Raw genomic sequence first — 144,179 nt, 5'->3', positions numbered from 1 at the left:
TAATAAGCTTCAATAAAGAAGGCCAGTCTACGTATATTGTCACTAGCCTGTTTATTGGGTATGAAGCCAACTTGGTCTCTTTGAATAAGTCCCCTATGCCCTGATTCAAGAAGCCATAAGGTCCTGGACGTTTATGCAGTTTTGGAGCTCTAATTGCCACAAGAACTTCAGCATTCGAAATGGGAGAATCTAATGCTACACATAACTCTTCAGGTACTTGTGGCAAGGTTATTTGGGAGAAGAGGGCATCGGCTTCCTCAATAAAGACAGTGTCTGTGGAAGTATAGATTTAAGAGGTGCTGTCTGAATATTTAAACAATTTTAGACTAATTTCTAGTGTATGAGTTTTACTCGAATCCCAACACAAAGACGATAAGGCTTTAATGCCGGGTCAGATTTTCTGAACTTAGCTGCTAGCATAGAGTACTGTTTATTTGATTAAGGTAAAAACATTGCATTTCATAATCCTGATGGATTTTTTGGCCCGATCTAACAAAAGTAGACTTAGATTTTGCTAAGCTTTGTCAAAGGCCAATTTTAGAGATCTAGAGGGGTTGTTTAGAAACAAGCTTTGTCGTGAAAACCACGCTTGAGAAGGAGGATTCCTGCTGTGCGCTCTTTTTTAAGAAGAGGCTAATTGGATGTAATTTCATTGTATCACAGCTTTGTGTGCTTCCAACAAAAGGGTAGAGTCATCAGGAGACTTATTTAAAGATACATAATCCCAGATCCGTCAGATGCCTCAAAGGAGGCCTGGTTAGCGGCCCAGGAAGCGGTGGATAGAATTACCGGTTCTGTCGCAGATAAGAAAAGATTTTTTAACAGGCTGGCTTTTTATGAGGAGGGGTAACAGATGGGTAGATTACTGGCAAAGATCTTAACGGCCTCCCAGACTTCTCCGTCTATAGGGGCCTTGCTCTTGGAGGGAGGGAGACTGGTGAACACCCCTGACCTTATCATGCAGGCGTTGGTGGACTTCTACTCAGACCTATATAGGTCTCGGGTGGAATACACACCCGCCGAACTGCAGGAATATTTACGGGATATTGAATTGCCTAGTTTGATGGACACGCAAAGATCATTGTTAGATGCCCCTATCACGATAGAGGAGCTGCAAGAAGCACTTAGCCTTTTCCCTAATTTTAAGGCCCCGAGGGATGATGGTCTCCCTATAGAACTTTTTAAGCAGTACGGGAGTAGCCTTTTGCCACACTTACTTAGGGTACTGAATGCGGCCAGAGAGAACCAACACCTACCTGAATCCATGACTACGGCCAACATAGTCCTAATATTAAAACCAGGTAAAGATCCCCTAGACCCCGGGTCTTATAGACCAATATCCCTACTACAAAGTGATATTAAAATCCTGGCCAAAGTCCTGGCATTATGGCTTAATGGAGTCATATCTAGCATTATTCACTCAGATCAATCGGGTTTTATGCCCCATAAGTCCACGGCAATTAATCTCCGGAGACTTTTCCTGAATTTGCAGACTAAGGCAGACAAGGATGATGGCAGAGCATTGCTGTCATTGGACACACATAAAGCGTTTGACAGCATAGAATGGCGGTACCTTTGGGCAGTCATGGGCAAGTTTGGCTTTTTTTTTTTTCCACTCCTGGGTGCAACTGCTTTACTGCTCCCCAAGAGCGACGATCCGGGAGGTGGGCCATATATCCTTACCGTTTCATCTACATAGAGGTACCCGGCAGGGGTGTCCACTATCCCCCCGCCTTTTTGCCATTGCCATCGAGCCCATGGTGGCCCAGATCAGGGCCAACCAGCGTATTAGGGGCTCCCAATACCAAAAAATCCATGAAAAACTTATGTTATACGCAGACGACACTATGCTGTTTATGGAGGATACTGAGGAATCCCTTGGGGAGGCTATGACCCTGATCAGGAATTACTCGGGGCTTGTGATTAACTGGTCCTCTCTCATGCTGCTGGACACAAATCCGGACAGTGACATGCAAGTGATTCACGGGGTACCAGTTACATACAGCTTTAAATATCTGGGTGTACAGTTTACTCCAGAGCCCAGAGATTTTGTCACGCTTAACTTGTCCCCTCTTATTAACAGGATTAGAGATAGAACAAAAATCTGGTCACGCCTTAAAATGTCCCTGCTAGGGCGGGTAAATCTTATTAAGATGGTATTCATGCCCCAGCTCCTGTACATGCTCCACAACACCCCTATGGTGATACCTCTTAAGGTGTTCCGCATATTTAACACTATCTTTAGAGCCTTTATTTAGCTTAACAAGCCCCCACGGATCAAACTCGAACAACTACAGAAGTCCAAGGAGAGGGGAGGTCTTGCACTCCCTAATCCCTGGATTTATTATCTGGCTGCACAACTGCAACATATTGCCCGCACTATGGTGAACGGACAGGAGCCGGAGGGGGAGGGTACAGAGTTTGACCCCATTAGGGCCCTGATGTGTTATGCCACGGGAACAACAGATGTAGCTGCGGGGCTAGAAGCTCTGGCATATGCAAAATCTAATGAGAGATACATATATACTTACGAAGAAAGTATGGAATAAGCTCAGGCAGATACAGGGTGTAGAGGGGTTTACCAGTTATAGCCTGATATGGTCCAACAGACACTATGAGGAACTGCAGATGTTGGGTGATGGGGGTCAGTGGAGGAGACACGGAGTCACGCTCCTGAAGCATATTTTTGCCGATGGGAAACTGCATCCATTCTCGGTGCTGAGGAAGCAATTTAGCCTCCCCCACTCTATGCTTTTTTATTACATGCAGTTGAGACATGCGGTAGTGGCGCAGTCTGGTGGGGCTCTGTGGAATCTCTCGCCGACACCTGTATTCCACTATATGGAGGAGGTGTCTTTGTTTAGGGGCTTCATATCCAGCTGTTATTATATGATCTTCCATACCCATCTGGAAAGCTTCCCTCAGGGGGCGGCGAGTAAGTGGGAAAAGGATGTGGGCACCTTCGAGACGGAGCAGTGGGAGGAGGCGCTGCAGGCGGTACAGGCATGTTCCCTTAATGTAGCCCAAAGGCTATCCCAGCTGTACATTGTCCTTAGAGTGCACTATACACCAGCCAGGCTATTCAAAATGGGGATGAGACCTGACTCGCACTGCCCTAGATGTGTGAGAGACCATGGTGATCTCATACATTTGCTATGGCGCTGCCCCAAACTACACCGGTTCTGGTCGGGAGTTGTGTCTACAATAAATAATGCCTTTCAGGTCACGGTACCATTGGACCCAAAGTCCTGCATACTTGGGATTGTGGATGACATCTCCACCGGAGAAGACCAAAGGCAGGCCATTGCTAGAGCCTTGTTTCAGGCCCGCAAATTAATCCTTAGGCATTGCAAGGCTGCTGATCCTCAGGTGCTGAAGGAGTGGCTGGCACAGATGGGGGACACACTCCAGCTGGAGAAATACATTTATCAGCATAGAGGGCGCCCACACAAATTTGACAAACTATGGTCACCCTGGCTAGATACCCCTGGCATCTCACCCATAGACCTTGTGATGGATAGGTTATTGCTTTAACGAGCCTGGGAGTCATTGAAACAAATAGGGGAGTTGGAGTGTTTGATGTGTTCCTTCGGGGGAAAGAGGCAGACCTCATGAGTGTTGGTATGTGTAGAAGAAGCCTGGGGCAGACGGTGGCACGTATCCTAATCCTACTGTACATTATGAGTTGTGGGCACAGTTGGTTATACTGAAATATATGTGCATAGACTCTATGTCAGTTTCTGTTTTATTCATACAATTCATGTAATGGTTGCAAAAATGGTATTTTTGTATTCTATGTTTTTCTTTGCTTATGACATAATAAAAACTTTTTCTGAGAAAAAAAAAAGATATATAATCCAAAATATTGTTGGAGGACATCAGAGAGAACAGATTAATTTAGTGACCACGTTGGGTGTGCCCCTGTGGCCAGTAGAGAGGAAAATGTGAAAACTATACTTTTTTTTTTAAAGCAAAACTGTAACATCATTTTCAAAATTCAGCATTGAATTAGGCATCTTCAGGTTATTAAACATCTTTGAGCATGGTATTGAAACCATGGCTCTATGAGGTAAAGCTTGGGGGATTTTAGTCTAGGATTTTAAGCTTACGATGAGGAACTTATGAATTGCTTATTATTATCCTCTTGAAACACACTGGTGCACCATACTAGAAGGTCCTCTGAGTTGGCAAGATACCTTGGGTAAGGCCTGGTGGTGCAGCAATCTAGATAAACACAGGTAGAGCTTTCACCACTTTTCACCACTTTCACCTCCTTGTACATGTACAGACCTCTTCTGCTTTCTGGCCACTCATTATTCATTTATCTTAGATTTCTAAACATTCAGTGACGAAAATAAGTACTTATTGTGTGTGTGTGTGAGCCCTAAGGGTATACAATTTAGTAGAGGCTCTTAGAATTTACAGTTCTTACAGAAGTAAAAGTGCTGTTGTAATACTAACAGCTTAAGACACAAGTACTGGAAGTACACAAGATGAGCAGTGTAATTGAAACAGAGGCTAACAAGACTATTCAAATAATCTTCATCAAGTGGCCTCCTTGCTTTGCGTTAATTATTTCAGAGGAATTGTATTTACCAGTACTGAATTTATGAGCTCAATAAAGCTGCAGGTTTTTTTCTTTAATCCATAAACATATACTTTCATGTCTACTGCAACAAGTCAACTGTTTTCTTTTGAGTTCAGGCAAAGACTAAGCCCTGGGCATGATGGCTAGACACTGGTCATTTAACTCAGCAGTGTGTTCTTTACACACAGAAATGCAGCATTATTTTATTGCTATGTTTAATCAGTAGCGGAATGCTATAATTTATACATATGATGGTTTAAATGGATAAAGTATGTAAATGTGATTTAGAGCGAGTGAGAGTTCTAAATTATTTTCTTTTATTCCAGATTCACATGTGGGCTTGCTAAACAATGTAGTAGATTGTCAATTGATATGCACTAACCTTTGGAAAGCAATCAGTGATGAGGTTTCAGCAGCCTAAAGCTGGTCGTACATGGATTGAAACTTGCTTGGCTTAGCAGGGACCGGATGAAATTCGATCCATGTATGGGTATCCTGATGGAACAGAAGTTGATCTCTTAATCAACTTCTGTACAACCACTCTGTTGTTTTTTTTTTTTTGTTTGTTTTTTAATGATCAGTATGGCCAGCTATAGCAAGCAACATTGATCATTGCATTCTGCCAGCAGGAAAGGCTCCCTGCCATGAGAACACAATATTGCAGCTGGAGTGATTCCCCCATCCACCTCGAATGTGTGAATGGGGGAATCATATCATTATTTTATTTTTTTGTTCAACCAGCTGGTTGAATGAAACAAATGTGCTTAAAGGGGTTGTAAACCCTTGTGTTTTTTCACCTTAATGCATCCTATGCAATAAGGTAAAAAAACTTCTGACAGTGACCGGCCTCCAAGCCCCCCCCCCGTTTTTACTCACCTAAGCCCGTTCGCTTCCTCGGCAGAGATGCGCTCACCTTCTCTGCCCGGGGTTCTCGGCTCTATATTTGATAGATTGATAGCAGCGCAGCCATTGGCTCCCCCTGCTGTCAATCAAATCCAATGACGCGGGCGATGGGGGCGGGGACGAGTCCGGCATTCTGTGTCTATGCACACAAATGCTAGACTCGGGAGCGCGCCCGCAAAGTAAGCCCCAGGGAGAGCGCTTCTCCCAGGGGGTTTACCGATGAGAGATGGAGCCGTGAGCGTCTCTGGGGGACCCCAGAAGACAAGGTTCGGGGCCACACTGTGCAAAACGAACTGCACAATGGAGGTATTTGTTATTTAAAAAAAAAAAAAAAAAGGAAGGTTTATAATATCACTTTAAGGAGGCTATATATAGGTAAATATTATTGAATTCTGAGGAGTTTATTTATCAAAGACTGTTTACTTGGCAAAGTGCACTAAGTAAGTAAAGTGAACCTTTATAAATACCCAATCATGTTCACAAGAAATACAAAGAAATTGCACATTTTGGGTGATTAGTATTGATTGAACATGGGTAAATGAGTGAGCACAGCTTCACCTTATTTAAAACTGAACTTTAGGATAAGCAAACATTGTCTAAGAGGCACATGTATTCCTACTGGAATCTTGGAGTTCTTCGTGTATTTCTTTCAGATCTGTGCAGCAATCAAGTGTGAAGCTTTGGCTCTGTACAGGACCTTCCTATGATTAAGACTGCCCACTGCTGAGTGGTCTTGCATCCGCCCCTGTAGTTTTCTGTAGTCAGCCTGTAGTGGGTGGAGCCTGTTAGGCCCCTCCTATAGTTCTGCTCTCTGTACAGCACAGTACAGAGAGCAGAACTTTGGCTCTGTACAGGACCTTCCTGTGATTAAGACTGCCCACTGCTGAGTGGTCTTGCATCCGCCCCTGTAGTTTTCTGTAGGCAGCCTGTAGTGGGTGGAGCCTGCTAGGCCCCTCCCATAGTTCTGCTTTCTGTACAGCACAGTGGTGTTGTCACTGCTAAATATTACAAGGTAATAACTGGCTGGCAAAGGCATGCTGTGCACACAAACTGAATTTATATACCTTGTGGCTATTGAGGAACATTTTAAATGATGGTGTTTGTTTCTGGAGGCAAGCTTTAAAGAGTAAACAGTCTTTAATTCTTTAATAAATCAATCTTTATGAGGGTTTTCTGGATTAATAAGCTATATTCTCCTGTGTATGTGGCAAAAAAAACTATAATAACAGAAAACTATATGAGACGGCAGTTAGTGCCCTTGAAGATCAGATGATTTAGAATTTTTTTGTTTTGTTTTAAGTGAATCTAATGTTCCTACCTACTGCCTCATAGATAGTAATAGAAAAAGTCACATGACATACACCCAACATGTGTATCATGGCAAGTGGAATAGTTCTTGTGCATCCCTGTTCTTACATATACATATATCATCTAGAATTGTGGTTTTTGGAAATAGAGTATGTACAAATTGTGGGTTTGTAGAACAAATGTACAGTTGGATTTTCTTGATGCATATCATTTTTTTTTTTGTTTTTTTATTAATTCCTTTAGTTATCAAAAGGATCACAGTACAAAAAAGATATGAAACACATTTGAAACTTTTAGTGCAATCACATCAGAGAAAGAGAGAGTTACATATGTAGGATCCAAGGTATTTTTACATTGTCAACATTTGAATGACATATTATGGTTATAACAAACAGTAGCATAACCGAATATGGTTGAGACTATAAATGTGAAGACAGAGAATTATCAGTGGATCAAGAAGAATGCCAGAGTACACTTGATTGCCAATTAGCATGAAATAACACTTGAAGTAGAGTAAGGTATTTTGGTTTGGGTTTGGGGCTACTCGTGGCCTACATTACCATATTATCAGCACATGGATGCCCTGTGAGTATCATATGGGGTACTATACCCTCTTTGGCACCGCCAACATTTATGACTACATTAGTCTAATCAGTCATTTTTAACATGTCATTGCAGTGATAGACTGACGCGCTTGCTCCCGATGAGTGACACGAAACGCGTTGAGCCAGCAGATGTCGTGTTTTCATATCCATACCTCATCTATCCACTGTGGATTTCCTATGTATTCTGAATACATTATTTTTCAACATGGGTTTATATATTTTGGGTCGCAATATTTATCATGTGTTATCTTTGTTAACAGAACTATTATGAATTGTGTATTTTATGGCCAATTAAAGTTTTTTATCTAGTCTTAAAAGTATCAAATTATATGTATACAGTATATATATGAAATTGATTGAACATGAAATATTTATATGTGATAGTGTATTATGAATTACCAGTATATGTTTCAGATATAATTATATTTACCAAACATTTTTTGACCCATCGTGTACTTCATTTAAAGTCCCGCCCCCTTGTTTTTATATATATATGATCATATGAATTGCTTTAATTGCTTAGAAGGCATTTTTGACAAAGTATGATTGATTTTGTAAATACATGGGAAACGCAAGTCTTCAACTGCCAAAGAATTACTATAATGACCAGAAAGAGCAAAACAAATTATAAAGATCCAGTCTGCCAAAAACATATACAGTATTTCAGTTTTGTGTACCTACTGTATCAAGGGTTTTATCCATCCAGAATTTCTTACACTTCTTAGCTACTTTTTGGCTAATGTTTCTGAGCCTAAAATTCACAAGTCAACTCATCCTGCTATTATTGGGCCCTTACCCTTCCTGCTGAAACTTTATTTTATGTTGTGAATACAAAAGGGAGAGAAAAGCCTGGCATCAGTCTTGCTGCTGGAGCTCCTAAGATACATAAGTGGCTCATTCGAACCACTGGTGGCCATCCCCAGTCGAGATAATAGCTTTAGTAGACTGTGCCAAACATATGCCTTCTTCTTCTTAGAATTAACATGCTTCCCAAATGTTAAATTTGTTATTTTTTTAATATTACAAGGAAATAAAAAGCACAATAAAACAGCCTGTATTTAAACACACTGAGCAACCATGATGCTCAAAAAAGGAGATAGCATTTGGTTGATCAGTAGGTTTACTTCAGGAATCACTAGGATCTAATACTGGGATCTGAGATAACTGCAAATAGAAAATATTCTGCTTACTGACTCTCTTTGTTCTGAAGAAATCTATGTCATCCTGTAGGGGTACTCACTGTATGTATGAAGAATGACAATGCTGTTTTTTATTTCAACAAAGATCTGAAGAATTTTGGTGTAAACGGGATTTGATCATTTAGAGACAGCAAAATAATAAGGACATAATAACTACTAGGCTGTCATTTTCTCCTGTAAATGCCATCAACCTAAATTAATTAGGCTGACTGGGCAAACTTCATAACTATGTGTCACTGGTCCAGAAAATATGGTATCCTCTGCAAAATGCTAATGGATTGAAATTATGAAAAAACTGACCTATGATGTCACACATTGGCTGCAAAATGTATAAAATTGTTGGCTGGAAAAAATTAATGAATAAAGTTTAGACATTTATTAAGGGAGAAACCTAACAGTCAGTCGCAATAATTTGAGTGCAACGTAATCCATGAAGGCCATTTGCCTTAAAATGGGTTTCAGAGGCCATGCTGCATTGGGCCAAAGAAAGCCACACATTAATCAAACTGATGACTGGCTTGCAGCTGTATTGATTAGTACCTATAGCTTTTCTTTCATCAAAAAGTGAAAAAGCTTTTAATCACTTGACCTTTGGAAGATAACTAGGCCATTTTTTGCGAGACGGTACTGCCTTACTGACAATTGAGCGGTCGTGCAACCCGGTACCCAAATAAAATTGATGTCCTTTTTTCCCACAAATTGAGCTTTCTTTTGGTGGTATTTGATCACCTCTGCCTTCTTTATTTTTTGCACTATATATAAAAAAAGACTGACAATTTTGAAAAAAATAAATACATAAATGTTTTCTTTCTGCTATAAAACACATCCAATACATTTTTTTTTTTTAAATCTAATTTCTGTTACATATTTGTGGTTAAAAAAATCCCAATAAGCGTATGTTGATTGGTTTGTGCAAAAGTTATATCGTTTACAAACTATGGTTTATTCTGATGGAATTTTGTAATTTTTAAAATTTTTTTACTAGTAATGGGGGCAATCAGCGACTTATAGCAGGACTGCGATATTGCGGCGGACAAATCAGACACTGACACTTTTTGGAGACCAGTGACACTAATATAGTGATCAGTTCTAAAAAATATGCACTATCACTGTACTAATGACACTGGCTGGGAAGGGGTTAACATCAGGGGCGATCAAAGGGTTAACTGTGTGCCTTGCCAGTGCTTGTGTACTGTGTACTTGTGTACTGTGTGGGAGGTGCAAGGGGAAGGCACTGATCCATGTTCCTGCTTTGCAGGAACACAGGATTAATGCCTTCCCTACTGACAGAACGGCGATCTGCCTTGTTTACATTGGCAGATCGCCGTTCTGGCTCTCTGCGGGTTCTGGCGGACATCGAGTTTGCGGTACCCGCAGATTAGCTCCCACTGTGAATAATCACAGCGGGTCGTCCGTGGCACGCATTCGCACCCCAGACCCGGAAGTTCAGGATCACGTACTAGGTGTACTAGACGTACTTGCCGTCGTATAAGTAAGTTATATGGTCGGGCAAGCGGTTAAAGTACAGTACTATGCAAAACTTTTAGACAGGTGTAAAGATATGCTGTAAAGTAAGAATGTTTTCAGAAATATACTGTAGATTTTAATTGTTTATTTTTATAAAAAAATTGTTTTTTTTTGCTTTCAATTTACAAAATGCAAAGTGAGTGAACAGAAAAAATATCTCAATCAAATTGATATTTGGTGTGACTACCCCTTTGGCTTCAAACCAACATCAATTCATCTAAGTTCACTTGCATGCAGTTTTTGAAGGAACTCGGCAGGTAGGTTGTTCCAAACATCTTGAAGAGCTAACCACAGATCTTCTGTGGATGTAGGCTGCCTCAAATCCTTCTTTCTCTTCATAAGAATAAATTTAGGGCCAATCAAACGCCTCCTTGATGGTATGGCATGATGGATAATTATCTGCCTGTATTTCTCAGCATTGTTTATTCTGGGTAACAGGCCTCTAGAATATGGAGTAGGTGGGTAGGTGGGCCTCAGGCCAGAAGGAGAAGTAATACACAATATGGCAGCATATTTCTTAAAACAACAGTTAGGTGACCTTCCAATTGCCACCCTATGGGGAACCCTTACAAATGTATTCAGTGATGTTTTTAATACATACACATTGAAGGGGTATGTTTTCTGTTCTAAATGCATACCTGTGGATGGATGAGATGCAACAACTAGCTTTACTATGGTAGTACTGAGGCATGGTTAAGATGCATGAAGAATATAATGCCAGCTTTGGAATATTTTGGTGTTGGAATTGCAGTCATTGTTTTATCGATTGCCTCCTCTTAGAAAGCCATAAGAATTCCTTGTGTGTGCTAGTAATGAATAGGCTGGTGAGAACATTTCAAACATTACCGCCATCTGTGCTGTTAATTGTGTGCACCTCTATGATAAAGGTGGTCTTTACCAGGACCATGGCTAGAACTGGGCACAAACTATCATGTTAGTACAGGGCTGTCTAAATATATTTCTACCCTGCACACCTTAATAAAGCTTTCTTTTGTGAAGTCTAGACACAAGTGCAGAAGGTACTGCCAACTCAACTACATCCAGCCTCAATGGCATAGAAGCTGCTGCTCGCCTTTGGGATAAAAGTTATATGTGAAGGCCTTGCTTGAAATTCCAAGACTGGCAATCCCTTTATTACTGTGTATACAGGATATGTTACAACTTCTAGTCTATCCATCACTGTGGCTATATACTTAATATTATTATAAAGCAATTAGTAGCAGGGCGCATTACACACTACACAATCTGCCTATCTTGGACCAAATGGTTGGCTTCTGCATGAAGCAGCAAGGGCAGTTTCTGCTCCTCAGCCGATTCATGGCTGCTATCACATTTAGTCTATCACTGGTTGCATTTGTTCTAACTGCTGTAAACGGTGGCAAATATGAAAATATTTTACATTAGATTAGCACTTGCTATAGTCAGAGAGCTCTATCAGGAATGCACCAGTAGATATTTGACTGGGGGTAGACATGAAGCATGGTTTTCTGCAAAAGATATCAGTGGAGGAAAATCCAATGATTAATAGGCAGAGAAAGAACAATTAGGTTTTATTACCTCTAAATAATGTATCATTTCTCATGAAAGCACCTCTTTTATGAGCTTAAGCAAACTTGTGACATTTCAGAGCAAAGTTACCATTAATAAGGTAGTATCTATTATATTTGTCAGGTATTTAATTGAATTGGTAGTGAAGCCATTGGAATAAATTCTACAGTTTGTGACATCACTGCTTGTAGTGTGTGTGCATTTTTATCACATGGTGATCAACTTGAGAAATGATTTCTCTGTGTAAATATCTGTGCACAAGGAGAGGGTGACAGCAAAGGCTAGGCATGTTTACTAAGCCTTTTTGATTTAGTGTTCCTTTAATTTATTGCTAGCCAGGCTCCAATCCTTGAGCACAGAAAGATACATTTATTGCTAGCTGGGCATCAATATATGTAAGCAAAAATTATGGATTTAATGCTAGTTAGGCATTAATAGATGAGTGCAGAATGATTGATTTATCGATGGTCATGTATCACTCTACAAGGAAAGATTAATGGATTTTCTGAAAGTCAACCATCAGTACAAGAAGGCAGATATATGAATATTTGCTTATTCAACATTAATTCATAAAATCAGAATGGTTGTTTTAGTGTTGGGAATTTATCATTCACAAAAAAAAGACCTGTGCATTTCCTCTAAGCCAGGCATCAATCCTGGAGTTATTTGCTTTAAAGCCTTTTTATGTCGAGTGTTCTTTTATAGCAGCAGATTATTATCCAATTCAACATTTTTTTAGATATTCTAAGCAGCTCCTTGTTTAGTTGTGGCCATTAATGTTTGTATTTTGTATAGATAATTATACTCAATTGCCACCATTATGGTCATTTAGAAAACTACCTTTCCTCTCGGTTTTGTGTATTTAGCACTACCAATGCACATTTTTCAGTTGGGACTACTAGCTGGGATTGTCTATGGCTCCACAGACAAGGAGGGAGGTATGTTCTTAAATATGGGGAGGGGATGGACACTTTTTACTTGAGGTTAGAATTGGGCTTAAAGTTGAATTGTACTACAAATACAAACAATAAAAGGTTTATACTCATTAAAAAATCCAAATCATTAAATATATTTTAAATGCATCTAGTGTTTTCACCCAAACATGACCAGAGTTGTGTTAATCTTAGGACTGAGTAGACAAATCTTAGACAGAACTAAAAACCTTTTGGCAGGTAAAACTGCAGCTCCCTTATTTGTATCTCATTGCTTTATTTAGTTGTTTGTTTTGAGTTCAGATTTACCAAGTTTTGTATGTTCTTGGCTCAGTATCAAGCATAACCCCACACCTTACATAACAATAGCAAGGAATGGTTATAAGATTTTTACTTGTGTAACATAGGTCAGAAATATTAGTAGTTTTTTGTGAAATCAACAATATTTTCTATTGGTTGAACTGGATGGACTTGTGTCTTTTTTCATTCAGACTTATACCGCGTACACACGATCGGATTTGCTGACAACAAATGTTCGATGGGAGCTTGTTGTCGAAAATTCCGACCGTGTGTAGGCTCCATCGAACATTTTTTGTCGGAATTTCCAACAACAAAAATTTGAGTGCTGGAACGAACTTCAGTTTGTTTCTGAACGGCCGTTCGTCAACCAGACATGTTGCAGAATCGGAGGAGATAACGTATTATTGATTACTGGCCTTGGAGTTATTGCTTTGACATTATTTTTTTTAGCATAATAGAGGGAGAGAAAGGGGGATTATAGCGGTGCCAAAAGAAATTGTAGAGGTAGGATAATAGAGGTAAAATTACAAAAATACTTTATTTAACAAATTTCAGCACATACAGAGAAAATGTAGGTAGATAAAATCTTGGGTGCAGTTAACATATAAATTATACAAAAACAAATGCAGTAGAGTAGGCCAGGTGGAGACGGCCTTCAAAGCAAGAGCTCAGTTCCAACATGTTTCGCCAAGACATTGGCTTCTTCAGGGAATGGTATGAGCTTGTTGCAATAATAAGAATCTATGCACAGAAATACAAAAAATCAAGTAAAAAAACAAGTAAAATAAAGCAGTAAGAGAAAAGCAGTTGTGGGAAAACATATAATAGACATTGGAATACGTGGCTGGACTATATCCAACGGGGGGGTGACCGTACAATAACCCCAGGACCCCGAAACGTACCTGAAAACCAGGTCTTCAGATTAGCCTGCATACAAATGGTCTGATCCAAACTGCCCCATACCGAAAACCCTCTTCGGGCAACACCATTTTGCATGCCAGCAGTGCCCATCAAAAGTCCCTTCTTAAGAGCATTCCCTTCAGCCAGTATCTTAGACTTAAAAGAAACTGCACTCTTGAAGCAGATTTCTTTCAAGCATCACAGGAACTGTATAGTAGACTTAGAGACAGAGGATACAGTCATTCTCTTTTGAAGAAAGCCTTTAACAAGGCCAAGAAGCTTGACAGGAAGGATTTAGTCTTCTCTGACAAACCTCCAGACACTCTGCAGCCGGTACGATTAATTACCCAATACTTCAAACAACATACCCAAATTAGGTATATTCTAAACCAATTTTGGCCCCTATTAACTGCGGATTCCATATTCTCCAAATATGTAAAATCCCATCCTGACATTACTTACCATAGATCCCCCTCACTTAGAGATCGACTAATCAAAAGCCACCACTCGGCTGATACTCAATTTGTCTCCAATATTACCGGAACCTACCAGTGTGGAAAATGTGATGTTTGTGCTTTTGTCACAAATTCCAGGGAACTTGTCCTTCCCAATGGACGGACTCATATTATCAGACATCGAGTCACCTGTGCCAGCGTGGGAGTGGTATACTTGGCTCAATGCCGATGTGGTTCGTACTACATCGGGAAAACCAAGCGACCCTTCCAGGTCCGCATTAGGGACCATATCAAACCTTTACTTAAAAACACCACTACCACAGCTATTAACCGGCACATTGCTACCCAACATAACTTTGACCATCATGTTATCCAATTCTCCGCACTCGAGCATGTTCCGCTACATGCCAGAGGTGGGAGCATTGATAATAGACTACTACAGTTGGAGACCAAATGGATCCATACTTTACAGGCCACAAAATTTCCTGGGCTTAATGAACACATCAGTTTTAAACCCTTTCTATAAGCCGTGATATCTTCGAATGTATTACTTTCTGTTTCTAAATTTGTATGTTACTTAAGTGTAATAGTTGAGCCGTCAATTGTTTTTGTCCCTATCTTTCTCAATTTACGTCAACTGTAGTGCTTTCCTATCTCCCCCATTTTCCTTCTTTTCCTCTCCCCTCTCTCCTATCCCACCTTTTCCCTTCCTCCCCATTGCCTATTTTTTTCTCTCCCTTTCCTTTCCTCTCTTCTCTTCTGCTTTCCCAGCCATGGTTTGTTATTATGATCTTCCTATACAGTCTAAGCAAATATACCATTGAAAAAACAAAAAAATTTTGGTATCAATCTATGTCTGTGTTTATTATTGACGTTGTACAACGCATTAATTATATGACGCTACATAATTGACATTCACATGTTTTCTTTTTTTCCTGGTTTACATTAGTCAATTTTTTTGGTTTTAGCTTTATTTGTCCATTTATGTCTTTACTAGGACCACATTATTCTCTATGCATCCGGTGGTCTACGTGGCTGGACCACATGGGTTGGTGTGCTAGGACATCCCCTCCACCCCCACGAACCTGTGGGGTTAGTGGTTCTTTTGGGGAGAATTCCTTTTGGTCCTGGCACCCCTCCCCACATCATTCTCTACATGTTGTCTGTATGGACGCCCAGGGCAGTACACTTCTCTGTCTGCCCTTGGCGTCCGCACACCGCTCGCGCCACCCAGCCCCTTACACTCCATCAGCACCCGGGCGTGTGGCTCTGCTGTCAGATTTCTCACTGACAGTAACTTCCACTTCCCCATTGGTTGCATTCCGGGGGTCAGGTGATCCGAGCGCACGCCCACGGTGCATCTCGGACCTTGTAGGCTCCGGTGATGCTGCCGCGTGCGCATGCGCGGATGTCTCTCTTTAGCGTCCGCACACTTGATCGGTTATTCCGATCAGGTGTGGGGGGCATACTTAAGCCGGCCCGTCCTTCTAGCCAGCTGGACAAAAGGACTGCCTGCAGCAGCTCTGAGTACACATGTAAGGTATGTTTAAGCTGTTTTCCACCCCCTGGCATATCCAAGTCACTCTCCCCTTCTCCCCTAACTCAGTCTCCATTCATCCCTTTTCAGGATACATCAACCTGTTGCTACTGACTAACCCCAATCTATATTCCTTATATGTATGAAGAGCATCGGTCTCTGACAATTACATCCCTTTCCCTAGGAACTGAGCTCTTGCTTTGAAGGCTGTCTCCACCTGGCCTACTCTACTGCATTTGTTTTTGTATAATTTATATGTTAACTGCACCCAAGATTTTATCTACCTACATTTTCTCTGTATGTGCTGAAATTTGTTAAATAAAGTATTTTTGTAATTTTACCTCTATTATCCTACCTCTACAATTTCTTTTGGCACCGCTATAATCCCCCTTTCTCTCCCTCTATTATGCATTAAGTTTTTTGGGATGAGGTGCTGTATCTGATGCAACCTAATCTAGCCATACCTCCATTATTTTTTTTGGTTAAGTTCTATTGGCAGATAGTGTGTCTAACTGTATTTGTTTTCTTTTTTTAATGCACAATAAAAAAAATTGTGGAGAATAATACTTGGCTATGTGTTTTATTTCAAAAGACAGTTTGGGAGTAGGCAGTTACATTTTAAAAAATACAATGTAAAATTAACAAGGGACACCAACATAGTTGTATCTTGGATCTTAAAAACTATGGGATAATGGTGTTGTGCTAACTTGCCCAAATTAAAAAAAAGGCATAATAATATTATTCTTGATATCACTTGAAAAAAAAAGCCTTTGAAAATTTGTTTGCAATAACTCCATCAGTATTACCAGCAAAGCAGCTTCATTATTATCCCATTAAAGAAGAAGAGAATGTGCGCTGCATTTTGAGATTTCATAATTTGCCACGTCACAAATGTTAATTCTCTATTACGAACGCTAGTTTACAAGACCAACCACTTCTGGCTCTTCCTTGCTTCTGAGCATGCGTGTTTGTACTTTGGACTTTTGTCCGACGGACTTGTGTACACACGATCGGAAAATCAACCATACACATTTGTTGGCGGAAAATCCAACAAAACAATTGTCCAATGGAGCATACAGACATTTTCCGTCTGAATGTCCGATCATGTGTACGAGGCATCAGACTATTCTGAGCTTACTTCCGTGATGGACACAGTGGAATTTATGGCTACAGTTCTCATTGGAGGAAGACTAGAAGGTGCTTAGAACTGCTGAGACTGTTCAATATGGATTGTGTGCTGTTTTCTGGATACAGAGACTGCTGGGACTTGTAGTTACATACTGTCTGTGCTGCTTTCTGGACACTGGATCTCCCCTTTTCCCCCACTTTGTAGACCATTTTTTGTGGGAGCCACTTGCTGCCACAACCTCCGGGGGGCCCAAGAGTGCTGGGCACAGAGAGTTCTCCACATATTGCCCTGCCTGCCCTCTCTGCTGTGTGCCCAGTGTCCTCCATGTATTCACCTGCTTTCCCTCTATTTGCTGTATGCACAGAGCCCTTTGCAGATTACCCTGCCTGCCCTCTCTGCTGTGTGCCCAGAGTCCTCCACGGATTGCCCTGCCTGCCCTCTCTGCTGTGTGCCCAGAGTCCTCCACGGATTGCCCTGCCTGCCCTCTCTGCTGTGTGCCCAGAGTCCTCAATGGGTTGCCTTGCCTGTCCTCTCTCTACTGTGTGCCCAGAATCCTCCATGAATTGTCCTGCTTTCCCTCTCTTCTGTGTGCCCACAATCTTTCCCGGATTGCCCTGCCTGCCCTCTCTGCTGTGCAGTGTTAATTTTGGCAGCAAATTTAGTTTTAGTCTTTTGACTAAAATGCCATTTTAGTTTTAGTCCCATTTTAGTTAACAACAATTGTTTTAGTTTTATTTGTATTTAGTCGACTAAAATCTCCAGTACATTTTACATTTTTCCAGTCCTACATTTTAGTCGACTAAAACTAATTTTAAAACTCAAGGTAGTCTGAGGAGTCCTGTAAAATTACACAGTGCTCTGGATGGTGGTCTGAGAGGCCTGTAATGCTACACAGTCCTCTGGACGGTGGCTGTAATGCTACACAGTGCTTTAGACGGTGGTCTGAGGGGGCCTGTAATGTTGCACAGTACTCTGTGGATGGTGGTATGAGAGGCCTGTAATGCTGCAGTGCTCTGGACAGTGGCTGTAATGCTACACACAGTGCTCTGGAGGGTGGTCTGAGGAGACCTGTAATGCTGCAAAGTGCTATGGTTGGTGGTATGAGAGGCCTGTAATGCTGCACAGTGCTGTGGATGGTGGTCTGAGGGGAGGCCTGTAATGCACAGTGCTCTGAGATGGTGGTCTGACTCTGATAGGCCTGTAATGCTGCACAGTGCTGGATCTGGATGGTGGTCTCAGGTCTGAGGGATGACCTGTAATGCACAGTGCTTTGGATGCCAGTGGTCAAAGGAGGCCTGTAATGCACACAGTGCTCTGGAAGGACAATGGTCTGAGAGGAGGCCTGTAATTGTAATGTATACACTCACAGTGCTCTATGTTATGCACGATCGTTGTCGTGAGTCAGGAGGGCGACTCTTGTCGGTAGCCCTGTATTGCACAGTGCTGCTCTGGACAGTCGTCTGAGGACTCGGAGGCCTGTAATGCTGGCTACACAGTAATTTGCTTGCTGGGAGCGGAAGCAAGCGGAGCTCTGTGGAAACCAGAAGTTCACAAGGGTAAATATCCCTGCCTCACATTTTCATTTCGTTGTCGTTCGTTAATGAAAACGGACTTGATTTTCATCATAGTTTTCGTCAGTGGACAAAAATGTGGTAAACTTTTTGTTTCATTTTCCTCACCGTAAAAAGGCTGCTGATGAAAATTTTGACGAAAATGTTTTTGTTGACGAAATTAACACTGTTGCTGTGTGCCCAGAGTCCTCCACAGACTGCCATACCTGGACCCCCTCGATGCCAAGACCAATACCCAGTACAGTCTGATATCCACAGCGTGAGTCTTTGAAGCCTTATACACCTTACCTCTCCCCGCTGTGCCATATTACTACCCTGTAGACTAGTTATGCTTGCTATTGTGCCTTATTGCTGCCCCATGGACTGTTTTCCTGTGCTGTGCCATATTTCCACTCCATGGACTGCTAACACTTGCTGTGCCTTATTGCTGCCCCATGGCTGTTTCCTTTTTTGCTGTGTCATATTTCCACGTCATCTATTGAGTCATACACCTGGTTGTATGGGTGGATACCTTTACACAGCTCCTTATACACAGGGTCAGTCCAAACACTCCTTAGCTGCACAGTCAGGCTCACAGTAAGCGCTGCACCAGCTACTCTTTAATACTATAGAAAGAGGTGAGTGCTTTTGGGTTCATTTGCAGATGATTAATTTTCAGCTTAGCAGCGATTATATACATACTTACCCATTACTCGTTATTTCTAGGTAGTTGTGCATTTTTCACCCGTGATCTGATACTATGATCATATATTTATATCTTTTTGTTAGATTGGTTTCCCTTCCTATGGCGATCTTTGTGATTTTTGGTGCGTTTTCCGACCAGGGTGAAGCTGCAAGGCTACTCAGCATGCACCTTTTTACACACAAAGGCCTTTTAGGAATTCCATCACCCTTGGTGAATGTGAGATGCATTATTGCAGACTCACTCTTGGTTTCCAGAGTCCCTCATGCAACTGAGCGAATGCAGAGATGCAAGCCCCTCCCTTTGTGAACCTCTGATGTGTATTATATTTCTAAGGACATTATCCTCTGTGAGTATGATGTATTCCCATGAATAGATATCTTGCTGTTTACCTGCTCTATCCATATACATTTATATTTTCTCTAGCACTTATGTGTATTTATGTGTTTCTCTTTATGTACACTTTTTGAATAGAACAAACAGCCTGTAAAAAAACCCTGAAGAAGGAATTGACTACTTACGAAACATGTTGGGATTATCTGTGACCACACATTCAATGTAACCTCCACTTTTGAGGCTAGTATGTTCCAGTATTCAGTTGCTGTTCTTTTCGACCATGTTTAAATGCATTGTTTTTAGGTATACCTACTTGTGCATTTTTAATATATATGTATATTCAATAAATGTATACTTTTTTACGATATTACTCCTTGTCATTCTGGCTTACCTTCCTTGCCCATAAAATCCCTGGGGCACCTCATTTTTTAAGTTTCTCTTTATGTGGGATGTGGCAAGGATTGCCAGCTATATACTCCTGATTGGTTTCTCTTCGTAGTATATTTCCACTTCAAGGTCTGTTAACCTACACTGTGCCTATAACTGCCCTTAAACATTTTTTAACAAAAAAAAAACACAGATTCTGTTCCTTTAAAGCATATTACACAGCACAGTGTTTGTGCTGTGTAAATTGGCACCCTGTAACATCTGTAATACCTGGCTGATCCTGCCTGGCTATACCCTCCTCTCTGCAAACAGACTACGATAATCATGGCTGCTGAGCCCCTGACATTGTGGTCTGTTTGCGTGCCTCCGTCATCCGCAGTCTGCTATCCTGTGTCTGTCACCTCTGTCCTCCCCCGCTCTGCGTGTCACCTAGTCACAGTGCTGCCCTATCCCCCTCCTGCTGCAGGAATAACCAATATTACATGAGCGCCAGGAGCTGCTTTGAAATACGGTGAAGGAGGTATTTTTTTAATGAAACTCCGAGACAGGGGGGCACTGTAATAGGAGACAGAACGCATAGTGTATATTACTGAAAGTGGGTTAACAACCACTTTAAGATCATCTCCTTTTACTGTGCCATATAACTATATGTGGACTGCTTCTACACGCTGTGCCATATTGCTACTTTGTGAACTTTTATTTGTACAGTCACCCGTGCTACTCTGTGAACTTTTTGTACATACTGTACCCCATTGCTACTCTATGAACTGTGATGTGTTCTATTGCAGCCCCTCTCTTACACCGAAATTCCTCAATAAATGCCTGCACATCGGGTTCCACATGATTTGCCTCGGTTTGCTCTCTTCCTGCGCTCCTAGTTCATTACATTGTGAAACGTAGACTATTAAAAATGTCCAAGACAGTCAATTTCAGCAGTAATGTGTGTACATAATGCATTACCTGCCACTGATGTATCCATCAGGGAAGCTTGATCGTATATAATCAGATTATGAAGATGTTGATATCAGATACCAGTACACATTACAGGAGCTGCTGATCTTAGATCAAATGCTAAATGCTTATGCAGGAAAGGCATTGTGCCCTATAGCAGATGCATGGGCTGCCGTCACATTAGCTCTATAACTGGTAAGAGAGCATTTTGAGTTTAGGCAGAAATTTACCAAAAAATAACTAGCATAAGCTTGGTGGATAGTGGCTAAAAGGGGCTCGCCAAATAACCAGCAATATATATATAGATAGTAAATGCAAAAATAAATTCTTAAGGACAATACATTTATTCAAAAATTAGTGTACAGAATGTCAGGGTTGGGACCTGATATGTGTCTTCATTGTTTGGGTTGTGATCCCTTTAAAGCGGTGTTCCGCCCAAAAAAAAAAAAATAAATAAATAAAGCCAGCAGCTACACATACTGCAGCTGCTGGCTTTTAACAATAGGACACTTACCTGTCCTGGAGTCCAGCTATGTCGGCACCTCAGCTGATGTTTCCATCAGCTGTTGGGTGCTGCCGCTGCCATTGCTGATAAGGGTCAAAGACAGGTATCCTGTCCCCCCTCCCTCCCAAAAGGTGCCAATTGTGGCACCAGAGGGGAAGAGGAGACAAATGAGCGGAAGTTCCACTTTTGGGTGGAACGTTGCTTTAAGGAGGACAACAAAAGAGACAGTGTGGATTACTCAGAGATTCTCAGCTGTGCAGGATGAGGGATTCCAGGGTGATCCATTGAGAAAGGGGAAGACTGATTCACAGTCTTCCCAGGATTGTTAAAGTGGTTGTAAAGGATGAAGGCTTTTAGACTGCATGAAGGTTAAAAAACCTTCAGTGTGCAGCTCCATCCACATCCCTCCCTATTACTTACCCGATTTCTATCCAGTGCTGTGCATGAGAGCCGAGGCTCTCCCGGGTCTCTCTCTCCTCAATGGCTGAGACACAGCAGCGGGAGCCGTTGGCTCCCACTGCTGTCAATCACAGCCAGTGAGGAGGGTGTGGTGGGACGGGACTGTGTGTCCATAGAGCAAGCATGCACGAGTGCCCCCAGAGCAAGCAGTCTGCAATGGGGGCACTCAGCAAGGGGAAGGGGCCAGAAGTACTAGCAAGGGACCTGAGAAAAGGAGAATCGGGACTTCTCTGTGCAAAACCATTGAAAGAGAGAGCTGAAAAGGGCAGGAAGTATCCAGTAGGCAGGAGGTCTTGAGTGGAACAGGACACAGTTGTGGTAGGGCTGTGGGCTGTCTGGCTACTAAGACTCTGCTGGGCTTTTGTGACTTTTCTGGACCCTTGGAGCAGGCATGGACTTTAAACGCTATTGAGGACATGTCTATGCTGGCTGGGAGCCACAGTTTTGGTTTTGTGTACCAAATTTATGGATTGTGTTGTTTAATTCATGCTGAAGATGCGCTACTTTGTTGAAGAAATAAAAAACTGAATTGAAAGTGTAGATAGCCCTATTAAAATATATCTGTATGGTCTTTAACCCCACAAAGGTTTCTACTGAAAAGTGTACAGAATACTGAAACAGATGAGCATAATGAAATAGAAATAAATAAAATCAAGTTGGATAACCAAACTGGGTAACCTGGTGATGTGAAATTACCTAACAAATAACAGTTTCATTACAATCCTTTATCTTTTGTTATCGTACAAGTTGGATCAAGACATCCAATGTATTTCAGCCATCGTCTTGCACCAATATACAAACACTACACAATGTTCCAATCTAGCCTGGGGCTGGTCCTTTCTCTGTAAACATTCGTTTCTCTGCTGATACCACTGTCATACACACATAAAATCATTCAAATGTAACACATGAAATAAAGGCCACTTCAATATCACAGTGGTCATGTGACAGCTATAGAGGCAAAAAGCAGTAACATTTATTAGAAATGTGCCCACTTCTGCTTTTCTCATCCATTCCTCAGGCATTAATATGTTTCTTTTAGCTTAGCAGAGCAGAACATTTGATAGTCGACGGTAGAGCTTTTCTAAACGCGCTAGTTTACAAACACATTGATTGGTAGAAATACAACTTTCACTCAAATACCTTAGAACCCTTTGCAAGAGGGAACCTTGGATTAGCTGTATTTGTTGTGTTATGTATGCGTGTAGTGTTTTCTTCCAGCTTGGCATTAATCATTCCATGGGGAATGATAGATTTGGTGATGTGTAAATAACCATGTATCCAAAAAGGTCAATAAACTGCATTCATTAGCGATCTCATTCGTTGGACACCAAGCAGATGCATCTGCAATCCCACCAAGCAACACTGCAAGAAAGCAATGATATGGATTTAACCCGAAACAAAATCTGCAGACAAAGTTCTCACTTCATGCCAGGCAGCAATGTAAGAAGGTAGAATTGGAGATTTATTGTATGGCAGGCATCAGGTCATGAGAACAGAATGATGGATTTTCTGCTAGAATTGCATTTATCTATTAGAGTACTGTAGAGTGACGGATTTAGTGTTACACATCAATTCATGGGTACGAGATTTGATTTCTAAACAGGAATCATCCAGCAAGATCAGTATAATGAAATTACTGTGTTTCCAGTATTCTAGAAAAAAGGAATTTAAAATAAAGGCTCAGCTAATTTTATCATTTTGTAGACAACTTCCAGGAAATGTTGGGTGAATGATAACTCATCAGCTCCACCTTATCAAAAAGGCTATTTTTTGCTGGGACAGCAGTTAAAGGGTGTGTAAAGCCTAAATTGAACTTATCTTATTTGCTTCCATTTAGTCTGTTAACCACTTGAGCCCCGGACCATTATGCTGCCTAAGGACCAGAGGTCTTTTTCCAATTTGGCACTGCGTCGCTTTAACTGCTAATTGCGCGGTCATGCAATGCTGTACCCAAACGAAATTTGCGTCCTTTTCTTCCCACAAATAGAGCTTTCTTTTGATGGTATTTGATCACCTCTGCGGTTTTTATTTTTTGCGCTATAAACGGAAAAAGACCGAAAAATTTTGAAAAAAAATGATATTTTCTACTTTTTGTTATAAAAAAAATCCAATAAACTAAATTTTAGTCATACATTTAGGCCAAAATGTATTCGGCCACATGTCTTTGGTAAAAAAAATGTCAATAAGCGTATATTTATTGGTTTGCGCAAAAGTTATAGCGTCTACAAACTAGGGTACATTTTCTGGAATTTACACAGCTTTTAGTTTATGACTGCCTATGTCATTTCTTGAGGTGCTAAAATGGCAGGGCAGTACAAAACCCCCACAAATGACCCCATTTTGGAAAGTAGACACCCCAAGGAAATTGCTGAGAGGCATGTTGAACCCATTGAATATTAATTTTTTTTGTCCCAAGTGATTGAAAAATGACAAAAAAAAAAAAAAAAAAAAATATTTACAAAAAGTTGTCACTAAATGATATATTGCTCACACAGGCCATGGGCCTATGTGGAATTGCACCCCAAAATACATTCAGCTGCTTCTCCTGAGTATGGGGATACCACATGTGTGGGACTTTTTGGGAGCCTAGCCGCGTACGGGGCCCCGAAAACCAATCACCGCCTTCAGGATTTCTAAGGGTGTAAATTTTTGCTTTCACTCTTCACTGCCTATCACAGTTTCGGAGGCCATGGAATGCCCAGGTGGCACAAAACCCCCCAAAATGACCCCATTTTGGAAAGTAGACACCCCAAGCTATTTGCTGAGAGGCATATTGAGTCCATGGAATATTTTATATTTTGACACAAGTTGCGGGAAAGTGACACTTTTTTTTTTTTTTCATAAAGTTGTCACTAAATGATATATTGCTCACACAGGCCATGGGCATATGTGGAATTGCACCCCAAAATACATTTAGCTGCTTCTCCTGAGTATGGGGATACCACATGTGTGGGACTTTTTGGGAGCCTAGCCGCGTACGGGACCCCGAAAACCAATCACTGCCTTCAGGATTTCTAAGGGTGAAAATTTTTGATTTCACTCTTTACTGCCTATCACAGTTTCGGAGGCCATGGAATGCCCAGGTGGCATAAAACCCCCCCAAATGACCCCATTTTGGAAAGTAGACACCCCAAGCTATTTGCTGAGAGGCATGGTGAGTATTTTGCAGCTCTCATTTGTTTTTGAAAATGAAGAAAGACAAGAAAAAACATTTTTTTTTTTCTTTTTTCAATTTTCAAAACTTTGTGACAAAAAGTGAGGTCTGCAAAATACTCACTATACCTCTCAGCAAATAGCTTGGGGTGTCTACTTTCCAAAATGGGGTCATTTGGGGGGGTTTTGTGCCACCTGGGCATTCCATGGCCTCCGAAACTGTGATAGGCAGTGAAGAGTGAAATCAAAAATTCACGCCCTTAGAAAGCCTGAAGGCGGTGCTTGGTTTTCGGGGTCCCGTACGCGGCTAGGCTCCCAAAAAGTCTCACACATGTGGTATCCCCGTACTCAGATGAAGCAGCAGAATGTATTTTGGGGTGTAATTTCACATATTCCCATGGCATGTTTGAGCAATATATCATTTAGTGACAACTTTGTGCAAAAAAAAAAAAAAAAAAAAAAAAATTTGTCTCTTTCCCGCAACTTGTGTCGCAATATAAAATATTCCATGGACTCGACATGCCTCTCAGCAAATAGCTTGGGGTGTCTACTTTCCAAAATGGGGTCATTTGGGGGGGTTTTGAACTGTCCTGGCATTTTATGCACAACATTTAGAAGCTTATGTCACACATCACCCACTCTTCTAACCACTTGAAGACAAAGCCCTTTCTGACACTTATTGTTTACATGAAAAAGTTTTTTTTTTTTGCAAAAAAATTACTTTGAACCCCCAAACATTATATATTTTTTTAAAGCAAATGCCCTACAGATTAAAATGGTGGGTGTTTCATTTTTTTTTTTCACACAGTAATTGCGCAGCGATTTTTCAAACGCATTTTTTGGGGAAAAAACACACTTTTTTAAATTTTAATGCACTAAAACACACTATATTGCCCAAATGTTTGATGAAATAAAAAAGATGATCTTAGGCCGAGTACATGGATACCAAACATGACATGCTTTAAAATTGCGCACAAACGTGCAGTGGCAACAAAATAAATACATGTTTAAAAGCCTTCAAAAGCCTTTACAGGTTACCACTTTAGATTTACAGAGGAGGTCTACTGGAAAAATTACTGCACTCGATCTGGCCTTCGCGGTGATACCTCACATGCATGGTGCAATTGCTGTTTACATATGACGCCAGACCGCCGCTTGCGTTCGCCTTAGCGCGAGAGCAGGGGGCGACAGGGGTGCTTTTTTTTTTTTTTTTTTTTTCTTTATTATTTTTTTGCTTTTTTAATCTTACTTTTAAACTGTTCCTTTCATATTTTTTTTTTTAATCATTTTTATTGTTATCTCGGGGAATGTAAATATCCCCTATGATAGCAATAGGTAGTGACAGGTACTCTTTTTTGAAAAAATTGTGGTCTATTAGACCCTAGATCTCTCCTCTGCCCTCAAAGCATCTGACCACACCAAGATCGGTGTGATAAAATGCTTCCCCAATTTCCCAATGGCGCTATTTACATCCGGCAAAATCTAAGTCATGAAATACTCGTAGCTTCCGGTTTCTTAGGCCATAGAGATGTTTGGAGCCACTCTGGTCTCTGATCAGCTCTATGGTCAGCTGGCTGAATCACCGGCTGCATTCTCAGGTTCCCTGTTGAGACAGGAGAGCCAGAGAAAAACACGGAAGACGGTGGGGGTGGGGGGGGCATTCCCTCCCACGGCTTGTAAAGGCAGTCTAGAGGCTAATTAGCCGCTAGGATTGCTTTTACATGAAAGCCGACCGCTGGCTGAAAAGAATGATACCAAGATGATACCTAAACCTGCAAGCATCATTCTGGTATAACCACTCAAAGTCGTGAATGGCGTACCTGAAGACAAAAAAATGGTTAACAATGGTTAACAATAAAGCACAGTAAACAGTAAAGTATAAATAATTACACACCTGAAAAACAAACATGATAAAACATAATAACAATAACAATAACAATAACAATAAAACATTGCAGAATAGAATACAGTAAAAAAGAGCAGAACAATAGAGAGAGAGAATAGAGAGAGAGAGAACAATAAAACGACAACTATTTTTTTTTTATTTCATATTTTTTTTTTTTTTTACACTTTTTTTGTAACTAACTTTTATAACGGTAACCGGTTCCAGGTTCGGGTCTCTCAAAATGCGATGGCATCTTGGGAGACCCTGTGAAAGTGTGCCTAGTCTGTGCAATGCTGTACTCTACGCTAATACTCAACTAGTGAATGGTAGCGTTCAAAACATTCACCAATGCAAAGACCAGGATTGTCAGGACAGGAGGGACAATAATAGCGGGTGTCACGCCTATATCCGCGCTTGCTGCAGACACAACATCTTTTTTGGGAGGTTCGCTGGGTAGGGGTACTCGGGAGGACATAAAGAAAATGCCTCTCATGCAGCCGACTGCATTTGGTTGGGGATGTGAATGGGGGAAGTATGGGCGCTGCAGAAGCGGTGGGTTCCCAATTAGGATTGGCGAATGCAGCAGGAAGGGCATTATGGGCACGACGGGCCTGTGTTTGTCTTTTTGGTGGCAGCGGGACACTACTTGTGCTTGCCACCTCACCAGCTTGAACTGCACTTATGGGACTCGCCACGTCACCACGTGTTACTGCAGTGCTGGTTTGACTACGACCGGGGTGTACTAGGCCGCTGGCGCTTGCCAGTTCCCCAAAACGCTACCAAAAAACTGTTAGCGATCGCAGGGATCAGGCCTGACTCTGCGAACGCTGCAGTTATGCGTTTAGTGTTTTGTAAGTGACAGTGATCAATCGATACTGCACTTGGGTGGGCTGGGCTGGGCTGGGCCGGGCGGAGGGGCAAAACGCAGGTGCTAGCAGGTATCTGGGCTGATCCCGCTAACACTGCGTTTTTGGGAACCCTAAACTGCTGGTGACGCTAGTATAGATCTGATCGGATCAGATATTGATGCGATCAGATACTATACCACTAAGGGAGGTGTACGGTGCGTGCGTGGGTGTTAGCGGTACTGGCGCTAACCTGACGCTGCCTGGGGCTGGTGCTTGCCAGTTCACCAAAACGCTACAAAAAAAACTGTTAGCGATCGCAGGGATCAGGCCTGACTCTGCGAACGCTGCAGTTATGCGTTTAGTGTTCTGTAAGTGACAGTGATCGATCGATACTGCACTTGGGTGCGCTGGGCTGGGCCGGGCGGAGGGGCAAAACGCAGGTGCTAGCAGGTATCTGGGCTGATCCCGCTAACACTGCGTTTTAGGGGAACCCTAAACTGCTGGTGACGCTAGTATAGATCTGATCGGATCAGATATTGATCCGTTCAGATACTATACCACTAAGGGAGGTGTACGGTGCGTGCGTGGGTGTTAGCGGTACTGGCGCTAACCTGACGCTGCCTGGGGCTGGTGCTTGCCAGTTCACCAAAATGCTACCAAAAAAACTGTTAGCAATCGCAGGGATCAGGCCTGACTCTGCGAACGCTGCAGTTATGCGTTTAGTGCCTTGTAAGTGACAGTGATCGATCGATACTGCACTTGGGTGGGCTGGGCGGAGGGGCAAAATGCAGGTGCTAGCAGGTATCTGGGCTGATCCCGCTAACACTGCGTTTTTGGGAACCCTAAACTGCTGGGGACGCTAGTATAGATCTGATCGGATCAGATATTGATGCGATCAGATACTATACCACTAAGGGAGGCGTATGCTGCGTGCGTGGGTGTTAGCGGTACTGGCGCTAATCTGACGCTGCCTGGGGCGACGCATATCACCGCCGGGCGATCGGGGGGCTAAACCTTTATTCGGTAATAAACGGCGGGTGCCCTGACACTATAAAAAATAAACAAACTAACCAGCGTCACCCGTAACGGTTATACAGTGATCAGTGGTGAAAGGGTTAACTAGGGGGCAATCAAGGGGTTAAAACATTTATTAGATAGTATATGGGGGTCCCTGACGCTATAAAACGCTGATGGCGAACCTAAATATTTACCTCCCTAACTAGCGTCACCAGTGACACTAATACAGCGATCACAAAAATGATCGCTTAGCGACACTGGTGACAGGGGGTGATCAAGGGGTTAAAACTTTATTAGGGGGGGTTAGGGGGGTACCCTAGACCTACAGGGGGGTAACAGTAACTGTGCTAACACAGTAACTGTCACAAACTGACACAGCAGTAATCAGAAAAAAAAAAAAAAACTGCTGGTGTCAGTTTGTGACAGGGGGGGGTGATTGGGGGGGGATCGGGGGGCGATCGGGGGGGGATCGGGGTGTAATGTGTGCCTGGCATGTTCTACTGTGTGTGTGTGTGTTGGTGCACTCACTCACATGTCGTCTCTCCTCGGGCCGGAACGGAAACTACCGACCCGAGGGGAGATTACATCACTTCCTTTGCTGCTGTTTAGCATACAGCAGCAAAGGAGTGTTCCCATTGGCCGGCGGCGATCGCGAGGGGGGGGCCACGAACGGATGGCCTCCCCCTCGTCTCTGATCGCTGGGGGACAGAACGGGACCGCCTCTGGCGGCGGTCCGATTGGACCCCCCACGCGCGGAAGGCAAATCACGTACCCTGTACGTGATTTTGCCTGTCCGTGCCGCCTTGCCGACGTACATCGGCGTGAGGCGGTCGTCAAGTGGTTAAATATGCCATTGAATCTGTTTTATTGTATCTGTTCAGGATGGTCAAAAAATACCAAATGATCCCGTGCTGCAGTCTTATCAGTTACTTTGATCCTAGCTATCTACGTAGACTACAGAACACATCCTCCCTATGTTATGGAGATAAGAGAGGGGGAGGCGTTTTGTTGCTCTAACACACTTCCTATCTTAGGATGTCAATGCTGCGCCTCCATAGATGCAGTACAGGGAGTAAGCATTGTCATCCTAGGACAGGAAGTGTGTTACTGGGTGGGATAACCAGGTAAAAAATAAAGGAAAAAAAGCCTAAGAAAAGAAAATGAATGCAGTCACCATATCTAATGACTGGTAAACTGCAATGCATTACATTTTTGTTCTTTGGTTTGGATAAACTGAGACAAGTAATAACTGTACATGGGGGCCCCTCCTAGAGGAAACCCCTACAGGACTCCATTGGTGCCAGCAGCACAGGGAGAACACATAGGGGGCTATTTACAAATCCAGACAAAGATAAAGACAAATCCATTTTGCACTACAAGTGCGAACTACAAGTGCAAAGTGCACTTAAAATTGCACTGAAAGTGCACTTGGAAGTGCAGTCGCTGTAGATCCGAGGGGGACATGCAGGGAGAATAAAAAGCAGCATTTTAGCTTGCACATGATTGGATGATAAAATCAGCAGAGCTTCCCCTCATTTCAGATCTACCCCTCAGATTTATAGCGACTGCACTTCCAAGTGCACTTTAAGTGCAATGACAAGTGCACTTTGCACTTGTAGTTTGCACTTGTAGTGCAAAGTGGATTTGCCTTTTCGTAAATAACCCCCATAGAATGGCGATGCAGCAGCACAGCTGGCAAAAAGGTTAAAAAGGTAGCCTCAAGTAGGAAATTTATTTTAAAAATCATCAAATACATCTAATTTATATTATTAGTATCTGATTTAGGAAATAATACATTTAATTTTAATACCACTTTAAGCCCGTTGTAACCAAGAACCAAAATAAAAGACCCCTAAACAACCTTTAATGAAAATGTTTCTAAAACCTGATTTTCTATGAAATTTCAGGGGAATTAAAACTATCAGTGTTGCTCATCCTTAGTAGCTATCTTATAAGTAATAAAAGGGAGGCTACAGATACTAGAGAAACAATACTCTGAATAGATCCTTCTCCCTTTTTCCTGTTGGCTGAAAATATGAAAAAAAGCAAAAAAAAAAAAAAACGTATTTCCAAATAATATTATATTTTAAGTGTTATCAAAATATCAGAACCTGTTCTATAATGAATGTTTATTTATGGCCTGGTACATCCCATCCATGAGTTGTGATTGTCCATTGTGATATACCCAAAGTACATTTGTATTCTGTTCACTTACTAAACTGGACACAGCTCTGTGTAGCAACATTTGGAGGTAGCATGCTTTGTACAACATGATGGCTGGATCTAGGCAGTGAATCATACATTCTGCAAAATCAGAAAATCATTTTGCTAGGATATTGAAATGATCGGTGAATCAACAAGACTGCACATATAAGCAGATGTTTGGGCAGGGAAATGATTTTTAAATCATTCAAAAGCTATAATGTTATATCAGTTTGCAAGCAAGCCCCCAGGGTCACTGAAAATAAATAAAAATATAGGTGTATATATACAGTATCTCTCAAAAGTGAGTACATCCCTCACATTTTTGTAAATATTTTATTATATCTTTTCATGTGACAACACTGAAGAAATGACACTTTGCTACAATGTAAAGTAGTGAGTAGGAATGAGCTTTATGTTCGACTCGAACATTGGCTGTTCGGCCGTTCGCTGTACAGCGAACAATTTGGGGTGTTCGTGGCAAATTCGAAAGCCGCAGAACACCCTTTAAAAGTCTATGGGAGAAATCAAAAGTGCTAATTTTAAAGGCTAATATACATGTTATTGTCATAAAAAGTGTTTGGGGACCTGGGTCCTGCCCTAGGGGATATGTATCAATGCAAAAAAAAGTTTTAAAAACAGACGGTTTTTCGGGAGCAGTGATTTTAATAATGCTTAAAGTGAAACAATAAAAGAGAAATATTGCTTTAAATTTCGTACCTGGGGGGTGTCTATATTACGCCTGTAAAGCGGTGCATGTTTCCCATGTTTAGAACAGTCCGAGAGCAATATGACATTTCTAAAGGAAAAAAAGTCATTTAAAAGTACTTGGGGACAGAAAATCTACACTGTTATACAAGCTGTACACTCACTACTTTACATTGTAGCAAAGTGTCATTTCTTCAGTGTTGTCACATGAAAAGATATAATAAAATATTTACAAAAATGTGAGGGGTGTACTCACTTTTTTGAGATACACAAGCACCATATCTAAAAACTGATAAGCTGCAATATATTCAATTTTGCTCTTAGGTTTACCTATGCTTTAACTTCCTATTCCCAGCACTAGATGCTGTGTGTGTGTGTATATATATATATATATATATATATATATATATATATATATATAATTTCATATAGAACCCTGCAGCTCCCTTTTTGCTGGTATGTCAACATTCTCAATATTATTATTAATGCATGTATTTATTTATTGAGCACCAACATGCTCCCCAGTGATTTACCATAGAGAACATAGAGATGTAAAGTTTTTAACATTACAGAACTTTACCAGAAACAAGAAAGATAAGGGTCCTATTGTTGGATTATACAATCTGCTACTGTAGAGACCTATTTAATCAAATGTATAATATACAAACTCTTGAAAAAAGGACTAGTTCCTTATAAACCCAACATTAAAGAAACTGGCAGGTACTCAATAGCTGACAATAGTCTTGCCATTCAGCTGATATTTATCTAAGCTCAGTGTTGAAGCAGTTACAAAAAAGATAGCAGGTGATCTCTCCTATTGCTGAAGGAGATAAGTAGTGTCAAGATAAAGTATAGAACAGTTACCCTTCTAAATGCAAAAAAAACTGCCCAGGTGGTCTAAACCACCTAGATATTTAGTAGAGAATTCATACAAATGAATTTTGGTAATACCATTTCAAAGTCTTGCAACCCAAATTCAGGAGAGCTTTCAAATTTTATAGCCTGTAAATAACCTACTTGAAATACTAATTTTCCTTCAAAAATCTATAAACTGCAAAATATTCAATATAACACGTTTTCTCAGCAAGGTATTTATATCTACATATCTGTAAGGTCCACAGTATATATTTTACAAATAATCAATGTCTGGAAAAATCAGTTTTAATAAATAAATGGAAATAATTTGCTAATAAACTTGACCCAGTCCCAGTCAAGGTCCACTCTTACATCAGAATCCCCATCCGAGTCCCATTTACATTAGGTTCCCCATCAAAGTCTACCCTTACATCAGGGTCTCTAGCAGAGTCCTCCTTGCATCAAGGTCCCCATAGTAATCTCAGTTACACCAGAGCCCCTTATATATCTGATTCCTAATCAAAGTCCGCCTTTACATCAGTGTACGCCCATACATCAGGGGTCCCATCAGAGTCCCTCCTTACATCAGAGTCCCTATCAGAGGTCCCCTTGCATCAGGAACCCCATCAGTGTCCCCAAAAGGTCTGAATGGAGGAAGTGCCATACTCCTGTGAACGGTTCTAACTACCAACAGGAGAGGGGCGTTTGTAGATATTGGGGAGAACCAGAGACTGTAGGCTGACCTGAACAGCTGTTGAGACCTGTGTGAGAGGCCACTGACCCTAGCTGGGGGATAATCTTGCAGTGGGCAGGATTTTGCCTGTGGACTGTAGTTTTGAGACCCCTGCCCTACAAGACCCCTGCCCTACATAATAGTGATTGGCCGTGGCAGTTCGGGCTTCAAAACCTGCACTACGGGATGAGGGAGAAGCTTTCTTGAAGCTCTAAAAGCTTCTCACAGCTTCATAGTAAAAGTGTTGCATGGATAGATTAAAGTATGTTACAGTTTTTATTGGTTTCCCTCTAAAATATAGCAGAAAAGAGGAGTTGGATTCTGATCTTATATCCATCAATAAAAATCTAGTAGTGAGATTTGATAGAACAACCTTGGCAGCTCTAAAACAAGGCCCAAGAATTAGGGGACACCTAAATTAAGGAATCCACATGAAAAATGGGAGCAGAGAACCAAACATTTGTCTTATAAGTCCAGAATAACACTTTATTGCTGATAAAAATATGAAGACAGGAAGACAAGTGATGACCAACGGGTTTTGGGGGTAAAAAAACATGACCAGGCGGAGCCTAACGGAGCAGACATGCATTGTTAGAGCTCCACACCGCTGAGGAGAGAAGAGAAGGACAAAGCGGAGCCTGCAGGCTCAAAAGGTATCCATTTGAACCTTTTTGCCCCAGGGAACAAACTGTGAAAGTTTGGGCAGGAAATATGGTACTGGGAGGAAACCGTGGCAGAAATAAAAATCACCTCACAAAGAGCTCACAGGCTCTCACTGCAGCTGAAGCAGCTCCAGTCACCTCACAAGATACTGCATCAGGGCGCTCTCACAGACAGAAAATGTCACAGCAAGACTCTCCATTTGAGTCAGATACAGAACAAATCCTCTCACAAACTTCTCCACATGTCTCCTCAGCATCCCCAGTAATATTATTACAATTTGAAAAGATGCTTCATAAGGCTTTAAAACAAACCTCAGACCAAATAACAAACAGCCTAACCAAAGAAATAAGAGAGCTGGGAAACCGCACCGCAGCCTTAGAAATAAAAATGGATGAAATTGAAATTACAACCCAAGAAAATATAACAGATTTGGAACAATTAAAAAAAGAGAATTTAATACTTCAAACTAAGCTCGAAGATTACGAAAACAGAGCCAGACGTTCAAACTTGCGCATAAGGGGAATACCTGAAACTGTGACAGACCTGCAATCTACTATTACTGCTCTATTACAAGAACTAAAGCCAGATATCCCTATTGAACGTTTAGAACTGGACAGAGTACACAGAGCCCTCACAGCCAAAAAGAAAGATGGACCCCCACGTGATATAATCACAAAATTTCATTATTACAGAACGAAAGAACAAATACTAATTGCTGCAAGAGAAAAAAAGGAACTTAATTTTCAAGGACACAATTATCAAATTTTTGCTGACCTATCCCAACTTACTATTACTAAAAGACGATCCATGAAACCCCAACTAATGGAACTGCAACGCCACAACATTATGTATCAATGGGGCTTCCCCTTTTCAGTCAGATTTAACTACCAAGGTACAATTTACAGAAGCAGATCAGCAGATGAACTACAACAAACCCTTTTAAAATTAAATCTGACAGAACCCACAAGCAGCAACACTCCCAACGCAGAAGAATAGCATCATCTTCACCTTCAGGCAGCACCCAGAAAATTCCAGAACAAAATGGGAATCATCATTCTCACAAAAGAGGCCGTTATGCCACATCATCCATGGACCAAGAAGATTCAATGGACTGACATCCTAATTCCTGATATCTCTTCATTTATAATACTAAGAGATGGTTCTCTATAAAAAACCTATATTTATAACTGAATGTAACTGCATTCTGATAGTCACACACTGTGTGGGATCATGTTACATTCCAGTTATATTTCTTATTACTTCTGATTCATATAGCCTTAGAATATATAAGTGAAATAAGGAAATTCTTGTTCAGTTATATGTTATCAGGTAATAACAATAGATTTATTACTTTTTAGGACAAATATGTTCAATAATCCAGAAGTAATGGAAGCTTTTTTTTTTTTTTTTTCTTTCTTTTCTTAAAACAAATATATTATTACCTAACTAGTTCCTAGAATTATGTTTTTGTTTATTCTAATCTGAAGCAATACAACCTCAATTTTATGAATTAACATATCTAAACAGTTACATATGAATAAAATATGTAATTGTTTACTCTAAAAGGGTTAAAATCCCAAAATAATTCAAACTATCTTCATCAATACCAAAGTTATTAACAGTACCTTTCTAACTAAATTATTTAGCCTAGGGCAAGACTAACCATATACAACCACCCTGGAATAAATAATTTCAACAAAAACTATATTCTGCACTCCAACTAATGAAACATCATTTTGATGTCTTTTGACATAGCACTTCTCTCCTGTAAGCGGAAGATCCGTGTACCCCCATTAGCCCTCCTCATTCTCCCAACCATATTATGTGGGAGTGTGACGAAGGCACTTATTCCCCTGAGAGAGATATTTATTCTCTTTCACAGGTAAATTGTGATTACTTGCAAAAAATAATTTATACAATGTATCATCTAATCTCATATGTTTTTTGTTTACTCTTTACTCCAGAATTCACTGGTTTCTTTTCTATCTATTCATCTCTTCAGTCCACACAGGTTGATCTGCGCAGTCAGCTCTGCATAACAAAAAGTAAGTCAAAACTATTTGATCTATTGCCATGGCACCACTGAATATACTTTCCCTGAATGTTCAGGGAATAAATGTCCCTCAAAAAAGGACCAAAGCCTTCCGTACTTTCCATAACAAGAAGGCTCACATAGTATGCCTCCAAGAAACACACTTCACCAAAGATTCTACTCCAAAATATATTTCTCCTTTTTATCAACAAATTTACACGGCTTCTGCCTGTACCAAGCAAAGGGGAACTCTAATTGCATTTCACCGATCCACACCATTCACCTTATCATCAGAAATTAAAGACCCAGAAGGTAGATACCTGATACTCATGGGTTATATAATGGATACAGCAATCACGGTGATTTCCTACTACGCTCCTAACAAACAACCTACACCATTCCTCTCACATATATTACAAGTGATTAATACACACAAATAGGAACAGTGATAATGTGTGGGGATTCGAACCAGGTCCTCCTCCCATTTCTAGATAAATCACCTTTTACACCATCCAAAATAACCGCTAGATTACCTTTTTCTCAACTTCTTTCCAAATACAATCTGGTAGATTCATGGAGAGAAAGTAACCCAATGAAAAAGAAATTCACTTATTTCTCGCACCCTCATCAAACCTTCACCAGAATAGATCATATTTTTCTAACAATAGGAATGATACCAGAAATTATTGCATCAGATATGATTCCGATTCCGTGGTCTGATCATAATGCAGTATACACTACAATAGCCTCAGCCATACCAAAAGCGCATGACCCAACGTGGTACTTACCGGACATAATGCTCAAACACCCACTACATCAGATGGCCATTGAACAAGCTTTAAAGGAATACATATCAATTAATAATACAACAGACATCTCCCCAATAACACTGTGGGAAGCTCATAAGCCTGTCTTGCGTGGTACAATACAAAGACAAATGGCACTATTTAAACGGGAACGCAAAAATCTAGCAAAAAAACTAGAACTCAATTTTAATGCAGCCTACATATCATTTCAAGATAATCCATCTCAGAGTACAAAATCTCATCTGGAAAAATCTAGATTGGAATACGATCTATTTCTCACTGAGTCAGTTGATAAATTCCTCAAACGCTCCAAACACAATTTCTACATGAATACAAACAAACCAGGTACATATTTGGCTCGGGCATTAAATTCAACTAACAAATCTTTCAAACCAATACGTTTGAAATTATCAAAAAATGTTTACACTTGTAATCCAGTTAAAATCGTCCATAAATTTCACTCACATCTCGCAACTTTATACAAGACAAACAATGAATTTAATCCTACAGAGGCTGAATCCTTCTTCTCAAAAATAACCTTACCTGAGTTATCTCAGAATCAAAAAAGCAGTTTGGATGAGCCTATAACTATAGATGAAGTTGCTAACGCCATAAAAGACCTAAAACTTAACAAAAGACCAGGCCCAGACGGGTACTCGGCTTTATACTATAAAACATTCTCAGAAATAATCTCTCCCATTCTCACTGAAACTTTTAACAAACTTCTAGATGGACATTCTTTTCGGCAAGAAACACTAATGGCAATTGTTTGTATGATCCCAAAACCCCTTTCTGATGATACTTCCTGTGTGAATTATCGGCCTATCTCTCTGTTAAACCTCGATATTAAATTATTAGCAAAAATAATAGCAAAACGCCTCAATAGCATTATAGGAAAATTAATACATGGAGATCAAGTAGGCTTCATGCCAAATAGACAGGCAGGCGATAATATACGCAGGGCAGTGTTATTGGCACATATTGCTAAAAAACGGAAAATCCCTTTATGTTTTCTATCTCTCGATATTAAGAGGGCATTTGACACAGTATCCTGGCAATATATGCAATATTCATTACAAAAATGGGGTTTTGGACCCCACTTTTTAACATGGATCAAAGCATTATATAATAAACCCAAAGCCTATATAAAATATGCTGGATACAAATCTGAAGCCTTTAATATCGAAAGAGGTACCCGACAGGGTTGCCCATTATCTCCCTTATTATTTGCCCTTATACTCGAACCCATGGCCCAATATATCAGAACAAACCAAACTATAACTGGCATTGAAGTAGGAGGTATTACACACAAATTATGTATATTTGCAGACGATATATTACTTTTTCTATCATCACCACAGGTCTCTGGTCCTAACTTATTACCAGCTCTTGATGGATTTGCAGCCCTATCCGGCCTTATGATTAATCCTAAGAAATGCCTAGTGCTTAATATTTCACTCACAAACATGGAATTGATCCCGGCTAGGGCTGCACTCCCATTCACATGGGCAGAAAAATCAATCCCATATCTTGGAATTCATTTAACAGCCTCTCATTCTGACTTATTCTCAACCAATTATCCTCCTGTATTAAGACAGATCACAAATCTAATAAAACAATGGTGGCAACTTCCTTTATCCTGGATGGGGAAGATTAATGCAATCAAAATGACTATTCTACCCAAATTGCTTTATCTATTCAGAGTCCTCCCTATTCCAATTCCTTCCTATTTTTTGAGAATAGTACAAAAAAGAGCAACTTTGTTTATATGGGGCTCTTCTAAACCACGTATACCTATACACACACTACATCTTCCCAAAAATAAAGGAGGCCTGGGATACCCTAATTTTACTAACTACTACAGAGCGGCACATTTGGCCAGTCTGTCCAAATACCATGCAAAACAGGAAATCCCATTATGGGTATTTATAGAGGCTTCAGAAAATGACCCTCTATTAATATCAAATTTGCTAAAGGTACAATTTCATCACTTTATAATCAATTATATGGAGTACCAAATCTTAATAGACCCTCTTACGTTCAGAGGTGGGAGGAGGACCTGGGACGAACTTTAGAAGACACGGACTGGTCTAACATATGGCTCACATCTAAGTCATCTTCACCCAACATCTTAGCACTGGAGACAAATTATAAAGTCCTAACTCGCTGGTACCTTGTACCCGCTAGAGTGGCAAAATATTCACCTAATACCTCAGCTCTTTGTTTTCGAGGATGCCCAGAAATAGGCACATATTTACACATATGGTGGACGTGCCCAGTAATCCAAACCTTCTGGAAGGAAGTCTTCGTGATTGCATCTAAAATATTTAAAAAAATAATACAACCAGATCCATATTTAACTTTACTTAATCTAAAACCGGAATGGTTAACACTCTCTCAATTCAAACTTATGATCCAACTAATAACGGCTGCAAAACAAACAGTGGCCAAGGCATGGAAATCTCCTACATTGGTACTAGCAGAAACAATTCACAGAATGAATAATACAATGTCCCATGCTAAGATGGTAGCCATCGATTAAAATCAAATTCCAAAATTTGAAAAACTTTGGCATCCTTGGATAAAACAACAGTTCCTGTCAAACTTCAATGACTCTGTCCTGTTGCCATGGTAACAGATTAAATGACTTACAGAGACACCCATTCTAAGGCTTCAAAGAGAACTAAAAAGAATAATAAACTGACAAGCGGGACAACCTTGTGGACCATACCTCTACCTTTCAACCCTTTTTCTTCTTTCTCTTTCCTTTTCTCCACCTTACGATTAAAGCTCATTATCAGAATTTATTTGACCTATATACACTCTACTTGTAAACAATATGTATAGTAGGTATAAATCATTTAAATACCTACAAAAGTAACTAAGGAAATGATATATATCTTTAATTTAGGTTTACGTGAACCCAATGTTTAATATTTGAAATTTCATGATATTTACCTATATAAACCCTACTGTAAAACAATGAGCTTACTTTATAGATCCTTGTAAACTTACTTTATGTATCTTTATAACATTGTATACTCAATAAACTTCTTTTGACAAGGAAAAAAACATGACCAGCACATTTATTTGCACACCCATTGAGACAGTTCTTTTTCAACCACTTGCAGGGATTATCCTTCAGGAGTTTTTTTTTTTTTTTTTTTATTAGATTCTGATAAAGACTTCTGCTACATTATTTAACCACTTCAGCGCTGGAAGGATTTACCCCCTTCCTAACCAGAGCATTTTTTGCGATTCGGCACGGTTTCACTTTAGCTGACAATTGTGCAGTCGTGCGACGTTGTACCCAAACAAAATTGACGTCCTTTTTTCCCACAAATAGAGCTTTCTTTTGGTGGTATTTGATCATCTCTGTGGTTTTTATTTTTTGCGATATAAACAAAAAAAGACCAACAATTTTGAGAAAAAAAAGCAATATTTTTTACTTTTTGCTATAATAAATATCCCCAAAAATATATATAAAAAAACACATTTTTTCCACAGTTTAGACCGATATGTATTCTTCTACATATTTTTGGTAAAAAAAAAATCGCAATAAGTATATATTGATTGGTTTGCACAAAAGTTATAACGTTTACAAAATAGGGGATAGATTTAGCATTTTTATTATTATTATTTTTTTACTATTTTTTTAGTAATGGCGGCGGTCTGCGATTTTTATTGTGACTGCGACATTGCGGGGGGACAGATCGGACATTTTTGACACTATTTTGGGACCACTGACATCTATACAGCGATGAATGCGATTAAAAATGCAGTGATTACTTTATAAATGTCACTGGCAGGGAAGGGGTTAAACACTAGGGGGCGATCAAGGGGTTAAGTGTTTTCCCCCAGTGTGTTCTAACTGTGGGGGGGGGGGGGAGTGGGCTCACTACAACATGACAGCGATCACTGCTCCCAATGACAGGGAGCAGTAGATCCCTGTCATGTTGCTAGGCAGCACAAGGAAATACATTCATTGCCTCTCCTCACCGCAATCGTGGTCTGCCGGCGAACATCAAGTTTGCGGGACCCGCGGGCACATTCCCGCGGCAGGCGGGCGTGCACGCTCACTAGGCGGGGATTTGAAAGAGACTTACGGGTACGCCATTTTGCGTGCCCGTGCCATTCTGCTGATGTAAATCACTGTGTGGTTGGCGGCATGTGGTTAAAGTGATTGTAAACCCCGTTCATAAAATTTGACATAGGCACATATATCTGTAGTGTTTACTTATCGCTCCTCAAAGCTCTACGTGCCGTGTTATTCTGCTGCTCTGTTCCTCTGTTATCAGCAGAGTCACTTCTGACAAGTTCTCCGATACATAAGATAACAACAGCTGAAAATTTGTGTCAGGGAGGGAGCTCAGAGGTAGATAAGCAGAGAGCTTGTCTATTCATAATGCAGCTTTGCATGTTCCTTCGTTCCTCTGCCTACGTGGAGGGGGGGGGGGGTTCCTTTTCTCCAATCAGCTCTCACACAGTGTAAGCCCAGACTCCACACCCACTGCTGAATTTCCAAAGAGTGTAGAAAGGGAAAGACTGCAAATATACATGTAAAACTTATGTAGGGAGATTTGTTTCATCTCTGTGTATCATTTGAGGCTATTCATTTCACTGAGTATAGGAAAGGGTTTACGACCGCTTTAAGCCTTGCTGATGGGGGAGTTTTAGGCCTCCCGAAACACATTGGCTGCCTTTGTGTTCCTGGCATTGTATTATGATTGGAAATATAGTGTTTTTAGACTAATATACAAAAGTTTGGTGCTCTGTTCTCATTTTTCACCTGGATTATTACTTTTTTGTCCAGGATGGGGAAATGTTGGGGACACGGACAGCAATAAAATGTATTTTTAGAAAATTACAAAGGGGTTAGAATCTCTGTCAGGTTTTTCTTTCTGGCTGCATCCTCACACAAGGGTTAGAATCTCTGTCAGGTTTTTATTGCTGTCTTTTTCTTGTCCCTTGATGTGAAAAATCTTTCCAAAGATCATAAACATCAGTAAAAACCTGATAGAGGTCCTAGATATTTCTCACTTTATACAAGTTTAAAAAGAAGTTTAAAGTCGTATTAAACGTAAAAACAAAAAAAATGTATATATTGCAGTTTACCAATCCATACATATGGTGGGCTGCATTAGTTTTATTTTCCAGACTTTTTTTCACTTGGTAATTCAGCCAGTAACACATTTCCTGATGGAGAAGCAACGGAGACACCTTTGCACAACAGCATTGTCGGTCTGAGGATAGTGTAGTTTTAGATACACTAGCAGATTTAGATGGACTTGACTAACAAATTAGAGCTGAACTCCAGCTAACACATTTTAAGCACTTACATCAGGCATGTCCAAAGTCCGGCCCGCGTTACGGTTTCGCACGGCCCGCCTGGTAATTTGTATATATATATATATCTTTTGTGGCCCCCAATGAATCTCCGAGCGCCGGGGCCACAAAAGATATATATGCTGGCTGCCTTGGAGGGGACAGGGAGGGGGCAGGATGAGTGCCGTATACACATGAATATTTCCTGTTTACTTGGCGGCCTCTGTAATAGGAAGTCCCGTCTCCTGCGCTGCCATTGGACGACTGTTCTGTCCATCAAAGGAGGCGGGACTTTCTATTAAAGAGGCCGCCAAGAAAACAGGAGTTTCTCCTGTATGTAATCTGTTGGTGCTCATCCCGCCCCCCTCCTGTCCCCTCTGAGGCTGCACTGATGGCAATGGTGAGTCTGCATTCATGGCAATGGTGGGTCTGCTGCATTCATGGCAATGGTGGGGCTGCTGCATTCATGGCAATGGGGGTGCTGCTGCATTCATGGCAATGGTGGGTCTGCTGCATTCATGGCAATGGTGGGTCTGCTGCATTTGTGGCAATGGTGGGTCTGCTGCATTCATGGCAATCAGGGGGGTTGCTGCACTCATGGCATTGGTGGGTCTGCTGCATTCATGGCAATGGTGGTTCTGCTGCATTTATGGCAATGGGGATGCTGCTGCATTCATGGCAATGGGGGGTCTTCTGCATTCATGGCAATGGTGGGTCTGCTACATTCATGGCAATGGTGGGGCTACATTCATGGCACTTGTGAGGCTGCCGATGGGCACTGATCCTTATTTTGCTTCACAGGTCTTTATTTAAAATTCAAGTTTTTTTCCTGAAACTTCCTTCTTAAAGTGAAGTTGCGTGTTATACGCCAATAAATACAGTAAATCCAAATAACACGCCCAAGCTCATCTCTTCACCACACACAGCCACAAAGGCAGGAGAATTCTTGTGGGGCAGTGTATTAGTGCTCGGACGAACACACTTAGACCGAATTTTAATGGTTCAAAGAATGTCAGGCAAAATGGTCGGCCCTCACGCATGTTCACTTCATTAAATCTGGCCCTCTTTGAAAAAAGTTTGGACACCCCTGACTTACATAAATAGTTGTTTTTCACTTTTGGGATTGCCAAAGTGCCACTTTTTTCATTTCAATACATTTTTATTGTAGTTTTAAGTAAGTTTTAAGGAAGGAACATGTATCATTAACAGCATGACATAACACAAACAGAGCAATCAAGGCATGGTATCGCTAAGATCCAAAAATAACATAAGAGAATGGCAATAGCCTATAACAAAATATACGAGCATACTAAGGAGATAAACCTCAGGAATTGCCCTGGACAGTAATAGAATAACAGGTTACAGAAGAAGGAAAAGGGAAGTGAGGGAAACATGGTCATACAAGGAGGATACGGTCTGCACCGGTTGGGTTCAAGTAGAATTATTTTTAGGATGGGGGTGGCAGTTCACCCATGGGGCCCATACATTAATGGATTGGATATATGCGTTCCTCGATGGGGACAGCATAGTCTCTTATGCATAATGGGTGTGGATTAACTGAATTGTACTAGCTATGGAGGGGAGAGTGGTAGATTCCCAAAGTCTGGCAATCCATAATCTTGCAGCTACTAGAATATGTGTTACTACTGTGCGTAGTTGTGTAGGGGGACAGGATCAATAGTGAGGTTGAGCAGGGGCTAGACTTGGTGTTGAGGGAACTGTGGCTTGAGCGATATTTGAGATAATACTAAAGATTTCCATCCAATAGCTACTTATTTGAGGGCAACTCCATAAGATGTGAAATAGATACCCTACTTCTCCACAACCCCTTCAACACATCTGGGAAATATGAGGGCTAAATGAGGAGATCTGCAATGGGGGTTCTAACTGCCACTTTTGCTGTACAGCTTGGTCTGGAAAAGGAAGTTGAAAAATAACAGACCTACTGGCTGGATCATCAGGTGAAAATAAAGGAAGGGAAGCTTAAAAAAGAAAACAAATGCAAATACCACATCTAAGAATTGGTAAACTGAAATACTGTATATTTTGTTATATTATATTCTGTTTTTGAGTTTAATACTGTCGTAAACTGAAGTTCTGCTTTAAATGTTATAAGATAGCAGCTAGAAGCTTGTTAAATGCTTTATTAATGCTTGCTGAAACTGATGCACTTACAGGCTAGGGTATACAAGCTAAGAATGGACAGCGCTTGTGTGTGATCATCATTAAGCTGATATCTATACTGAGAGTGTACTATGTTTGTAATAAAAGGTTACATAAAAAGCGTCTGCTATTAAATAAAGTTAATGGTATTGACTGGCTGCAATTTTTTTCCTATGAAGGATGGCACAGTTTATTCAGCGCATCATTAATTAGTTTTATCTTTCTGTTCACTATATTGAGGGGTTTGTCCTGCATCCCAAGTCACTGACTTTGACTGAATTTGCTGCCTGGAGCAATCACTTAGTTGTGGCTCATTATAGGACAGTTGCGACAGTTGCTGTAGACAATGTCTTTTCAATACAGATGACTTGCCTATCTGATGATATAAGCCAGAGGACATGGAAATCCACAGTTGAATAAAGACAGTACTCTACATCCCTGCTGAAGTCTGGTCCCAACCATTGATGGAAATCTTAGCTGAAAACGCCAATGTCTTGATAAATGAATGTGCCCAAAACCCTGCCTCTCGATAAATTTACTACACCAATTCATAAAGTTATATTCATAAAAAATAAATTATTTAATGTATTTTAACCGCTTCAGCCCCGGAAGATTTTACCCCCTTCCTGACCAGAGTATTTTTTGTGATTCGGCACTGTGTCGCTTTAACTGACAATTGTGCGGTCATGCGGTGTTCACCCAAACAAAACAAACGTCCTTTTTTTCCCACAAATAGAGCTTTCTTTTGGTGGTATTTGATCACCTCTGCGGTTTTTATTTTTTGCGCTATAAACAAAAAAAGAGCGTCATTTTTATTATCAATTTTTTTTTACTAGCAATGGCGGCGATCTGTGAATCTTATCGGAACTGCGACACGTCGGACAATTTTGACACATTTTTGGGACCATTGGCATTTATACAGCGATCAGTGCTATAAAAATGCAGTGATTACTGTAAAAATGTCACTGGTAGGGAAGGTGTTAACACTAGGGGGCGATCAAGGGGTTAATTGTGTCCCCTGGTGTGTGTTCTAACTGAAGGGGGAGGGAACTGTGTAGGGGAGATGAGATTGCTGTTCACACTCTGTATGAACAGACGATCTGAGTCTTTTCCCCTCAGAGAACCGGAAACTGTGTGTTTACACACACAGATCCCGGTTCTCTGTGTGCCCCGAGTGATCGAGGGAGCACGGCGGTGATCGTGACCGCTGGGCACTCGCATTGGCTCCGTGGGCGAGCAGGGGGGCGCGCGTGCCTCCCCCAAGTGGCCAAAATTGGAAGCAACGTAACATGACAGCGATTTGCGCAGCCGAGCCATGTTGCCGCAGTACAACTGTGGCGGCTGGTCGGCAAGTGGTTAAAATGCAAATAGTGTAAGTGCCTGAATTTTATTTGGTACCAGCCCCCTATTATCCCCTGTACGGAAGGAGAAGTCACAATAGGGCCAATCAAGTGTGCTGCATGAATATTTGATGAGAGAGAAAGAACTGAGAGGAGGAGAGAGCAGAGTGAGCAGAGGGATAAAGTCAAGTGCAATTCTGCTCCTTCACTGTCCAGTCTGGGCATATGACCTAGCTCTGTTACTTAACTGCAGTGGATAAAAGTCAGGTCACCATGCTGGCTGTAGTGTCTAAAGCTGGCTAGTAGACCGTTTGTCCAAATATTTTCATTTTAAGAATGTCGTTTGATTTTCTAAACACTGGCGGGGTAAAATCGACATTCCTTTTTGACTACAGTGATGAGAAACTTCAAAAGAGCAGGACGAAAAATGTTTCTTGAACAAATTTATTTCTAACAGTGTATCTACCCTGTTTCGCCGAAAATAAGACCTAGCGTGATTGTCAGTGATGGCTGCAATATAAGTCCTACCCCCCAAATAAGCCCTACCCTGTTTCCCCGAAAATAAGCCCTACCCTGAAAATAAGACCTACAAGGACTTTAACTAGGGCTTATTTGGGGGGTAGGGCTTATATTGCAGCCCTCACCGACAATCACGCTAGGTCTTATTTTTGGGGGAAACAGGGTAGTTTTAATTTGGTAAAGTTTATTCTTTCCAAAAGTAAATGTTAAAAGCAAATTATTGAAAAATTAAAAAGTAACAAATTTGTACTTTTGATCAACATTCGTCAAGTCGTTAATTGTACTATGAATTTTTTAGTACTAATTTTAGTACTAATGTTCATACAAAGGTTCCAAAATCTACTAGCATATAGCCAGCCTAAATCTGCACTGAAAATTGAACCACAATACCCACGCTAATGCACAAACCGGAAATCCTTAAAATGTATACATATAATTAAAAAAAAAAACAAAATGTAAAATCAGCTGCTGACGCAAGACAATTATAAAAAGTCTCTATGATATTATCCACTATATTTTCAAAAGTATGGGGATGCCTGCCTTTACAAACACATGCAATGAAAACAGGTGTATAGGCGCTGCAACCTTCCCACATTAAAGCTCTGCCCGGTGCTCAGACCTTGCTGACACCTCCAACGTACCAAAGTAGGGAAAGGGATGGTGGACATTCAGGATGACATCCAAAGTAATATTTCTTTATATTCTTCAGCCCCGGAAGATTTTACCCCCTTCCTGACCAGAGCACCTTTTGCGATACGGCACTGCGGTGCTTTAACTGACAATTGCGTGGTCGTGCTACATTGCACCCAAACAAAATTGATGTCCTTTTTTTCCCACAAATAGAGCTTTCTTTTGTTGGTATTTGATCACCTCTGCGTTTTTTATTTTTTGCACTATAAACAACAAGGAGCGACAATTTTGAAAAAAAAACAGGATATTTTTTACTTAAAAAAGTCGCAATAAGCGCATATTGATTGTTTTGCACAAAAGTTATAGCGTCTACAAAATAGGGGATAGTTTTATGGCATTTTTATTATTAATTTTTTTTTATTAGTAATGGCGGCAATCTGCGATTCTTATCGGGACTGTGACATTATGGCGGACACATCGGACACTTTTGACACTATTTTGGGACCATTGTCATTTATACAGCGATCAGTGTTAAAAAATGCACCGATTACTGTGTAAATGACACTAGCAGGGAAGGGGTTAAACACTAGGGGGCAATGAAGGGGTTAAGTGTGTCCTAGGGAGTAATTCTAAATGTGGGGGGATGGGCTTCAACTCACATGACAGCGATCACCGCTCCCGATGACAGAGAACAGTGATCTCTGTCATGACACAAGGCAGAACGGGAAATGCCTTGTTTACATAGGCACTTCCCCATTCTGCGGCTCCGTGACACGTTGAGTCCGCCGGTCCTGCGGGCACGGTCATGCTGTGCGCGGCGCCAATTAAAGGGGACATACAGGTACTCCCATTTGCCCACCGCTGCCATTGTGCCAACGTATATCGGCATGCAGCAGTCGGTGAGTGCTTAAAGTGGTGTTCCAGCCAAAATGATGTTTTTTAAATAAAAACACCCCTATAATACACAAGCTTAATGTATTCTAGTAAAGTTAGTCTGTAAACTAAGGTCTGTTTTGTTAGTTTATAGCAGTAGTTTGTTATTTTATAAACTTACAGCAGGCCGTGGCCATCTTAAATCTGGGCATCTGAAGCCAGACTGTATTTCTTCCTGGATCTCATCCTTGCAGATCTTGCAAATGCTCAGTGCAGCACAAGCAGTGTAATAGGTTTCAGGTCAGGTTTCCATAGCAATGGCAGTGTCAGAGGAAGTTGCCGCCCCTTCCCAGAAGGCATTGCAAACAGGAAATGATGCGATGGGCCGCGGCCAGGGAGGAGGAAGTGAAAAATGAATACAAAAGATATACAGTAAGTACTGAGAAAAAAAAAATAAAAAATATCCAATTCGTTTACAGTGCACAGTTTAGTGAGGGATGCTGAAGAGTTGTAAAAGTGGGTGAAACTCCACTTTAAGTAAACATGTACAAAGCTGTAACACAGCCTATGCGTTTTGGACGTTAGTCCTTTATCATAGCTGGATCAGCCGCCAATCAGCTCCTGCTGTGTATAATCACTGAGTGCACCCCTCAGACCCGTAACTGCAGGATTTCGTACTAGGTACGTGATCGTGCGCAGCACAGCCTCCTTGGCACCATGTATGTAAGTTATATAGTCGGCAAGCAGTTTAATATGTGCCTAAAGACGTGTTTTGCAAATGCGTTTAGGTGCATCAAGCATTTGGGCTTTCATTCATTCCATTGACCAGAAAAATTATTTATTCTGGCTATTGAAATGAATGATCTCTCAACTCCAGCGTTTAGGTGCATTTAGGTGAGTTTACACGCATTTACCCTCGTTGGGCATTTTTTCTGTATAGACGCTCCTCTCCTGAACACCTAAATGTTTTTTTTTTCTTTCTTTGATCTTTCCTTTTCAAATATGTCTGTAAATGCCTATGTGTGCATGTGTGGAGGAGTGTTTAGAGGCAGAAAAAAGCCAAATGCCTCTAAAAAGCATTTTTATGCCCAGCGTGGGTGAGGCTCATTTGTAAAATCTCAGGACTGTATGGACAAAAATACTAATCCTTTGGCAGGTTAAACAGATGCCTCACATAGTTTATAGAGTATATTTAGCTCTTGTCATGAGTTCAGATTTAAAAAATGCTCGCATTATTGAACACGTTTATTTCTTTATTTACAGTCTGAGATAAAAAGAAATAATAAAACAATACAGTAAAAAAAAAAAAAAAAAAACATGCACAAGTACTTCTGTAATTCTTATAGTCATAGACACATGTGACACAGTGAAACACATCTATAGACAAGAAGAGTGGTCTTCAAACTGTGGCCCGCGGGACAGATGCAAACATTTGCTTGCCTTTATCTGGCCCTTGGGACACTATTCCTTCTACTAATACGAGCCACTATTCCACCCTCTGACACCAACCATGGGGAATTATTCCTCCCATGGACACCAATAACAGAGCATAAATTCTTCCTCTGACACCATTGATGAGCCACTATTCCTTCCACACTAACACCAAAGATGGGGCACTATTTCTCCCACTGACACCAACTGACACCAACTGGACGCAATTCCTTCCACAGAAACCAATGGGGTGCTGTGTAAATGATTTACTCCCATTTACCACCAAGCTTGAGGCATTATCTACTTCTACTGGTCACAATTCAGCCCCACCAAAGTCTGAGGGGCGGTTAGCTGGCCCCTTGTGTGGAAAGCTTGGGAACCCTTGCATAAGAAGATACCTGACAAAGTAACATATTTGAAAATACTAGGAATATTCAGATATAAAAGGGCCTTTTCACACAGGTTTTCAAATCAGATCTATCTGTACATTTTTCAGGCAGACCTGATTGGAAGTTCCATGTGTGTTATTGGCTGGCTGATGTAAAAGGACTTGTGTCTCTGTTCATGCCCTACCCTAAGTCCATCCAGGTCTGAGAAAATAAAAACGGAAAAGGACTACATCTTTTTCTGTTTTTCTGGACCAAAACGCGATGGATTTGAAGTTGCCTGATGTAAACACATACAAGTCGTTTACATCTGGCATCCCATAGAGCCATCATAGGTCAGCCCCTGGCTGCTGTGCAAATGCAAACACACACTGAACAGGCACAGATGTAAAAAAAAACAACTCATATCCTTCCTGTTCAATTCAACGGGGAATCTGCTCATGGATCCTCTGCTTAATGGAGTGGAGCGGCACCGTGTGAAAAGGCGCTAAAAATGTAAGGCTTAGTTTGCATTGCAGTTGAGTAGTAAAAATAGGCATTTGAGCTACCCCAACCACCACCCCCTAAGCTGCAAAGGCAGCTGGACAGGAGTGTACACATGGCACAGCCACAATGCTATGCTTCCTGTGTAGGGTGATCAGTCATCCCTGGTTTCAAGGGACAGGCCCCGATTTTTTCATTGCTTAACCCCTTGGCACCGGTTACTGCAGGGCCTTTAAGGGGTTTGCTGTGCCGGGAGGCGGTGCTCATGGTCACTTTCTGTGAGTCGCAAGGTGCGCGCTCTTGGCACAGCATTGTCGGCGCTATTGTACGCAAATATGCGGCCGCTCGGTGCCAAGGCCCACCCACCAAGAGGCCACATATTTGCGTGCGCTCTGCACCAAGTGTTTAAGGAATGTGCCCCTGATTTCTTTGTAGCTTCAATAATTGTTGTGGGAGGTAAGAATATGGATTATTTGTCACTTAGTCCTTGCTTGCAAGGTAGGTTCAGGTGTTATTAAACCATATCCCTTTAAGCCTCTCCTACTGTTAGAACAATTTGGCAACAACCAACATTTGGTGTGGCGCCTTTCATTTGTTGCTATTATCTCTGTCACATGCTCCGCCCCTGCCCCAACACAGTTTAGATATAGCAGGACCTTTGTAAGTTATGTTGTATTTGTGTGCGCTAATAATGACTTTAGTGTATTTTGAGCAAAAATATAATTTTGATATTGGGGGGGGCGGGGGGGGGGGGGGGGGCTGTCGGGTAAGCCGTACAGGGCCCTGTGGTTTCTAATAGCAGCCCTGGTTAGGTTATTCCACAGTCCCATACTAGGGTTACAATCTGGGGTAATTCTGATTTATTACATGATTACATCTCAACTTTCCATCTCTAGAAGAGACCACAAAAGGCCTGACCTCCTCCTGCATATACAGTATCACCTCTAAACAGGAAGTGACAAATACAGGGGGATGTTACACCACAGCAACACTTTAATGCTCTTATGCCAATATAGCAATAACAATAATGCACCTGCCCACATGCTTATCTCTATGTTCTTATTGTACAAATCAACTTGGTAAAATAACCATACAAGAATATAAAGATTTTTTTTGTTCATGCCTTTATGAGGTCCCCCTGGTACCTGTTGGGCCCTAAACGGCTGCTTAGTTGCTGCTTTATGAGGCACTAGCTACCTGAATACCTCTAACAGGGGATTCATATCCTGTCAGCTAAAACACATTATGTGCAGTGGCGGCCCGTCCATTAGGGGCGCTGCCCACCTAATCCATGCGCTCAGCTCCTAATCTAAATGCAGGGTGCCAGACACATAGATTTCAATGCTTTTTTTTGTTTGTTTGTTTTTTAAGCACGTGATTTGAACCTGAGGATCTAATTGGCTTCAAAAAAGGGTGGGTTCGGGGCGCAGAGCACTGCGCCCTGAGCCCACCCAGTTGTGCGACAATAGGGAATTAATATTCGCTATTGTCTTCCTGCTTCTCCTTCTGGCAAATCAGGAAGTGGGTTAAGACCCGTTTGGTCGAGAGGAGAAGCGACCGTATTGGCCCGGAAGCAGGAGGGAGGCGCCAAGGAGGAGACGCAGGGGAAGACTCCAAAGCTGCCCGCTGGCTGCATGGGGTAAATGCGGGGCTGATGGACAGACGGACGATCGACTGGGCGATGGGGGGTGGAGGGTTTGACAGACTGACTGATCGACTGACCAAATGACAGGGGGGGAGGGGGGTGGCAGGTCGGGTTGTTTGTTTGTATCACCCCCCAAAAAATAAAGCACCAGCCGCCACTGATTAGGAGTTTGAATTCATCATATCAAATTTTCTCTTTTTAAAGTTTTTATTTCGTTTGCCAATAAAAGAAATAGAGCATGACATAAGGAAAGTTGCTCTCAGTTACACATGTGCGACAAACAACAATACTGGGTTGAAACTAGGGTGAAAAAACTGTGGTGACAATAAGCAAAGAAACATATGTGCAGTGAACAGTAAAACAATAGAATGATTATCTGGGTTTATAACACATTTTCTACAAAGTAAACCTAATTATTGACCTACCAGGATACCCAGCAAACACAGCAGCTGTGCTAAAGTCAGAAAGTTCACTCAATTAACCTTACTCTTAGCTCTGTGAAAACTGGCGGCAAAGATCCAGAGAATGCCTAACAGGGTTTGCAGAAGTGTATTATCTGAAGGCAATGCTGTGCAATGTCTCTCTCATTCTGCTTCTTAGACCAATCACATAAAAGCCTGCAAGGCAGTATTGAATCTAATCGGTAGCTGTGAAATATTTCTTTATATCAGAATATGAAAAGGAGCACACATTGCACAATTTTGGGAACTTGTCTCCTAATGGGCTCTCAGATCACCAAATTATTGATAACAAGGACTACAATGGATTGATGTGCTACAGGAATGTCGGGATAAAAAAACAGAATTACTCATGGACTCCCTGCAAGCGTTTTTAGTTTTAGTTCTGGCTTTAGGAGATGCAGATTACAGAATATCTAAAACAGGGATGCACAAATGGACAAAGGCCTCTTTCACACCTGATGGCTAAACAGCAGCTGACGGAAGCTGTTCACATGCTGCAGCTGTGGCAAACTTAATGCGACACGCCATGTTGACAGGTAGCCCTGCTTGTCAAACTCAGCCATTAAAGTCAATTGGGGCACTGCAACTGCAAGCCAAAGACTTGGCCCGCAGATGTGGTGCATCACCCCATTATAATCCATAAAAAAGGTATTTAGAAGGTGGCAGGCTTGCCTCCTAAACACCTGGCAAGGACTGCTTAGTCATGCTGTGAAAAGGAGATTCATCTGTCCAGCGTATAACCCACTAGGCCTAGGTATAAAAAAAATGAAAACAGGAAAACGTTTTATTTTTTAGGCATAAATCTCAGATTTGAGGTAGTCAGATGCACTAATAATGCACGTCTGTTTACATCCACCTGCCCATAAACCTAACATGGGTTCTTTATGCTCCAGGAGGGCAATCTTCAATGGACATGGATGTCATAGAAATTCACACAAAAAAAGCCCTTTGTATTTATGTTCCTTTTATTCTGCTAAATGTCTTTTATCAAGCAGAAATACACAATTGTATGCCTCCCTTTACAAAGCACAGTTAAAGAATATACTAAATAGTATAGTACATAGTCATTTCTTTGAATAGTGAGGGATTTTGTATAAAACGAGTCAATTTCCAGCACCACACAATGGATGGAATTGTGTTTTTAACTCTCCCGCCTGTAGAGTACACAACTTAAACCAGAAACCCTGTTAAAGAATGAACGCCAAACATTCTACTTTGGGAATTAATTGCTGCCTGCATTTCTGAAGAATAATATTTCAAATTGCAAGCTTTATTTTTTGAAGGTCTCTCTCAGAAGAGCATCTTCTCGGTGCTTCTATAATAGCATATTAAGCTCTCGCTATCTGTGTTGACACGAGTTGGGATAAGCAGTAATTTGATTTCCCCCGAGGGCTCCTGCCCCCATCCTGCTGATTATAGACGCTGGTCTAACACCCCCTCCGTATTAATGCCATCCCGTTGCTCCCGGCTACTAATCTCATTAGCCCAATTTTGTCCAAGCCCCTCATATCACACGCTTTGAGGAGCCACAGGACCTGGAGGAAGAATCCTGTCAGATTGTGTCTGTAAATGCTCGCTTTAACTCCTCCTATTGCTCTGCATTGCTCAGTCCCTCCTCTTGTTCCATATAACCATATATATTAATCTGCCGAGCTGCACTTTCTAACCTCTCAGTGACAGTAGCCTAGCTGAGCTCTCTGTAGTATTTATGACAATTTATTATTCTCTATACCAAGCTTATCTGCATTCTGTCTGTGTCTTTAAATAAGTATGATAACTCAGTGCGTTCCAGTGGTGGAGCAAATGCAGCTACAGATTACCATTTCAGAATATATCATTGATTGCATTATTACACTGTAATGTTTATGTTCTCTTTGACTTAGATTAAAGTGGTCACTCAGCAACACATGTTAACCTTACAACCGTTTCTATTCCTCTGTACTTTAAAGTGATATTAAAGCAGCTGATAGGGCTCGTTCACACATGACTGACGTTTTTTCATAGTGGAAAACTGCCAGTCATAGATAGGGTGCATAGAAAACAATTGTCTTATATGTACTCGATTTGCATGCACCAAAACTGGTGAGCTGCAGTAAGATGCAGACATGTAGCACCACATGCATGTCACCTGCAGAGACATAAATGAAGATATATACATTAAGTCGCCCCGGGACTTTAGATGAGGTGAGCACAGTTTAGCCACTAAGTAACAAGAAGTAGTATACATACATGGGTGATGTAAACAATTGCTGAGCCAACAAGATTGCACCTAATAAAATTAACATTAATGCATGAATGTCATACAGTATGCACAGGCATCAAAAGATCTGACGCGTTTCTGCGAGACTGTAATTCGCTTCCTCCAGGGTAGATGCATGTTTGATGTATCTAAAAAAGCAGAAAAATATATTGCATGTAAAATCCGGCAGACCGGTTGTACCCACGTTGATCAATAGATCAAATTAGGTACATTCAGCCTGCCCATACATGGTTCGAATCCTGCCTGCTGATCCCTGCTGAACTGGCCGAGATTCGAACTGTCTATGGCTGGCTTAAATTTGTTTAAAAAAAACTTGCAGTCAGCTATGATACCTCCTCCTGAGAGACATCTAAAGGGTAAAAAATATATAAAAAAAAAAATGAGGAAACCTCTAAATGGGATCACATAACAAACATATAATGGGGTTTTCTCAAATTTGATTGCAAAAGTAGAATTACACTTTAAAGTGTATTACCACTTTCCTGACGACTCCATGTCAGAACAGCTGGGTATAGGCTCCACCCCCCCCATGCCTCCAGGACTTAACGCGTATAAATTTGAGCCCACCTACAACCTTCTTCTTTTTTCCTCCTATGCACGGGACCTAGGTGTGTTCCTCTACCTGGCTGGTCTAAAGGGCTGGCCGTCCATCCGTCCATGTGTGTGGATTAGGCTGGACACATTCCCCTGGTGTCTTAGCTAAATGACCCATAATCCAGGGAGCCCTGCTGCTGGTCCTTGGGGTGGATTTTATCATGGCTAACGGCCTTGTCTGGGGTCCATGTAAAGTGGGTAGAGTGTTGGTAGAGTCTCCCCTATGCACACGCACCAACGCTGTGCCGGGGTTTACAATCAGATGACGGAGGTTGGGTGAACTAAATTTAAAAATGCTTTGTATCCAAATGAATGCTGCATTTCTGGGTATTGTTGTGCCTTGCTCCCTCCCACCACTATACATAGCCTGAGCTCCTCCACAGGGATTACTCTGCATAACAGGTGCACAAAGTAATACTTTGTCTGTTTACACATGGCAATAACCTATTGGTGGCTTCTCATGTTTGCTTTACTATTGTGCCATTGTGCCAACCCCCTCAAAAGACCAGCATTTCCAGAGAAGGTCACCTGTGGATGACTAATGGAACCAGCTATGGCCTGTTGAGATATGGGATATCCTTTTATATGCTCTCCAGTTTTTCACCAAAAAAAGCATGTTTATGATGTATACAATTCCCTTGGTTTGTGTACATAGCAGACTAGTATTGAAATTCTGTTGCAAATTCCTACCTTTTTGTTGCTGTTATGAACAAAACTTTTTCATTATGTCCTGATTCAAAGTTTAGACAAATTTTAGCTCTTTAACCACCTGGTGAATCAGGGCTGTAGATGGAGGCTTTGGTCTCTAGCAGTGGTTAACCCTTTAGGGTTTGTTACTAAGCAAACTATTTTACTGCATTTAATTATTTTTTTGGGCTGGTTTGTTAAATGGCACCCTGTGGAAAGGTTATCTATTGGTAATGACCAGTCTCAGAGCAAAACAGCCCTCTACAGGCGCTTCAATAAAAAAGACGTGGATGAACACGGCTGTATAAGTCTTGCTTTTATATGGTTATATGTTCTGGCAATGACCAGTCTAATAGCTTTCCCATGCAAATCAGTTTCTTCAGACTCTCCAAAGGGGAAGATGTGGAGGAACATGACTGTGTGAATCTTGCTTTGATTAAACAACCAGAGATGAGGATGATGATACCTAACAGGTTGTCTTATTTATTAAACAAGATGGGCAATACACTCAAAGGAGTATTTCCACTTACCCTGTGAAGGGGTTAAATTCTCTGGCAATGAGCAGTCTCATAGTTTTCCCAAGCAAATTATCCCTCTTCAGACTCTAAGAGGAATACACAGATGGGCATGACAGTATGTATCCCACTGGCTCAAGCAGCCAGGGATAAAGATGAAACCTAATAGGATTTCACATTCATAAACACATTGTCAATACACTCTAAAGGAGCGGTTTCTGCTCACTCTTTGAAAGGGTTATCTGCTCTGGCAATGAGAAGCTGCCTATCCATACCTGGTGAAACAGGCCATTTTTCAAATTTTCGGATGGACATGGCTGCATAAATTCTGCTTTGTTCAAGCAACCAAGGATGAAGATGACAACACCTAACTGGTTGTCACATTCATGTGAAAGGGTTACCGAGCAGTCTCCAAGTCTTCCCAGGCAAGCAATCTGCTTCAGATTCTTCCAAATGGAAGACAGACAAACATGACTGCAAGAATGTTGCCTTGTTCAAGCAACCAAGGATAATTATGATGATGACACCGAACTGGTTGTCACATTCATAATGTGGACAATACACTCTAAAAGAGTTGTTTCCACTCACTCTGTGAAGGGGTCATATATGGTGCCAATGAGTAGTCTCAGAACCTCTTCAGGCAAATTAACCCTTGTCAGCTTCTTCCCAAGTAGAGGTGAATGAACATGTGATTCCTACTTTGTTCAGGCAGGCTGTGATTAAGATGATGGTGACCAAGTTGTCACAATTAGGCATATGGTCAAGACACTCTAAAGGAATTGCTGAATTCATCTTCTGCAAGGGCCATCTATTCTGGCAATGTCCAGTCTTCTATTCAGGGCCTTCTCAAGCCAATCAATCCTCTTCAGTCTCTTCTGAACAGGAAGATGAGGAGGACCTTTGTCCATATTGGTAAGGTTGGTGAAATTCCTTTAAATAGAAGTGAAGCTTTGGAAGTATTTTAAGTACCTCCAGAGGACAGCTTGACAATTCCCTTATGTTGGATGGATCAAGTGCTTGTTCTACAAGATTGGAGTATGTTGTCACAGCAGGATGTCAAAGTTATGCCCTTTTGAACTGAAAGATGTCCAGGGGTTGGGATCACCCCTCTGGTCAGTGTTTGTCCGATGTGTCCGTCATAATGTCGCAGTTCTGATAAAAATTGCAGATCGCCACCATTACTAGTAAAAAAAAATTAAATAAATAAAAATGCTATAAATCTATCCCTTATTTTGTAGACGCTATAACTTTTGCGCAAACCAATCAATATGCGCTTATTGCGATTTTTTTTACCAAATATATGTAGAAGAATATATATCAGCCCAAACTGAGAAAAAAATGGGGATATTTATTATAGCAAAAGGTACAAAATATTGTGGTTTTTTTTTTTTTAAATTGTCGCTCTCTTTTTGTTGATAGCGCAAAAAATAAAAACCGCAGAGATGATCAAATACCACCAAAAGAAAGCTCTTTGTTGTTTGGGTGCAGCACCGCGTAATTGTCAGTTAAAGCAACGCAGTGCCGAATCACAAAAAATGGCCTGGTCATTCAGCAAATCTTCAATTCGGGTTTCTGGACCAGTGACCTAAGCTTGTGGTTAAAGAAACAAAATCATCTGCAATGTCATTCCCTTCTGATGACCTAGTGGCTGGTGATGCAGTCAGACACCAGCAAACTAGTAGGGGAGCCCTACTTCAAGAGCAATGGGCTCAGGGCCAATGGTCTTTTTCAAGAGTCTAAGATGGTGTCCAACATCCTGGAGTTAAGAGCAGCATTTCAGGCTCTTAGCTTTCAGTTAGCTCATCCGGGGTAAGTCTGTCCTGGTAAAGTTGGACAGCGTAACAACTGTGGCCTACATCTGGAACAATGTCTCAGTCTCTCCCTTCTGAAGGAGGTTTCTCTAATTCCAAAATCTGCCTAAGTCAATCTTCTGCAGCTATCTGCGGCCTATGTGTCTGGTCAGAAGAATCTTCAGGCAAACTATTTGTCAAGGACAAGTCTGGACGACAATGAATGGTCTAGACTACTGGGAGTCTTTAGAGAACTAACATAGCTTGGTATTTTTCTTCCAGAGGTAGACCGCTCACATCCCTAGTCAACACCAAGTTGCTGAAGTTCCATTCCAGGGCCCAGAATCTGCTGACTGCAGAGTTGATCTTCAAGGCAGCTTATGCCTTTCTTCTGCTCACTTTGATTCTCAGCTTCCAGCTGAGGCTGTGGCAGGGGAAGGTGACAGTTCTGGTGATCCCAAATTGGCCGAAGGGGCCTTGGTACCCTTTGCTCATCCTTATGAGTGTCAAGGATTGACTCCCTCTGGATGTAAGATCAAATCTTCTACAAAGTCCCATTCATCCAGCATGTGACAGGCTCAGGCTGATGGCCTGGGCCTAGAGAGACAGAAGCTAGTGGATTTTGAATGCTCTGTGATTGTAAATACTCTTACAAAAACAAGAAAGGACAGCGCTAACCGTGCCTATAGTAGAATATGGCATAAATTCCCAGTATTATTGCTGATCAAGATTTTACGCTGGACTCTTCAGAAGTCTGTTCTGAAATGCCTGCAGGCGTGGCTTGATTTAGGTATATGCGTATGTATGCTATAGGCACATATTTCGGCTATCTCTGACTTCACTGGCATACAGTGGGTATCCAACACTTAATTATACTGTTTTTCAAGATGCATTTGGTTGAAACCTTGAATTGTTTCCTAAATGAGATCTCCCATTGCTGTTGGATGTTATTGCATCAAATGCCTTTATTCACCCTGTGGTACCTCTCACTGAAAACTGCTTTACTTTTGGCAATTACATCAGCCAGAAGAGCCAGCATTGGTGGCCTTGAGGTTTAAAGAACCCATACTCCCGTACTTCCCAAACAAGATGGTACTCATATCGATGCTCGCATTTTGTGCCTGAACTGACCTTCAGAGTCCATATCACACAAGAGGTTGTCCACCTGTGTTCCTTTTGGGGAGTACTCAAGAAATTAGCCCATCAGATGTGGGCCAAGCTTTAAAATGTTTAATCAAGGCAACTTCTGCCATCAGAAAGTCGGAGCATCTGTTTGTCATTCCAGGAGGAACACATAATGATTATACGGCTTCCAGCAAGATTATTGCCTCTTGGTTGGGAAAGCTCGTCTCCTTGACCTACAAGTTGAAAGGGTTGGCTGTGCCAGGAGAATCACGGCACTCTTTACTAGAAGGGTCTCAACCTTGAGTGTGGCAGTAGGCCGAGTGTCTGAAACTATCTGCAAGGCAGCTACGTGGGCACCAAAATGTTCATATTCATGGCTTAATGACAGCTGAGATTGGCAGAGGTATCCTAGCTTCTGTTTTTTTAGTCAGAATGGAGGAGTGTGTAGCATTATCCCTCCCCTGTTTTGGCTAGTTAGTTCCCAGCTGTGCTGACATGGAGCCGTCAGGAAAAAAGGAAAATTGAATTCAAGTACTTACCGTAATTTTCATTTCCTGACGAGCTCCATGGCAGCACAGATCCCACCAAGCTTGGTAGGACTAGTTACAGAACGCCGAGGCTGTAGGTGGGCTCAAATTTATAAGAGTTAAATCAGTATAGGCATGTGCGGGGGCAGAGCCTATACCCAGCTGTGCTGCCATGGAGCTCATCAGGAAAGCAAAATTGTATTTTAAGAATTTGAATTCAATATTTCGTTTTTGCAGCCAAATTGGCATAGCAGAACTTAAAAAAAAAATGTTGCCTACATTTTAGATGTTCTTTGATAACTCCAGTATTTAAATAAAAATCTACTTAGCTCACTTTAGCCAGTCCTGTGTAAAAAAAAAAAAATCTTTTACCATCTCCCAACCACTACTCCCTTTAGCTGTAGAGGCAGCATCCAGGGGTGTACACATGTCCCAGCTGTTATGCTTTGCTTTTGAGCCACAGGAGGAATGATACCCCATTGCTTTCAATAAATGGGGCCACCCTGCAAGAGCACTGCAATCCTGTGCAATGTACACAGTTGCAGCACATTAGTGTGGGGATCAAGGGGTTGAAGCAACCTGTCAAATATCCTCTGAAAAGCAATCCAAATGAGGATTGCTCTTTAGAGACCAAAGCTAGTATAAAGCCTATGTTTCCCTGACAGCTGCAGACGGAAACCATGTATCAGAGGTTATCCAATGTCAAGCATTTCACATGCCACTGCACGCAAGATCAGGCTCCACACTCCACAATCACATCTCAGGTGCTGGTTTATCTTGCCTCCACCAAAGTAATCACTTGTATCAGTAACAGGAATGCCGCAAACTGAGATGCAAAATACTCTTCCTTTATTAAAACAGTCAGAAGTAAAAAATTCTAATTTGACCCATAGCTCCATAGAGAGCCGGTCAAAATCTCCTGCTATTGCAAGTTGGATGCGAGGAACCTGCATCCAATTCGCAATGGTTTGGACCCAGCCTCAAGGGCTACTAGTCATTCCTTGAGGTTCCATCATCAACCTCTGGTTTAGAAATGCTCAACTAGGTGCATTCAGGGCTGTGCACCCTCATCGATGTCAGATTGAGTGCAGCATCTGTGTCTGTGCAGCTGCATCACAATTGACAGCTATGAGACTTCCTGCACGGGGTGTATAGAACACCTGTACATCCCCCCATCCTGCTAAACATGAGCCATGGACCACAGTGCCCTGGGTGAATAAGGCCTAATGGGATAGGCACCATGACATAGATATAATATCTTCAGCTTTACCTACCAAATGTAGACAAAAAAACCTTGAAGATTGGAAACGTGTTGGATGGAGCTTGTAGCGTGATGTCACGTCACCACCCAGACCTCCACTGTTAGATTTGAATGTTGGTGGTTTTATCTTATCTGCAACATTTTTATCTGTATACTTTTGCTTCTTTACAATAATTACTACACTATAATGTGCTCTTTTATTTATCTCCTACGGAGTCCAGGCTATCCCAAATTGATATCTACAATTTCCATCCACATAAGCTTTATTGCTGCACAGTCACCTGGCAGCATCTACATCAGTGAGTGTGCTTTGCATGGGTGGAGGCTGGTGATCGGTGGACACTTTTTCTCATAGAGTGGCACTAGATGCGCAGGTGTTAATCCTTTACAGTTAATTTGCAACAGTATTACACTATATGGTTCTTTTGCTTTTTGGGTGAATCCTGAGTTCCAGTTTAAAGTTCCTTAGGGTTTGGCACTTACCATGAGGGGATTTAGGATGTTTCCTGGATTTGTGATTCCCATGCGTTGTTGCTGCACTTAATTAAGCAACCTGGAATTCCGGTGAGTTGGAACTTTAGCTGATTGAAAACATGAAGATCACTCCCGGCTGTTCTTCAGGATGGGAACTTTATGAAATGTTATTTTTTTCACATTCACACTTTTTGTTACTTTTTATAGCGCTGCAATTTTATATGTTTTTTATAACAGCCACTCTGGAAGATTTTACCCCCTTCATGACCAGGCCAATTTTTGCTATTTATAGCAGCACTGTGCTACTTTAACTGGCAATTGCGTGCTCATGCAGCGCTGTACCCAAATGAAATACATATATATAATTTCTTTCACACAAATAGAGCTTTCTTTTGTTGGTATTTGATCACCACTGGGTTTTTAAAAAATTATATACATGAAAAAAGACCGAAAATTAAAAAGAAAAATTCTACTTTCTGCTATAAAACATATCCAATAAAAAAAAAAAATTAAATCAAATTTCTTAAATTTGGGCCAAAATGTATTCTCCTACATGTCTTTAGTAAAAAAAAGAAAAAAAATCCCAATAAGTGTATATTAATTGGTTTGCGTGAAAGTTATAGCATCTACAAACTTTCAGTGGTGGCCCGCCCATAGGGGGCGCAGAGGCGCCACCCCTCAAGTTACTCTTCATGAAAAAAAAAAAGATACTGGACCTTTAAGTGTGTGTGGGATGCCGGACACACAGCTGCTATGGGAAGCATGGTGTATTTGCAATCGAGTGATTGCAAAAAAAAGCTCTATTGGCTTCCTTTATAAAGTCCTCGGAGCGCTGAGCTCTGCGCCCTGAACATTCTCTTTATAGCATTTTTCCCTGCTGTGGTGTGTGATTGGTGGGTCCTGTGCCTGTACTATGACTCATCCCTGCTGATCCGAAGGTGGATGACAGTCAACTTGCTGTGAAGGCTGTGAGTACGAGGGGGGGAGAGGGGGGACATCTAATGTAAAGGGGGACTCTGATGTGACATCTAATGTAATAGAGGACTCTGACGGGGACATCTAATGTAAAGGGGGGCTCTAATGGTGAAATCTAATGTAAAGGGGGGACCCTGATGGGAACATCTAATGTAAAGGAGAACTCTGATGGTGACATCTGATGTAAAGAGGGACTCTGAGGACACCTGATTTATAGGGGGATGCTGATGGGTACACCTGTTGTAAAGGGGGACTCTGGGTCACCTGATATAAAGGGGGGGCACCTGCTGTAAAGGGGGACTCTGATTGGGACATCCGATGTATAGGGGGATGCTGATGAGGACATCTGTTGTAAAGGGGGCTGGGCCGATCCTGGATGTGTGAGTGGGGTGCAGCGCACCCAGGCACCACAGAGGTGGGGGTGCTGAAGTGCCAGAGTGCCCCCCTCCCTCCTCCTCTCCTTGTCTGTGTCCAGAGGTGGCTCTTTCAGCCGGCAACTGACAGGAGCGGATCAAAGGAGGAGAGACACTGCCGCCGCCGCTGTGTTACCTGCCCAAGTCCACCCCCGTCCCTCCCACTGTCAGAGGAGGAGAGCGAAGCAGCCGGAGATCGGAGCTGCTGTCTCTGTGTGGAGAGAGACCGGCCGCGCAGTGACGTCGCTGGGGGGGATGGTCCGTGCCTTACATGTGTTCCAGTTCTCCTCCTCCTCTCTGTCTCTCACTCCTGCCTGCTACCTGAGCCTGTCACGATCTGCTCTCCACCCAGGCAGCACGGCTGTACACTGTCCTCTCCTCTCTAGCTGCCACCCAGGTGTTTTTATGTACCAGAGCCACCCGAGTTGGTGCGGTAACAGGTGGGTGGGGCTTGCTGACGAGGTTGGTTTTTGCTGGGGAAATGGTTTGTCCTGTAGGGGTCTGTACTAATGGAGGGGGGATGATTTGTCCTGGGGGGTCTGTACTAATGGAGGGGGGGGTGGTTTGTCCTGGGGGGGTCTGTACTAATGGATGGGGGTGGTTTGTCCTGGGGGGGGTCTGTTCCAATGGAGGGGGGTGGTTTGTCCTGAAGGGAGGTCTGTAATAATGGAGGGGGGTTGTTAGTCCTGAGGGGAGGTCTATACTAATGGAGGGGGTGGTTTGTCCTGAGTGGAGGTCTGTACTAATGGAGGGGGGTGGTTTGTCCGGGGGGGTCTGTACTAATGGAGGGGGGTGGTTTGTCCTGGGGGGGTCTGTACTAATGGAGGGGGGTGGTTTGTCCTGGGGGGTCTGTACTAATGGAGGGTGGTAGTTTGTCCTAGGGGGGTCTGTACTAATGGAGGGGGGTGGTTTGTCCTGGGGGGGTCTGTACAAATGGAGGGGGGTGTTTTTTTTCCTGGGGGGGTCTGTACTAATGGAGGGGGGTGGTTTGTCCTAGGGGGGTCTGTACTAATGGAGGGGGGGTGGTTTGTCCTGGGGGGTCTGTACTAATGGAGGGGGGGTGATTTGTCCTGGGGTGGTCTATACTAATGGAAAGGGGGTGATTTGTCCTGAGGGGGGTCTGTACTAATGGAGGGGGAGGGGTGACACCAATCCTCGTGACACCACTGCGGCTCTTCTTTCCCCCCTCCCTGTCCTCCTCGCACGCGCTGCTGTACTAGTGAGCGGCGCTTGCCAGCACAACCGCCCACTATGTTTCTTCCCCCGCCTTCATATCGGCCAGGAAAGAAATAGAATAAAAAAAGGAGCAGAGGATTGTGGGACATGTAGTCCGGAGGACTGGCAGCCCCACTGTAACATGGAAACTGCAGCCCACACAGCATGCCTACCTGAATGGGAGAGAGAGAGAGAGCCAGGATCCCGGGAAAGCTTTCAGGGAAGTGCACCCAGGACTCCAGAGGGAGAGGACAGTGCTGAGGGAACACCATCAGAGAGAACCCCGTTGCCCTGCACCACCAGAGGGAAAGCCACACAGCCTTGCGCCATCCCTGGCGAAGAAAGGAATGGAGTCATTGCCAGAATACAGATCTGGGCGCTACCCAGTGGAGTCACCATGGGCAATTCAGAGTGAGCTCACTCCCGATCAGAGGAACCGTTGTTGTTGTATCGCTGGGTCAGGTGAGAAGGCCGATCGGCCATTATCTGTTAAAGTCCATAGGAACTGCAGTCTCTGACCATCTCCTGTATTATAACCGCAGTTTCTGACCATCTCCTGTACTATGTCTGGAGGCTCTTTCTAACAGACTCTCAAACAGAAGCCCTATTGATAAAAGATCATGGGAGGATCCCAGGGTAACGAAGACTTCTTAAGGGAGCATTTCTGTGTTTGAGTCGTTGCCATAGAAACATTTGTAAAGGGGAGGAGTTGGTAAGATGACCACGCCCATGTGGGGGCGCCTGAAATATTTCTGCACCCAGGCATCTGTGACCCTAAGATCGGCCCTGAAAGGGGGGCTCTCATTGGGACACTTGATGTAAAGGGGGGCACCTGCTGTAAAGGGGGACTCTGATTGGGACATCTGATGTAAAAGGGGGCTCTGATGAGAACACCTTATGTTAAGTGGTTTTATTTTCTTTTACTTGAAATGTGGATGTGATTGGCCTACTGTGATGGGCACAGTCAGGCTGAAATTGATGGGCACAGTTTTATCTAGCAGTAATGATACATAATCACCTGATAAATGGTTATTTACAGTCCTACATTACTAACAGTTATATTTCAGTTTTTTGCGCCCCTCAAAAAAATTTGAGTACCAGCCGCCACTGGTATATATGCTGGTATTTTTTATTTATTTTTTGTTTTTTACACTAGTAATGTCGGCGATCATTGACTTTTAACGAGACTGTTATAGTGCAGCGGGCAATTTGACACTAACTGACACTGGGGGGGGGGATGACTCACTGACATCTCCAGTGACACTTATACAGTGATCAGTGCTAATACTATACTGTACTAATGATGCTAGCTGCAAAGGGGTTAACATCTAGGGGCAATCAAGGGGTTAAAGCAGTAGTAAACTCTTATCAATAAAAAATAAATAAATAAAAGTTTCTTCCTGCAAGGCAAAATCATAATGACAGACTTACCTTAAAACAAAGCCCTCCAGCAGCGTGCTGTCACCGCTGTAGAGGTTTCTATCTTCACCCGGTCTTCCTTTTGGGTTCGTGGGCTGCAACAGCTTGAATGGCCAAGCCACGATAACGTCATTCCTGTGCATGTGTGTGTGGGAGTCTCGGCCATGGCACACAGCTCTGAAGGAACGGCACGGGTATGCGCTGGTGTGCTGGTTTTTACTCCCTGCTTTGCAGAGAGAAAAAAAACAGCACATCGCTTAGGGTTGCCACCTCATCCCTTTAAACCCGAACACATATTCATTACACAGGTTCTGAGACTAAGACACAGAGACACAGGTTCTGAGACTAATTTAATGCAGATAAGGCACTAGGTGAATTTAATTACCACCCTAATCCACCACAGAACCTGTGTAATTATTAGGTGTTTGGGTTTAAAGGATGAGATGGCAACCCTAATGCCAATCAGTGGGTCCCAGCCAATGATTTATGGCCAGGACCCGCTAATTGGCAGAACGAATGACAAGAGAGCATGGCATGTGTTGGATTGAATGGCAGCACAGCTGGGGCAGCAGGAGGGTGCATGTGCCTCCCCTACCCAGAATAGCCTGCAGAGAGGCCGACTTGCCCCCTCTAATCTACATGCAGGGTGCCGGGCACATGGATTCCAATGTGGGGGGAGTGTTTTTTTTTTTTAAGCACATGATTAGAGAGGCTCTAATAGGCTTCAAAAAAGGCTGGGCTCTGGGTGCAGAGCACTGTGCTTTGAGCCCACTCAGTTGTGTGAGAATAGCGAATGAATATTCACTATTCTCACACTGATCCTCCTCCTGGCCAATCAGGAATCGGGTTGTGAGACCCCTTTCCCGATTGACCGAAAGGAGAAGCCATCCTATTGGCCTATGAGGAGGAAGGAGGAGATGTACGGCCGAGGAGGATGGGAAGCCTGATCGATGGAGCGGGACACGGAGGAGACTGAGAGGGAAAGCCAGCGCCTGTCTGAGGGAGCTGGCGAGGGGGGGGGGGGGGTGTGAGGTTCATGGCATGCGGGAAGGAGCGACGGGGGGTCCGGTCCGTCAGCACCCCCCCCCCGACCGATGGGGCACCAGCCAGCATTGCTTGCCACAGTATATATACATGCAGCAGGGGGGAGGTGGCTAAACCTCTCATGTTGCTTGAGGTGTAGGGATGAGCTTCGTGTTCGAGTCGAACCCATGTTCGACTCGAACATCGGCTGTTCGATCGTTCGCCGAATTGCGAACGATATGGGCCGTTCGCGCCAAATTCGTGTGGCGCGTCACGGCCCATAATTCACTGCGGCATTGCAGTGCATTGCTTGCTGATGATTGGCCAAGCATGCACTATGACCCGCATGCTTGGCCAATCACAGCGCCGCCTTAACAGAGAGCCATAATTGGCCAAAGCCAAGGAGGCTTTGGCCAATTATGGCTCAGGGGATTTAGTACACGCCCCACACTATATAAGGCCGCCTGCACGGCGGCCCTGTGCAGTGTGTTCTGGTGTGCTTAGAGAGAGAGAGAGACAGTGTCATTTCATTTGAGTTAGCTAGATTAGGCAGGACAGTCAGTCAGTTAGCTGCACTTAAAGTGTATTGTGTATATATATGCATCCCAGGTGTTGCATATATATATATATATATATACACTGTATTCAGTTTAGCTAGATCCGTTCCTGTTATCTTCTAGACTATTTACATTTAGTGCAGTGCGTCCTGCTCACAGTGTTCAGCTAGATCCGTTCCTGTTATATTCCTACTGACAGGCAGGCTTGTCTTGTTACAGTATTTTGAAGAAAATTACTGGTGTTCTTTTGATCCTATTAGTACCACAGTCAGGCAGCTAGACTATTTACATTTAGTGCAGTGCGTCCTGCTCACAGTGTTCAGCTATATCCGTTCCTGTTATCTTCTTACTGACAGGCAGGCTTGTCTTGTTACAGTATTTTAAAGAAAATTACTGGTGTTCTTTTGATCCTATTAGTACCACAGTCAGGCAGCTAGACTATTTACAGTTAGTGCAGTGCGTCCTGCCCACAGTGTTCTGCTAAACCTACAAGTAAGTGGGGTGCGTCCTGCTCACAGTGTTCAGCTAAACCTATAAGTTAGTGGGGTGCGTCCACCTCACAGTGTTCAGCTAAACCTACAAGCTAGTGGGGTGCGTCCTGCTCACAGTGTTCAGCTAGATCCGTTTCTGTTATCTTCTTACTAACAGGCAGGCTTGTCTTGTTACAGTAAATACAGCTACCTGAAGAAAATTGCTGGTGTTCTTTTGATCCTATTAGTACCACAGTCAGGCAGCTAGACTATTTACAGTTAGTGCAGTGCGTCCTGCTCACAGTGTTCTGCTAAACCTACAAGTTAGTGGGGTGCGTCCTGCTCACAGTGTTCAGCTAAACCTACAAGTTAGTGGGGTGCGTCCACCTCACAGTGTTCAGCTAAACCTACAAGCTAGTGGGGTGCGTCCTGCTCACAGTGTTCAGCTAGATCCGTTTCTGTTATCTTCTTACTGACAGGCAGGCTTGTCTTGTTACAGTAAATACAGCTACCTGAAGAAAATTGCTGGTGTTCTTTTGATCCTATTAGTACCACAGTCAGGCAGCTAGACTATTTACAGTTAGTGCAGTGCGTCCTGCTCACAGTGTTCTGCTAAACCTACAAGTTAGTGGGGTGCGTCCTGCTCACAGTGTTCAGCTAAACCTACAAGTTAGTGGGGTGCGTCCACCTCACAGTGTTCAGCTAAACCTACAAGCTAGTGGGGTGCGTCCTGCTCACAGTGTTCAGCTAGATCCGTTTCTGTTATTTTCTTACTGACAGGCAGGCTTGTCTTGTTACAGTAAATACAGCTACCTGAAGAAAATTGCTGGTGTTCTTTTGATCCTATTAGTACCACAGTCAGGCAGCTAGACTATTTACAGTTAGTGCAGTGCGTCCTGCTCACAGTGTTCTGCTAAACCTACAAGTTAGTGGGGTGCGTCCTGCTCACAGTGTTCAGCTAAACCTACAAGTTAGTGGGGTGCGTCCACCTCACAGTGTTCAGCTAAACCTACAAGCTAGTGGGGTGCGTCCTGCTCACAGTGTTCAGCTAGATCCGTTCCTGTTATCTTCTTACTGACAGGCAGGCTTGTCTTGTTACAGTAAATACAGCTACCTGAAGAAAATTGCTGGTGTTCTTTTGATCCTATTAGTACCACAGTCAAGCAGCTAGACTATTTACAGTTAGTGCAGTGCGTCCTGCTCACAGTGTTCTGCTAAACCTACAAGTTAGTGGGGTGCGTCCTGCTCACAGTGTTCAGCTAAACCTACAAGTTAGTGGGGTGCATCCACCTCACAGTGTTCAGCTAAACCTACAAGCTAGTGGGGTGCGTCCTGCTCACAGTGTACAGCTAGATCCGTTCCTGTTATCTTCTTACTGACAGGCAGGCTTGTCTTGTTACAGTAAATACAGCTACCTGAAGAAAATTGCTGGTGTTCTTTTGATCCTATTAGTACCACAGTCAGGCAGCTAGACTATTTACAGTTAGTGCAGTGCGTCCTGCTCACAGTGTTCTGCTAAACCTACAAGTTAGTGGGGTGCGTCCTGCTCACAGTGTTCAGCTAAACCTACAAGTTAGTGGGGTGCGTCCACCTCACAGTGTTCAGCTAAACCTACAAGCTAGTGGGGTGCGTCCTGCTCACAGTGTTCAGCTAGATCCGTTCCTGTTATCTTCTTACTGACAGGCAGGCTTGTCTTGTTACAGTATTTTAAAGAAAATTGCTGGTGTTCTTTTGATCCTATTAGTACCACAGTCAGGCAGCTAGACTATTTACAGTTAGTGCAGTGCGTCCTGCTCACAGTGTTCTGCTAAACCTACAAGTTAGTGGGGTGCGCCCTGCTCACAGTGTTCAGCTAAACCTACAAGTTAGTGGGGTGCGTCCACCTCACAGTGTTCAGCTAAAGCTACCTGTAGAAGGTTGGTGGTGTTCTCATACTACAGGCAGGCAGTTGATTTTGCTAGCTGCAGTATCAGTACATATATATATATATATATATATATATCCCAGCTTAGTGCAGCTACAGGCCATTAGTATGTCTGGAAGGCCAAGAAGGAGAGGCAGACAGTCACAAGCCAATAAGAGAGGGCAAGCAGGCTCTGTGTCTAGTGCTGGTCGTGGAGACGGTGCATCCTCATCAGCACGTGGCCATGGGACATGCTTGGCCTTTTTTTCGGCAGCTGGCCATGTTGAGCCGCAACATGCGGAAGACTTGGTCGAGTGGATGACCAAGCCGTCCTCATCCTCCTCATCCTCTCTCACCCATGCCCAGGGTACTTTGCCTGGCAAAGCAGCGGCCTCTTCCCTTGGCTCAATGTCATCAGTGACTCCTTCCCTAGCCCCACCATGTCCTCCTGAGGAGTCCCTCGAACTGTTTGACCACAGTGTTGGGTACATGCTCCAGGAGGATGCCCAGCGTTTGGAAGGCTCTGATGATGATACTGAGCTCGATGAAGGCAGTAACACGAGCACGGACAGAGGGGGTGCCCAAGAAGGACAGCAATCTGGCAGTCATGCTCCCCCTGCTGCAGCATACTGCCAGGTTTGCTCCAGTGATGAGGAGGGAGGGGATGATGAGGTCACTGACTCAACGTGGGTGCCTGATAGGAGAGAGGAGGAGGAGGAGGAGGAGGAGGCGGCACATTACCAACGAGGCAGGATGCCCTCCAGGGGCCAGCCTAAGGGCAGCACATTGACTGCATCACACCCCAAAGCTCCACATGTGCAGGGCGCTGCAGTCTCTGCGCGTTATTCAAAAAGTTCTTTGGTGTGGGCCTTTTTTGAGACGAGTGCATCAGATCGCACCGCTGCTATTTGCAACATATGTCTCAAGCGTATCTCGCGTGGCCAAAACATCTCCCGCTTGGGTACCACATGCTTGACCAGACATATGTTGACCTGCCATGCAGTTTGTTGGCAAGCGTATCTAAAAGACCCACACCAAAGAACAAAGAGGACCTCTGCTTGCTCCTCATCAGCTGAGATTTCCAACCCCACTAGACCTTCAGTCCTCTCTGAGACCTGCACTGAGAGGAATGAAGGTGTAGAATTAGGTGTGTCACAGCCACGTACTTGTGGGCAATCTGATTTTGGTACACCGACGTCAGATTGTACCAGGCAAATTTCCCTGCCCCAGCTGCTGCACCGCCGAAAGAAGTTTGCTCCCAGCCATCCACATGCCCAACGGTTGAATGCTAGCTTGGCAAAATTGCTAGCACTTCAACTGCTGCCTTTTCAGTTGGTAGACTCTGCCCCCTTCCGTGAGTTTGTGGAATGTGCGGTTACTCAGTGGCAGGTACCCAAACGCCACTTTTTCTCACGGAAGGCAATTCCGGCTCTCTACCAGCATGTGGAAGGCAATGTCCATGCCTCGCTGGACAGGGCGGTCAGCGGTAAGGTGCATATTACCGCTGATTAATGGTCCAGCAGGCATGGACAGGGACGTTACCTAAGTTTCACGGCGCATTGGGTGACTCTGCTGGCAGCTGGGAAGGATGCAGGACAAGGTGCAGTAGTGTTGGAGGTTGTTCCGCCACCACGCCTCCAAAATGCTAATGATTGTGACACACCTCTCTCCTCCACCCCCTCCTCTTCTTCTTCCTCCATGGCCTCTTCCTCGGAACCAGCGGTGCTCCGTAGTCGTTCAACGGGCTACGCAAGTACGCAGGCCAAAAGATGCCATGCGGTGCTTGAGCTGGTGTGCTTGGGGGACAGGAGCCACACTGGGGCAGAGGTTCTGTCAGCTCTGCAGGGGCAGGTTCAGAGGTGGTTGACGCCACGCCAACTTAAGGCAGGAATGGTGGTTTGCGACAATGGCACCAACCTCCTCTCTGCCCTCCGACAGGGACAAATGACCCATGTGCCCTGTTTGGCTCACGTCCTTAACTTGGTGGTGCAGCGGTTCTTGGGCAGGTACCCGGGCTTACAGGATGTCCTGAGGCAGGCCAGGAAAGTCTGTGTGCATTTCCGCCGGTCATATAATGCCAGTGCTCGGCTGACGGACCTCCAAAAGGAGTTTAACCTGCCCAAGAACCGCCTAATCTGTGACATGCCCACCAGGTGGAACTCAACGTTGGCCATGCTGCAGCGGCTGCACACGCAGCAGAGGGCCATCAATGAGTACCTGTGCGACTATGGCACCAGGACAGGGTCAGGGGAGCTTGGTTTTTTTTCCCCACGCCAGTGGGCCATGATCAGGGATGCATGCACTGTCCTGTCACCATTTGAGGAGGCCACGAGGATGGTGAGCAGTGACAGTGCATGCATCAGTGACACTGTCCCCCTTGTCCACCTGTTGGAGCACACGCTGCGTGGAATAATGGACAGGGCACTTGAGGCAGAACAGAGGCAGGAAGAGGAGGACTTCCTTAGCTCTCAAGGCCCCCTTTATCCAGACAGTGTTCCTGCGTGCCCGCCGATCACACAGGAAGAGGACGAGGAGGAAGAGGAGGAGGAGGAGGAGGAGGAAGATTGTGTCAGTATGGAGGTGGAGCCTGGCACTCAGCATCAGCAGCAGTCTTTAAGGGATCAGTCCCAAGAAACACATGGACTTGTACGTGGCTGGGAGGAGGTGGCTGAGGACCATGTCGTCCTTAGTGACCCAGAGGACTCCGGACCGAATGCCTCAGCAAACCTACGCTGCATGGCCTCCCTGATCCTGCAAAGCCTGCGTAAGGATCCTCGTATTCGTGGTATCAAGGAGAAGGACCAATACTGGCTGGCAACCCTCCTTGATCCACGTTACAAGGGTAAGGTTGCGGACCTTATCTTGCCATCGCAGAGAGAGTAGAGGATGAAACATCTTCGGGAGGCCTTGCAGAAAGGTCTGTGCAACGCGTTCCCAGAGACTGGGAGGTTACAAACTCCTGTTTCTGGACAACGTGTTGCTGAGGCTTCGGTCAGTCAAAGAAGGAGCGGTGGAGAAGGTGGCCGTCTGACCGATGCGTTCAGACAATTTTTTGGTCCGCAGCCCCAAGGTATGATCGGTTCCAGCAACCATCGCCAGCGTCTGTTTTACATGGTGCAGGAATACCTAGGGGCAAGATCAGACTTGGACACCTTTCCCACCGAAAATCCTCTGGGTTACTGGGTCTTGAGGATGGATCACTGGCCAGAGCTTGCACAGTATGCAATTGAGCTACTGGCCTGTCCTGCATCCAGCGTTCTTTCGGAACGCACATTCAGTGCTGCTGGAGGCGTGGTAACCGATCACAGGGTGCGTCTGTCCACCGACTCGGTCGATCGACTGACCTTCATAAAAATGAATGAGTCTTGGATCACCACCAGCTACCAAGCACCTGATGCTGATGTAACCGAATAATTTTTTTTGAAATCTCAGATCCCTTCAAAGACTGTCTATGCTGATGCTGAGTGACTATCCCTGAGTAATTATCCTCTTCCTCCTCAATCATCACGCTGATAGCTTGTAAGAACATTTTTGGTTCTGGGTGCCACCACCAGTGCCTAAGGCACAATTTTTCAGCCCCTGTTTAACAGGGGCGTGTAGTTACGATTTTTGATGTAATACTTTGCAGCAGGGCTCGTTCCTGCATTCCAACTAGAGTGTCTGTGAGGGGTTGCAGTGTTGTGGCACCAGCACCAGTGCCTAAGGCCCAATTTTTCAGCCCTTGTTTAACAGGGGCGTGTAATTACAATTTTTGATGCAATACTTTGCAGCAGGGCTCGTTCCTGCATTCCAACTAGAGTGTCTGTGAGGGGTTGCAGTGTTGTGGCACCAGCACCAGTGCCTAAGGCCTAATTTTTCAGCTCCTGTTCAACAGGGGCATGTAATTACAATTCTTGATCTAATATTTCACAGCAGAGCCCTGTGAGGGCTTACAGTGTTGTGGCCACAGCAACACCTAAGGCCCAAATTTCTGCTGAGTATATAGGGCAGGACCCTACTTTCAAACAACTAACTTACAAACGACTCCTACTTGCAAACGGAAGGAGACAACAGGAAGTGAAATCTACCCCTAGGAAGGGAAATTCTCTCCTGTAAGAGTTAATATGGGAAAAACATTTCTCCTTTCCACTGATGCTTTCCAATCCATTGGGACAAAAAGTGAGGTGAAATCTTCTGAAGAGGAGGAAAGACAGCAAAACAAATGTCACAGGGGTGATAACCCTTCCCTATGTTTTCCAAAAAGCTTAAAAAAGATTTTTTGGCTGGAGCTAAACACGTTAAAAATGTACCCGTTCAAAATTACAAAGAGATTCTACTTAACAACAAACCTACAGCCTGTATACTGCTGTTCAGAGTATATAGGGCCTGGTGGCCCCACACCTTTCCTTATTTTAATTTGGGTGCAGGGTTCCCCTTAATATCCATACAAGACCCAAAGGGCCTGGTAATGGACTGGGGGGTACCCATGCCGTTTGTCTCACTGATTTTCATCCATATTGCCAGGACCCGACATTACATTAAACCCGCAAGCAGTTTTAAATGAGATTTTTTCCTTTAAAAATGACATTTGGTGCAGGGACTGTTCTAAACACGGGAAACACGCGTCACTTTACAGGCATACTATAGACACCCCTCAGGTACGATATTTAAAGGAATATTTCACTTTTTTTTTTTTTACTTTAAGCATCATTAAAATCACTGCTCCCGAAAAAACGGCCGTTTTTAAAAGTTTTTTTTGCATTGATACATGTCCCCTGGGGTAGGACCCGGGTCCCCAAACCCTTTTTAGGACAATACCATGCAAATTAGCCTTTAAAATGAGCACTTTTGATTTAGAACGTTCGAGTCCCATAGACATCAATGGGGTTCTAACGTTCGTGCGAACTTTCGGTCCGTTCGCAGGTTCTGGTGCGAACCGAACCGGGGGGTGTTCGGCTCATCCCTATTGAGGTGATTATAGCCATATTAGTGCACTTGCAACAAAAACAAAAGCACCCCCAAAAGCTTGCCCTAAAAATTTGGATGCTAGTGCAAATTAAAATAAAAAAAAATCACCAAACTTTCATCTATAACACAACTTTATTACACAAAAAAATTCAAAGCTCCAGCTTTAAATATAACATGTATGCCTATAAAAAATTATCTGACTGCGTCTTGCTTTTCAGAGGCCCACTGGTGACAGAAAGTAGTAAGAAGAAATAGGGGTAGAGGATTCAAGATTTGTATGCCTCTGTTGTGAAATTTGAAATTTAATTTCTTCACTCTGTTTTTCCCACCATGGCTAACACACATAGAGCATGGTCAATACTCATGCAACATAAAAGGGGTCACACCACACAAGCCTTTTGTTTTGGTGTTTGATAGATGGCGGTCGATCTATTAAAAAATTGCTATGGAAATAACTCATCATTTGTGCAGGCATAACAAATAATTCCCGTAATGTTTGTAAAATGTGTGTAATAGTTTTCTGGTTGCCTTTCACCAGGTTAAAGTTCTTAAATAGTTTAACCATGAGAGTTAATGAGCTAAGAACATTTGCCCAGCAGGGGACATAACATGAGGGAGACTTCTGCACAGTGCACAGTCTATCTGGACAGTCTTGTGTGAACGGCTGAACTAATGGATGTTTGGATGGCCAGACGAACCTCCAGCTGCAGAATGAATAGACATATTTAGCAGTAGTATTATTACCAATGCTAAATGTGACAGCTTCCTCCTGATTGTTATGCCCCGTACACACGGTCGGACTTTGTTCGGACATTCCGACAACAAAATCATAGGATTTTTTCCAACGGATGTTGGCTCAAACTTGTCTTGCATACACACGGTCACACAAAGTTGTCAGAAAATCCGATCGTTCTAAACGCGGTGACGTAAAACACGTACGTCGGGACTATAAACGGGGCAGTGGCCAATAGCTTTCATCTCTTTATTTATTCTGAGCAAGCGTGGCACTTTGTCCGTCGGATTTGTCTACACACGATCGGAATTTCCGACAACGGATTTTGTTGTCGGAAAATTTTATATCCTGCTCTCAAACTTTGTGTGTCGGAAAATCCGATGGAAAATGTGTGATGGAGCCTACACACGGTCGGAATTTCCGACAACAAGGTCCTATCACACATTTTCCATCGGAAAATCCGACCGTGTGTACGGGGCATTAGGGAACCAATAATCGGCATCCTAACAACCAGTCACTCATCCCCACTCCGTACTTTTAACTGTGAGATGGAGATTCCCAACTGATAGGAGAAAGTAAATTAACAGCGGGGACAGTGAAAAAAGAAAACCAGCGTGAGGTCCCCCCAAAATTCATATCATGCTTTTTAGGTCTGGTATGCATTTTAGGGAGGACCCCCCCAAAAAAAACAGCATGGGGTTCGCCCCAAATTCCATACTAGACAATTTAAACCTGGTATAGATTTTAAAGGGGAACTTCACGCAAAAAAAAAGCATGAGATCCCCTATAATCTATACCAAACCCTTATCCCAGCATGTGGCCTGATGGAAAAGCGTACATCCCCCCCCCCACCACCACCTGAACCATACCAGCCACATGTCCTCAACACAGGGGTGGTTATAGGGTTGCCACCTCATTTCTTTAAACCCGAACACATATGAATTACACAGGTTCTGAGGCTATTTTAATGCAGATAAGGCACCAAGTGAGTTTAATTAACACCTTAATCAGCCACAGAACCTGTGTAATTCATATGTGTTCGGTTTTAAAGGGATGAGGTGGCAACCCTAGGTGGTTACCTTGCCAGGAAGTGCACCCTGTCCCTGTATTGAGGAGAACAAGCGCCTCTTTACCCACAACCCTGGCCTGGTGGTTGTGGGGATCTGTGGGTGGAGGGCTTATCAGAATCAGAAGCCCCCTTAAAAATAGCAATGTACTCTAAAAATAAACACACCCAATTGTTGTACAAGTCCTCATCAGTGAGATGAATCCACTTCATCTCTCCCGACTTTGTGATCCATAAAAAGTGATAATCCAACTCCCAATCTTCTTGAATCTCACTCACCTTTTAGTCCACAACTAAACTAACTTTACGGTATATTAGCTAGGTTGCACAAGCTTGTGTCTCTTTAAACAAGCTCAGTGAATCTCATTTCTCATGGTATGTCCAGGTCCTTGTATGGAAATATAAAAATATAGACCACTTTAGACATAAAAATAAAGACAACAGCCACATAGTGTAAAAGCAAATAACAAATTTATTAGCACAAAATAAACAGAACTCAGAAACAGAAATAGGGTGCACTCAGATTTGTGCACGGTGTAAACGGCCTAGCAAACTCTTGCCACAAGACAAACAGGAAAGCTCCCAGCATTGCTTCTGAGTTCAGGAGTGTGCAATGTCAGTCTCCACCTACATTTCATTTGCTGTTAATTTCCTGTAATTCGAAAAAAAAAAAAAAAAATTACAAACTGTGCATCAAACATCCATGCCATAAATGCCATTCATCCCACTTCAGAAGTAATCCCTGCTCCCGGATGATCTGACAGAAAACATTGAAAGCTATGAGTCAGCATAACAAGCCCCATGTGACCTTCCTCCCTTTCAGTCAGGTGTCCAGTGGGAATTATGGCACATGGATGCTTCGTACTTTTGCGCGTACAAAATATGGCAATGGACAAATTGCTACTAGTGAGGATGAAACCGGCTGCACACTGAAATCTCCAGCGTAGTAAAACTTTATTATTCCAATGGTCTCTACAATTAAGCCTATTTCTGGGTGAAATGTGCCAGAGAGAAAGGCCCCAGATGCATCTTTTATATCTCTGAAACAATGTTTTACTGTGCTGAAGATTTCAATTTGCAGGTGGTTACCTTTTCTCTAAAGAACTCTATTTTGGAACTGGAATGAGCTGCCTTCAGTCTAAGACAAATGTGGGCTTAAGAGTGGCATTTAACTGTTATGGAAGATTAATTTCTACTGCTTTCTTGTTAACTTATTTGTATTTCCTAAGCATGGACATATTACACTGTGCTTTAAGAGGACTTAAACTAAGGTAGCTATGGCCAAAAAAAGCAAAAGGCTAATTGCAACTGATTTTTCCCATTACTGACTTGCTTGCACTATGTTACAGGACAGAGGTGACCATCTTGGTAGAGGTAGGGCATTGCTTCCACATGTCAGATCTGAGCCTTCATGACTGGTTATCTGATTACTGATGGTGGTCCTACCAAAGAACAGCAGGACAGATCCAAAAAGCACAGATCTACAAAATGGATATAGCAGAAACAGGGAGAGGATTATCAGCATGTCCTTGGGTTCTACAGCTGTGTCTCCTCTCCAGCAAGCAGTACAGTAGTTAAGAGATGTCACAGTAAAGATCATTTGTGTGTTATTACAACTTGTTTCTTCGTGTCCGCACAAACACTTTTGCCAGATGTGCCAGTGGGGCTGAGACTGTTCTTGGGGTTGAAAGGGTAGAGTAAGGACCTGAATATATTTAAGCGGCTCTTATGGGGGTAGCACTACAAGTGATATGGCAAAGAACTGTACATTGTTTGTGCTACAGTAAAAACAGTAAAGAGGTGGGCCTTAGGCTGGGAGAATGCAAGTGATCAAAGATGACGGAGTTTCTCCACATAACAGGTGTCTGTCCCTAAATCATTCCTGTGCAGTTGGATGGTGGGAGGGCTTTTGGCCAGTATGATCATTGCTGGTGGTTGTTTGGGGCCCTGTTGTACATAAGCAATACCCAGAACAAATTACCTTTTGACTTGAATGCCTCCTAGCAGTGCACTTACTGTACCTAGGCACTCATGGCCTACAATCTCATAGCTGTATATATAAAGTATCAGAGGCATTGCTGCCTGTTACCGCTAGTTTAATGAGATTTGGAATTTATGCTCCTACATAAATGTACATACAGTGCCTTGAATAAGTATTCATACCCCTTGAAAATTTTCACATTTTTGTCATGTTACAGACAAAAACGTAAATGTATTTTATTGGGATTTTAGGTGATGGACCATACAAAGTGGCACATAATTGTGAAGTGGAAGAAAAATGATAAATGGTTTTAATTTTTTTTGCAAATAAATATGTGAAAAGTGTGGTATTCATTTGTAATCAGCCCCCTGATTTAATACTTTGTAGAACCACCTTTCACTGCAATTACAGCTGCAAGTCTTTTTGGGTATGTCTGTACCAACTTTGCACTTCTAAAGTGAAATTTTTGACCCTTTGCAAAATAGCTCAAGATCTGTCAGATTGAATGGAGAGCATCTGTGAATAGCAATTTTCAAGTCTTGCCACAGATTCTCAATTGAATTTAGGTCTGGACTTTGGCTGGGCAATTATAAAACATGAATATGCTTTGATCTAAACAATTCCATTGTAGTTCTGGCTGTATGTTTAGGGTCATTGTCCTGCTGGAAGGTGAATCTCTGCCCCAGTCCCAAGTCCTTTGCAGACTTTAACAGGTTTTTTTCTGAGATTGCATTGTATTTCGGTCTATCCATTTTCTTATCAACTCTAACCAGCTTTCCTGTCCCTGCTGAAGAAAGACATCCCTACAACATGATGCTGCTACGACCATGTTTCACGGTGGGGATGATGTGTTCAGGGTGATATTCAGTGTTAGTTTTCCGTCACACAACATTTTGCTTTTAGGCCAAAAAGTTAAATTTTGGTCTCATCTGACCAGAGCACCTTCTTCCACATGTTTGCTGTGTCCCCCACATGGCTTCTCGCAAACTGCAAACCGGACTTCTAATGGCTTCCTTTCAACAATGGCTTTCTTCTTGCCACTTCCATAAAAGCCAGATTTGTGGCATGCATGACTAATAGTTGTCCTTTGGACAGATTCTCCCACCTGAACTGTGGATCTCTGCAGCTCCTCCAGAGTCACCATGGACCTCTTGGCTACTTCTCCGATAAATGCTCTCCTTGCTCGGCCTGTCAGTTTAGGTGGATGGACATGTCTTAGTAGGTTTGCAGTTGTGCCATACTATTTCCATTTTTGGATGATGAATTGAACAGTGCTCCGTGAGATGTTCAAAGCTTGGGATATTTTTTTATAACCTAACCCTGCTTAAAACTTCTCCACAACTTTATCCCTGACCTGTCTGGTATGTTACTTGGCCTTCATGATGCTGTTTGTTAACTATGGTTCTCTAAAAAACCTCTGAGGGATTCACAAAACAGCTGTATTAATACTGAGTTTAAATTACACACAGGTGGACTCTATTTACTAATTAGGTGACTTCTCAAGGCAATTGGTTCCACTAGATTTTAGTTAGGGGTATCAGAGTAAAGGGGGCTGAATACAAATGCACGCCACATTTTTCATATATTTATTTCTAAAACATTTTGAAAACCATCAACACTATGTGTTGATCTATCACATAGAATCCCAATAAAATATATTTACGTTTTTGGTTGTAACATGACAAAATGTGGAAGGGGTATGAATACTTTTTCAAGGCACTGTAAAGCATAGGACTAATAGCTAACATGTTCTGTTTTGTTGCACATGGAACGCAGTGTATACATTTCATTGACACAAGGAATGTCTATACAGAGGGACCAGGGTACTAAGAGGGGAATATGGGAAACAGAAGACCTGTGTTACCCATTTGCTATATTTGAGATTTAATATCTCTCAGATATAATTTGGGTTAACTGAGAGTTGGTTGACCATGAGTGAAAGCTTTAACACAATAACAAAAATGTATTGGTGTATAGTAAAGTAGGCCTAGACTAATACACAGCAATCTATCTAATTGTACAGGAAAAGGGTAAAAATCATGGCCTCCATGAAGGAATACCGAGTATATTCCTTAAAACATTAATCTACAAACAGTAGGACAGAAAATACATAAGACCAACATATTTAGATACAATTACAAGGTAGATTTTCCATAGAGGTTCCATTCACGTGACTGCTCTGCCATAGAGTGTTTCCCTCCCATCTAGTCTGTGTATATCATTACAGGCTGATGCCTCATTGGTTGGCATGGCATGGCTCTGATTGGTAGGCTTCCCTATTCTTGGTTCAGGATTGGCTACATCTCCAATCCCTATACTTTGCATAAGTCAGCCCCCTTTAATGCTTAGGCACCGAATTGTCTGTCTAACAGACACTTCTGTGAAGCTATGTTGCACGCCCTCCATAGATATAAGCTAAATGAAATATATTCATAATTACAATATTTTACAGCTATTTATGGAGATTTCACATAGACTCGTGAGGCATCACCCGCTAAAGGGAGGGGGCACTGAACCCACAGAGGGACTCCTGTTTAAGAACTACCGTTGTGACTTTCCTAGGTAACATATGTACAAAGAATTATTTAAATTTAAAGTTTCTTAATCTAGTTTAGTAAATATGGCATAATGAGATTATAGTGTGCTGTCATCTTGACAGTGTTTAAACTGGATTAGACTCGCTGCTGCAAAGCATCCCTGGATATTAGGCTATGTATATTATATATAGAGGTGATTCTGTAACATGCTGTGAAATAAACTGTCTGACAATATATTTTCTCACAGAAATATAGCTGGATTCCCTGGTATTATTTGGTGCTGATGCCGCTCAAACAGAAGGATCAGCATTGATGATCCCTGGATTTAATCTAAACGCTGTCGGTCTTCTGTTGACAGGAGGATGACAAAACTTTAGACTGGCTTCCTGCTGCACTATTTTTATAGGTCTAGCTTTTCATTGCTTTGTGAAAGCTATAGCTTTGCTTTTGCTTTATAGTGAAGCCCGGAGCAAGAAAAAAAAAATAGCGAAGGGCTGGCATGACAGGGGAAACAGTGGACAGGGCAAAAATGAGAGGGTTCATCTGATTGGGGACAGTCTGAGGGAGAGGGGACACAGGCAGTTAAAAGGAGATGGCCCCTCAGCCCCCTTTTAGGGCTCTTTCACATGGGGCGGATCAGTGATGATCCGCCCCATGAACCTCCGCCGATCCCCGCTGAGCAGGAAAATGACAGGTCCGTCGCTGCACACTGTGCAGCGACGGACCTGTCAGAGCGCCGCTCTCCCCTATGGGGGATCGGGTGATGACGGACCGTAGAGTCCGTCATCACCCGATCCGAAAACGGATGGAAAAGTAGTTTTTCCTCCGTTACACTTTTTCGGATCGGACATGTCACCGCTGGCATCCAACGCTCCATAGACCTCCATGGAGTGTCCGTTCAGGTCCGCCTAAAAAACTGACAGGCGGATCTGTACAGACAGTCCGTGTGAAAGAGGCCTTACTGTTAGTTTGGGGTTCCTGCAAAGATCAAAGCGAGTAGTGACTGATGGGTATTTTGGTTTAACAGATGTTTTTTTTTACGGGTATGTTAATTAAGTTGATTTGTTAATAAAGAAGCTGCTACGGCCAATTTTACCCAACTATGGTGTGGTCACCATTAATGGGATTTAATGGTACGGGTGGATGGAGTATGGGGTTGGTCGGGCAGTTATGGTGAAGGATGGAACATCTGTTATACAATGGTCATGCAATCTTTATGCTGTGTCTCCAAAAAAGCACGCCCATTTGGCAGCCAAATTGGGATAACATTGGGATACTATTGTACAGTTACATGTTCCCATTGGCATAGCAAAACTTTAAAAAATATATATAAAAAAAATTGCTGGTTGCCTTTTAAGTGCTTTTTACTTAAAAAATGCTAACAAGCTTTCCTCGCTTTGTAATGTTTAGGAGGGGGTTGTGGAGTAATGATTAACAGAATTAACCCGGTCTGTACTGTGCTCACAGTTCACTATTATTTGTAAATTAGATTTGAATGCTGCCTGTTCTAACAAAGGATTAGACATGTAGAAAATATACTCCTGCATTTTAAGTTAAAGAGGGATAGCTCAGTGAATCCCAAGCCTGTGTGGGGCAGAGCCATTGTGAGACTTTCCAGAAATGCTTATAATCAGCCATAATATGGTATCCTCAAACATCTAAAAGGTGAGAAATATTTTTTTATGGTATACTGTATGAATGGGAACATCTAAAAAACATATGGTATTGTTTTCTCAAATTGGACTGCAAAAGTGGAGATATGCTTTAAGTCATCTTTATTCAGATTACTCTGCAGCAATTACTGGTGGAATTTGAATAAATGCTGCCACCTAGTGAAACACACAAGCTATGCATGCAGGGAGCAGCCCCCTTATAGTTATATATGATGTGAACGACTTACTAGAGGAGTAAATTTACTCTGGCCTAGCAAACTTAAGATCACTTACCTACAGACATCACTTCTAATTTTCAATTCCTTTTGTCATATCTGGATGCTGGAGTCGGACTTGAAAAAATATCAGATAAAGGATTCTAATCAGGATAAAATTCCCAATAAAATTACATAATTATTAATATTATACAGGATTTATATCGTGCCAACAATTTGTACAATGGTTATTATAATTAAGAGAGATGGTACAGTCCTGGTTGTAAGAGCTTACATTCTAAGAGGGAGGATCAAGTGATACAAAAGGTAATAACTATGAGGGATGAGCTAATGGAGAAAGTAGAAGTACAGTTTATTGGATGGAGTGGGGATAGGCTTCCCTGAAGAGATGAGTTTTCAAAGATTGCCTAAAGGCAGACAAAGTAAAATACAGCCAGAGAGATTGGGTTAGGGAGTTCCAGAAGATGGAAGAGGCTCTGTAGAAGTTCTGGAGGCGAAAACATGGGTGGAGGTTAAGGGTGATCTAGACAGCAAGAGGTCTTGGGAGGAGTGGACTTGGAGGAGGATGGTTTGGGTGGTATTTTGACACGAGGTTGGTGATTTATCACGTAGCAGATGGGTGGAGTGGTATGTTGTTGTAAGTATTTTGAATTATATTCATTGGGTGAAGCCAATGAAGGAATTGGCAGAGATAGGTGGCAGACACTGAACGGTTGGTATGGTGGATGAGTATGGCAGCAGCATTTCCGATATCAGATATTGTACAATAAGAACACTATGTTGTGAGCGGAGGACATGCCCTTGCACAAGTATAGCAATCATTTACAAGCAGGTGAATACAAGTTTTTTTACATGAGAGTGGGAAGAGTTCATTGCTAAATGAAATTTCATTATGGCCAGTCTCTGACTCCAACTCACAGAAGCACTGTGTGTCAAGGCCAAGCTTTATTTTCTGTTACAAGTTCGACATCCTGAAAAGCATTACATTGCATTCATAAAGAAGTAGACACGGGTAAATAACTATCCATTATATACACATTTATTACTGTGATTTGTCTAAAATTCTCCAGCTAATGTTAGCATGAGCCTGAAGCCTGAGTCAGAGCAGTTTACATGGATCAGATATTCACTGTGGATTTCTGATTTAGAGCCAACCACTCAATGAACCCCTTACGAAATCACTTTCTTTTTAGATAGCTCACCCTTGCTGACGCTACTATTATTTTATAAAGATGGGCAGTACAATTGATTGCCCTTATTTGTAAGAACAGTTATGATGACATCCTCACAAGGTAGTCATATATAAACTACTATACACAATCAATACATTTGGTGACTCTAATTATGTGGTCACTTTAAATGTCAGAGATCAGTAATGGTGGTTGGTAGACCAATGTTGCAGAAGGTAGGGTGGGGGACCCGCATTCAGGGACAAAGTAAGGGATACAGAAGTTTACCTTTTTAACAGTTCATTTCCAGACAGTAATAAGCAATGGTTAAACCGCCCTGAAAAAACGATCCCGGGGGCCAAAATCATTGGACTGCCAGCAGAGTGACTCTTCTAAACAGTGTCCTGTGCCTGGATGCTGCAGAAAATTATATAATGAGGCAGAGCCTACAGCAAATTTTTGACTACATTATACATCACTCCAGACACTGACAGGCTTGGCAAAAAATTCTGTTACTTTGTCAAATTAGTAAATTGCTGCACGTACAAGTGTTCATTTGAAGCTAACAGGTTTTCTACAACTTAGAAGCTGTGTTCTTCTTCTGGAGGGTTTCACTAATCAGTTATTCTGACTGTATGATCACAGGGCGTTTTTCAGGCATTTATAAAAAGTGCTCCTAGATCTTAGTTCATGTATATATACTGTATGTTTTCTGATTTAGAGTTATGTACTGTCCCAATAAAATGACCACATTATTAGAGTCACCAAATGCATTGTGTATAGTAGTTTATCTTCCAAATAAATTCAAAATCACTTCTGCTGTCCTGTTTGGACAGGGGTTGTCATCCTCATCATCTTCCATAAACATGAGGATCACACTACTAATTCTGGCCAGGTCCTGAACCTTCCAAATGAGGTCTGCATGGAGACAGAAGCATTCTTTACTTGTGATCTTCAAGATTGCTAATTGAAGCAATCAAATGTAGGGTAAAGGAATTCCTGCGTTTTTTATTTTTTCCAGTCGTATCAGTTTTTATGAAAAATGGCTACAGTGTAAGACAGGGCTGGATTAAGAGCATCCTGGGCCTGGTGCTGGCGGCAGTGGAGCAGATTTGGGAGTGGCAGGAATATGACAATATGACATATGTATGACAGCTCTCCTCTCAATGGCTGCCCATTTACAAGAGTCTGTGCTGGTGTGTGCCCTAACTTGAAAAGGCATTTGTTTTGCCAGGCTTCTGTAAGGGCTGTGCATCTGCAGACGCCAAGAGGGAAAAGGGCGCATCCCGCATACCCAATGCCACAGAAGCCCTAGGATTCCGTAAGAGACCTGCATCGGCGTAGAGCCTAGGGTTGCCACCTTTTATTCATGGCAAACCTGAACACTTTAGTGGCACATGGTAGGGCAGTGGACTGTGACAGTAGGGCAGTGGACTGTGACAGTAGGGCAGTGGACGGTGTCAGTAGGGCAGTGGACGGTGTCAGTAGGGCAGTGTATGGTGTCAGTAGGGCAGTGGACGGTGTCAGTAGGGCAGTGGAGTGTATCTGTCAGGAAAGGTTTCACCTGCTGGTGGTGCTGTCAGATCTTTGGGCCGCAGTACTGGTGTCCACCAGCAGGTGTCTCCTGGCAGTCTGGAGCTGACATCATCTCCTGCAATCAGGCGTCACCTGAGACTGATTGCAGGAGGTGTGTATATATACCCGGCAGATGCTCACACATTTGCCTTGGTATTTTCCTTGAGCTCTGACCTGTATTCCTGAATTCCTATATCCTGTATCCTGAATCCTGTACCTTGTGTCCTGTGTTCCTGAACCCTGCATCCATCCCTGGACCCCTGTCTTGCAGACTTATCTCTTCCTCCTGTTGTCCTCTCCCTGTCTCATCCTGCTCCTTGTTCTTTCTGATTGATCACTTGTGTATGACCCTGGCTTGATTACGTTTATGATTATATCTTACTCCTGTATTCGCGTTTTGGTCTTCCCTGTTGCAGTCCACACATTTCTGGTCGCACAGGTTTATGACCGTATCAGTAGAGCAGTGGTCTTTGTCAGTATGGAAGAGGACAGTGGCTTTCCCACCCCTCCTCCTCCCACCACCAACAGCTGATACTTCTGCATGGTGCCTTCACTGAACATCCCCGCCCCCCCATCCACAACAGAGCCTCACCGACTGAGCAGGCTCCAGAGATGGAGCTTCAGTGCAAGCTGGAGAACAGAAGAGGATGGTGCCTAAAGCTGCGTATGAGTGCGAGGATGGGTCTTTCCGTCTTTGCTATTTACAGAGAAAGCGGAAGTTTCTGCTTATTTAGTACTAGGGGAGGGTCATGGATGGAGCGGGCAGACTGCAGAATGCAGGGATAATCATGGGAGATCTCTCCCCATCAGTCCATCACTTTCTGTGCTCGGCCTTTCTTTTAGGCAGCTGGGCCTATATTAAAGTAGCGGCCTGGAGCTGCAGCTCCAATAGTCTCTACGTTAATCCGGCCCTGGTGCAGGAGCTCTCCTATCTTCTTCCCCACCTATCCCGTCTTTTTCTCCATTTTGAAGAGTACCGCATTGCATAACTGGCATCTTTGTTGCACTGGTCAGGATAAGGAACAGTAAGAGAAGGCAATAATGGATGGTACAAGCCAAAAAGTGGGGAACATGAAGAGACTACCCAGAACATAACCAAGTGGGCCCTTCCAGATTGTCCTCTGATCCTCTGGCAGCCATGCCTGACTCTGTACCTCCTCTTTGAAATATGCAACTGCTTTCTAATTTTACCTTAATAAAACAACTCATGGCTAGCCATAGATGTGAGGTGGTAATTGAAAGATCCAACAACCACAAATTCTTTCTTCAGAATGATAGAGGCATAAATATTCAAAGTTGTTTCACTTGAATGTGCTTGATTGTGGCATTATCTCAGGGAAACAATATTAATGGTTTCAGGAAAGCAGCAGTATGCCTTTAAACGCGATTGTTCCAACCAACTGTTAGGTAAGGTTGTTTTGTCTATGGTTAGCTTAAAGTGTATCTCTAGCCAAAACTTTTTTTTAGTTTTTGAAAGAGTAGTAAATGGTTAAAACCCGTCAATTTGATTTTTTTTGTTTTCTATGTTCCATTTGGGAGCTTATACTTCACTTCCTTTTAAAGAGACAAAACAGGAAGTTAGAGGAAATTTGTGAAGAGAAATCTCTTCTGGCACAGTTATCACCAATACAAGTGTCCCCATTGGAAGAGTTCCAATTGGAAGATCTATTGATGTGCTAATGACCAGTGTTGCCAACCTGCCAGATTAACCACTTCAGCCCCAGAGGATTTGGCAGCTCAATGACCGGAGGACTTTTTACAATTTGGCACTGCGCTGCTTTAACTGGTAATTGCGCGATCATGCAATGTTGTACCCAAACGAAATTTGCATCCTTTTTTTCCCACAAATAGAGCTTTCTTTTGATGGTATTTGATTGCCTCTGCAATTTTTAGTTTTTGCGATATAAATGGAAAAAGACCAAAAATTTTGAAAAAAATGATATTTTCTACTTTTTGTTATAAAAAAAATTTAATAAACTAAATTTTAGTCAAACATTTTAGCCAAAATGTATTCAGCCACATGTCTTTGGTAAAAAAAATGTCAATAAGCATAAATGTATTGGTTTGCGCAAAAGTTATAGCGTCTACAAACTAGGGTACATTTTCTGGAATTTACGCAGCTTTTAGTTTATGTCTACTTTCCAAAATAGGGTCATTTGGGGGGGGGGTTTGTGCTAACTGGGCATTTCATGGCCTCCAAAAACTGTGATAGGCAGTGAGGAGTGAAATCAAAAATGTACGCCCTTAGAAAGCCTGAAAGCGGTGATTGGTTTGCTATCTTGAGGTTCATAGACCTCAAGTCTCCCTGAAATCGCACCAAAATCTCGTCAAAATAGCAGCCGCGAAATTGCGTTAAAATCGCCCAACATTGAAGTCGCGGTAGTGTGAAAGGGCCCCATTTCTTGAGGTGCTAAAATGGCAGGGCAGTACAAACCCCTCCAAATTACCCCATTTTGGAAAGTAGACACCCCAAGGAAATTGCTGAGAGGCATGTTGAGCCCATTGAATATTTTATTTTTTTGTCACAAGTGATTGAAAAATGACAAAAAAAAAATTACACAAAGTTGTCACTAAATGATCTATTGCTCAAACATGCCATGGGCATATGTGAAATTACACCCCAAAATAAATTCTGCTGCTTCTCCTGAGTACAGAGATACCACATGTGTGAGACTTTTTGGGAGCCTAGCCGTGTACAGGACCCCGAAAACCAATCACCGCCTTCAGGATTTCTAAGGGTGTAAATTTTTGATTTCACTCCTCACTACCTATCACAGTTTCGAAGGCCATAAAATGCCAAGATAGCACAAACCCCCCCCCAAATTACTGCATTTTGGAAAGAAGACACTTCAAGCTAATTGCTGAGAGGCATGTTGAGTCCATGGAATATTTTATATTTTGCCACAAGTTTCGGGAAAATATATATATATTTTTTTTTTATACAACGTTGTCACTAAATGATATATTGTTCAAACATGGCATGGTTATATGTGGAATTACACCCCAAAATACATTCTGATGCTTCTCCTGAGTATGGGGATACCACATGTGTGAGACTTTTTGGGAGCCTAGCCGTGTACAGGACCCCGAAAACCAATCACCGCCTTCAGGCTTTCTAAGGTCGTACATTTTTGATTTCACTACTCACTGCCTATCACAGTTTCAGAGGCCATGAAATGCCCAGTTAGCACAACCCCCCCCCCCAAATGACCCCATTTTGGAAAGTAGACACCCCAAGCTATCTGCTGAGAGGCATGTTGAGTATTTTGCAGATCTCACTTTTTGTCACAAAGTTTTGAAAATTGAAAAAAGAAAAAAAAAGTACATTTTTCTTTTCTTTCTTCATTTTCAAAAATAAATGAGATCTGCAAAATACTCACCATATCTCTTAGCAAATACCTTGGGGTGTCTACTTTCCAAAATGGGGTCATTTGGGGGGGGGTTGTGCTATCTGGACATTTCAGGGCCTCCATAACTGTGATAGGTAGTGAGGGGTAAAATCACAATTTTACGTCTTTAGAAAGCCTGAAGGCAGTGGCTTGGATTTTGGGGTCCTGTACGTGGCTAGGCTCCCAAAAAGTCTTACACATGAGGTATCCCTGTACACAGGAGAAGCTGCAGAATGTATTTTGGGGTGAAATTCCACATATAACCTTGCCATGTTTGAACAATATATCATTTAGTGACAACTTTGTGTAAAAAAAAAAAAAATAATTAATTTTCCCGAAACTTGTGGCAAAATATCAAATATTCCATGGACACAACATGCCTCTCAGTAAAAAGCGTGTTTGTGCTAACTGGGCATTTCATGGCCTCCAAAAACTGTGATAGGCAGTGAGGAGTGAAATCAAAAACGTACGCCCTTAGAAAGCCTGAAAGCGGTGATTGGTTTGCTATCTTGAGGTTCATAGACCTCAAGTCTCCCTGAAATCGTACCAAAATCTCGTCAAAATAGCAGCCGCGAAATTGCGTTAAAATCGCCCAACTTTGAAGTCGCGGTAGTGTGAAAGGGCCCCATTTCTTGAGGTGCTAAAATGGCAGGGCAGTACAAACCCCTCCAAATTACCCCATTTTGGAAAGTAGACACCCCAAGGAAATTGCTGAGAGGCATGTTGAGCCCATTGAATATTTTATTTTTTTGTCACAAGTGATTGAAAAATGACAAAAAAAAAATTACACAAAGTTGTCACTAAATGATCTATTGCTCAAACATGCCATGGGCATATGTGAAATTACACCCCAAAATAAATTCTGCTGCTTCTCCTGAGTACAGAGATACCACATGTGTGAGACTTTTTGGGAGCCTAGCCGTGTACAGGACCCCGAAAACCAATCACTGCCTTCAGGATTTCTAAGGGTGTAAACTTTTGATTTCACTCCTCACTACCTATCACAGTTTCGAAGGCCATAAAATGCCAAGATAGCACAAACCCCCCCCCCCCCCCAAATTACTGCATTTTGGAAAGAAGACACTTCAAGCTAATTGCTGAGAGGCATGTTGAGTCCATGGAATATTTTATATTTTGCCACAAGTTTCGGGAAAATATATATATATATTTTTTTTATACAACGTTGTCACTAAATGATATATTGTTCAAACATGGCATGGTTATATGTGGAATTACACCCCAAAATACATTCTGATGCTTCTCCTGAGTATGGGGATACCACATGTGTGAGACTTTTTGGGAGCCTAGCCGTGTACAGGACCCCGAAAACCAATCACCGCCTTCAGGCTTTCTAAGGTCGTACATTTTTGATTTCACTACTCACTGCCTATCACAGTTTCAGAGGCCATGAAATGCCCAGTTAGCACAACCCCCCCCCCAAATGACCCCATTTTGGAAAGTAGACACCCCAAGCTATCTGCTGAGAGGCGTGTTGAGTATTTTGCAGATCTCACTTTTTGTCACAAAGTTTTGAAAATTGAAAAAAGAAAAAAAAAGTACATTTTTCTTTTCTTTCTTCATTTTCAAAAATAAATGAGATCTGCAAAATACTCACCATATCTCTTAGCAAATACCTTGGGGTGTCTACTTTCCAAAATGGGGTCATTTGGGGGGGGTTGTGCTATCTGGACATTTCAGGGCCTCCATAACTGTGATAGGTAGGATTGGCTTGGATTTTGGGGTCCTGTATGTGGCTAGGCTCCCAAAAAGTCTTACACATGAGGTATCCCTGTACACAGGAGAAGCAGCAGAATGTATTTTGGAGTGTAATTCCACATATAACCTTGCCATGTTTGAACAATATATCATTTAGTGACAACTTTGTGTAAAAAAAAAAAATAATACATTTTCCCGAAACTTGTGGCAAAATATCAAATATTCCATGGACACAACATGCCTCTCAGTAAAAAACTTGAAGTGTCTTATTTCCAAAATGGGGTCATTTGGGGGGGTTTTGTGCTATCTTGACATTTCAGGGCCTCTGAAACTGTGATAAGTAGTGAGGAAGTGAAATCACCATTTTACGCCCTTAGAAAGCCTGAAGGCGGTGATTGACTTTCGGGGTCCTGTACACGGATAGGCTCCCAAAAAGTCTCACACATGTGGTATCCCCATACTCAGGAGAAGCAGCAGAATGTATTTTGGGGTATAATTTCACATATGCCCATGGCACATTTGAGCAACAGATAATTTAGTGACAAAAAAAAAAATTTCATTTTCCTGCAACTTCTGGCAAAACATAAAATATTCCATGGACTCAGCATGTCTCTCATCAAATAGCTTGGGGTATCTACTTTCCAAAATGGGGTCATTTGGGGGGGGTTGTGCTATCTTGGCATTTTATGGCCTTCAAAACTGTGATAGGTAGTGAGGAGTAAAATCAAAAATTTACACCCTTTGAAATCCTGAAGGTGGTGATTAGTTTTCTGGGTCCTGTACGCGGCTAGGCTCCCAAAAAGTCTCACACATTAAGGACCACCGTACTCAGGAGAAGCAGCAGAATGCATAACTCCACATATAACCATGCCATGTTTGAACAATATATCATTTAGTGACAACTTTGTGCAAAAAAAAAAAAAAAAGTGTAATTTTCCCGAAACTTGTGACAAAATCTAAAATATTCCATGGACTCAACATGCCTTTCAGCAAATAGCTTGGGGTGTCTACTTTCCAAAAAAGGGTAATTTGGAAGGGGGGGTTGAACTGTCCTGGCATTTTATGCACAACATTTAGAAGCTTATGTCACACATCACCCACTCTTCTAACCACTTGAAGACAAAGCCCTTTCTGATACTTTTTGTTTACATGAAAAAATATTTTTTTTTTGTTGCAAGAAAATTACTTTGAACCCCTAAAGATTATATATTTTTTAAAGCAAAGGCCCTACAGATTAAAATGGTGGGTGTTGCAATTTTTTTTTCACACAGTATTTGCGCAGCGATTTTTCAAATGCAATTTTTTTGGAAAAAACACACTTTTTTTTATTTTAATGCACTAAAACACACTATATTGCCCAAATGTTTGATGAAATAAAAAAGATGATCTTATGCCGAGTACATGGATACCAAACACGACATGCTTTAAAATTGCTCACAAACGTGCATTGGTGACAAACTACTAACATTTTTTAAATACTTTAAAAGCCTTTACAGGTTACCATTTTAGATCTACAGAGGAGGTCTACTGCTAAAATGACTGCCCTCGATCTGACCTTCGTGGTGATACCTCACATGCATGGTGCAATTGCTGTTTACATATGACACCAGACCGACGCAAGCGTTCGCCTTTACGTGTGAGCACGGGGGACAGGGGTGCTTTTTTTTTAATTATTTATTTTGCTTTTTTATTGTATTTTTAAACTGTTCCTTTCATTATTTTTAAATCATTTTTATTGTTATCTCAGGGAATGTAAATATCCCCTATGATAGCAATAGGTAGTGACAGGTACTCTTTTTTGAAAAAATTGGGGTCTATTAGACCCTAGATCTTCTCTGCCCTCAAAGCATCTGACCACACCAAGATCGGTGTGATAAAATGCTTTGCCAATTTTCCAATGGCGCTGTTTATATCCGGCGAAACCTAAGTCATAAAATGCTCGTAGCTTCCGGTTTCTTATGCCATAGAGATGATTGGAGCCATTCTGGTATCTGATCAGCTCTATGGTCAGCTGGCTGAACCACCGGCTGCATTCTCGGGTTGCCTGTTGGGACAGGAGAGCATGAGAAAACCATGGAAGTCGGTGGAGGGGGGGGACGTTCCCTCCCACTGCCTATAAAAGCAGTCTAGAGGCTAATTAACTGCTAGGATTGCTTTTATATGAAAGCCAACCACTGGCTGAAAAGAATGATACCAAGATGATCATTCTGGTATAACTACTCAAAGTCCAGCAACATACCAGTACGTTACTGTTCCTTGTTGGGCATACATTGTAATGTTCTTTTTTTCATGCAGCCTGTGGGCTGCATGAAAAAAAGAGATTGATCGGTGGGTATGCCCACCATTAGAATACCGCCCTTCATCCACCTGCTTCTAATGATGGGCATACATGCACCATTTTGTTTTTAACTGTGGTGGTGAAATCACCTCCTACAGCGCTGGAGTCGTTGATTTACGTATAGTGGGAGCAAACGCTGTTGCTGTCAAGATGAATATATCAGTGTTGCAGCTGTATGGCCTAAAAAATATATGCCGAAGCATGGGGGCATCTGCCCCAAAAGTTAGGATTGAATCGCTCCTCCACCCCTGCTGCCCCCATACTTCGGCATATATGCTCTTTTTTTAACTATGGTGGTGAAATCACCTCCGACAGCGCTGGAGTCACGGCTTTACGTATCGTGGGAGCAAACGCTGTTGCTGTCAAGATAAATAAACCCGTGCTGCAGCTGAATGGTGTACCTGGTAAGCAAATGATGGTTAACAATAAGACAAAGTAACATTACAGTATAACAGTAAGACTTACCATACCTGCAAAGCAAATACAATAAAAAATTGCAATCTTTCCCTAAAAAAATATATGCCGAAGCATGGGGGCATCCGCCCCAAAAGTGAGGAGCAAATCGCTCCTCCACCCCTGCTGCCCCCATGCTTCGGCATATATGCTCTTTTTTTTTAACTGTGGTGGTGAAATCACCTCTGACATCGCTGGAGTCACGGCTTTATGTATCGTGGGAGCAAACGCTGTTACTGTCAAGATAAATAAACCCGTGCTGCAGCTGAATAGCGTACCTGCTAAGCAAATGACGGTTAACAATAAAACAAACATTACAGTATAACATACCTTGTGTGCAAAGCAAATACAATAAAACATAGTAAAAATAAAACCGAGAGAGAACGATAGATATAGAACAATAGTGAGCGAACAGTAGAGCGGACAGTATAGAGTGAACATAAGAGAGAGAACAATAGAGGGAGAGAGAGAAGAAAAATACAACCACAACTATTTTTGGCTTTTTTATTTTTTCTGTGTGTGTTTTTTTATTTTTTATTTTTTCACTTTTTTCACTTTTATAAAAACTGTAAAAAAACTTCAAACTGAACATTGCAGATTAGGGTCTCTCAAAATGTGATGGCCATCACATCTTTTGAGACCCCAAGACCCTGTGTTAGTGTGTCTATGACTGTGTTGGGCTGTACCCTACGCTAACACGCAACTAGTGTGTGGTAGCGTTTGAAATATTCACCAGAGACCAGGTTGGTCAGGACAGGAGGGACAATAAAAGCGGATGTCACGCCTAAATCTGCGTTTGCTGCAGACACGACATCTGGGAGGACAAAAGGAAAATGCCTCTCATGCAGCCGGCTCACTGCATTTGTGTTGGGAAGTTGGGCAAGAACACCGTCTGGAAGCAGAAGGGCTCTGACTATCTCTTCCTGCAATTAGGTACGGCGCCAACAACTGGTCGTTGAGGTCCACCCCTCCCATGTTAAGGTTGTATTCATGGACACAGAGGGGTTTTTCCACAACACCAGTCGCTGTAGGAATTTGGACTGCCGTGTCTGCATGAAGCGAGGACAGAATGAAAACATTTCGTGAATCCCTCCACTTCACTGCTAACAAATTATTACACTTCAAGCAGGCTCTCTCCCCCCCGTCTAAGTCGGGATTCTACAAGCCATTGGGGGAAGTCCCGGCGATTAGATTGCACGGTGCCACATGCACCAATTCCACAATCAAAAAGGTGACTAAAAAGTGGCATGCTCGTGTAATAATTGTCCACGTACAAGTGGTACCCCTTTCCGAATAAGGGTAACACCAAGTCCCACACTATCTTACCAGCGCTTCCTATGTAGTCTGGGCAGTTGGCTCTACTTAACTATCTTTTCCCTCATAAACCATAAAACTACATGTATAGCCTGTGGCCCTGTCACAGAGCTTATACATCTTGACCCCGTATCTGGCACGCTTGCTGGGAAGATACTGTTTGATAGACAAGCGGCCAGAAAACTTAATCAGGGACTCATCAAAGCAGAAAACTTGATCGGGAGTAAACAAGGCTGCAAAACATTGGTTGAAGTGGTTTACGAGGGGCCAAATTTTGCAGAGCCGATCAAATCCAGGGTCACCCCGAGAACGACAGAGTTCATTGACATTCAAGTGCATGAACCGCAAGATCTGCTCGTATTGTGTCCTGGTCATGGAGGCAGAGAACACAGGCGTACGGTGAATTGGGTCAGTGGACCAATATGACTGCAACTCACTCTTTTTAGTTACGCCCATGAGGGGGGATAGGCCCAGGAAGGTCTTAAATTCGGAGACCGTAATTTGTCTCCAATCTCTGGCAAGGGTAAGCTGGGGATTAGCGGCGATGAATTGACCAGCATACAAACTGCTTTGGTCCACAATAGATCTATAGAGATCTTCAGTGGAAAACAGCGAATAAAAATCAAGTGACGTAAAATCAACCGTTTCCACCTGAATTCCAGGTTGGCCAGTGAATGGGAGAAGTACGGGTGCTGCAGAAGTGGTGGGTTCCCAATCAGGATTGGCGAATGCAGCAGGAAGGGCACTATGGGCTCGACGGGCCTGTGTTTGTCTTCTTCTTGGTGGCAGCGGGACACTACTCGTGCTTGCCACCTTGCCAGCTTGAACTGCACTTATGGCACTCGCCATGTCACCAAGTGATACTGCAGTGCTGGATGTACGATCAGGATGTACTAGGCCGCTGGTGCTTGCCAGTTCATCAGAAGGAATAGCGGAGCTAGTACTGGCTCTCTACTCCATACGAGAGCCCTGTGGTTCTTGCACTTCAACGACAACAGAAGAAGATCGGGGTCTGGTACGCCTGACCTTGGCAGGGACCACAACTCCTTCGTCAGAGCTATCTGTCAGGGTGCCACTGTCATCTACAGGATCGTATTCTGAGCCTGAATCTGACAGATGAGTGACTTCCTCTTCACTATCTGTCATGCTCAGAAATGTGTAGGCCTCTTCACTACTGTGCCTACGATTTGACATTTTGGTCTCTAAATTTACTGGTACACTAGTGAGACTCACAGGCAAAAAAGCTCCTGACTGTTAGCGACTGATTCAAATGCTACCAAAAAAACTGTTAGCGATCGCAGGGATCAGGTCTGACTCTGCGAACGCTGCAATTATGTGTTTTGTGTTTTGTAAGTGACAGTGATTGATTGATACTGCACTTGGGTGGGCTGGGCTGGGTTGGGCTGGTCGGAGGGGCTAAACGCAGGTGCTAGCAGGTATCTGAGCTCATCCCGCTAACACTGCGTTTTTGAGAACCCTAAACTGCTGGGGACACTAATATAGTTCTGATCAGATCAAAGATATTGATCCGTTTAGACAGTATATTACTAAGGGAGGGGTATGGTGCGTGCGTGAGTGTTTAGCGGTACTGGCACTAATCTAAGGCTGCCTGGGGCAACGCAGACCTTATCTGATGCTAAAACCTAACTTTGATCACCTGCTGGGTGATCAGGGTGTTAAACCTTTATTGGGTAAAATACGGCAGGTGCCCTGACGCTATAAAAAAATAACTAGCTAAACTGCGTCACCCATGACACTTATACTGTGATCCCAGGTGACAGGGGGTAATCAAGGGGTTAAACCTTTATTAGGGGAGGTCCCTAGACCTATCTGGGCCTAAGACTAATTACCCTAACACTGATTTTTGTCACTAATGACACTAGTACAGCAATCAAAAAAAAAATCTGATTGCTGTACTGGGTGACACAGTGACAGGGGGTGAAGGGGTTAACTGGGGGGATGATCGGGGGTGAATTGTGTGCCTACGTGACCTGGTGTCAGTGTAGTGTTGTGCAACTCACTGTTAGATGCTTTCTCCTCTCGGTCTGGAACGGAAAAGACCAGCACAAGGAGAGATGACATCACTTCCCCTGTCAGTGTTTACAGTTACACAGACAGGGGAAGGATATCATTCGTCAGGAGCAATCACCAGGTCCAGGTCAGAAATCATTGGCCTGGGCCTGGGGATTGATCGGTTCCTGTCAAATCCGATCGTCGTGGAACATACAGCTTCGTGACTTTGCGCAGCCGGGCCAACCTGCCGCAGTATAACTGCGGCGGCTGGTCCGGAACTGGTTAAAATTTACTGACACAACACCCAAAATTTACTGGCACATCCACGTTTTTACTGGCATTTACTGGCACAAAAGTTACAAAATTGCAGTTTTAAGTGCAAATTAGAGTATTTAGGCTACAAACAAATACAATATGCCATTAGCAATATGAATTAAGGTAGATAATAAGGCAAAAAACATATTTCTTATTTTATTTTTGATATAGTAAGCAAGTATCTAAGGGACTGGACAGAAATTAGAATGGGCAGCACACACATAAAATTCATTCTCACAGTGACACTGGCAGCAGAGTGCAGCAGCACAGATGATGATGAGACCTCACCGACACAAAACGTCCCCTCCTGAGTCACAGTGACAGTCTCTCTCCAAGCCAAGTGGTCCCTCCAGTCCACTCCAGTCTAAACAGCACTGACAGCCCCGGTCCCAGCCCACCTTGCTCCCATACCGCAGACCCACACACGAGGCTCTGGCCCCTCTGCTTGGCTGCATTGCACTATGATATCACAGTACATGCTTAGGCACTGCCTCCGCCAGAGCCGCCCGATCACATTGTAGCAGGCACTCAGATGGTCTCAGTTGGCTCCGGACCAAGCCGAGTGTCACAGCTATATTTTTTACTGGCCACATTTTACTTTTACTGACAGGAGAAAATTGCCTGTTTTTTACTGCCTGCCAGTAAAAATACTGACGGTTGGCAACACTGGTAATGACCATTAAATGTTGGACTTTCAAATTTTCACATACTACGTATGCTGTATAGATACAGTCATCTATGCAGTTCCTATGTAGCTGATAAGCTGTCAAACGCGTCAAACATTTAAATGAAATACACCAGAATTGCTGATACTCCGTTACTGATTATTCTGCAATTGTACCATGATATCTTCAGTCTCTCATCAAACGCGAAGCTATGGTTTCACATGTGACAGATGTGCTTTAATGTAATAACCTCTTGAAGCTTTGGTGTGAACCACAATTGCATTTGATTAGCACAGAGGGCTTGTTGTTCTACCATGACGTCGTCCCAACGTTCCCTGCCTTTAAAAGGTTTTGTTTGTAACGTATAACTGCTGTTTATAATACAAGAAGCAAAGGAATGAGAGATATCCATGAGCACAGGCCCACCACCAAGATTAACCCCTTCCCAACCTCCAGCTGCCTGACAGTACTTGTACATTTGGAAATTTGGAATAACCGTCTTCCCAGAATTCAGGCTGTGAGATGATCAGGATTAATGAAATAGTGGAAACAGTAAGAGACTTTATGTTCATTCGTATCCAAACTAAAGCAGAGATTAAGTACAAGCCTGATGAGTTATAATTTCCATTAGAGGGAAAAGAAAAACATACAAAACGGCAAAAGACCAACAAGAATGTAGTTGGTGACAAATATCTGTACATTTTACATCTGAAGAGAGAAAAGCTAATTAAAATAAACCGTAAAAACAAATATTAATTTTGAGCTTTAAGTTAATTGTGTATGACAGTGTTTCTTAGCCTGTGTGCCTTTGAGTTCCACTGGGATGCCGCGAGCACGAGACCCAGTTTTCCCCGGATCAAAGATGAATGGGAAGACTCAGTAATCCAAGGGGGGGCGCTGTGGTAATAGGGAGATTCTAATGAGATATGGGGACTCTGTCATGCGGATACGCTGATGTGATAGGGGGATCTCAGGTATAGCAGGGACTCTGATGTGATTGGGAACTCTCATGTATAGGAGGGACTCTGGTGACAGAAGCCACTGATGTATAGAGGAGACTTTGATGTGATGGGGGAACTCTGACATGTGGGAGGACCACTAATGTGATGGGGGTCTCTGGCATGAAGGGGGACTGCGATGTGTTGGTGGGACTTCTGATGTGAAGGGAGGCTTCTGATGTAAACTGCATATATCTACTGCGTCAGGGCAGCTCTATTGCGCGAAACAATGTATCTGTACGTCATTTCGTACAGATGTCCGCCGGCCACCCATGATCATTCCCCAGAGAGGCAGAACTGTGATCTGCCTATGTAAACAAGGCAGATCCCCGTTCTTACAGGGAAGTACATGGAGATCTTCTAAGCCTTGTCAGCAGGAACACGGATCTCTGTGTTCTTCCTGTCAGTCCACCCCCACACAGTTAGGATGCACTCCCAGGGAACACGCTTAACCCTTTGATCAACCCTGATGTTAACTCCCACCCTGCCAGTATCATTAGTACATTAACAGTGCATTTTTTTTTTAGCACTGATCACTGTGTTGGTGTCACTGGTCCCCAAACAGTGTCACATAGTGTCAGATTTGTCTGCTGCAATGTCGCAGTCCTGCAAAAAATCACCGATCGCTGTCATTACCAGTAAAAACAATAAAAAAATTAAAAGTCCATAAAAATATCCCATAGTTTGTAGACACTAAAACTTTTGCGCAAATCAATTAATATACGCTTATTGGGATTTTTTTTACCAAAAATATGTAGAAGAATACATATTGGCCTAAATTGATGCATAAATTTGATTTTTTTTTTACATTTTTTTTGGATATGTATTATAGCAGAAAGTAAAAAATATTGTTTTTTTATTTTTCAAAATTGATGGTCTTTTTTTTGTTTATAGCGCAAAAAATAAATACCGCAGAGGTGATCAAATACCACCAAAATAAAGCTCTATTTGTGGGGAGAAAAAGTAATGCAGTGTCGTATCGCAAAAAATGGCCTGGTCATTAAGGGGGTAAAACCTTCCGGGGCTGAAATGGTTAATCAAGGTGTTTGTGTGCATCCTCCCATCCTCAGGGTTCCTACTGATAAGTAACATTTAATGTGGTTGTAAACCTAATATCTATCTATCCCCATTAACTTGCACCATTTAATAGTGTATAATAAATAAATAAAAAAATGCAGCGTGTTACTATATATTGGTTCGGTTGCCCTTCTCTGGACCCTCTCCAGTTCCAGCACATCCCTCCTGAGGACTGGTGCCCAGAACTGGACAGCATACTCTAGGTGCGGCAGGACCAGAGTCTTGTAAAGTGGGAGAATTATTATTTTATCTCTGGAGTTAATCCCCTTTTTAATGCATGCCAGTATTCTGTTGGCCTTGACATTGCATGCTATTGCTGAGCCTATCATTTACTAGGACCCCAGGTCCTACCCCTACATACTTATCAACTGTCCTGAATTTCCCGGGACATTCCCGGGATTTAGACTCTTTTCCCCATTTTATTACTTTCCAGGAAATGTCCAGAGAAATCCACTTTTTCACGATTTTTTGCCGCCACCGCCGCTAGAGGTCCGCGGCCGGCGGAGACAATGTCTCCGCTGGCCACCATTTTTAAGAAGACCAGAAGTGGAGTGGAGCTGGCTGGCTACAATAGAAACCAAGCTGCTGTGGCGCCGCCCACCCCCGCCCTGCTCACCATCCATCCCGCTCCGCCCACCCCCGCCCCGCTCCGCCCCACTCCTCCCCGCTGCCGGTCTGTTATGGAAAGGGGCGGGGGTGGGTGGTGGTTCTATTGTAACCACGCGGCCGGCAGAGACATTATTTTGTTCCCCCTTAGCCTTCTGTAATGGCGGTGGATTCACCGCTGGGGACTCCTGATGTAAGGGGGGCTCCGCTGGGGATTCTTGATGTAAGGGGGGACTCCGCTGGGGACTCCTGATGTAAGGGGGGCTCCACTGGGGACTCCTGATGTAAGGGGTGGCCCTGCTGGGGACCCCTGATGTAAGGAGGGGCTCCGCTGGGCACTCCTGATGTAAGGGGGGGCTCCGCTGGGGACTCCTGTTGTAAGGGGTGCTCTGCTGGGGACTCTTGAAGTAAGGGGGGCTCCGATGGGGACTCCTGATGTAAGAGGGGGCTCTGCTGGTGACTTCTGATGTAAGGAGGGGCTCTGCTGGGGACTCCTGATGTAAGGGGGGCTCCGCTGGGGATTCCTAATGTTAGGGGGGTTCCGATGGGGACTCCTGATGTAAGGTGGGGCTCCGCTGGGGACTCCTGATGTAAGGGGGCTCCCCTGGGGACTCCTGATGTAAGGGAGGCTCTGCTGGGGACCTCTGATGTAAGGAGGGGCTCCGCTGGGGACTCCTGATGTAAGGAGGGGCTCCGCTGGGGACTCCTGATGTAAGGGGGTGCTCCGCTGGGGACTCCTGATGTAAGGGGGGGCTCCGATGGGCACTCTTGATGTAAGGAGGGGCTGCGCTGGGGACTCCTGATGTAAGGGGGGTCTGCTGGGGGCTCCTGGTGTAAGGGGGGGCTCCGCTGGGGACTCCTGATGTAAGGGGGGCTCCGCTGGGGATCTTTGATGTAAGGAGGGGCTCCATTGGGGACCCCTGATGTAAGGAGGGGCTCTGCTGGGGACTCCTGATGTAAGGGGGGGCTCCGCTGGGGGCTCCTGATGTAAGGGGGGCTCCGCTGGGGACTCCTGATATAAGGGGGGCTCCGAGGGGGACCTCTGATGTAAGGAGGTGCTCCGTTGGGGACTTCCGATGTAAGAAGGGGCTCCGCTGGGGACTCCTGATGTAAGGGGGGCTCCGCTGGGGACTCCTGATGTAAGGGGGGCTCCGCTGGGGACTCCTGATGTAAGGGGGGCTCCGCTGGGGACATCTGATGTAAGGGGGGCTCCTCTGGGGACTCCTGATGTAAGGGGGGCTCCGCTGGGGACATCTGATGTAAGGAGGGCTCCTCTGGGGACACCTGATGTAAGGGGGGCTCCGCTGGGGACTCCTGATGTAAAGGGGGGCTGCGCTGGGGACTCCTCATGTAAAGGGGGGCTCCGCTGGGGACTCCTGATGTAAGGGGGGCTCCGCTGGGGACTCCTGATGAAAGGGGGTTCCGCTGGGGACTCCTGATGTAAGGGGGGCTCGGCTGGGCACATCTGATGTAAGGGGGGCTCCGCTGGGGACTCCTGATGTAAGGAGGGGCTCCGCTGGGGACTCCTGATGTAAGGGGGGGCTCCAATGGGCACTCCTGATGTAAGGAGGGGCTGCGCTGGGGACTCCTGATGTAAGGGGGGTCCGCTGGGGACTCCTGATGTAAGGAGGGGCTCCACTGGAGACTCCTGATGTAAGGGGGGCTCCGCTGGGGACATCTGATGTAAGGGGAGCTCCTCTGGGGACACCTGATGTAAGGGGGGCTCCGCTGGGGACTCCTGATGTAAACGGGGGCTCCGCTGGGGACTCCTGATGTAAGGGGGGCTCCGCTGGGGACTCCTGATGAAAGGGGGGTTCCGCTGGGGACTCCTGATGCAAGGGGGGGCTCCGATGGGCACTCCTGATGTAAGGGGGGGTCCGCTGGGGACTCCTGATGTAAGGGGGGCTCGGCTGGGCACATCTGATGTAAGGGGGGCTCCGCTGGGGACTCCTGATGTAAGAGGGGGCTCTGCTGGGGACTCCTGATGTAAGGGGGGCTCCGCTGGGGACCTCTGATGTAAGGAGGGGCTCCGTTGGGGACTCCTGATGTAAGGAGGGGCTCCGCTGGGGACTCCTGATGTAAGGGGGGCTCGGCTGGGCACATCTGATGTAAGGGGGGCTCCGCTGGGGACTCCTGATGTAAGGAGGGGCTCCGCTGGGGACTCCTGATGTAGGGGGGGCTCCGCTGGGGACTCCTGATGTAAGGGGGGGCTCCAATGGGCACTCCTGATGTAAGGAGGGGCTGCGCTGGGGACTCCTGATGTAAGGGGGGTCCGCTGGGGACTCCTGATGTAAGGAGGGGCTCCACTGGGGACTCCTGATGTAAGGGGGGCTCCGCTGGGGACATCTGATGTAAGGGGAGCTCCTCTGGGGACACCTGATGTAAGGGGGGCTCCGCTGGGGACTCCTGATGTAAACGGGGGCTCCGCTGGGGACTCCTGATGTAAGGGGGGCTCCGCTGGGGACTCCTGATGAAAGGGGGGTTCCGCTGGGGACTCCTGATGCAAGGGGGGGCTCCGATGGGCACTCCTGATGTAAGGGGGGTCCGCTGGGGACTCCTGATGTAAGGGGGGCTCGGCTGGGCACATCTGATGTAAGGGGGGCTCCGCTGGGGACTCCTGATGTAAGAGGGGGCTCTGCTGGGGACTCCTGATGTAAGGGGGGCTCCGCTGGGGACCTCTGATGTAAGGAGGGGCTCCGTTGGGGACTCCTGATGTAAGGAGGGGCTCCGCTGGGGACTCCTGATGTAAGGGGGGGCTCCGCTGGGGACTCCTGATGTAAGGGGGGCTCCACTGGGGACTCCTGATGTAAGAGGGGCTCCGCTGGGGACATCTGATGTAAGGGGAGCTCCTCTGGGGACACCTGATGTAAGGGGGGCTCCGCTGGGGACTCCTGATGTAAACGGGGGCTCCGCAGGGGACTCCTGATGTAAGGGGGCTCCGCTGGGGACTCCTGATGAAAGGGGGGTTCCGCTGGGGACATCTGATGTAAGGAGGGCTCCTCTGGGGACACCTGATGTAAGGGGGGCTCCGCTGGGGACTCCTGATGTAAAGGGGGGCTGCGCTGGGGACTCCTCATGTAAAGGGGGGCTCCGCTGGGGACTCCTGATGTAAGGGGGGCTCCGCTGGGGACTCCTGATGAAAGGGGGTTCCGCTGGGGACTCCTGATGTAAGGGGGGCTCGGCTGGGCACATCTGATGTAAGGGGGCTCCGCTGGGGACTCCTGATGTAAGGAGGGGCTCTGCTGGGGACTCCTGATGTAGGGGGGGCTCCGCTGGGGACTCCTGATGTAAGGGGGGGCTCCAATGGGCACTCCTGATGTAAGGAGGGGCTGCGCTGGGGACTCCTGATGTAAGGGGGGTCCGCTGGGGACTCCTGATGTAAGGAGGGGCTCCACTGGGGACTCCTGATGTAAGGGGGGCTCCGCTGGGGACATCTGATGTAAGGGGAGCTCCTCTGGGGACACCTGATGTAAGGGGGGCTCCGCTGGGGACTCCTGATGTAAACGGGGGCTCCGCTGGGGACTCCTGATGTAAGGGGGGCTCCGCTGGGGACTCCTGATGAAAGGGGGGTTCCGCTGGGGACTCCTGATGCAAGGGGGGGCTCCGATGGGCACTCCTGATGTAAGGGGGGTCCGCTGGGGACTCCTGATGTAAGGGGGGCTCGGCTGGGCACATCTGATGTAAGGGGGGCTCCGCTGGGGACTCCTGATGTAAGAGGGGGCTCTGCTGGGGACTCCTGATGTAAGGGGGGCTCCGCTGGGGACCTCTGATGTAAGGAGGGGCTCCGTTGGGGACTCCTGATGTAAGGAGGGGCTCCGCTGGGGACTCCTGATGTAAGGGGGGGCTCCGCTGGGGACTCCTGATGTAAGGGGGGCTCCACTGGGGACTCCTGATGTAAGAGGGGCTCCGCTGGGGACATCTGATGTAAGGGGAGCTCCTCTGGGGACACCTGATGTAAGGGGGGCTCCGCTGGGGACTCCTGATGTAAACGGGGGCTCCGCTGGGGACTCCTGATGTAAGGGGGCTCCGCTGGGGACTCCTGATGAAAGGGGGGTTCCGCTGGGGACTCCTGATGTAAGGGGGGGCTCCGATGGGCACTCCTGATGTAAGGGGGGTCCGCTGGGGGCTCCTGATGTAAGGGGGGCTCCGCTGGGGACTCCTGATGTAAGGGGGGCTCCGCTGGGGACCTTTGATGTAAGGAGGGGCTCCATTGGGGACCCCTGATGTAAGGAGGGGCTCCGCTGGGGACTCCTGATGTAAGGGGGGGCTCCGCTGGGGACTTCTGATGTAAGGGGGGCTCCGCTGGGGACTCCTGATATAAGGGGGGCTCCGAGGGGGACCTCTGATGTAAGGAGGGGCTCCGTTGGGGACTTCAGATGTAAAAAGGGGCTCCACTGGGGAATCCTGATTTAAGGGGGGCTCCGCTGGGGACTCCTGATGTAAGGGGGGCTCCGCTGGGGACTCCTGATGTAAGGGGGGCTCCGCTGGGGACATCTGATGTAAGGGGGCTCCTCTGGGGACTCCTGATGTAAGGGGAGCTCCGCTGGGGACATCTGATGTAAGGGGGGCTCCTCTGGGGACACCTGATGTAAGGGGGGCTCCGCTGGGGACTCCTGATGTAAAGGGGGGCTCCGCTGGGGACTCCTGATGAAAGGGGGTTCCGCTGGGGACTCCTGATGTAAGGGGGGCTCCGCTGGGGACTCCTGATGTAAGGAGGGGCTCCGCTGGGGACTCCTGATGTAAGGGGGGGCTCCACTGGGGACTCCTGATGTAAGGGGGGGCTCCAATGGGCACTCCTGATGTAAGGAGGGGCTGCGCTGGGGACTCCTGATGTAAGGGGGGTCCGCTGGGGACTCCTGATGTAAGAGGGGGCTCCGCTGGGGACTCCTGATGAAAGGGGGATTCCGCTGGGGACTCCTGATGTAAGGGGGGGCTCCGATGGGCACTCCTGATGTAAGGGGGGGTCCGCTGGGGGCTCCTGATGTAAGGGGGGGGCTCCGCTGGGGACTCCTGATGTAAGGGAGGCTCCGCTGGGGACCTTTGATGTAAGGAGGGGCTCCATTGGGGACCTCTGATGTAAGGAGGGGCTCCGCTGGGGACTCCTGATGTAAGGGGGGCTCCGCTGGGGACTCCTGATGTAAGGGGGGCTCCGCTGGGGACTCCTGATATAAGGGGGGCTCCATTGGGGACCTCTGATGTAAGGAGGGGCTCCGTTGGGGACTCCTGATGTAAGGAGGGGCTCCGCTGGGGACTCTTGGTGTAAGGGGGGCTCCGCTGGGGACTCCTGATGTAAGGGGGGGCTCCACTGGGGACTCCTGATGTAAGGGGGCTCCGCTGGGGACATCTGATGAAAGGGGGGCTCCTCTGGGGACACCTGATGTAAGGGGGGCCCCGCTGGGGACTCCTGATGTAAACGGGGGCTCCGCTGGGGACTCCTGATGTAAGGGGGGCTCCGCTGGGGACTCCTGATGAAAGGGGGGTTCCGCTGGGGACTCCTGATGTAAGTGGGGCTCCGCTGGGGACATCTGATGTAAGGGGGGGCTCCGCTGGGGACTCCTGATGTAAGGGGGGCCTCCGGCTGGGGACTCCTGATGTAAGGGGGGGCTCCGCTGGGGACTCCTGATGTAAGGGGGGCTCCGCTGGGGACATCTGATGTAAGGGGGCTCCGCTGGGGACTCCTGATGTAAGGGGGGCTCCGCTGGGGACTCCTGATGTAAGGGGGGGCTCCGCTGGGGACACCTGATGTAAGGGGGGCTCCGCTGGGGACTCCTGATGTTAGGGGGGCTCCGCTGGGGACTCCTGATGAAAGGAGGGACTCCTGATGTAAGGGGGGGCTCCGCTGGGGACACCTGATGTAAGGGGGCTCCGCTGGGGACTTCTGATGTAAGGAGGGGCTCCGCTGGGGACTCCTGATGTAAGGGGGCTCCGCTGGGGATTTCTGATGTAAGGGGGGGCTCCGCTGGGGACTCCTGATGTAAGGGGGGCCTCCGGCTGGGGACTCCTGATGTAAGGGGGGGCTCCGCTGGGGACTCCTGATGTAAGGGGGGCTCCGCTGGGGACATCTGATGTAAGGGGGCTCCACTGGGGACTCCTGATGTAAGGGGGGCTCCGCTGGGGACTCCTGATGTAAGGGGGGCTCCGCTGGGGACACCTGATGTAAGGGGGGCTCCGCTGGGGACTCCTGATGTTAGGGGGGCTCCGCTGGGGACTCCTGATGAAAGGAGGGACTCCTGATGTAAGGGGGGCTCCGCTGGGGACACCTGATGTAAGGGGGGGCTCCGCTGGGGACTTCTGATGTAAGGAGGGGCTCCACTGGGGACTCCTGATGTAAGGGGGCTCCGCTGGGGATTTCTGATGTAAGGGGGACTCCGCTGGGGATTTCTGATGTAAGGGGGGCTTCGATGGGGACTCCTGATGTAAAGAGGGGCTCCACTGGGGACTCCTGATGTAAGGGGGGGTCCGTTGGGGACTCCTGATGTAAGGGGGGGCTCCGCTGGGGACATCTGATGTAAGGGGACTCCGCTGGGGACTCCTGATGTAAGGGGGGCTCCGCTGGGGACTCCTGATGTAAGGGGGGCTCCGCTGGGGACTCCTGATGTAAGGGGGCTCCGCTGGGGATTTCTGATGTAAGGGGGGCTCCGTTGGGGATTTCTGATGTAAGGGGGGCTCTGATGGGGACTCCTGATGTAATGAGGGGCTCCACTGGGGACTCCTGATGTAAGGGGGTTCCGCTGGGGACTCCTGATGTAAGGGGGGGCTCCGCTGGGGACTCCTGATGTAAGGGGGCTCCGCTGGGGACCTCTGATGTAAGGGGGGGCTCCACTGGGGACTCCTGATGTAAGGGGGCTCCGCTGGGGACATCTGATGTAAGGGGGCTCCGCTGGGGACTCCTGATGTAAGGGGGGCTCCGCTGGGGACACCTGATGTAAGGGGGGCTCCGCTAGGGACTCCTGATGTAAGGGGGGGCTCCGCTGGGGACTCCTGATGAAAGGAGGGACTCTTGATGTAAGGGGGGGTCCGCTGGGGACTCCTGATGTAAGGGGGGGCTCCGCTGGGGACTCCTGATGTAAGGGGGCTCCGCTGGGGACCTCTGATGTAAGGGGGGGCTCCACTGGGGACTCCTGATGTAAGGGGGCTCCGCTGGGGACATCTGATGTAAGGGGGCTCCGCTGGGGACTCCTGATGTAAGGGGGGGCTCCGCTGGGGACACCTGATGTAAGGGGGGCTCCGCTGGGGACTCCTGATGTAAGGGGGGGCTCCGCTGGGGACTCCTGATGAAAGGAGGGACTCTTGATGTAAGTGGGGCTCCGCTGGGGACACCTGATGTAAGGGGGGGCTCCGCTGGGGACTTCTGATGTAAGGAGGGGCTCCGCTGGGGACTCCTGATGTAAGGGGGCTCCACTGGGGATTTCTGATGTAAGGGGGGCTCCGCTGGGGATTTCTGATGTAAGGGGTGCTCCGATGGGGACTCCTGATGTAAGGGGGGCTCCGCTGGGGACTCCTGATGTAAGGGGGCTCCGCTGGGGATTTCTGATGTAAGGGGGGCTCCGATGGGGACTCCTGATTTAACGAGGGGCTCCACTGGGGACTCCTGATGTAAGGGGGGTCCGCTGGGGACTCCTGATGTAAGGGGGGCTCCGCTGGGGACTCCTGATGTAAGGGGGCTCCGCTGGGGACCTCTGATGTAAGGGGGGGCTCCACTGGGGACTCCTGATGTAAGGGGGCTCCGCTGGGGACATCTGATGTAAGGGGGCTCCGCTGGGGACTCCTGATGTAAGGGGGGGCTCCGCTGGGGACACCTGATGTAAGGGGGGCTCCGCTGGGGACTCCTGATGTAAGGGGGGGCTCCGCTGGGGACTACTGATGAAAGGAGGGACTCTTGATGTAAGGGGGGGCTCCGCTGGGGACACCTGATGTAAGGGGGGGCTCCGCTGGGGACTTCTGATGTAAGGAGGGGCTCCGCTGGGGACTCCTGATGTAAGGGGGCTCCACTGGGGATTTCTGATGTAAGGGGGGCTCCGCTGGGGATTTCTGATGTAAGGGGGGCTCCGATGGGGACTCCTGATGTAAAGAGGGGCTCCACTGGGGACTCCTGATGTAAGGGGGGCTCCGCTGGGGACTCCTGATGTAAGGGGGGCTCCGCTGGGGATTTCTGAATTAAGGGGGGCTCCGATGGGCACTCCTGATGTAAGGAGGGGCTCCGCTGGGGACTCCTGATGTAAGGGGGCTCCGCTGGGGACCTCTGATGTAAGGAGGGGCTCCATTGGGGACTCCTGATGTAAGGAGGGGCTCTGCTGGGGACTCCTGATGTAAGGGGGGCTCCGCTGGGGACTCCTGATGTAAGGGGGCTCCGCTGGGGACATCTGATGTAAGGGGGGCGCCTCTGGGGACACCTGATGTAAGGGGGGCTCCGCTGGGGACTCCTGATGTAAAGGGGGGCTCCACTGGGGACTCCTGATGAAAGGGGGGTTCCGCTGGGGACTCTTGATGTAAGGGGGGCTCCGCTGGGGACATCTGTTGTAAGGGGGGCTCCGCTGGGGACTCCTGATGTAAGGGGGGCTCCGCTGGGGACTCCTGATGTAAGGAGGGGCTCCGCTGGGGACATCTGATGTAAGGGGGGCTCCGTTGGGGACTCCTGATGTAAGGGGGGCTCCGCTGGGGACTCCTGATGTAAGGGGGGCTCCACTGGGGACACCTGATGTAAGGGGGGCTCCGCTGGGGACTCCTGATGTAAGGGGGGCTCCGCTGGGGACTCCTGATGTAAGGAGGGACTCCTGATGTAAGGGGGGCTCCACTGGGGACACCTGATGTAAGGGGGGCTCCGCTGGGGACTCCTAATGTAAGGGGGGCTCCGCTGGGGACTCCTGAGGTAAGGGGCTCCGCTGGGGACTCCTGATGTAAGGGGGGCTCCGCTGGGGACTCCTGATTTAAGGGGGGACTCTGCTGAGGGCACCTGATGTAAGGGGGGACTCTGCTGGGGACTCCTGATGTAAGGGGGGACTCTGCTGGGGACTCCTGATGTAAGGGGGGACTCTGCTGGGGGCACCTGATGTAAAGACAGACTCTGCTTGGTGCACCTGATGGCATCCGGTGGCAGGCAACGTGGCAGGTGATATGCTCAGGGGTCCCACTGATTCTGGATAATGGTGAGTGGAATGATTTCATTCTATATTACAATGTAATAATAGTAATAATGCGCCTCAATCATCCTGACACCATAACAACCATGGCGCTGGGATGATTAAAGTGCTAACACCAGGTTTTTGGAGTATCTTTAGCTGTTGATTTGTTAAAATCCAGAATACACATTTCTATTGTGGTGTAGGATCTGGGCCTGCTGTCGCTCTATCCCTCTTTCCTTCCTTCTCTCTCCTTCCCTCCTTCTTTCCTTCTTTCTCTCTCCCTCCCTCCCTCCCTCTTTTCCCCTTTCTTTCTCCATCTCTCATTCATCTCAGACTTCAACCACACCCCCATGTAAACCATGCCCATATAACCCATGCCCACTATTTCACGTAAACCGCGCCCATTTTTAGGCGCCGCATGCTGTGCGCGGCGCATTTTACTTTTTTGCTATGCCACACCTACAAACACATGCCCCGCCCCCTAATTATAATAAGACTCCACCTACAGCCAAAAAAGTGTTCCTATAATTTTTTTTACAATGTTGGCAACTATGCCCTTAGTGAGTAAATTGCATTCATATTTTTGGCACCCAAAATGCATTATTTTACATTTTTCAACATTAAGGCGCCTTTCATATGGACGGCTATTCTGCCGCAGTTAAAAGCATGTTTTTTTTCTGTGAAATTCAAGACTCCAGGCACTGGGATCAGCTGCATTTGTACAATGCGATTACCTGCGTTTACGCGCGGTTGCGTTTAGCTGCGGTAGTCAATGTTTTTGTTTGGTCCTGAATCTACCCATGATGCATTTCGGTCCTCTGCAGTTCAAATCATCTATTTCCTGTCTCTTTGTGTACTGGCTGAGTGTGTGTTGGAGTTTTGCAGTGAGAGGAGTGTTCTTTCTAGTGTTGTGAAATCTTTGAAGATGAATGCATGTATGGGTAGTTTGATGGCAATGCTCATATTGCTGCTGATGAGAATGAAGAGGAGAAGAGAGATCGAGCGGAGGAGATGTCCCCATCGTTACTGTGTGCACCCTTTAACCTCACAGCGTCTTTCGATCGGCTACTTTGCCCTCATGTTTGGTGAACTGAGAATTCATCAGGACAAGTTCTACAACTACACGAGGATGTCGGTGGTGAGTTTTGACGAATTGTTGGGACTTGTTCGAGGACGCCTTACCAGACACAGGACCAACGTGAGAAGATGCATTAGTGAGGAAGAACGGCTGTTACTTACGTTAAGGTTGGTTTTCCATTTCTTGAACATATGCTTACATTCATGCACATGCAGGTTTATATTATTGACAATAGTGTGTGTGTTATATATACATCTATATATATTTCATACTTTTTTCTATTTTCTAAATGCTTCTCAATTTTGTATTGCAGATACCTTGCCACTGGAGCGAGTTTTACCTCCCTTCATCACCAGTTCCTAATGGGAATTTCAACAGTGTCGACTGTAGTACATGACACCTGTATTGCCATTTGGGAGGAGCTTAAGACTACAGTAATGCCGGTGTCTTGTCGAATACAGTCCCCTATCCAAAAGTGTCCGCCCTGTACTGCGCAGGCGCAGTACGGAGGACAAACGAGACGCCGAAAGTCTCAGAAGTTCAACAGCTGATCGTCAGCTGTACACGGCGCCTGCGCATTTATTCTTACCCTATGTCCAGGATCATTCCCTACTGTCCAAGTGGACATAGAGTTAGAATAAATAGTTGCCGAGCGCAGCGAGGCCGTGCCCGAAGCGTGGCGAGCGAAGCGAGCCCGCGAGGGGCCCTCTTACACAGCCATCGCTAACAAGTGCCCGAGCGCCGTGTACAGCTGATGGTCAGCTGATCAACTTCGGACATTTTCGGCATCTCCTGCTCCTCCGTACTGCGCAGGCGCTGCACCTGCGCAGTACGGGGCGGACACTATCTGATAGGAGGACACTATATGTCAGAACATCGGAACCAACAGCCAGTCTGTGGGAAAAGATAGCAGAGGAATTTTGGGAGAAGACAAACTTCCCAAATTGTATCGGGGCATTAGACGGGAAACATATCAGGCTCATCAAGCCACCAAACTCTGGTTCCAGCTATTTCAATTACAAGAAGTACTTCTCCATTGTCCTGCTGTGACTGAGTGACGCAAACATGCGCTTCATAGCGGTGGACGTTGGTGCTTACGGCAGTTCTGGAGATTCAAGACTTTTTCGTAATTCCATGATGGGCCAGCGGTTGCAGTATGAAGATTTTAATGTACCACAGGCAAGGCCTCCACCTGGTACTGCTGGACCGGATCTGCCCCTAGTAGTGCTAGGAGATGAGGCATTTGCCCTATTCACCCACCTCCTCAGGCCCTATACCAGGCATGGTCTTACTGCCAAGTAGCGTATTTTCAATTATCGTCTGAGCCGTGCACGCAAAATGGTAGACTGCGCATTCGGTATTTGTACCGACAAATGGAATGTACTGTTGACTGCAATGCACCTTGAAGTGGATCACGCGGTCAATGTGGTTTTGGCATGCTGTGTTCTCCATAACTTTCTAAGGGGAAAGGAGATTGCTCCCAATGAATCCCCGTTACCTTTTTTTGAAGAACACAGAGGGCATGTTACTACCACTCGCCCAAGCAATCATGCGCTACAAGTCCGTGAACATTTCAGTGATTATTTTCTTAGTGACGATGGACAGCTACCATGGCAGTATGATTATGTGTAATATTTTCCTTACCCATTCGCATCAACCTGCTTGTTATTACTGTTTAAAGTTTTGTTGAAATAAAGTAGTTGACAACTTTGTCCAATTAAATTGGATTTATTTTTATCTTTGTTATGTAAATTAACAAAGGGTATAAAAAATAGAAAAACCTTACAAAAACATAGATGCTTGCATCTGTAGAAATTTTTTTTATTCTATTTTTATTCCTCCAGCTGTCATGATGGGAATTGTAGTTGCAGAACAACTGGAGGGCCATAGCTTGATGACCCCTGGTGTAAAGGAAATGCTTCAGAGTGTGTCCAACATTCTCCTCAGAGATGGCCCCTCTGAAAAAGTGTCAGAAACCTAACCTTGGTCTCCTTAACTTAAAGGGGTTGTAAACATTACTTTGTGTAAAGCAGAGATCTTCAAAATACGGCCCTCCAGCTGTTGCGGAACTACACATCCCATGAGGCACTGTAAAACTCTGAGATTCACAGACATAACTAGGCATGATGGGAATTGTAGTTGCAGAACAACTGGAGGGCTATAGTTTGATGACCCCTGGTGTAAAGGTATAATTGCTTCAGAGTGTGTCCAACATTCTCCTGAGAGATGGCCCCTCCGAAAAAGTGTCAGAAACCTAACCTTGGTCTTCTTAACTTAAAGGGGTTGTAAATATTACTTTGTGTAAAGCATTAACAAACACTGAAAAATAAAACAGTCATTAAAATAATAAACTAAAATAATTAAACTACAAGTTTTCATACACTGGGTAGGTGGAACGCAGGGAAGAATGGCTTGGTTCACTGCCAACATCTATAGGTGATCCAGATTGGGAAGATGAGGGTGAACTGACTGGGTGTGACTGCACATGCATTCTTTGAAAACCAGGATTAGGGGGCGTGACCGGATGTGGGTATGGTTGCTGGCGCTGGTGCTGGTGCGATGTGAGATGTGAGAACGTAATTACTCTCCCCCCCTCTCGCCCCCTCTTACTCCAGCCTTTGGCCTCTCTGTCTTGTGGGACCCCTGGATGCCGCTGGGTGGTCAGAGCTGGGCGGGCGGCAGCACTCGGATCCCGACCTCTCTCTGCCTTGTGGACGCTGATCTGTTGTCAGCGGAGTTGCCTGGATACGGGAGGAGCTGGGGAGCGTCGGCTCCAGAGCGTACCTCCCACCCTGTACACCGGACGGGGTAGTTGCCTGTGTAGTTGCTGGCTCTAGCTGGCGATAAATGAGAAATGGAAGCAGCGGCTGCACCATTCTGTAATAGGAGGAACTGAGAAATGCTGACTCCAGCGTGCGCCTTCCCCCCTGCGCTCCATTCATAGAGTCTGAATATTGAAAATTGCTGTCTTACATAGAGAAAAACGGGATCTCAGCTGGGAAGTGATGGCGGCCGCGTGAGAGGCCCCCGCCGAACTCCCTTTAACTTGACCATAGGGATCATCACTGGCAATACTCTTGGTGAGCTGGATCAAAGAAAGTGTCTACAAGCGAAACAACAGAAAGAATAATAGAACAGAAGACTTCTGATTCTGGTGAGAAATATCCATTTCATCCTTCTTTTTTGGAGAGCTGAGGCATAGGTGTTGGGCAATTTATGTTTTTCCTAGTATTTATGCCTTACGACCCATATCTGGGTAGCCGGGGCTGGACTGTGTAATATTTCTCTTGAGTCCTGAACTGTGGGGTATAGATCTCAATATCTCATCTCAATTTTATATTTTTATATATGACTATGCCATCACAGCGTACTACTAAAGCGAGTCAAGCCACTGCTGCTAAAGTGAAGGAATTTTCACACAGACAGACCCCCAAAAGACAACCAACAGACTGCACGCGCCAGTATGTTATCGAAACTACAGGCAGGGGTTAACCCTCCTAGGAAGAGCCAGGGTCAGGGCCAGGCAACTCCTATAATAGGACTGAACACCCCCATAGGAAATGCATTATTAGAGGGGATGGAGGAAGCGCAGGGGCAAACAACATCACCACTGAATATGGTAAACTCGGGGGAATTAGAACCATCATTAAAATATATATTGCATGCAATTAACTCCTGAAAATCTTCCATAAATGAAATGTCATCACAACTTAAAACTGTGCGAGAAGAGTTGTCACTTGTAAGACACGACATGCAGAAGGTACGGGAAAGGATTACTGCTCTAGAGGGGAGGGTTAGCACCTTGGAGGATGATGTAAACCCAATGAAACGGGAGTTGGACACTATAAAGGAGCAAATGGTTAATTACCAGCTAAAACTTGATGAAATGGAGAATAGGATGCGCAGGAAGAACATACGAATAGTAGGACCCCATTACTTTTTTGAAAAAATGGTTCAAGGAGCTCTTTGGTGACCAGTCCTTTTCACCCCTTCTTGCACTAGAAAGAGCTCATAGGGCCCCCCCTAGACCCCCTCAACCGGGAACCCCTCCTAGATCTCTCCTGGTAAAGTTACTTTATTATAAGGACAAAATGACTATTTTAAACAAAGTCAGAGAAATGGGCAACATTATGTACAATGGAAACCGAATTTCTATGTGCCCTGATTTCTCCCCAGAATTGCAGAAAAGGAGGGCCAAGTTTGGGGAAGTCAAGCGCAAGCTACAACAATTAAAAGTGAAGTACGCTTTGTTATACCTGGCAAGATTATGAATAAATGCTATGGGAGAGACTGTATTCTTTGACAACCCGGAGAGAGTTGAGGAATGGATAGTATCCTATAAGAAGAAACTATAAAAAATGTTGTCCCCTCTTATTCTAGAATTCCATGAACATTATGATCTACGATTATTTAAGCTTGTGAATTAGTTTAAGGCACCGCAGGATAACTCGACTGTATATTTCTCAGATTGTCACTACTTTTATGATTTAGCTCTTATCACATAAATATGCACTAGGTTGAATAATTTGGGGAAGCAGCGAGGGAGGGGGGAGGTAGCGAGGAGGGAAAAATGTTTACACCATCCTCTGTAGTTAAGAGACATGGCGTAAAGTTCTCTACATGTGTGTTTTTTGTTGTATGTCTAGTCTGTCTTGTTTGTCATTTATGTGGTTGGTTTAGTAGTAGGGGAGGGTTAGAGGGGGAGGGGAGGGAGGGAAAGGGATGCAAGAGTGTCATAAGTTAATGATAAAGTTGTTAAAAACACTTAAAAACACTAGAGTATGTAATGGTCACATTAGGATGCCCCCTAGTAGGCCCAGCGGGTGGGTGAAAATGGGATGTAAGAGGAATAAGTGGTGTGGCTGGTACAGTAGAGTGTTTGGATTTATTTACAGATATGAGATTAAGCAATATGAAGTCACGAAATTAACACATACATGGAATTTAATGATAAAAAAAATATGGATTTTATGGTCTATAGAAAATTAATTTTCTGATGGCTAAAAATATGTATTTTAAAAAACTCACTTTATGTTCTTGGAATATCCTAGGAATGGGTGATCTATGAAAAGGGCGGCAATCCTCCTTATAGCAAAAACATACGAAGTAGCTATTTTATGCTTGCAGGAAACACACCTCACCAAGGCCTCTGCCCCCCAATTGAGATGGCGAGAATATAAGACACAATATCACTCAGTCCATACCGCTTACTCTAGAGGGGTTAGTATTTTTATCAGAAATAAGGTGGCTTTTTCCCTTATACAGTCTAAAATAGACGAGTTAGGAAGATACTTTTTCTGTATTGTAGAATTGAAAATAGACCCTGCATACTGGCAAATGTTTACCTTCCCCCTCCCTTTGATATTTCGATTCTTTGTGGACTCGTCGATTTTATTCTGGATAAGCCTGGGGTGCCAGTGGTAGTAATGGGAGACTTCAATATGGTAACAGACTGTATGCTGGATAGATTTTCTCCCTTGATACAAACTAGGAATGCAGGGAATACCTGGTTAACCAAATTTTTGAAGGAAACTGGACTGAGTGATATTTGGAGAACTCGGAATCCGGAGGCCCGCCAATATTCATGTTTTTCTAAGACGCATTCCACGCTCTGTTGGACCACTCCCCGGTGACAGCAATATTGCAATTGGGGGAACGTCCTCAATCTGGGGAGTGGAAGATAAGCCCCCTTTGGCTCGAACTGATGGGAAATCAGAATTAAGTTTTACTCCCCCTACAAGAATTCATTGATCTGAATCAGGGGTCTGCGTCGGTGGGATTAGTATGGGACGCCATGAAGGCCTTTTTAAGAGGCCTATTGATTCTACAGATCTCAAAAATTAAAAAACAGACAAAGGATTGGGAGAGATTAATGGGCGAGAAGGTAACAATAGCAGAAGAACAATATATTAATAATCCGACACATGAAACCCTCAGGACCTGGATAGACATGCAAAATAACTATCGGTTAGTGACCCTTCAGAGGTCAGAGAATAAGTATCTTTTTCAGAGACAGGTGGCCTTCGGAGAGGGGGAAACTGTGGGGTGTATGTTAGCGCAATTGGTTAAGGCAAATTCTCCCACTTCTGTAGTGCCATCGATTACTGCAGAGGACGGAAGAGTGACTTCTCATCTCCCGGAAATAGTAAGTAAATTTAAAGAATACTATGAGGATCTGTATAGATCCCGTCAAGAGGAGACAAAGGATGAAATGGAGAGCTTTTTTTAGGAACCTGAATCTTCCCTCCCTTACAGACATAGATAGAGCTGAACTGGACCATCCTATCACATTGGAGGAGCTTCAAATGATCACCAATGAGATGGCGAACCAGAAATCACCGGGTCCAGATGGATTACCAGCCGAAGTATATCGGCATTATGGGAAGGTCTTGCTTCCTGAGCTGCTGAGGGTATTGAACCTCTCAGTGGCAAAGGATGCTCTCCCACCAGCAATGATGGACTCCACTATAATAACTATACATAAAGAGGGTAAGGACCCACTTGATGTGGCTTCATATAGGCCCATTGCGCTTTTGAACACAGACATAAAAATTTTTGCAAAGACCTCGGCGGCTCGGCTGAATAAAGTTATAGCAAAACTTATCCACCCTGATCAATCGGGCTTTATATCTGGAAGAACAACAAGTATAAATATCAGGCGCCTCTATTTGAATTTACAGGTCCCAATGGAAGAGGATAGTGAGAGGGCTGTTCTCTCGCTAGATACCGCCAAGGCCTTTGATTGTTTGGAATGGCAGTACCTATGGAGGGCCATGGAAGCAGCTCAGCTCGGACCGCGATTTATTAGGTGGGTCAAAATGGTATATGGCGGCCCTGGGGCTAGAGTTAAAGTAAATAATGAATTGTCTGATAGATTTGGCTTAGGGAGGGGGACGAGACAGAGTTGTCCCCTGTCACCCCTCCTCTTTGCTAGCGCAATAGAATCCCTGGCCGTTGCTCTCAGAACCTCAAAACATATGAGGGGTTTTGGAGGTGGTGACCATGAGGATAAACTTGCATTATATGCAGATGATTTATTGTTGTTTTTAGGAGACACGCAGGCTTCACCCAGAGAAGCAATGAAGATTATTAATAACTTTGGACAAATTTCAGGGTTAAAAATAAACTGGGCGAAATCCTCCCTGCTACCTGTAGACCCGCTGGGTGACCCCTTACCAGAAGAAGTGGCCCAGATTCCAGTAGTGAATAAATTTAAATACTTGGGTATAATTATATCTAAAGACCCTCAGTGTTATACTTTAGACAACATTGCCCCACTATTGACTAAATTTAGAGACAAAATAAAAGTCTGGAAAAGCCTGCCAATTTCGGTGGCCGGGCGATGTAATCTAATTAAAATGATCTGGATGCCGCAACTTCTTTATGTGCTACACAACTCTCCAATATGGCTGTATAAAAAAGGGTTTCAAAAGATTGACAGGATGAGACGACCACGGAAGATTTATTATATTAGTGGCTACCATAGACAGCATAACATATACAATTGCCAATGTCTATGCACCCAACACACATCCTCACCGATTCTTGCGGAAAATATTGAAAAGAATACGTAAAATCCAAAAAAGTAACATTATCATTTGTGGTGACTTTAATGCCCCTATGGAACCAAATATTGATACGACCAAGAAGAACCACACCATCAGATTGGGACTAAGTAATCTTTTTTTTCAAGAAGACCTGTATGACCCCTGGAGGTGTCTTCACTCCACCGAAAGGGATTATACATTCTTTTCCAATGCACATAAAACCTACTCAAGAATAGATTTTTTCGTCACAGACAAAACTGTCTTACAAAAAACAATAGACACCAAAATTCATAACATTACCTGGTCAGACCATGCACCAATTACATTAGAAATACAGGTGGACCAGCAATGCAACAACACATTTCTATGGAGAAATAATACTTATATTTTATCACAAGAGAAACACATGTCTGTGATGAAAGAAAAGCTACAGGAGTTCTTTATGGTAAATGATAATGATTCTGTGTCGAGCACTACTCTTTGGTGTTTCCACAAAGCCTACATTAGAGGTTTGCTAATTAAACTAGCCTTCAACTAGGGAGAAAAAGAGGAAATCTACCACTATAGATAAACTGATGAGGTATATTAAAACCCTAGAAAAAGACCATAAAAAGCGACCTAATGACCCACAGTTGTTACACCAACTTAATAACTGTAGAAATGAATTAAGAGATACTCTAGTAACTGACCATGATAAATATTTTAAGAAACTAAAACTTAACTTTTATACACAAGGTAACAGAGCGGGGAAGTTGTTAACCTCCCAACTTCGAAAACAACAAATCAAAGGTAGAATTCACAAAATGGTCCATCATGACAATGGAAGGGTCATTTACAATCCCCAAGATATAGCGGACAATTTCTCAGATTATTATGGATTCCTCTATAATCTAAAGGAGGATAAGAATAATCCCCAACCTTCACCGGAGGACATAACAAAATTTCTAGATAATATCAAGCTTCCAAAGATTGATGCTGCTACCCTTGATAATCTAAATAAGCCAATTACAGAACAGGAAATATCAAAGGCCATTAAAGACATCCCAATTAATAAGGCACCAGGTGTCGACGGCCTCTCTGGCGAATATTATAAAACATTTGCCACTACTTTAGTACCCCACCTGACTAAATTGTACAATTTACAGGTTTCATTCATTCAGCCATAATGTCCCTCTATACGAAGCCCACTGCTAAAGTATTCACTTCAGGAAACTTAGCCAAAAGCTTTGATCTTTTTAATGGCAGAAGACAGTGCTGCCCTCTTTCGCCTATAATATTTTCATTGGCAATAGAATCTTTGGCAGAACTAATCCGTTCTAATGAATCAATTACAGGTATTAAAGTGGGCAATACTGAACACAAATTAGGATTATTCGCCGATGATATAATACTTTCCTTATCCAATCCTGAAACCTCTCTCACCAATGTGTACAATATATTAGAATCCTTTGGGAAAATCTCATACTACAAAATTAATAGCAACAAATGTCATGTCCTGCCTATGAATATATCCCAAAAAAGCTACATGACCCTTAAAAATAAAACGACTAACAACTGGGACCAGCCCACCATTCCTTATTTGGGGATCCAAATTACCTATCCAACAGCTAAATTATATGAAGTAAATTTCCCTAAACTACTAGAAAATATATATAAGGATCTCCAATCTTTCCATAAAACACAACTCTCCTGGATAGGGAAAATAGCGGCTTTTAAAATGCAATATATTATTTTCGCTCGTTCCCCATCCAGGTGAACAATACATTTTTCAACCAGGTGAATCTAAAGCTTAAAAAATGTATTTGGAATGATAAAAAACCTAGAGTAGCCTTCTCAATTCTTACCACTACTAAGAATAAAGGTGGAATGGGTCTCCCAGATATTCGACATTATTACTATGCGTCACTCCTTGATCAAATGAAATTTTGGTTTTCTAATTCAGACGAGAAACTTTGGGTAAATATTGAAAAAGAAGTCACCAAGGGCAATGACATGTGTGCATTAGCTATATCGTATGCTTTGCTTCCTAAAGTCGTAATACCAAAACTCATCACTGTTAAATCCACGTTGATAGCTTGGAAACACATATTATCTAAATCAAAAGAACTAGGTGAACTAATTAAAATCCCTGTGCCCTTAAGAGTGCTGGAATACTGTAGAGCCCGTATCTCAGTGAATAACTGGATTTCACAGGGGTTTAATTACTATGTCAACCTACCCCTAGACTATAAAGAGTTGGTGTTAAAAAAACTTAGACATTTTGAAAGATTAAAGAAACTTGACCCAGAATCAAGCATGAATATCCCATCAATAATCTGGAAGTTTCTACTGAACAAGCACGCTTGTGATAAGAAAGGAATATCCTTATTTTACAAACTTTTCTCAGAATTCCCTAAATCTGTTAAAACCAATAATATGCTGAAATGGGAAAAGGATCTTTCCTTATCTATTTCTTGGCAACAGTGGAATAAGGCCATAATTCTGAGCACTAAGGCTTCATCGTGCGTTGAACATTGGGATAATGCCCAAAAGATATTAAACAGATGGTACCTTATACCATATAAACTTTCCAAAATCTACCCATTACTCTCCCCAACCTGTTGGCGATGCAATGAACAAACTGGTTCCCTTTATCATATTTTATGGAATTGCAAAAGTCTTAGTAGTTTTTGGAAATCAGTTTCGACATTTATTGCTAACCTCACTGGTAATTTACTTCCCCTTACTCCCGCAATGGCCCTTTTAGGAATAAATCTGGATCCTTACTCTGTAGAATATAGAACAGTAGTAGCAAATGTATTAATAGCAGCAAGGCTGACTATAACAAAACTATGGAAATCTAACGAAGCACCAAATTTACCTGATGTTGTTATAAGGTTGAATACACAAGCTCAATATGAGTTACTGTTAGCATATAAAAATTACAACACGGTCATATTTGAGAAATTGTGGCAAATATGGATCAGTCACCCTAGAGCTTCTACCTCACTCAAAAACATGAGCTGCAGTTCTTAAACCATATTTCAGTATTATTCCATGAGTGATATCAAGGCTTCACAGTTCTCTCTTTTTCTAATTTCTTGAATTGTCCATGATAATGTTGTCATTATATTAGTTAGCGCCTGTTTACAGTTAGAACCCAATGGGGTAAACAGGAGTGTTACTTTACTGTTTATGTATGCTTTAATTGATCATTTGTATGACTATTGTCCATTACTTTGATTGAGATTAGGATGTAAATGTTTTACTGCTGTACCTGATTGTTATATACCAAAACCAGCTGCCTTTAATTTTTCTGTTATTTGTATGGAAATTTCAATAAAAATACTTTAATGATTAAAAAGATTGACAGGATGTTTAGGGAATTGATCTGGAAGGGCAGTACCACAAGAATTCGGTTAAGTACCCTTCAACTCCAGCAACAGGAGGGAGGAGTAGCCCTCCCACGCCCATTTAGCTACATCTTAGCGTCACAACTCCAGCATATCGGAGGTTGTAACTTAGTAGGTCAAGAAATAAGAAGAAAGAGGCTGTTATAAAATATTCCACATGACTCAATAATTGAAGCCCTGGAGGCTAGATCCTTCCCCCCAAGAATACCTACCCTAAATCTTATGATGAAAGTATGGGATACAGTGAAAATAATCTTGCAGTATGATGGCCTCACTGAATATACACCACTGTGGGAGAATGGTAAAATGGGAGAACTACAGAAGATCGGGACAATGAAGGAATGGAAGAGTTGTGGAGTAAAATTTGTTTTCCAACTATACATAGATGGTTCTCTGAAATCCTTTCAGGATCTGAGAGATCAATATGCCCTTTCAAAAAAATCCTTTTTTAATTACTTACAAATCAGGCATGCTTTGAGGGAACAATTTAGAGAAAGGACTATAGAGTGGAACACAATTCCAGTACTCCAATATTTAATTAATACAGAGATAGGGAAATGATTAATTTCAAAATTATATTTACATATTAACAAGAAGAAATTGAGTGAGGTAGAACCCCCCTTCGTATAGGGAAAAGTGGGAAAAAGAAGTGGGAAATATTACTGAAACCCAGTGGAATAGAATTCTGGAATTGGCTCCATTGGTTTCTTTGTCTCCCACTCAGAGGATGTCACATTTGTTTCTGCTTTATAGAACTTACTGCACCTCTCTTAAACTTTTTCGGTTTGGTTGCCGCTCTGACTCGAGCTGCCCTAGATGTGGGGATCTAGAGGCAGACATGCTCCATATGTTTTGGAGATGTCCGAAACTGTTTTGTTACTAGACGGGGGTGATAGAGCATATTGACCGGATATTTGGTACCTCCACTGAGTTAGAGGCAAAACGTTGCTTGCTGGGTCTGGTGGGGGGAGGAGGGAAATTAGGAAACAGGCAGATGGCAGTCACAAGATGTTTATTTCAAGCAAGGAATCTGATTGCTCGGAGATGGCAATCAGTGACCCCCCCCGTCCAGGGAGGAATGGTTCAACACTATGAATAGAGTTATTCTTAAAGAAAAAGTGGTGTACATAAGGCATAAGTACGCTATGGAAATATGATTTGCTCTGGAAGGTGGGACGCAAGAGAAAATGATATGTAAAACCCAGACACCGGGCAAAACATTGTTGAGTCAGGAAATGTTGCAAAAGAGACTAGCCCCCTGTGAGTCTGAGAAGTGTATGGTTAGTTGAAAGGAGTGGTATGAGTGTGTAGGGAAGGTGCACTTGCTGGATGACAAGTTAGTCCTTAATAATATATCAGATAGTCTCCCCCTTAGGCCGCCCGACCTCCCCTTGGTTATTATGTTTGATTGTCTTTGGAATAGATTTATTTCTTTTTTTTTTTCCTAGGGGTGGTCTGAATAGGGGTGGGAAGTGAGACCTAGAAGACATGTCTGTTTATTATTTGTATGTATAATCTTTGTTTTTATCATTGTTGGAATCAAGAAAATGTTGAATAAAGAGATAGAAGTAAAAAAAAAAGAAAACCAAGATTAGATGGGAAAGGTGTATACGTTGGTGGCGTTCCTGCGTATGGGTTCATGGCTGGTGTGGTCTCATGGTACTGATGACTTGGCATTGGTTTATTAAAAGAGCCAATAGGTGTATTAAAACCAAGACCCCATGGCTGAAATCTTGGATATGGGCGTTGCTCTTTGCAAGCAGAAACTATATATGTAAGATAGGCATGTACAGTATACCACCCCTGACTTCAGTACACTTATCAGGAGGAATCTCCCTGACTACACACAGTAACATTCTCAAAAAGATCACATCAGGGTCTGAGATGTTGAGGAATTCATCAACTTTTGTGGCAGGTTTTTGTGATTGGTTTCTCACTTCTTGAATTATACGATCGAAATATTCCTCAAAAGGTGGCTCTTGCTGAGTACGGGATGTTCGACGTGTGGTGGAAGTAGACCAGATTCTCCTATTAAGATTTGCCTGCAAATAGATAGAATATATAGATTATGCTTCTGATGTGGAGGTCACACTTGGTGGACAGCATACCGATAAACCTGATGCTTGCCCAAATATTGAAGTCGTGTCAGAACTTGCAGCACCTGTTTTGAATAGATCAGACACAGGCATTTTTTTTTTTTGCCCCCCAAAAAAAACAAAAAAACGATGCCACTGTATTAGCAGCAAGACCTCCAAAGCCGGAAGTAGTGATTTGGTACTTTGCCCAAAAAAAAGAAGTCATTGTGTACTAACAGCAGCTGCCATTGTAATATGTATGTAATAAGTTTATTGTGGATGGAGGTTGTGACGTTTTGAAAATTCATACCGCAGGATCTTGAGTGACTGGTTGATAATCTTGGGATGAAACTGTCTCTGTATTGGTTTCTTGACTTGGGTCAGTGTGATCATTTTCTGGTGACAAACTTACACGCCTTGCTCTTGCAAGAACACTTGAGACAGTTCTAGTTAAGAATAACAACATTACAAGTTAAAAAATAAAAAATACCATGGTTTTAGTGTTTACAGAATACTGTCATGTGTACACTACAGAATAGACCTCTATCTGGAGCTGGGGGGGAACCTTAAAAAAAAAAAAAAGGGGTTTAGACACCTTTCACACTGGAGCGGTGTGCTGGCAAGACGCGAACAAAAACTCTGCTAGCAGCATCTTAGAGTGGTGAAGGAGCGTTGTGTATACCGCTCCTTCACCTCTCCAGCCCATTGAAATCAATGGGACAGTGTGGCTATACCGCCCACAAAGTAAAATAAAGTGAAAATATATATCTATATAGATATATATATACTTACGAGCGCATCTCGGTGGTGCGCCTCAAAAATGACAAAGCTTCTGCATGGGGGTTAGGCCTACAACGAGTTGAAGGTGCTCCGCTTCTATCTGCAGACCTCTCTTCCTTTAGTTCCTTCTTGTAGCGGTCGCGTAGGGACCTCCATCGTGTATAAACCTCCTTTCCTGCAATATATATTTCATTGCATAAATTTGTTATATATCAAACATAACGCATGTTAGGAACAAAAGTTGAGAGAGATCTGCTCTCACCCCCCACCCAAGAAACACTTCTAGGGGAGACACCAACAATTTGATTTCCCATTAGTACTGACTCCTTTCAATGCAAGTGACATGAATAAAGTAATCAGTGGCTATAACTCTGACTGCTACTGTCACTGGTCCCCAAAAAAGGGTCAAAAGTGTGCAATCTGTCTGCCAAAATGTCGCTGTCCCTCCTGCAAATTTTTGTTTCACTAATCACCATACTAGTACAGACAAAAAAAATACAAATGCCATAAACCTTTCCCAAAGACACTGTATTTGTTTAGAAAAAATAAAAGAACAACAATTTTGGTTTGTAGCATTGCACAATTGTCAGTGACGCAGTGCTGTATCGCCACAAAATGGCCTGGTCATTTTTAGGGGGTAAATCTTCAGCTTCTGGTTAAAGTTTGGTTGGAATGGAAAACAGCTATGATGCAGGTGTACCCTGCTACATAGACACGACAAACGTTGCACTCATAGGCGTGCGCACGGGGTGTGCCGGGTGTGCCTGGGCACACCCTAATCACCCCGTGCTGTCTCCAGAGATTTGCCCCAAAATGCTGCATCCAAGATAGTGTGTGGCCCGCGCTGCCTGTGAAACAGTTTCATAGGCAGCAGATCGTGAGAATTGCCAGAGCTGATCAGTGTATGAAACTGTTAGATAATGACACTGCAAGCAGGAAGTGAGACCAGCTGTCAAAATGTCGGGGTGATGTCGGGGGTGGGCGGGACTGAACGGCCATCAAACACAAGCCAATGGGATGGGGTCTGGGCGGGCCGCTACATTTATATGGCCCCGCCCCCTCTCTAAAGCAGCTCAAACATTGGCTGGTGTTTATAGCACTTGGTCCCGCCCACCCCCGACATCGCGGCTCAGTTGTAAGTCCTCACAACTCAGCCTTGATGTCGGGGGTGGGCGGGACCAAGCGCCAACACCAGCCAATGATTGGGCTGCTTCAGAGAGAGGGCGGAGCCAGAGAAATGTAGCGGCCCGCCCAGACCCATCCTATTGGCTGCTGTTTGGTAACTGTTCAGTCCCGCCCACCACCAACATCACCGCTGACTTTTAACAGCTGGTATCTCTCCCTGCATGCAGTGTCATCATGTGACAGTTTCATACACTGAACAGCTCTGGCAATTCTCACGATCTCCTGAATGTGAAACTCCCCCTCTCCCCTATCAGTGCCAACCAATGCTGCCAATCAGTGCCAACCAATGCTGCCAGTGCCAACCAGTACTGTCTATCCGTGCCAGTTCTGCTTATCAGTGCCAACCAATTCTGCCTATCAGTGCAAACTAGTGCTGCCTATCAGTGCCAACCAATGCTGCCTATCAGTGCCAGTGCTGCTTATCCGCGCCAACCAATGCTGCCTATCAGTGCCAGTGCTGATCCTCAGTGCCAACCAATGCTGCCTATCAATGCCAACCAGTACTGCCTATCCATGCCAGTGCTGCTTATTAGTGCCAACTAATTCTGCCTATCAGTGCCAACCAGTGCGGTCTACCAGTGCCAACCAATGCTGCCAATCAGTGCCAACCAATTCTGCCAATCAGTGCCAACCAATGCTGCCAATCAGTGCCAACCAGTACTGCCAATCAGTGCCAACCAGTACTGCCTATCCAACCAGTGCAAACCAGTGCTGCCTATCAGTGCAAATCAGTGCTGATTATTAGTGCCGACCAATGCTGCCTATTAGTGCCAGTGTTGCTTATCAGTGCCAGTGCCAACCAATGCTGCCTATCAGTGCCAGTGCTGCTTACAGTGCCAACCAATGCTGCCTATCCGTGCCAACCAGTGCTGCCTATCCATGCCAGAGCTGCTTATCAGTGTCAACCAATTCTGCCTATCAGTGCCAACCAGTGCCAACCAATGCTGCTTATCAGTGCCAACCAATGCTGTCTATTAGTGCCAACCAATGCTGCCTATCAGTGGCAACCAGTCCCAGTCAGTGCACCCTATCAGTGCCAACCAATGCTGTAAATCAGTGCCAACCAATGCTGTCAATCAGTGCCAACCAATGCTGCCTATCAGTGCAGCGAATCAGAGCCTATCAGTGCCCATAAGTGCTACCAATCAGTGCCCATCAGTGCTGACAATAAGCGTACAACAGTGCCGCCCATCAGTGCCACCTATCAGTGCTGCCTATCATTGCCACCTATCAGTGCACATCAGTGCTACCAATTAGTGCCCATCAATGCTGACAATCAGTGCAGCCTATTAGAGCCCATCAGTGCTGCCTATCAGTGCCCATCAGTGCTGCCTTAGCAGGGATGGTGGAAACCCCTCTACAGATAATTGCAATACAAATTACCTTAAAGTGCAACAACTTTTTAGTTGGGAGGTTCACACCAGTATAGGACTTTGGAATTTTTCTTTTTTAGAGTGATTTTTTAGAGTGGTACACTTAATTGTATATGTTTTAGTTACGGTTATAATGTGAATGATTGCACTTGAAGTTAATTTCCCACCACCCCTGCTAAGTCCATGTCTTTATGGACCTTGTTTGTGCACTGGTGGGCAGTCATGTTGGAACAGGAAGGGGCCGTCCCCAAACTGTTCCCACAAAGTTGGGAGCATGAAATTGTCCAAAATGTCTTGGTATGCTGATGACAGAAGAGTTTCCCTTTACTGGCACTAAGGTGCCAAGCCCAACCCCTGAATAACAACCCCACACCATAATTCCCCCTCCACCAAATGATTTGGACCAGTGCACAAAGCAAGATCCGTAAAGACATGGATGAGCGAGTTTGGGGTAGAGGAACTTGACTGGCCTGCACAGAGTCCTGACCTCAAAAAATGCCCTTCTGGAAGAATGGTCAAACATTCCCATAGACACACTCCTAAACCTTGTGGACGGCCTTCCCAGAAGAGTTGAAGCTGTTATAGCTGCAAAGGGTGGGCCAACTCATTATTGAACCCTACGGACTAAGACTGGGATGTCATTAAAGGTAAAGTGTGTGTAAAGGCAGGCGTCCCAATACATATATATATATATATATATATATACACACGTATGTGTGCTTGAGCTTTCGGTGCACACCCTAATGTAATAGGCTGCGCACGCCTATGGTTGCACTCACCTCGGTTATCCTATTCAGTTGCAGACATATCGTCCCAGTGCGGTGTGACAAATCTGTATACTTCCTCCCACTTTGATCACTTCAACACTCAGTCGGAATATCCTGAGCATTCTGAGTCCCATAACTCTGGTTGGGCATGCACCAGTGCTATGATGGCCTCATGGGAGATATCTCGTGCCGCCATGCTGTCTTCTCCTCTTTCCTCTATCCCTCTGAACTTCCTGTGTCATTTCCAAGGTATAGCTGCTGCTTCTATGATGTGCTTCCTGTTGTTTTTTTTTGTCACGCTGCTATCCGCAGTTGACACAAAAGACTGCGATTACCTGCGGTTATGTGCAGATAGCTGCGCTAAATCGCTCCTGGACGCAGTCAATTCTATTTTTTCTATCCGCACGGAACCGCATGTAACGAAAATCGCAGCTAAACGCAGTGTGTGAATGGGCCCATAGGAAAGCATTGTGTGCTTTTAGCTGCGGCAGAAAACTAGAAAATCCTCAGCTAAAAGCACCATTCTATCCATCCATTTGAAAGGGGCCTAGACCTCATTTGCCATGTGGTTGCCCACTCCATTAATTTGTTTAGGTCTTCTTGCAAGGTTTCTACATCCTGCGTATAAGTTATTGCCCTGTTTAGCTTAGTATTGCCTGAAATACTAAGATTGAACTGTTTATCCCATCCTCCAGATCATTTATGATAAATTAAATGATCATTTATGAATAATTTAAATAGGATTGGTCCCAGGACAGAACCCTGAGGGACCCCACTTTCCACACCAGACCATTCCGAGTACTCCCCATTTATCACCACCCTCTGGACTTGCCCCCGTAGCCAGTTTTCAATACATGTACTCACCCTTTGGTCTATGCCGACAGACCTTAATTTGTGCAGTAAACGTTTATGGGGAACTGTATCGAATGCCTTTGTAAAATCCAGATACACCACATCTACAGGCCTTCCATTATCTAGATGGCAGCTCACCTCCTCATAGAAGGTTAATAGATTGGTCTGGCAAGAACGATTCTTCATGAATCCATGCTGATTACTGCTAATAATACTGTTTTTATTACTAAAATCTTGTATATATAGTCCCTTAACATGCCCTCCAAGAGCTTACAAACTATTGGTGATAGGCTAACTGGCCTGTAGTTCCCAGGGATATATCTTGGACCTTTATTAAATATTGGTGCTACATTGGCTTCTCTCCAATCAGCTGGTACCATTCCAGTCAGTAGACTGTCCATAAAAAATTAGGAACAATGTTTTTGCTATCCCCTGACTGAGTTCCTTAAGGACCCTCGGGTGCAAGCCTTCTGGTCCGGTGACTTAATGTTATATTTTCCAAGTCTACTTCTAATTTTATCCTCTGGTAGCCATGAGGGTGCTTCCTGTGATGTGTTATGAAGATAAACATTGCAGACTTGGTTATGGTTTCCCCTGTGAAGACTGAGGAGAAGAATAAATTCAGAACCGTCGCCATCTCTCCATCTTTTGTAACCAGATTTATCATCCTCTATGGGGCCAATATGTTCTGACCTCCCTATCTTACTATTTACATACTTAAAGAATTTCTTGTCATTTTTTTTTGTTTTTTTTTACTTTCCTCTGCTATGTGCCTTTCGTGGTCTATCTTAGCCACCTTGATTGCACTCTTACATTTCTTATTGCATTCTTTGTAAAGTTGGAATGCTGATGGTGACCCCTCAGCATTGTATTTTTTGAAGGCCTTCTCCTTTGCTTTTATAGGCATTTTTAAGTTGGCATTAAGCCACCCAGGACGTTTGTTAGCTCTTTTAAATGTATTTTCCATTGGGATACTCTGGCCAATACCTTTATTTAATGTGCTCTTAAAGCACTCCCATTGTTCTTTGTACCAAGGATTTTATCCCATTTAATACCTTCTAGCAAGGAACGTAGTTTAGTTGGCTCTTTTGAAATTCAGTGTCAGTGTTTACCTCAAAATTTTCACACTCTAGTCTGCAAAAGCCTTTTGAAAAAGCTCTGGTCCGTGGGCATATCACACAACCCACCTCCCAGCCGCACAGGCCCCAAAAAAAGGACTAGTGCCGGCTTAGCAGCACACATAGCACTGGCGTTGTGTGTGCAAAGTACTCACAAGCCACACGCACATAGCAGCTACCCGACGGCTGTACATATTTTTCATTTCTGGCACCAGTAGCTTTTGAAAGCTAATCCCGTGCTATGCTCTCAGAAAACAGTAATATTGAGCATTGTGGAAAAATGCCGGCTGTGATCTCAGCCGAGGTGAGGTGCAGGAGATATGACCCCTTCGCTCAGGCTCGTGCATGAGTTTCCTCACCCAGGTTATCAATCAAAGGAGAGAGGGTGTGGCGTCACCATTTTTTTTTTAGGTGCCAGGTTTTTCTTTGAAAACAGCAGAGAGGATTACAGATGACAGGCTGTTACATAGTTACATAGTTACATAGTAGGTGAGGTTGAAAAAAGACACAAGTCCATCAAGTCCAACCTATGTGTGTGATTATGTGTCAGTATTACATTACATATCCCTGTATATTGCGGTCATTCAGGTGATTATCTAATAGTTTCTTGAAGCTATCAATGCTCCCCGCTGAGACCACCGCCTGTGGAAGGGAATTCCACATCCTTGCCGCTCTTACAGTAAAGAACCCTCTACGTAGTTTAAGGTTAAACCTCTTTTCTTCTAATTGTAATGAGTGGCCACGAGTCTTATTAAACTCTCTTCTGCGAAAAAGTTTTATCCCTATTGTGGGGTCACCAGTACAGTATTTGTAAATTGAAATCATATCCCCTCTCAAGCGTCTCTTCTCCAGAGAGAATAAGTTCAGTGTTCGCAACCTTTCCTCATAACTAAGATCCTCCAGACCCTTTATTAGCTTTGTTGCCCTTCTTTGTACTTGCTCCATTTCCAGTACATCCCTCCCTTCTGTTTGCTTTATTAGCAGCAGCTTGGCATTGCATGCCATTGCTGAGCCTATCATCCACTAGGACCCCCAGGTCCTTTTCCATCCTAGATTCCCCCAGAGGTTCTCTGTTAGGGAAATAATTTCACCATCTCAGACCGTCCTCGGGCATCAAGGTAATATTTATTGCATATGCAAGAGAAATGAATTACACGTTCATGCAGCCTTCATCATTTCTGAAGAGAATACTGTGGTACATGTCTTTTTTATAAGCCCTGGACACCCCCCTTTCCTGTCTTAAAACATGCCCAGTCTCATGTATTTTCAACTTTATTCTGGACACAACAGGAAAGGTGGAAGTGTCTGTTACAGACTGTTATCTGCATATAACAATGGTTACAGGATACTGACTTGAAAACTCCCCAAGCCAACACAAAAATACAGGATACATTCAGAAAACTGCATATCCAAGCATATTATATTGCTGACTCCATTTTATTACTAGTTTTAGCTCAATCCTAAATTCATAGCTTATTTCTAGGCCATGATAAACAAAATGGCGTCTTTCATAACTGACATTTAAAGTATAATTTCTCTAACATCTCCCCCCTTTTATACTAATAATGTCAATAATTCAAATATCCAGGTTTTTCATTTTACCAGGTATTATCATTTAGACAGATAAGTCCTTAGCGAGAGTTGTAAATTCATCATCAGGTTCCGAGTATAGTTCCGTGTCGCTCTGGAGTTCCATAGTTTTTGTTAAAGATGTGTCAATCAGTCTTTGAAGAATTCCCCTAATACAGGGAATGCAGCAACATCCACACAATGTAAGAACTGCGGCTGCCATGACAATAGAGATAAGCAAACTTTTTGCAAGATCACCCCATTTACCAAACCATTTTTCAAAGAGTCTCGTCAGGGGGTTCTCTACACCAGAGTTCTCAGCTAATTCTTCGGATAGCATTTGTAGGCCTTATAAGGCTTTGGTGATACTTCCATCAGGTGCCGTATTGTTTGGAATAAAAGTGCAGCAGAAGGTGCCGAACATTTTGCATACCCTGCCCCTTTCTGCCAGCAACATATCAAACGCTATACGGTTCTGCCACGCTGTCAAAGAGGTGGCGTCCAATTGTGCTGCTATACCTTTGATAGCATCTCTGGTGTAATTCACAAACCTCTGCTGGTTGTAGTAGATGTAGTTTATCCAGTCGACGTTCTTGTTGGGCTGGACCCATATGAAGAGTGAGGTGAGTCCGGCTGTTATTTGATTCTGCGCTTTAATTTCATCTGGAACTCCTCGTGGAACACCTATTTCGTCTATATACACTCGGTTGTCAAATGATCCTTGTGGTGTTTCTCGCTTAATTTGTTTAAAAAAAGTATTTACCTGGTAGTTTCATTGATTCATCACTCATAGGAACTATATAAAAAGGAAGCAGCAATCGGGTAAGGGCACAACTACCCCCCCATCTAGGTGGCAGTCTGGGCCTTAGTCTCTTATCTCCACACAGACACCAAACATCAGCCAATTGCTGTTTCTGTTCCTGAAACCATTTTAGTTCATACTTAATGTCTGTAGTAAGGGTTGTAATTGCACAGTATTCAGGGGACAGGGTGCCAACATTTGTACCATTACTGTCATTGTTAGAAAAACAAGTAAAATTTCCTGGTAATGCTTGTACTGATGGGGGTATACTTTGCATCTTAGTCTTAGGTTAGCTCTTTTCTCATTTACACTTCTGACCCAGTTATATTTTATGAGAACATTTCTATTATACAAGTCAAGTCTATTTCCTCTTTAGGGAGAGGAACGGTGGCTAGTTATTGAATATAATAAGGTTTACCATACAGCATTTCATACGGTGTTAGTCCTTTAGCAGTAGGGGTAATTCTTATACTCAACAATGCCATTGGCAAACACTAAACCCATTTATTTTTCCCTGTTTCCTTCAACAATTTTCTTAGTTTACTCTTTAAGGTACCATTGTGTCTCTCCACTGTGCCCACAGATTGTGGGTGGTAGACACAGTGGTTTTTTTAGGTCAACATTGTACCATTTACCAATTTGTTGTATTGTTCGGTTTACAAAATGGGAGCCATTGTCACTGTAAATCACAGAGGGAATCCCATAAAGTGGAATCACCTCTTTAATAAGTACTTTGGCTACTGACTGCCCATTTGGGTGTGTCAGGAAAAGCTTTCGCCCACTTTATAAACAACAATAATCATAAAATCCATGCATATCGTGTGAAAGGGATAAGAGGGTTGTGGGAAATGACCTCTTAAGGGTCTTAGGGCACCTTGAGCATGGTATCTGTTACAAAGCGGACATGTGAGGCAAAAATCTCTAGAGTCATTCGTAAACCCATATGTTGTGAACACCTTATTGATCACCTGCACCATCCCTCCTTTTGAGATTTGGGCTTGCCCATGGCTCAATAACGCAGCATATCTAAATAGTGATGTAGGTAAGATGGGTTTACCTTCTGTACTTGTGTATATACCATTGACCAGCGTTGCCCCTTTAGATAACCACTTTTGTTTTTCACCTGCCGGTGATGTTTTCTGCATTTCTGATAACCATGTTTTATCAATAGCTTTCCGTACCTCACCATTTTCTTGGGGACCTGTATAGTATGTGTGTGTTTTTTGCGGTCCTGTAGTAGCTTCCCTTGCGATCTTTGTCTGTTAGTGCATTCCCTAGAGTAATTGGATCTGTTCCCTTTCTGTGTGCTGTACATTTACAAATAGCCACTTGTGTTGGTTTCTGTACATTTTCTAGAAGGGCCAGGATAAGATCTCTATGTGAGATTGGTTTACCTGTGGACGTAATCATACCCCTATTTTTCCATTGCTGGGCAAATATGTGTATAGTAGAAAAAGCGTATTGGTTGTCTGCATAAATATTTATTTTCTTCCCTTCCCCTAGACTACAGGCCCTAGATAGGGCAATAATTTCAGCTTGTTGTGTAGAGTAGGAACTGGGAAGGGGTCTGGCTTCAATGACCTGGTCATGCGTTACTATAGCGTATGCCGTTTGATGTACCCCTTTATCATCCTTTTTACAAGACCCATCAACACAAAAGGTAATGTCAGCATCTAGAAAGGGAACATCAGTGAGATCCTTCCTTACAATCTACAGTCTGATAAAAGGTTTTACTTTAATTAGGAAGGCTAAGCATAACCCACAATGAGGTGCTTTACCTTCGTAAATGCATCCTCTGCTTGCACATTCCACTGAATGGAATCTTTTGCAGACATTAGTGAACCATAGATGAGATCAGAAAGAGGCTCCACCTCCATAGCATAATTTGCTATCCATGCTCTACAGACATTTGCCATGCCAAGAAATGACATCATTTATTTTTTGGTATGTGATTTGGGGACTTGAAGGATGGCCTCTTTTCGGATCTCATGCAAAAGTCTACCTTCTTGAGATAAAATGTAACCCAGGTATTTCACCTTTTCTTTCCACAGTTGTAATTAGTCTTTGCTGACCTTTTGACCTTGGTCTGTGAGGAAATGCATCAGAACCATGGTAATTTTACATACATTACTACCAGAATGTCATCCAAATACAAGAGAATTTAACACACTGGGAGGTACAAACCGAGACAAATTATTGGACATTCTTTGTGAGAAGGTAGTTGGACTTTCACAATATCCCTGGGATAACCTAGTGTATGTGTACCTCTTTTTTTTTTCCGTGTACATAAATGCAACCCAGAACTGACTGTCTTTGTGTAAGGGAATGCAAAAGAAGGATTACTGTTATCAATAACATAAAATACCTCGTTATCTGGGTAGAGCTCGTTCAGGAGGACATGCATGTCTGGGACCACCGGGGCCCTCGGTAATACGGCCCCACTGACTGCCTGTAAATCCTGCACGAGTCTCCACCCATCTTTCTCTCCCTTATGCCTCCTATACCTCTGAATCCCTCTGGATTTTAGTTTCTCATCTGTCAGTTGGACCCAGTTCGTGATAAGTTCTCCTAGCTCATGCCATGATACCTTGGAATTCTGGGTGACCGAAACACAAGGTACAGTATGGTGCCTGTATATTTGCATAATAGGCTGTGGTAGGAGACAAGTAGCCACGCTATTTCCCCTCTTATCACAGTACAGACATTTTAAGAGAACTTCAGTGTTAGTGAGACTCATTAACTGTTTCTCATAGGACTTATCAGGCCCAGAGATCTTTCTGTAATACATGGTGCAATAGAGGTTTGTCTGGACCTTATACCTTTTCCTCACAGACTCTTTGTCAATTATTTCTGCCAGGGTTTTGGGTATATTTAATCCCTCAGTTTGCAAATTCCAGGCTGTACCAGTATCAGGGCTCATTATCCACGGCTGTGATTTGTTTTTCACACGGCCGATGGGCTCTGAGACCTCCCTCCACTGGTACGACAGAAATATCAAGAGCGTGCAACATGTCTCTACCCAACAAATTAACAGGACATTTAGTCATAATGACAATTTTACACTGAGCCTATTTACCTGTCTGTGGATCTTCCACAGTAAGGCCTTCAGACATGACCTCCTGGTGCATCAACCCATTTTGCAGATTTTACATATACTACACCTTTTTCTTTACCTTTTTCATATCCAGCGGGTGTATTAGGGTCCTACAAGCCCCAGTATCACAGAGAAATGTTAGCCATCTACCCTTCACAACCAAGATTATTTCTGACTTGACTTTAGCATGCAAACAAGTTTCAACAGTGCACACATCCAAAATTTCAGATTCTTTCTCATCATTTTCTTCTGTATCTCTCTCTCTGCAGACATACCAACATCTTCATGCATCTTCCTCTCTGTTTGACCTACATTCTTTTGCCAAGTGACCTCTTTTACCTCACAGGAAACACTCCCTTCTCTTTTTTTTTTTTTTTCATAGTCCTAAATGCGGGGCCTTGTTCAGGTGTTTCCTATCCTTCTGTTCTCCTTCTCAATGACATACACATCATTACCTTCATCTACATAAACACTTTCCCTTTCTTTACTCTCTTTTTTGATTGGAAGTGCCGCTCAGCATGCCTCGCATACTCTATCAGCCCCTGAAGTCTGCAGATCCTATGGTTGATCATGTGTTTGATAACAAACTTGATATAGGGGCAAACAGCCCCTTCAAGATTGCATCCTTTAGCTGTTGCTCATATGGGCTATCGTTTACTTGATTTACTGGGACTTCTATTCCTGAGTGATTATTGAAAATCTCCCTCATCCTAACAATGAAATTGTCCACTGTTTCCTCTTCTCCCTGCACACACTGATTTATAATGGACCAGTCGGCTCGACGTATCCATCTATTCTCTATCCTTGCTATAAGAGCATTTCTCCTGTTTTCTAGTGCTGCATCATGAGGCAACACAACTCCCTGATTGTTTAATCCACTCCAATCTCCCACTACATGATGCCAGTCGGGACCCAGGATCTGTCTGGTGACCTGTTGTATTTCCCTCCCAATAAGATGATAGTTAGCAATCATTCCCATGATACCATCCCTGATTTAAGCTATGTTCACCTTGGGATGTGGTACCCCTTCAGTAGTTTTTTTAACATCCTCAGGGGTCCAGGGGCGATAGACCATCATAGTGTTGGGGACTACTATACCTCCTACATTTTGTCCTGCCCTAGGTTTGGGAACTTCAATTAGTGGAAATTCTTCCTCTCCACATTCTGTTTGTTCCCCAGCTGAGGGGGATATCAATTGGTTCACCAGGTCCCCGAAAAATTTTGTAACAGTTGCTGTAAAGGGGGTCCCTTGTGGACTCCTCTGGACAGCAAGAGTCATTTTGAGAGGGGGTTTAGCTGCAGCCATAGGAGAATCGGTTGCATCTGCGGGTGACCCAGGTGACCACAGGGGAACAACAAACAGTGGAGAGTCAGGTTGCATTTGGTTTGTTACGTTTTGTTCAGTTAATACTTGCTGAACTAAACTTCAGAGGACGGTCATATTATTGTCCTCCTCTTTTGTTCAAAAACATAGTCTTTTATGGTTTTCTGAATTTAACCTATGGTTAGCCTCCTCAAGCCATTTCTTTGCCTGGGGAAGGCCTAATTTCTTCTGTTTTCTTATTTTCATGCCGGCATCATTTTTAAGCTTTCTACACAGTATTACACAATAATCCTTATTTAAAAACGCATCAAAATCATACTTTGTTTTCCACATTTAAAGAAATGTCACATTCTCTTTGTCTAGACTACACATATACTTAACATCTTCATTCACACCAACAGATTTTCCATGGATCATACCTACTTTGTTTATCGTGCACACGGAGCTCTTTTTTTTGTTAATGTCTTCTCACAATGACACAACACACGCACACAGTATCTTATCACTTGCAATCACTCACAGACTTTCTAGTCATGATATATCACTTCTAGATTACTGATCTTGTGTATTGCTAAAACACTGGTGTCTTAGAGAATTACAGAATTACGGGGAGACTGTATTCTCCCGACTGTTCTTTTATCATTACTTAATACTTCACTAACTTGTAGAGAGCATTTACAGAATTACGAGGAAACTGAATTCTCCCGACTGTTCTTTCATCCTATCAAAACATTTAATATTTCAGTCCTTGATCCAAGGGTATTTATGTGCCTGCTCAGGATTAATACAACATATGAGGCTGGCATGAACACTGCGGTCCGCCAAATGTCCTCTATTTGTTACCTGGAAATCTATCAGGCCACACCCTTGTATCAACGGAGGGGGGGGGTTCTTTATCTGGAAGTATTTTTGATCCAAGGGTATTTATATGCCTAGAAATCTATCAGGCCACACCCTTGTATCAACGGGGGGTTCTTTATCTGGAAGTATTTTTGATCCAAGGGTATTTATGTGTCCCCAAGGGATTTTCTGCAGTTTACAAGGCTGTCTGGATCTAAGATCCAATCGACAAATTTCCTTTATCTGCACCCGGATATTAGTATGGGACCATACCCCTATATCAAATGACAATTAACCAGAAGAAACAAAAACACACAAGAGAACAAAAACACACAAGAGAGAACACCCGCAATGCTCGACTGCCGCCAGGTCGCCCTGAGCGCGTCTTCCCAAAACGCGGGCTAGTCACTAGGTCTGCCCATCCAGGATGGCCACAGACGGATCTATACGGGGAATACGTGACCACTTATTTCCCCTCAACAAGAGTAAGCAGATAGGACAGAAATAGATAAACATTCAATCAATCTCTATATTGTATGTATATATTCAAATCCCTTATTCATCAAATTCCTAATCAAGTCTAACACAAAAGGTTGATAATAAAATAAAAATAAAAATCTTACCTTGTCCCGAGAGCGGTCTCTTGTGCTGATCCGGTAAGTCGCTGCCCGGGAGGCACTAGTTCAGCGGACCGGCCTCTTTTTAACATCTAATTTGAGATGAAGGACTTACAGTTTTGCCGTACGGTCATCGGTCACTGTTGGCCAGTGCTTCTCAGGGGACTCCCGGCTCTTCGAAGGACCAAATTGTTAGGGAAATAATTTCACCATCTCAGACCGTCCTCGGGCATCAAGGTAATATTTATTGCATATGCAAGAGAAATGAATTACACGTTCATGCAGCCTTCATCATTTCTGAAGAGAATACTGTGGTACATGTCTTTTTTATAAGCCCTGGACACCCCCCTTTCCTGTCTTAAAACATGCCCAGTCTCATGTATTTTCAACTTTATTCTGGACACAACAGGAAAGGTGGAAGTGTCTGTTACAGACTGTTACCTGCATATAACAATGGTTACAGGATACTGACTTGAAAACTCCCCAAGCCAACACAAAAATACAGGATACATTCAGAAAACTGCATATCCAAGCATATTATATTGCTGACTCCATTTTATTACTAGTTTTAGCTCAATCCTAAATTCATAGCTTATTTCTAGGCCATGATAAACAAAATGGCGTCTTTCATAACTGACATTTAAAGTATAATTTCTCTAACATTCTCCCCCCAGTGTATAGATTGCATTCATATTTTTGCCACCCAAATGCATTATTTTACATTTTTCTACATTGAACCTCATTTGCCATGTAGTCGCCCACCCCATTAATTTGTTCAGGTCTTTTTGCAAGATTTCCACATCCTGCGGAGAAGTTATTACCCTGCTTAGCTTAGTATCGTCTGCAAATACAGAGATTGAACTGTTTATCCCATCCTCCAGGTCGTTTATGAACAAATTAAATAGGATTGGTCCCAGCACAGAACCCTGGGGAACCCCACTACCCACCCCTGACCATTCTGAGTACTCCCCATTTATCACCACCCTCTGAACACGCCCTTGTAGCCAGTTTTCAATCCATGTACTCACCCTATGGTCCATGCCAACGCACCTTATTTCGTACAGTAAACGTTTATGGGGAACTGTGTCAAATGCTTTCGCAAAATCCAGATACACCACGTCTACGGGCCTTCCTTTATCTAGATGGCAACTCACCTCCTCATAGAAGGTTAATAGATTGGTTTGGCAAGAACGATTCTTCATGAATCCATGCTGATTACTGCTAATGATATCATTCTTATTACTAAAATCTTGTATATAGTCCCTTATCATCCCCTCCAAGAGTTTACATACTATTGATGTTAGGCTAACTGGTCTGTAATTCCCAGGGATGTTTTTTGGGCCCTTTTTAAATATTGGTGCTACATTGGCTTTTCTCCAATCAGCTGGTACCATTCCAGTCAATAGACTGTCTGTAAAAATTAGGAACAACGGTCTGGCAATCACCTGACTGAGTTCCCTAAGTACCCTCGGATGCAAGCCATCTGGTCCCGGTGATTTATTAATGTTAAGTTTCTCAAGTCTAATTTTAATTCCGTCCTCTGTTAACCATGTAGGTGCTTCCTGTGTTGTGTCATGAGGATAAACACTGTTCTTCTCCCTGCCTACTATGCACCAATGATTTGCATTCTTGTTATTTATTGGATTTAATGTTCTGTTTGTATTTTGTTTTCGAGGCTTACAACCACTTTTTTTTCCTTTTAGACTGGGGTGCCTTGGGATTTTGCATACTTTTAAAGCGTATCGCAAACTAAAAAATTATTGAGACTCTGGTATGTGACATATTTGCCTGGCCCACAGACAGGCAAATTGAAAGATAAGAATAAATATCATTGGGGGAAGTTATGACATTAGTGCAGTTGCTTAGTGAATTAACAGAAGCTCTGCTGACTTCCATCATCCAATCATGTGCAAGCAAAAATGCTGTTTTTTCCCTGCATGAGATTGGGTGTTCTTTGTAGAGTGAAACTTTATCTTATTTACTAAGCTCTGGAGCAACTGCACTTGCAGAGTACAAAAGAAAGTGTGTTCCAGGCGCTATTGGCTGTAAAGTCACCCAATATGGGGGTTGTGTGATCACAGCTCAACTGTATTCCTGTCCAGTAGCATAGGATTGGATGCTAAAAAGCTAAAGACAGACAAGGCTGATAGCACTCAGGGGCTGAAGTCATTGGTTATAAAAGTTGGCTGCAATAATCCACAATATATGCCTAATGAACTATCTAGCTAATTATTCACAAAATAATTGAAACATTAAAAACAGTACATAATCCATGGAACATATGGTTGCAACGTTACCTCGCTGACTGTAAGGCTGACTTGGGCACTGATAGATCAGATGGGGAGGCGCCGACCATCGTGGTCGCAAAATGGAACAAGCAGACAGTATATCCGAACCGGTGTTCTGTCAAATTCTCCAACCTGAAAGAAACTCCAACCACTTAACTTCCAATTTCTTTAAACCAGCAGTAATTGTTGTTTTTGACAAATTGGTGGTTGGAAAAAACACCAGCAACCAAATAGAGTCCAGTTCAGGATATTATGAGCGGAGATTCTTACTCTGCTCTGATATTAGCCAACAAAATGGCCACCTCCGAGGCGGCAACAACTTTGTCCTCGATAGCCGCTGTGCTGTCAAAACAGCTCAATCTTCCTGTAGCAGACTGTATTCGGTTGTCAGTGTTGTGTTCAACCACCAATTCATTAAAATCTCCTATTACTAAGGTTTTAAATAAACCGGAAGTAACGTGGTTGGAGTTTCTGATGGGTTGGAGAAATTGACAGAACACCGGACCCGCCCGCATGTAAGGATGGCGTCACTGGAGCAGGGCTTAATTTTCTTAGCTTTGGGGAAAAAAGTGCACAGTCGATTTGCCTTTAGTAACTCCACCTCATTGGCTCATTGAGTTCTCAGCTAGAGCCTAGAGGGCTGCCACATGTCTATGTCTATAGTGAAGGAAGATATACAGGACATGCTGAGCCAAGTAGTTCTATAGAACTAGAGGGCTGCCTGCTGCCTATGTCTGTTTATGCCTGCAGTATACACTAGGGGGGTTATTTACTAAAGGCAAATCCACTTTGCACTACAAGTGCACTGCAAGTGCACTTGAAAGTGCACTGAAAGTGCACTTGGAAGTAAAGTCGCTGTAGATTCGAGGGGGACATGCAAGGGTAATAAAAAATAGCATTTTAGCTTGCGCATGATTGGATGATAAAATCAGCAGAGCTTCATTTCGGAGCTTTCCCTCAGATCTACAGCGATCTACAGCAACTGCACTTACAAGTGCCCTTGTAGTGCAAAGTGGATTTGCCTTTAGTAAATCAACCCCTAGGTGCTGTAACAGAAGGAAGAATGCTGAGAACGCAGAGTCATTATAGGTATGCAAGAATGTATTGAGTCTCAGGGTTTGTGTCTGCTGTGGAGGTTTAAAGGGGTAACATGAGACATAAAAGTCCATGTTACTGTCATTATAAACTTCGAGGTACCAACTGCCCATAGAGGTATTTATAAAACCATTGACACACGCAGCAGTCACATACATTGATCATTATCAGAATAAACCTGTATTCTTTATATGAAGCAAAACGACATTTGCACAGGATGTTTGTTGGAAGGGCATGAATACTTTTGCCCCATGCATGTACTACAAACACCAACACCAACCTTGGAATAAGGCCCAGTATCTGGAGGGAGTTTGTCAAAACGTAAGTGCTGTCGGAGTTGTTTAACCACTTGTCGTCCATAGACCGTTTATAAACGTCCATGGTTTCAAATGGTTAAAAAAGCTCACAGCTGTAGTGGAAGGCAGGGGTGAGATTGGGGGTCTAATAGACCCCTGATGTCTCCATAAAAAAGGACCTGTCACCTGCCCATGCTATCACATAGGGGACTTAATATTATATTAAAATAAAAGCCCCGTGCATGAATGAACACGTGCTCATAGGGTATGCACATGTATGTAAACAGCAATTGCGCTACACATGTTAGATATCACTGCATACATTGGAGTGAGAGCAATAATTCTAGAGCCATTATTCACAACTGACTCAAAATTTATAACCTGTAAAGGTGTTTACACTGTTGCCTATGGACAATTTTGGCTAATGTCGTTTTTCACAATTTGATGGGCGCACGCAATTTTAAGGCTTGATTTGTTTGGTATCTAATAACTTGGCACGACCCCATGGAATTTTTTTTTTTATAAATACACCCTTGATTGTCGCCATACCCAACCCTTATTCTCAGGATGATGTTAGTATAAAGATATCCAGAAAAGGCCATGGCTATTGCTGCTTTTAATTTGTTTTTGGTTTCATCTCTAGATAGTTTATTAGTATTATATTTGCCACAAGCCTACATTAGCCATATTTTCCTACAAACCTTAACATAAGGGCTTAAAGCGTTTGTTACCCCAACACTTCACATTCCTGATATGTAACTGCTGTACCATGTACTTGTATGAGAAAATATCCTGTTCTCTTTGTATTGCTTCCTTTTATGTGAAATCCCTGGTATTCCTGTCAGTCCCTTTGCTATTAAAAACTGACCACACTAAGCAGAAGAGAACATCGTAGTCAGTTCTCTAGCTATGTTGGGAACTCGGTGTACCCTCCTCCAATGATCAGACTTGTCCTGACACCCCCCCCATACAGCCATTCACGGAAGCTCAGTGTGCTGCTGCTTCTCCTCCTTCTCCTCCCAGCTCTTATGCAGCTGAGAACAGAGGGAATGTGATCTCTAATGAAAAAAGGTATTTATAATGTTTTTTATATGTATACATACATGTTTTGCCTTTTGTCTATTTTAAACTGAATGTGTTAGTTTACAAGGTGATCATTTACAATCACTTTAAGTTGAAGGTTAGATGCAATGACTGATAGGACAGTTGTACACAGACAGCTCTTGACGTTTGTACTCTTCACACCGGTGACCAACATTCTGTCATAATTGGATAGGTGGACCCTCCATGATTTGAAGATGACCACACGCAAACAGATTTGGTTTCAGCTTTAATCTATCTGATCAACAAAAAAATTGAACAAGCAGTCATTTCTTTCTGCTGTATTTGCATCAGGAACATGGCAGGATGGTCGGCATTCTGAAGCTTGATATTCCACAATAGCAATAGCATAGGCAAAGCAAACATGACCAAAGCTGTTACGTCCACCTCTCCTGACCACTAAAATAATATAGATTAGGAGTAACCAGGCATGCGTTGCAGCCTTTAACATGTACATATGTATCTGCTAAAGTGGTATTAAATCTAAAAACAAAACTGTAATATATTGCAGTTTACCAATTCTTAAAGGGTAGCTCCACTTTCGTGGGGAAAAAAAATAGCAAATAAAGAAAAAACAATATAGCGTATACAATTGCGACACAAGTCATATTGTAATTGAATGTTATTAAAAATTACCTTTCCTTTTCAATCTGCAGCCGCTGTCATTTTCTAAGAATACAATGCAATATGGCTACCTGAAGTTCTTCTGTACACAGAGTGTGTACTGACCACTGCCCAGAAACATTTCCTGCTTGTGTGATTGGCTCACCAAATTTCCCAGAAGTCTGCTTGAGATACAAGTTAGATTTCAGGCATCCCCTCCAACAAAAATGTCATTTTTGGTGAGATACTCCCTGTAGGAACACGTCTAAAGGGATGCAGGCCCAGCAGAGTTCTTCATTAGTGCTGTGCAGGTGCACACCTGATAGATAATTATGAAACCACTCCCATTAGACCCAATCAGAACAGAGGCAGAGAGGAACATACTGGGATTTCTTCAGAATAACAAAAGGTAAGAATGTGCAACAAAGGTTGTTATAATCCTTACAATGTCCATAGATCACCCAGAGGGGAATGTTTTTTTTCTCAACAAAAGTGGAGGTGTGGTAGCTGAATTGGTTTTCTTTTTGTAGGCTTTTTTCCCTTTATTTTTACCTGTTGATTCAGTCAATAACTCTGTTATTTTTCAACTTCCTTTACCAGATCAAGCTGTCAATGCAAAATTGGCAAGTAGAGGGTTGGGACAATCCATTTACCACTGACAGGTGTTTCATCAGCTTTTATTTATTTATGTAGAGCCTTTATGCAAAAAAACTGTTGCTGCAGCGGCTTATAAACTTAGCTGGAGTTCAACTTTAATTTCTTAGACAAGTCCATCTAAATTTTCTAGTGCATCTAACAATACCCTCCCCCCACACTGATAATGTTGCTGTCCACAGGTGTCTCAGCTGCTCCTCCAGTGGACTGGAGACACCCTAAGATAGGAAATTATATTACTGGCTGGATCACCAGGTAAGAAATTCTGTATATATAGCCCTACAGAACAGATGCACAGTGCACAGTCCACACGGGCTTTGCTGCTTAAAACGGCTGTATCCTCTTGCACATTTTTACCTACAGGTAAGCCTATAATAAGTATGGTTCAGGAGATATCCACCTTGCATGCAGCCGCTGACGTCAGTGGCGCATATGCTCTGAAGGTCCGGCGGATGCTGCCGGAAAATCAGAGCTCCTTGCTGGAACAGAGGACTCCCGTGCGAGAGTGACATCATCGCGGCTCCGGCCACTCACAGCGCCAAAGCCGCGGACCCGCAGAGGCAACATGTCAGCTCCCTCAGCAGTGACCAGGTATGGTACGTATTTCATAACGAGCTAGTATGCGATACATACTAG

This window comes from Aquarana catesbeiana, linkage group LG03, assembly GCF_042186555.1.
Source record: "Aquarana catesbeiana isolate 2022-GZ linkage group LG03, ASM4218655v1, whole genome shotgun sequence".
Taxonomy (NCBI): Eukaryota; Metazoa; Chordata; class Amphibia; order Anura; family Ranidae; genus Aquarana; species Aquarana catesbeiana.
Note: the sequence above shows the minus strand (reverse complement) of the source record.